Source organism: Brienomyrus brachyistius, chromosome 25 (assembly GCF_023856365.1).
Source record: "Brienomyrus brachyistius isolate T26 chromosome 25, BBRACH_0.4, whole genome shotgun sequence".
NCBI classification, from domain to species: domain Eukaryota; kingdom Metazoa; phylum Chordata; class Actinopteri; order Osteoglossiformes; family Mormyridae; genus Brienomyrus; species Brienomyrus brachyistius.
In genome coordinates, this window is record NC_064557.1 from 10432201 (window position 1) to 10568395 (window position 136195).

General features: G+C 42.0%; 6 protein-coding genes and 2 long non-coding RNA genes across 31 annotated transcripts in view; 6 read left to right on the plus strand and 2 right to left on the minus strand.

Moving 5' to 3' along the window:
• The window catches only part of LOC125720547 (serine protease HTRA2, mitochondrial-like), a 7938-nt gene extending 7723 nt beyond the window's left edge, over positions 1–215 (plus strand). Inside the window, exon 8 of the mRNA XM_048996076.1 lies at positions 1–215. This exon is cut by the window's left edge and continues 204 nt beyond it. The gene's annotated coding sequence lies outside the window, so the exon portion shown is untranslated.
• Positions 27–1030, plus strand: LOC125720279 (tubulin beta chain-like). The gene is made up of 2 exons (XM_048995486.1): positions 27–50; positions 215–1030. The coding sequence occupies exons 1-2, from the start codon at positions 27–29 to the stop codon at positions 749–751; spliced, it is 561 nt and encodes a 186-aa protein (XP_048851443.1). The 3' UTR covers positions 752–1030.
• An 8758-nt stretch (positions 1031–9788) lies between these two features.
• Positions 9789–25830, plus strand: LOC125720744 (probable carboxypeptidase X1). Its single transcript, XM_048996550.1, has 13 exons — positions 9789–10211; positions 14835–14944; positions 15203–15342; positions 15725–15809; positions 16645–16795; positions 18095–18174; positions 18800–18923; positions 20698–20894; positions 21315–21494; positions 23991–24285; positions 24391–24530; positions 24661–24763; positions 24861–25830. Exons 1-13 carry the CDS (start codon positions 9878–9880, stop codon positions 25166–25168), a joined length of 2247 nt encoding a protein of 748 aa, XP_048852507.1. The 5' UTR covers positions 9789–9877; the 3' UTR covers positions 25169–25830.
• Positions 25831–28448: 2618 nt separating this feature from the next.
• nat8 (N-acetyltransferase 8) lies at positions 28449–39163 on the plus strand. Of its 2 annotated transcripts, none has more exons than XM_048996186.1 (3): positions 28449–28644; positions 29782–29865; positions 37929–39163. In XM_048996186.1, exon 3 carries the CDS (start codon positions 37947–37949, stop codon positions 38604–38606), a length of 660 nt encoding a protein of 219 aa, XP_048852143.1. In that variant the 5' UTR covers positions 28449–28644; positions 29782–29865; positions 37929–37946; the 3' UTR covers positions 38607–39163. The 2 variants fall into 2 exon arrangements, with proteins under 2 accessions (XP_048852143.1, XP_048852142.1); XM_048996185.1 differs by lacking the exon at positions 37929–39163 and adding an exon at positions 35961–37019 and having other exon boundaries at positions 28465–28644.
• A 3831-nt stretch (positions 39164–42994) lies between these two features.
• On the plus strand, positions 42995–114758 carry dctn1b (dynactin 1b). Of its 17 annotated transcripts, none has more exons than XM_048995651.1 (31): positions 42995–43133; positions 59937–60188; positions 66211–66289; positions 71252–71283; positions 75361–75381; positions 84663–84680; positions 87093–87113; positions 88975–89166; positions 91322–91519; positions 93237–93441; positions 93913–93991; positions 94237–94396; positions 95324–95428; positions 96227–96418; positions 97645–97761; positions 98112–98264; positions 98385–98545; positions 98748–98916; positions 100064–100132; positions 100964–101176; positions 101716–101877; positions 102648–102779; positions 104088–104216; positions 105527–105669; positions 105811–105977; positions 109014–109025; positions 109636–109766; positions 110742–110928; positions 111793–111866; positions 112026–112115; positions 113783–114758. In XM_048995651.1, exons 2-31 carry the CDS (start codon positions 59961–59963, stop codon positions 113918–113920), a joined length of 3777 nt encoding a protein of 1258 aa, XP_048851608.1. In that variant the 5' UTR covers positions 42995–43133; positions 59937–59960; the 3' UTR covers positions 113921–114758. The 17 variants fall into 17 exon arrangements, with proteins under 17 accessions (XP_048851608.1, XP_048851596.1, XP_048851597.1 ...); XM_048995639.1 differs by lacking the exon at positions 42995–43133 and adding an exon at positions 48291–48706; XM_048995640.1 differs by lacking the exon at positions 42995–43133 and adding an exon at positions 48291–48706 and having other exon boundaries at positions 88978–89166.
• On the minus strand, positions 67017–70766 carry LOC125720351 (uncharacterized). 2 transcript variants are annotated; one of them, XR_007385423.1, is made up of 3 exons: positions 70339–70766; positions 69664–69788; positions 67017–67153 (listed from the first exon to the last, which is right to left on the minus strand). It is a non-coding gene; the product is annotated as an uncharacterized LOC125720351 (long non-coding RNA). The 2 variants fall into 2 exon arrangements; XR_007385424.1 differs by having other exon boundaries at positions 69664–69731; positions 70339–70764.
• On the plus strand, positions 89405–91308 carry LOC125720352 (uncharacterized). Its single transcript, XR_007385425.1, has 4 exons — positions 89405–89445; positions 90066–90251; positions 90283–90406; positions 90562–91308. It is a non-coding gene; the product is annotated as an uncharacterized LOC125720352 (long non-coding RNA).
• Positions 114759–115141: 383 nt separating the features above from the next.
• LOC125720350 (N-acetyltransferase 8-like) lies at positions 115142–121538 on the minus strand. Of its 6 annotated transcripts, none has more exons than XM_048995659.1 (2): positions 121399–121538; positions 115142–116429 (listed from the first exon to the last, which is right to left on the minus strand). In XM_048995659.1, the coding sequence occupies exons 1-2, from the start codon at positions 121500–121502 to the stop codon at positions 115757–115759; spliced, it is 777 nt and encodes a 258-aa protein (XP_048851616.1). In that variant the 5' UTR covers positions 121503–121538; the 3' UTR covers positions 115142–115756. The 6 variants fall into 6 exon arrangements, with proteins under 6 accessions (XP_048851616.1, XP_048851618.1, XP_048851620.1 ...); XM_048995661.1 differs by having other exon boundaries at positions 121388–121533; XM_048995663.1 differs by having other exon boundaries at positions 121475–121525.
• Between the last annotated feature and the right edge of the window lie 14657 nt (positions 121539–136195).

The following is a 136195-nucleotide window of genomic DNA, read 5'->3' on the forward strand; positions in this document are numbered from 1 at the left end:
CACTTGGAGAACTCTTTATATGTATTATGGGTGCTAGTGGGTCTTGTCAGGTATACTGAAGACAAAATACACTGATCAGATTTATGGGAGTGTTGAGGGCTACAGTGGCTTATTTCACATGGCTTTTGTCCTGCAGGAGTTGTTTGCCTTTATGGGGATTTTCCATAATGCACAAAAGTGACGTTGTTTTATTAACAAAGGTGCTTGTTGACAGTCTGTGAAGGTGATCCGTGAAGAGTACCTTGACCATATCTTGAAGACCTTCAGCGTGGTGTCTTCTCCCAAAGTGTCGAACACGGTCGTGAAACCTTACAATGCCTCGATCTCTGTGCACCAGCTGGTAGGGAACACAGGTGAGACATTCTGCATTGATAATGAGGCTCTGTGTGACATCTACTTCGGCACAGTCAAGCTGACCACGCCCACCTATGGGGACCTCAGCCACCCGGTATCTACCACCAAGAGTGGTGTCATCACCTCTCTGCATTTCCTTGGCCTGCTCAACGCAAACCCCTGCAAGCTTGCTGTCCATATGGCCCCCTTTCCTTGCCTACACTTCTTCATGTCCGGCTTTGCCCCCCTCACCAGCAGGGCCAGCCAGCCCTACCTCACTGTTCCAGAACTCGCGCAGCAGGTGTTTGATTCCAAGAACATGATGGCGGCCTACAATCCACGTCATGGTCAATACATGACAGTAGTTGCAGTCTTCTATGGACGTATGTCCATGAAGAAGGTGGATGAGCAGATGTAGAATGTACAGAAGAACAACAACAGCAGTTATTTTGTCGAATGGATACCCAACAATGTCAAGATGTGTGTGACATCTTCTCCCCCCCCCCCCAATGACTGGGTATCTGAGTACTGGCAGTACCAGGATGCCACCACCGAGGAGTAGGGTGTGTTTGAGGGGGAGGGAGAGGAAGAGATGGTTTAACAGGTTTAATTTGCTTTCTGCACTTGGTTTTCCCAGTTGTGTTTTCTAAAACTGCTACATTTTACACACACTTGAATAAATTAGACACTCCTCCCACTGTTTTGTCTTTTTTATGCGTAGGTCATTGTGCTACTCGTGTAGAATAATAAGTAACAGTAATGGACAACGAGAGTTCTTAGACTGCGTTGGTAGTTATTTTTGAAAAATCATGAAAAATCTAAATGAAACCTGTACAAATTTGCATCTATTCATACAGTAAATCCAGCATTGTCCTGTTGTATCTCATAAACATGCTGGAGAATTTCATCACCATCACAGATTCAGTCCCCAGCTTGGTATCAGTGAAGTATGTCCCTTGGCTTTGATGAATCCAGGCTGGGCAGGTGTCTGGAGAAATAGCTCCACATACCTCCTCTGTGACTTATAGAAGGGAGGAACTATTATGGGGTTTGTCAAGACTGGGGAATACTGAGGGAGCTGCATGGATTGAAAATGGTTTATATGAAACCAGTCCTGAATTTGAGCATCACAGTGGAAAGATGCATTGCCCTTTATACAGTTTCAAAATGCGCCAAAAATATTCTGTAGTGATTGACACTTTTAGCATCATGGTGGAGAATACCTTGTTGCCCAATGGCTACACAGAGCAATACGTCCCTCACACTAGCCAGGAAACCATACCACCGTACATTAAACAATGAGGTTGCTTCCACATCTCTTTGTCAAGTCAAACCCTGCCTTATCAAGCAAAATGCAATTCACGGGATTTGGCCTTGCCTAAAGTTTTAACATTTTCTGAAAGAAAAAAAAAAACATCGTATTTGAGCATGCACACCAAAAAACTGATCACAGCATCGTTGGCAAAGTCAAGATCAGTAAATCTTTTTTCACCAACAGATACCCCACGACCCTGCCCAATACCTAGTCCATATAAGCACTGAACAGAGTAGGAGCAAGAACACACCCCTGGTGAACCCCAGAATCAAGTGGGAAGAATGGTGAGGATCTCCCTCCACTCTGCACACCACTCACAGTATCAGTGTACAGGCCAGCCACGACATCCAGCAACTTCGGGGGGATCCTGGGAAGACTCAGGATGTCCCATACAGCAACTCGATCAATTGAGTCAAACACTTTCGAATTTCGACAAAGGCTGCAAAGAACCTCTGTCAATATTCTGGATAAACTGATGCGTCAGTGCTGTCGCTCTAGCCTTACACTAGAGTGCTGATGTTCAGGGAGTCCCCATGCCTGTGTTCCCGCCTGTCTCTCCCTCTTTCTCATGCTGCTATAGCCAGATCTGCCGGAGCCTAGATGAATATTGCACTCAAACATTTTGCTTGCACTGCCTCTAGTTTCCTCAACTCTGGCTAATACACTATTTTCTTACTTCCTCCCCCACCCCTTCTGGGGTGTGCTGCCCGGAGAACCATAACATCGAGGAATTTATGCTTCTGCTGCCTGCAAGACCACTACCTCCACTTCCGGCAACTACCCTCCAGCCTGCCTGCCCTTGGCTCACGGATGCCTCTCCTTCCTCCCCTGCATATTACACTGCTTAAACTATATAATTCTTGTTTTGTTTGATTTTTCTGCTGGCCCCTGGAGGATGGGCCCCCCCTTTGGGTCTGGTTCCTCCCAAGGTTTCTTCCTCTTAGGGAGTTTTTCCTTGCCACCGTTGCCTTTGGCTTACTCACTGGGGGGTCTTTACGTGGCAGAAATGTAAAGCGCATTGAGACAATGTAATGTTGTGATAATGCACTATATAAATAAAATTGCATTGCATTGCATTGCATTCGCGCTTGCAGTCGATGAGAACCCTCAGTTCCAGCATACAGTCTAGGGTAAATTTCTTAGTCATATAATTATGCCTTAAAACATATTTAAAGTATCGCATTAATAAGTTAATGTAATGTGTTTTATTCTTTTAATGACTACTGATTCCAATTTGTTGCCATATGCATTTATCTTGTAGGCTGCAGGATAGCTCCATTTTACCAACTATAGGCCGACTTACGTGTGGGATATTATGCTTAAATTCTTTATTAATTATCGTTGGATATATGTTTTATAACACATTTTATACTCATTTTACACATTTTAAAATTCAGAAAACTAGTTGCCTAAGCTGTTTTCAATAAAAGATGTGTGTGGGGATCGTGGTTCTATGCACAAGCGCAACATGGAGAGACACCGAGAGTCATTTTCACAAGGATTGCACACGTTATTCCTTGATTCTTGTTGTGGATTTATTTGAACAACGAGGACTGGGGAACATCTCACGCTGACTGACATCAATGACGGACAAAGGACTCAGGTAAGACACGGACTGAAATACACAGGACTGATTGAAAATAATCAGACACAGCTGGGTACAATCCGGGAAACACACGTGGGTAAGCAGGGGGCGTGGCACACAGGAGGAGCCAACGAGCAGGTCATGACAGTATTTTTATTATATTAAAGTTTAACGGCAACCCCTTATCTGCCAAACCATATGCCCCCCTATCAGCAACACGTGGCATAAGCATGTATGATACCATATATGGACATAACCCCTCGACCAATCAGAATAAGGAATGCAACCCCTCCAGGTATGACGACATAAACGGAGTCATATTAAGATCAGTCCAAGGTACCAACTAATATTTTTTTGCCTCTACAATTTCACTCAACTGCTGAATGGCACTGATCAGTTATGCTCATGATGGGTTCTGCAGGCATGTTAAATTCCATCCAGCCATCATCTGCCGCTTAATCCGAGGTCGGGTCGCGGGGGCAGCAGTCTCAGCAGGGAGGCCCAGACTTCCCTCTCCCCGGCCACTTCATCCAACTGCTCTGGGGGGATCCCGAGGCGTTTCCAGGCCAGCCGAGAGACATAGTCCCTCCAACGTGTCCTAGGTCTTCCCCGGGGTCTCCTCCCAGTGGGACATGCCCGGAACACCTCACCAGGGAGGAGTGCAGAAGGCATCCTAATCAGATGCCCGAGCCACCTCATCTGGCTCCTCTCAATGCGGAGGAGCAGCAGCTCTACTCTGAGTCCCTCCCGAATGACTGAGCTCCTCACCCTATCTCTAAGGGAGAGCCCAGCCACCCTGCAGAGGAAACTCATTTCGGCCGCTTGCACCCGCGATCTCGTTCTTTCGGTCACTACCCACAGCTTGTGACCATAGGTGAGGGTCGGAACGTAGATCAACTGGTAAATCGAGAGCTTCGCCTTTTGGCTCAGCTTTTTCTTCACCATGACAGACTGATGCAGCGCCCACATGACTGATGACGCCGCACCGATCCGCCTGTCGATCTTCCATTCCATCATTCCCTCACTCGTGAACAAGACCCCAAGATACTTAAACTCCTCCACTTGGGGGAGGACCCCATCCCCAACCCAGAGAGAGCATTCTACCCTTTTCCGGCTGAGAACCATGGTCTCGGATTTGGAGGTGCTGATTTTCATCCCAGCCGCTTCACACTCGGCTGCGAACTGCCCCAGTGAGAGCTGAAGGTCACGGTCCGATGAAGCCAACAGAACCACATCATCTGCAAAAAGCAGAGACCTAATCCTGAGGTCACCAAACCAGACACCCTCAACGCCCTGGCTGCGCCTAGAAATTCTGTCCATAAAAACTATGAACAGAATCGGTGAGAAAGGGCAGCCCTGACAGAGTCCAACCCTCACCAGAAACGAGTCCGACTTATTGCCGCCCATGCGGACCAGGCTTTGGCACCGGTCATATAGGGACCGAACCGCCCTTAAAAGGAAGCCCGGTACCTCATACTCCCGGAGCACTCCCCATAGGACTCCCTGAGGGACAAGGTTGAATGCCTTCTCCAAGTCTGCAAAACACATGTAGACTGGTCGGGCAAACTCCCATGAACCCTCCAACACCCTGCGGAGAGTATAGAGCTGGTCCACTGTTCTACGGCCAGGGAATAAACCACACTGCTCCTCCTGAATCCGAGGTTCGACAATCCGGTGGACCCTCTTCTCCAGAACCCCCAAATAGACCTTAGCAGGGAGGCTGAGGAGTGTGATCCCCCTATAGTTGGAGCACACCCTCCGGTCCCCTTTCTTAAAGAGGGGGACCACCACCCCGGTCTGCCAGTCCAGAGGCACTGCCCCTGATGTCCATGCAATGCCGCAGATGCATGTCAACCAGGACAGCCCCGCAACATACAGAGCCTTGAGGAACGCCAGGCGAATCTCATCCACCCCCGGGGCCTGGCCACATCGCTATTTCAGCGATATCCTAAGTAATTTTCACTGAGGGAGATGGACTAAAAGGAAACAAGCATGTTTTTGTTACAGCACTGTTTATAAGTGAAGTACTTACAAAGCATAAGTAAAAATATAGGCACTTCACTGGTAGTGCATGATGTAAACAAATGAAGAAAAAAAAACTTTCTGACAACACATTGACTTGCACTCTAGTATTTTTATCAACTAGGGAGCTTGCAGAGCAGCAACGAATATAAAGTATCTATATACAAAAAAAAAAAAAAATTAAGATTATTTTGAATTCCTAACTAAAGGCCGGGCATAGTTGCAGTATGTACTATAATACTGTAAAGTATTGTTAGTTGAATGTATATTAACTCAATTATATAAGAACACACAAATGTAATTCTAAGAAAACAATTTTAGTCTTTCCCAAAACACTGAATTTCAGTGCTGAACATTAAACACAATGCAGTAGGTAATACTGCACAACATCAACAAGACTCTGTGCAATGAAAGGGGAAAATAGCCAGTATTTGATCTGGATCCAGCCCCAGCACCTCATCCGCATCACATACAGCGTTCTCCCTGGATAGGCAGCAAGGAAAGTGTGACCTGGGTGGGCAAATTCAGCCATGGACAGCCCCTTTATGGGGGCTCTGGTCCATCTTCTGTAGATCATATCCATGTGTTAATACTGTGCTGATAGGATACAGTCAAATACAGCATCCTTAAATATATTCTTAGCACAGTAATTTGATTCTCTCTGAGTTTCCTGTATAACTGCATCATGCAGATGTGGTTGCACTGCAGACCATGAGCCAATATTGACCTCCTCACCCAGCTGTTTGTAAGTATGTTACCGACTGCATGACTGTGGGTCCGTCTCACACGAAAACTGTTACATGACACCACAATGTTCACAGCTTCTATCTCCTGTTCTGGTGTGAAGTGCTTGAGTCTTTTACCATAGACTGATCATATTATATGACGCAAGTGGTTATAGTGCAAGAAAATTTCTTTTTTTTCCACTCAGGCTATGAAACAACAAAACCAGCTATATATAGCATACAGGGGAAGTCAAGATGATATAGGTGATGTAGAGATATAGAGTATGAAGAAGAGGAAAGAGACAGACAGTATTACATCAGTCTTTACACGTCTATGATTCCTTCTTGATCTTTGTCCTCTGATTTGTAAATATGGATAATGGTTCTCTAACTTTATCAGTCCTTTAGTCCAGGGTATTTTTGCATCTTCAGTACAGTGAAGAGCCACCACTGTTTAAGACTCTCATCTGTTACATTAAGCATGATGATTGTATTGCTGAAGGTCTAGAGACAAGTGAACAGGTGCTCAGGCGTCTTTGATATGTCAGGTGACTCTATTATTGCACGATTGAGTTTATTACGTTATTTTGTAAAGACCACGTTATTCACCTTTTTAAATGAACAGTACTGTGCAAGTCTTAGGTGGTCAAAAACATCTTTAAACTATTTATCCAGATAATACATACATATTTTCTCATAAAAACACAATTTAACAATAGAACATCTGCAACATAAGAATAACAATAAAACCAAGGAGAATTTCTTCTGTTCTACAAACAATAGTGATGGTGACAGTTTAAATAAAAGCTAATCACCACTGGCTCCACCACAGGGCCAGACCCCACAACAAGCTCAGTCACCTGATCGGGTTTCTTTAAAGAAGTGCTTTATATACTAGCTTCATTCTGATGTCATTTCATTCTTGCACTCTGTCTATAGTAGCCAAACTACAGTTCAGGACATTTCTGAAGATTTTAATAATCTCTTTATACTGTTATTTTAGCCACACATATTGATCATGGCATTTTCTTACTAATCTGTAAACATGCCACCCCTTCCATCTGGTGGAAGTCTTCTTTCAATCCTGTGAATCAAAAAGAAATTATAACTTTTGAAATGTCTGAAGCTGCAGTAACAGTGGCTGACTGATTGGGTTAGGCCTCCCTGCTTCTAACAGGAAGACTGCTGGGTCGACCCGCAGAGGAATAGTCACATCTCCGTTGGGCCCTTGGGCCAGGAGTTTGAGCAGGTGGCCCTGGATAAATGGATGATCTGGTGCTCAGACCATGAGTTTTGGCTTGGATTGCATGTATGTCTCAAAGGAGACCAAGTTGGGATATGTGAAGAAGCATTATTATTGTATTCCTAAACCTACTACACATGACAAAAGTGTAGTTCCAGGGCTGGCTCTTTTAATACAAGAGAATGTGTAGACTAATGAATGAGCAAATTGGTAAACAGCATTTATAAAACTGATCACATAGCTAATTCCCCGGACTCCAGATCTCACGTGAACTCAGGTTGGATTTGTTCATGACCTTAAGAACATTGAATGTTTACTTCTGAAACTGCTGTTAAAGCAATAAAAAATATGCTATTGGTTTTGCAGAATTTGCTGTTAGTTTTGATTGTATGAGAATGTGAAATTTCTATGTGTGATCTATGTTAAAGCCATCGATGTGGATTAAACATGGATATTTTAGAGCAAAAGTACGGGACGGAGACCTTCCACTTATCTAAAACTAAATACTAGTCAATTATGATACAAAGTGAGTAGTGAAAGTTGTGATGTGTAGTGAAAGCTTGCAAAAGAAATATGTTCTGATCAATTTGCATAATTTTTTCTCTTAGTTTTTCACTAATGCTGATCCTTTGTCAGAACTAAAATAACGACTCACCAAGTTTGTTTAATATGAAGAGTTGCAATGATGTTTCTACTTTTATCTCAAGTCTCTGTGTCTAAAGGACTTGTTCACTGTCCCACAGGATGCATATTTTTACATATGGCTTTAAATGAAAAATTGTGTATTTTATACATCAAAAATTGAAATAATAATCTTTTCTTCTTAAAGGAAGCACACTCATTTTTAAATGTTTGGGTAAATTTGTTTACATATTTTAGGATTTGATTGTTTTACCCATCTATTCCCTGAAGTTGCACACGTTTGTGAATACATTGGCCTTTTATACTTCCTGCAGTACTTCATTCACAATGCGCCAGACATGTGCCATAATCCCTCTGATAAAAAGAGGTTTTTTTCCTGTGAGTAAAATTGTTTGTGCATGTCTGTGTATGTGGGGATGGTTTTAATTTGACTGCTGTCTGAATTTTGGAAAATGGTATTTTTGATATGTTGTTCTCGTTTTCCAGGGTGGAACAATTTGTATATTTGTCTGGTGCACATATTCTGTAGGGGACTTCCATGCCATTCAGATCCTGAGGTAAAAGTACAGGTACATCAGAGGTTTTCTTTGTCAGACAGGTTCATAAATGAGTCAGTTAGTAAATCTTAGAGCGAACATTTCATGTTATTAGTTTTCATCATTGTAATTTGGTACAAGTGAAGTTTGTCATTATACTTTCACTGCGTTAGTTGATGTCAGCATACTTTACACACTCAGTTTAATAACCATCTCGTGAATCTCCACCCTGCCAGTACACACTGAGAAGCCGTTGAAGACTTGTCTGGGTTAGCTTGACAAATGTCCTAAGTGGTCAGGTTGATGAGCCTTAAGGATGACATGTAAAAAAATAGGTCATTTGTGGTTTTAGTAATTCAGTGGTTATGTGGGTGATACAAGCATATACCAAGATAAGTTTATTCATGTGTGTTCACCTGAACCTATCTGGAAGGCCAGCTCTACGTCAGGACTAACACCAGACTCGCTAGAGGAAATTATGGAGAGAAGGATGGTAGCAAAATTGGAAAAAAATCATGGTCATTTCTGTCCATCTTCTCCATGAGACTCTCACTTCAATTAGCACCTTTAGCCGGCGGCTCATTCCACCATGGTGCGTGTGATAAGAAGCACTACTGTGGATCCTGCCAACCTGCCAACACTACAATGCCTGCTTCCGATGTACCAGCCCTCACCCCCAGCCATAGCACATCAGGACAGCAATTCAAAAAAAAGGACACTGTACATAACTCTGCATGACTGTTATGCACAGCACTTGCCTGACTAACACGTCTTGATATAATGGGCTGTTGAGAATCCACTATGCACCAGCAGGGGGCGACCAGTACCAAACACATGGTTTCCTCACACCATCAAAAAGTGCTAGTGGGACTCGGCTGGCAACCAATGATTTCCACAATCAGGGGGCAGGATAGTCTTTATTTTCAGTGCTTAAAGCTGAGGGATGCTGGGAAGAAGCCAAGTGAGCAGGAAAAGGGCAAATTGGTCTGTGCACGTGAATACTGGAGGATCATTGGCCTGAATGGACTGTCACCTCTTAACACGCCCCTTCTGTATTGTGATTTCTCATTCCTACAATAAGCACTGCCCTTTGAAGGGCATTTTTCTGTAGCCTTGTCTCCTGAATGCATTTGCCCACCACAACATGCATATACATTTTAACACTGGTGATAAAAAGTTAGTTAAACATTTGTACTTTTCCATCAGCCCTGGATTGTTTTAACCTGTATTTCTGTAGATAGATAGATAGATAGATAGATAGATAGATAGATAGATGGATGGATGGATGGATGATAGGGCAGCAATCTTACTATTACAAATTTTCTTCGTCCCCGCTATTCTAAGACTTACGGTCAATACACATGATTGACCGATTTCCTTTTATTTTTTTTCAGTCGTGCAGAATTTGCTTTGTTTGAAGAAAGTTTATTTGCAGTTTTAATGGGACTGTAGCAATCCAAACGGAATATAATAGTGATGCATATAAGATTAGAGATGACTTTTGCTCTGATGTCCTCTATCTGCACTTTAATTATTTTGTGTACGACCCTTTGCGCTACTTTCCCCAATAATGAAACGACTACAATCAGTTATGCAGAATTTACTAACCAAACGGTTTCTCAAAATCGCGGATCTGATGATAACGTTCACAATGTCCGTTTCAAAAACACATCGACACCGAATAAAAATATTAAAATCCCAAAGGTAACTACTGTTTTGAGTTTGAATACGGAGAAAAACGACTATGTTCATGAAAATCTTGAGAAAACTATTTTGAGTAGAAGCCGTGATGAAAACCTCTCGGATCTTGGTGAGTTTTTCTTTGTACTGTATTTTCTATTCGATAATTTATAAAACACAATTTTATATACGATTTAGGTATACAGTACCCCTTGTTCCTCTTTTATGGTCTTGATTGTTATCATTAGGTTATCAATAATTATTACTACTATACTACTGTTATTATGAACATTATTGTTGTTGTTGATATACTATTATTCAGAATGTATTTTTGTCGGTTAATTTTGATGGTCCTGAATCAACATAAAATAGCAAATGTCTGTAGAATAACATTTATGTTACGCGCGGAAATAAGAAAATATTGGCATATCTTTGACAGCTGCGGACGCGCTTTACACGGTGGTGGCTGGACTTTGGTTCAGACACGCTGCTGAAGCACTCAACATACAAATCAGCTAGTAAGAGCTCGCCTTTTAGCCGAACCTGGCGTGGTTTCATGAAAAAATTAAGAATACATATCAAAATAGTTGCTGACTGCAGGCACGCATTTTTCCTTCAGAATGAACCTTGACAATAAAGGGTATTGCAACAAGTTCGATGTTCTTAAGGGGATCAGTTATAGGTTGAAGTCCATGGCTTACACGCTGTGCTGTGTCTTGCTATCAGGAATGACGTACTGGATACATGTGCATAATATACCAAGACAACATAATGTCTTGACCAAAACAAATATTAAGAAAAAAACAAGTAGTTGAAGGCCAAAGGGGTCAGCCTCGAACCTACAACAAAATTGAAGCAGGACTCACTGAGGGCTGACTGCTTAGACCAGTGATTTTCAAGCACTGTGCCAGAGACTGTAAGGTGTACCGTGGGAAATTATCCAATTTCACTTAATTGGTCTAAAAACGTTTTAGAGAATTAATTACTATTTGCAAATAATATGCCATCGTCAAATATCTGTACTGTAATAGTGATGTATTCTAAACAAACAAAGCTGTTTCAACATTTCCACGACATATCTGTGTGAGCTGAGCTTTTCAAGCCTGACTCATATAAAAACTAAAAACAGAGAGAGACAATTCCTGCCAGGATATCAGCTTTGTGTTCATCCAAACAGGCTCCGGTTTCACACTGAGTGAGTATAAATAAATTGAGAGACTATTTTGTCATTACTAAGCTGCAGAGTGTCATTTTGTAACATTTTCGGTTGGTGGTGGGCCGAGGGATTTTTTCAATGGAAGAAATGTGCCATGGCTTAAAAAAAAGGTTGAAATGCACTGGCTTAGACCATTAAACCACATGGTAGCCTGGCTAATGGGGAAAAACACTCGGGGACTGAGGGGCTACAAGAGAGGAGGGGGAAACAGGATGGCCAGCGACACCTGCTGGCCAAATGGGGATAAGACACATGGGACAGGGTCAGATGGGTACTGATCCAGGTACATATATGCATAGGTATTTAAAGGGGGAAAAATACCCATGTCGGCAAGGAAAACTAGGCCAAACTGGAACTATTCATTTTATATAGGAGGGCAGCAGAATACAACATGGTAGCCTGCATTTCAAAGTGATTGGAAGCATTAATGGTTGTTGTATGCCTATTTTAAACTGTCTTCTACTTGCATTGTTTTTGAAACTTTTGTGTTGTGTAGTTTCCCTTATTGTAACAACCATTTTATTGGTGGCCTCATCCTTGTAAGAGCAGGTTTTGTGTCATTAGGGTGATTGTAGCAGTGGATTGTTTCACAGCTAAATACTGTTGGTGACTCTGACGTAGCCAATTCAGCCATTCTGTTTCTTTCTATGTCAGTTGCATTGTTTGATGTGAACCTGTATGGATGTTCTGTAATGGGATCTAACTGCGGACATAACATGCATAGACCTGTATGTTCATGGTTCCTCGCTTCATAAGTCAACTTCATCTGCTGGTGCATCAAGAACAATGTGAGTCACGAGACACTAAGTTTTGTTCATTCCAGCTGTACTGCGGTCTTCATGTAATCATGTTTCATAAATTTTTGTGTTCCCCTTTTGATGACATGTTCATGCAAAATTTGCCACAATTTTCCAAGCCCCTCGCCCACCCCTGCTTCTAAAGCACATCTGTAAATGACACTTGTTTATTTTTTCACAAGCCACTGTCACCTCTAGTTCATTTCGGCTTTTTAGTATTTAAGGAATTAAACATTTCAATCATTTCATTAAAACATTCAGCTCTGTCTGCATTGAAATGGGTCCTGAGTCTGGAGTGGATGGGCCTATGTCTTTTTGTCTCTGTGTGGGGGTATCTGTGTATGTTGTGGGGATGTTTGTATGGTGTATGTGCATGGCTGAGAGGTGTGTTTGCCGGGTGTCTGTGTGGATGGTGGGGGCCTGGGTCCGGGGCTCGCTGCTCTGTCCTGGGTGCGGTTGGTCTCCTGAGCATGGTTGCTGGCCCCTTTCTTCGGGGTGGTGGCCCGGGGTGGGGGCTCGGGCCTCTCCGGCGTGGGGGGGGCTCTCTACCGGGGGCTGGTCGCACCCGGCCGCCTGGGGTCCTAGGGACCCTGGCCTTGGCTCGTACGGGAGCGGCCGCGCCCTCGCGGGGTTGGCTACCTGTTGCCTCTGGTTCTCTGGAGCTCATGCCCTTTTGGCTGCGGGGGCTGCGTCTGGGACCTCCCTCCTTCCCCGGCTGGGGTGGGGGTGCGTCTATCATTAGGACGTGGGGCCCCGGCTCTTCCGTGCTCTTTGGGGGCTGTGGACGTCCTGATCCTCCCGGGCCTGTCTCCGCTGACCTCTGGCTCTTGTGGGGTGTGGTTGCGGCCTCCCACCCTTGCTATTTAGTACATTCCATGTTGAAAACACACACACACTTGCCTACACAGTTAAGCACACATGTACATATACTTACACGCACCCATCCAAGCACACACTAAGATTTTATATGCTTGTATAGTTGTGTTACTGTCTGCACACTTTACTTTTGTTTATTCCTTTCTGAATCTATCCATTCCTTTTTTTTTCTTTTTTCTGTCTTTTTTTTTCTCCTTTTCCTTCTTTTTTATCCCCTCCTAATTTGTCCCTCCTCTACGGCCAGCTCACCCACTACAATGTTTTTACATGTGTGAAAAATGAAATAAATGAATAAAATTAAAAGAAATCGATCAACATGAGGGGCCTATACAGCGCTTATAGCGCCCCTCATAGTAAAGCAAACATGTTTGGCACAGCAGTGCATTCAGACCGTGATTCTGCTTGCTAAAGCTGCCTGACAGGACAAAGGGACAAAAAAATAAAATAAAAATGGGTCCTGAAAATGGTACTTTGTTTTTTTACATCAGACTTTCTATTGTCTTAAATGCAACATGACTCTGTAACGCTGCCTGCAGTTCTGCGGGTATTTTTGCCCTTCAGAATCTTCTTCTGGTAGGAATCTTCTTGCCAGAAGATTCTCTGGCTTTCCACCACACACCAGTTCCCCACAAATCATCCCTTTACTTCCACTGATGCCTAACATCTGAGCACTAAACTGTGTCTAAATATCAAGTACAGACAACAAGTTTTAAACAAACTAACTTTCCACAGCTGCAAAGTCTTGTGCAAAGCATTTTCCTATTCAGCAGCTTCCAGACCTCTGATCTAATCACTGATCTAGAAGGAAATGATTTTGTATAGCCCATGTAATATTTATATATAAAGACATATGTATGCAAATGTATGTCATTTCTTTTCTGGTGAAGCTTTATCTGATTGGGCATAGACATATGAAAGATAAATGACATGGTATTGTGCAGATTGTCTTGCTCAAATTCTCACATTGTGTGATTTAGGATGCAAACTGAAATAAAGTCACTCTACAGGCATAGCTGTGAACTTACTGTATGCTGTCTTGACAACAATAGAGTATTATTGTGAGTGAATGTGGCTATTTTGCATTAGCAGTTCAGCATAACTGTCTTATCCAAAGCCTGAGCTCTGCTCATTCTCCCTCATTTCTTCCTGCCCTGCAGCGTCTGCTCTCTGTGAGCCAGTGTCCCTGCAGTTCTGCATGTTCCCTCAGCCTGAGACACTCTGTCCCCCATTCCCCATAATGTGGCTGTTGGGAGTGACTGCGTACCATCGTTCTCTCTAGCATTTACTCACTGTGTTTGTTCTGTGATAACAGAAATATCATCACCCCATCACACCCCTACAATCATTCTATATGCACCCATCTGTCATTCTGCTCCCCCCTGAAAAAAAACACACTTACGTTCCGCTACACATCTATAGCCAGCGGGCACTTAACCAGGGGCTCTTCTTGGGAAGCTTTAGCCTCCCCAAATAAATTTACACTTATTGGTTTAAAATCAGACCCCCCCCCCTCCCAGTTTTAGCCCCCGTTTCATTAAATTTCTATTGAATCTCCTGGCTGTAACACACTACAGGCCCTCACTGGATGGCTGCGGATTCACTGAACAGTATTATTGAATACACTGATGCATGTTTACAATGCTACTAATTTTATATCTTATACTGTTATGGCTACAATGCTGCTAACTTGAATACAGGATTGCACTTGCAGTTCACCCTTCATCTAACATTATACTCATTTATTTTTAATATGTGGCATTGGTGGAAAAGATGCAGTTTGTTGTATGTACAGAATCACAATTATTCTATTCTATTCTATTCTATTCTATTCTATTCTATTCTATTCTATTCTATTATATTCCAGATTGTCCCCCCCTGGGTTTGGAGTCTCTGCGGGTGGATGACAGCCAGCTCCAGGCCTCCTCCTTTCAGCGAATTGGGCTTGGTCCACACCGAGGTCGACTGAACATCCAGGTCAGAGTATTGTTGACTGTCATGTTACACCATATTACAGATTATCTTATTTAAGCCTGGGGCTCCCTTATACAGAATACACCATTCAGATATGTATAGGTCATATTGGTTAATGGCATACTGTATCCTACATTATATAGCATCTTTAATATGTTACCTTTTTAGTTCCTTTGAAGACAATGTGTTGTGACCATTCAGTGCAGTTAGGGCTGAAGTAGTGAGCCGGATCCGTAACCCTGTCCTATTCTGGGTGTGCAGTCTGGCCTTGAGGACGGGGACCTGCACGACGGTGCCTGGTGTGCCCAGTATGAGGACCAGAACCAGTGGCTGGAGCTGGATGCGCGGTGGCCCACCCTCTTCACTGGGGTGATCCTGCAGGGCAGGAATTCCATATGGAGGTCAGCAAACCTGAATCATTGTCCAGCCTGGAGCTTACCACCTAATGCAAGTATTGTGGCATATAAGCCCATTAATTAAGCCAGAATCCAACAAAGTTTGTAGATTTCTCTGCTCAGTCGCGCCTGCTAAACCCGGTAATTAGCTGAGTCAGAGATGTGTTTGGGCAGGGAAATCGGCAAACTGTGTTGGATTCTGGGCCTCCAGGACTGGAATTGGGGAACTCTGCCTTAAGGCATAAAAATTTAAACCGAAAATGTTGTTTTTTATTGTTTCATTATTACCTTGATTTGTAGTCAGTCTCTTCAAGAGTCCTCCCATATTGGCCCCTGATATAACACACAAATTTCAACATGAATGGCTGCTTCTCCTTGTTCCATGCAGCCAGCACTGGGTTCACACATATAAAGTGCAGCTGAGCAATGACTCCCTCCGGTGGACGTCCAGCATGAATGGGACAGACGAGGCTGTGAGTTCCCCTGATGTATTATCCATCATTTCTTGTCGTTATTTCCCTGTCACATGTTCTTTATTTATGATTGTATCTTGGTATATAAGATTTTACTATAAACTTCAAGATCCTTTCTTGTTTCATCCCCTATTTATTGCATATTAGTAGTTCTTTTGTTATACTGCGGTCTGTGCTGTCTTGCACTGTCTTGTCCTGTATTGCACTGCTGTCTGTCCTGTATTGCACTGCGGTCTGTGCTGTCTTGCACTGTCTGTCCTGTCTTGCACTGCTGTCTGTGATATCTTGCACAGTCTTGTCCTGTATTGCACTTCTGTCTGTCCTATGTTACACTGCAGTTTGTCCTGTATTGCACTACAGTTGTCCTATTGTCCCCCATGCACCTGTCCCCTCCCCTGCAACTGTGGTATAAGAACTTCACTGTGTTTCTAGGAACACATGTGACAATAAATCTTGAAACCTGAAAATAAGAGAGAAACGTATATTTGGGGTAAAACTGGTAATTGCAGGCACTACTATAAATTGTCCAAACAAACAGCTGCTCAGTTAGTAGAGTTTCCTGGTTCCTGGATCTTGGGTCTCTGTCCTTTTTAGAGTTGTAGTATAAGGTAGCAAGCACCACACAGACTATGAAACTAGACTTGCTCCAGGATCCCACCTTCTATTAGTATCCTAGAGCAAGGAAATTCATATGAGAGCATTTTAATAAAGGTAAGCAGGTTTTAGGTAACATTTATAAACTAAATCAATAAAATACTGAAATGATTTTGGAGGTAGGATATCGGTGGTATCAGCTTTCTTTGTGTCGTTTGACCATAAGACTGATCTTTGGCAGGTCTTTGAAGGTAACCAGGATTCGGAGACGCCCGTGCTGGCCCTGCTCCCTGTGCCGACGGTAGCCCGCTATCTCCGCATCAACCCCCAAAGCTGGTTCTTCAATGGCACCATATGCCTGCGGGCTGAGGTACTGGGCTGCCCTCTGCCAGGTACCGGCCCTGTCTGCCAGTGTGCCATTTATGCACCTTATATGCAAGTTTATGCATGCTACTGTCAGACTGTCCCACCCCCCGGCAGCACACTCTCAGAAAAAAAGGCTACAGGCCTGGTACAGTTTTGTTTCCCAAGGTATAAACAACATTAAAGTACCTCCAATAGTACAAAATGTCCATATTGACAAAAGAGTCCATTTCTATACCTTAAATCAGACTAAAAGGTACATTTATCTACATCTAAGGTATAATTGGCACACCCTTGGGGGTACAGCCCCAGTGACGAGTAATTATACAGATACTCCTCAGTTCTTGACCTACCTGTTTACCAACCGCCCAAACGTACAACCAGTTTGGCGTTTCTATTATGTTCTGTTTGTTCTGCTCGGTAATTTATTTGGGTCGACGAAGGAAGGTTCTATAATGTTTACAGTAACTGACTTTTATTTTGATATGCCATATCAGTTTACACTGAACTTATTTCGATATGTTGCCTTTGGTTTGATGCACATGCTTTGCATTGTGGGATAGGGAACCTCCAGACGTACGCAAGGTTGAAGTTTCCTTTGTCTTATACTTTTCTTACGTTTTCAAAAGCAGTGGCTCTAAGTTTTTTACTTGTTTCATATCTTAGTTAATAGGTTCAAGTGACTTATTTTCTGTGCCCTGTTTTAGTTCAGTAAAGTGCAAAAGGACGCTAACAGTGATTCACTGGATTGCATTGATACTAATTTGTGATAAGTGCCTAGTATGTATTAGCATGTCATTTATTTGTAATTCCATAGATGATTAGCATTAGCACTTATCTACCAGCTTGTTGTGGGTTTGCTTTGCTAAATAAGAGATCTCCTAAGTCTTCCCTGTGTTTTTTTAGTTACAGTTTCACTCATAGATTATCACCTGACGCATACTGAGAAATCGCATACCAGGAACAGCGCACTGTTTAATACAGTATACAGTACACTACTGTTTAAACATTTATAAATATATTGAACATACCAGTACAGTGTACTTGAAATATTGGTAAGGGGCGGCTCCTCGATTATTGACCAATTCGCTTAACAACCTAGTCATAAGAATGATAAATGATAAATGAGGAGTGTCCTGGAATTTATTCAACTCGTTCCACCAGCTACAAATTAAAAAGTCCTTCTTTTTTAATTGAATAAAAATTTCAAAAAAACAGATGCTCCATGTTTACAAAAAGCTTTATACATTTTTTTTCAAATATCATTGAGGAGGGTGGTATAAATTTGTATATGTTTATGGGTAAATATTTGTACTAAATAACTGTAGAGCCTGACTTCCGGGAAGAGGAATCAGGTTCGGTGGACCATCTGGATTTCAGACATCACAACTACAAGGAAATGAGGAAGGTGAGAACAGAGCCTGATATTGAATTTTTCATTGTGTGTTTAAAGTAAACAAGTAATCCTCAGGTTATAAATGAGATCCATTCCCTAAATCTGTCTTAAAGTCAAATTTGTAGGTAAGTTGGATCAGGTAAATATGATTCTTATTTAGTGTAAGCATATAGTGTATATTTTAATGTTTTATGCATATAAAACACTTAGGAAACACTTCCAAATACACTAAAACATCTAACATAATGATATATAATAATATACTGCATTAATAAAAGTAACTACATACGGTACTGTACTTGACCTTGAGCTGATGAACTGCAATGCTTTAATGAGCATCGCAAAGTAGAGTGTGCGTTTGTTATTACGAACCATTGTATTTGACTCAAATTGTATAATTGGCTTTTTGGCAGAGATTTTATAAATACAATTTGTTCATAAGTCAGATTCTTAACCCTGAGGACTTTCTGTATAAGTAATTTGTATCTGCTTGTGTTTCTCATCTCATATTTGTGAATGTGGTTACTGTTATGGACCAGTGACCAAATCATATCCATGTATACTGAGAGTCTACCCCCCTCAGTGCATGAAGACTGCTACAATCATGGCTGAAATATGACCGGTTCTCCTCCCCCAGTTCATGAAGGCGGTGACCGAGGAGTGTCCTGACATTACGCGTATGTACAGTATCGGCAAGAGCTATACAGGCCTCAAGCTGTACGTAATGGAGATCTCAGACAATCCTGGCAAACATGAGTTAGGTGAGTGCTAAGTGTGCGCTGCTTAGTTACTAGAAGATTTCAGGCTCAAATGTTGTTCTTCTGCTAAACATATTAGAGGAGAATTCAAATTATTATGGTCAGAAAAGTTCTATAACAGGGTCACTCTCATAAGCATTTTGTTCTGCTTTGTACTGCGTGTGAGTTGCCCTTGGCAAAGGCAAAGCACATATACAAAATAGATGTTGGAGGTGAAGGGGGTAACAGCAGAAAGCCCTGCAGTGTCTGGTTTGGCAAATGGAATGGGTCATGCGTGAGTTTAGATCATACCATTGGAAAGAAATGGGCTCCATTCCAGGGACTTATCAAGTTGCAGAAGGTCTGAATAACATGTCTGAATGTCTGTCTGTCTGTCTGTCTAACTGTTGTGGTAGAAAATTTTTAAATATGACATTTAGAATAAAAGTCTGGACCTCTCAGTTTGGTGAGTAAAGGAAATCTCTTTTATTCCAGCAATCCAGCAAAGCGCTCTCATCACACTCTGGCACTTGGTACGAAATCACCTGGAGCTCACAGAGCAACCAGTTGATAAACCATAACTCCCAATTCCCAATAAGGACTTCTAAGTCCTGATTGGTCACTAAACACCAACAAACCGAGCTCAAACGTATAACAAACACAATTCTCCTGCTCTATTGGTTCACCTTGGCAACAAGGTAAAATCCACCCATTTTGCTCAGTTTACCAGAACATGTTTCGACTGCTAGGCTCCTACTTGAGATATTGCTATATATTGTCTGCCGCAACAATTTTATAAAGTTATAACTGGCTGTGCACCAGTTGGGGCAGCTTCGAATCTCTTCCTGCAGGTGGTTTCTCCCCCTCCCTTTTGTTCCGCTGTCTGCCTCTCCAAAGTCTGAACTTTCTTCAGGGTTTGCGGAACTTACTGCAGGCAGCTCTCATGAAGCGAAGTCACACAGTATTCAAAACAATCTCTTCTTGCCTAAGGCCTAAGAAATAACAGACCCAATATGCCTCCCTCTCGGGCCTACCAATGTCCAATTTTACTTCCACACTGTCTGTCTATCTGTCTGTCTATCTGTCTGTCTGTGTGTCTGTCTGTGTGTCTGTCGGTCTGTGTGTCCATGAAGAGCAAAAGAGAAACTTTGATCATAAACTTACTTACTCTTGCTTGCAAGTAGGTTAGTGACATGCTTTTAAAACACAGGAGCAGGCCTTGGAATACTCATAAAAAGGAGGCATTTTTTCATGAGTCTCTGGGACGATACTGGTTTTCATTCTGTTCGCTTTCATTCGTTTTGTTGTAAATTTGATGCAGGCTTACCCACTTATTCATACTGACAAAGCCAGCAGAAAAGAAAGTTCCAGCAAAATGGAAACCTTTGCAGTTGTCAGATAATTCATTCAGCAAAACTAAAGAAGTGAAGTTTTTTCAAATGAACTCACTATCAAAAATGACTCAGTGTTTTGCTATTTCCTCACTAGGCTTCTGTCAGCATTATTCAGAACAGAAGAAAACTTGATCAGAAAACCTAAATGCATTAGTTAACAAGGTAGAATGTAAGTTAGGGTGACAAAAAAAATACCACAATAACGTTTTTATAAACTCAGCTTTTTAACTGAATGCACTTCAGTCCCGATAACTATGCCACTGGAGATATCGTACAATTTTACGATGTAAATCCAGGAAACCAAGAGCATTTATGCCTCAAAATATGTGCTGGGTAACAGTGCTGGTACGCTGGGGGACATTCTGGGTGTGATCCTCTCGACACCTGCCCTGTGTTTCCTGTAGGTGAGCCAGAGTTCCGCTACGTGGCCGGGATGCATGGGAACGAGGCCCTCGGCCGAGAGCTCCTCCTTAATCTGATGCAGCACCTCTGCAGGGAATATAAAAACGGCAGGGAACGTGTCGTGCGCTTAGTGAAGGAGACACGCATCCACCTGCTGCCGTCTATGAATCCTGATGGTTATGAGGAAGCATATAGCAAGGTAGAAAGGAGGGAAACACTAACAGTAGGCATGCTATTACACTACAAGAAGGGAAATCTAAGATGAAATGTCTTAAATCAAGGCTTATATATTTTTTGTCTAAGAAGGTATTTATCTTAGCAGGTAGTTTTATGTCAGAGCATTTCGCTTGTTTCAAGCTTTATCATGTTTTTACTTGTTTTAAAAAAACAGTAAAGTATTTGAGCAAGTAATTTTGCTCAAAATGGGGGAAATATTACTTAAGCAAAATAATTTTAACTATTTTGTTTTGGACTATAATTACGCATTTTACTCACTATTAAGGAGAGGAATTGTGAGCCGATGTTTCAGTTAAGATCATAAATAGAATGTAAATGGTCAAGTTATAAAATGCTCTGTCATCTTTTGTGTGAAGTAAAAATGGTGGCGTGTGCCCTTCAGGGCTCCGAGCTCTCCGGCTGGGCCCTGGGCCGGTACAGTTATGAGGGCATCGACATGAACCACAACTTTGCAGACCTGAATAACATCATGTGGGATGCCCAGGAGAAAGAGAAGGACAAGTCAAAAGCCAGCAACCACTACATCCCCATTCCTGAGTACTACACGTCAGAAGATGCCTTTGTAAGGAGAAGCAGCCGAGACTGCAGCACTCATTCTATAGTCAGTCAATCAATTAATCAGTCAATCAATCAGTCAGACTTTATTCATATAGCGCTTTTTCTACAAACACAATGCAACACAAAGTGTTTTATAATAAACAATATCAACCCACCCCTACTGCCACCCTCACCCAAGCTGTGTAAAATAAAGGGACAAAAGACATGAAAGACAGTTATAATTAAATAAGTAAATAAACAAATAAACAGATAGATAAGTAAATAATAAAACAATTGACCTGACAATTAAAACAGGAACTAAGGAAGCATTACCGTGGATCTCAGAAATACCAGAGGCATAGTGAGTAAAATTATGAATGGTGAGTTAATAAGAAGGAAAATATAAAGCTATGATAGATAATAAAATATGATAAAGATCAATAAAAGAGGAGAAAAAGTACAAGCAACTACAAAATAAAAGTATAAATGGTGGGATGTAAAAGGAGGATAAAAATAGAGACAGAACATCAGGGATAGAATTATAATAATAAAAAAGAGATCAAAAGACATGAGATGTTATGGGATGAAAAGATATAAGTAAGGTGTTAAAAGGAAGATGATCGAAAGTATTAAAAGAGGACATCAAGTAATAAAGCGGACGAATATATAAATAAGTAGAAAAGTAACAAATGACGTTCACATATATAGATAAGCAGACAGATAAATAAATCAAGTTTGGTAAAACAATAGAACTCAAGCGAAAGCCAGATTGGAAATGTATGTCTTCTTTGAAAAATATGAACATCCTCTGATGCCCTCAGGTCTTCAGGAAGGCTGTTCCACAGAAGTGGACCATAGTAGCATAAGGATGCTTCACCGTGGGTTTTAGTCCAAACTTTAGGGATAATTAAAAGGCTGCTACCTGAAGACCTGAGCTGTTTAGAGGGTTCATTCATAGGATAAAAGCACATATGGTAAATAGATAGGTCCAAGACCATTAATAGCTTTGTAAATCAGTAAAAGAATCTTGAAATCAGTTCTGAAGCCGACTGGTAGCATGTGCAGAGACTTGGTGTAATGGGTGCACTCTTTCTGGTCTTAGTTAACACTCATGCAGCTGAGTTTTAATTGTAAAGGTGGATGTTTTTGGAACAGTGTGTGGCTCAGTGGGCTAAGCCTGTGTTCCTATAATCAGAAGGTTACCGGTTCAAACCCAGCCTCAGCACGTCTGTGGGTCCTTGAGCAAGGCCCTTAACCCCCATCTCCCTGGACACCCCAACAGGTGGCTGAACTTCACAGACGGCTTACTCTACAAAGAGCAAGTTGAGGGAGGCGTAAAGACGATTTCCCCATTGTGATCAATAAAGCCTCAGCTGTTGTTATTATTCTTAGAGAGACCAGAAAGTAAAGCATTACAGTAGTCATTCCTGCAGGTAATACAAGCATGTACTAGTGTCTCCGTGTTGGCTTGAGAGAGAAACGGACGACTCTGGCAATGTTCTTAAGGTGAGAATGCACTCTTAGCTATGCTTCGAATGTGAGGCACAAAACTCAGGTCTGAGTCAAAGACGACTCCCAGTTGTTTTATTTGTTTGCAAGGGTTAAAGGCCAGTGCTTGTAGTTTCACAAAGTTTCTCTCTCTGAGCTTCAGTACCAATCACCAATATCTCTGTTTTGTCCTGATCAAGCTGTAGAACGTGATAAAATGAATAGAAATTTAGAGTAACAATACTAGTTAGAGTAGTAGAATGGTAGTAGCAATGGGAGCCTTTCCAAACAGAGTATTTTGTACTCCCCATCAGAGCTGTACAGAGGCAGGTGGGCAAAGGTCAAAAAAGGGCCTAATGCCCTTTAAGGTTCACACACAAGTTCATGTTAAGTAATTTGGGCGAATTGAGCAGGTGCTCAGGTACCCCCAGCCACCAGTCCCCAACCAGCCGCCTGTTCCCCATTGTGTCGCACTGTAAATGTCCATGATTAACACTTGCTAACAAATGTTCCCAATCATTGTGACCCTGCACCGAATAAACAATTATGCATGGGGGGATTTCGTTAGTAGTATACCTCAGTATCAGCTGTTTTATAAACACAGTATTCTCTCAAGGGAAACTTCTACACTTGTCAAAAGGAATCGGCCAATTAAAAAAAGTGAATTTCTGACTATAGATTAGATTCTGTTTCAGAGCATATCAAAGAAAGCAGGAAATGGCCCATTTATCCTCTGATTATCACTATCGGTTATGTAGTGAGGGAACGTGTGAAGTGAGATTTGCTGCTTGCTTCGCTGTGCTATACACAGGGTGGCACAAGCTCTCCTGTATGGTGGTCATTAACATACAACCACTAATGGGCACCAGACTCTACACTCCATTAACAACTAATCTCCACATTTAATGCTGCTACATTCAGCCAAACAGGAGGAAACTCAGCTTCCCAAAAAGAAACAACTGATGACAGACAATTAAAAACACAAAACAGGAAACAAAGTCTGCTTTTCATGCAGATTTATTTCTGGACGTAGGTTGCCCCAGAGACCCGTGCAGTCATCAGCTGGATGCAGGATATCCCCTTCGTGCTGAGCGCCAACCTGCATGGGGGAGAGATGGTAGTCACCTACCCTTTTGACTGCACCCGGCACTGGATCCCCCAGGAGAACACGCCCACGGCTGATGATGGCTTCTTCTGCTGGCTGGCCTCGGTCTACGCCAGCACCAACCGGGCAATGGCCAATCCTGAGCGCCGCATCTGCCATTACGAGGATTTCCAGCAGCACAACAACATCATCAACGGCGCAGACTGGCACACTTTACCTGGCAGTGGGTTTGCTGTCTGACTGTAACTTCAGTTTAATAAGAATGCTCAGCCTTTCTCAATATTATGGCTATTAAATGCTATTGAGTTTTTTTGTGCCTGTGTTACAGGTATGAATGACTTTAGCTACCTGCACACTAACTGCTTCGAGGTGACAGTAGAGCTATCCTGTGACAAGTTCCCCCATGCCAGTGAGCTTCCTCGTGAATGGGAGAACAACAAGGAATCCCTGTTACTCTACATGGAGCAGGTGACCTGTTTAACTGGTTTAACACCCTTCTTTTCCAACTGCTGCAATATCATTCCTGACCCTTAAGCAGGTCGACTTAAATAATTAAATTTATCATGAATATTTTCTGTCCTTTCTTTTGTCCTTAAAGGTTCACCGGGGAATTAAAGGTGTGGTAAGAGATAAGAATACAGGTGCTGGAATAGCAGATGCTATAATCAAAGTGGAAAACCTGGACCATGATATAAGATCAGGTTTAGCAGCCTTTCTTGTACTTTTAAGCCTTTTGATAATGTGGATGTATTTCTCGCTGTGGTATTTCTCATATCGCTGAGTCGTCTCTCTCCCCAGCCTTAGATGGAGACTACTGGCGTCTGCTAAATCCTGGGCAGTACAAGGTGACGGTGCACGCAGTGGGCTATTTCCCTTCTGTGCGCAGGTGTTATGTGGGAAATGAGCCCAGTCCTACCATCTATGACTTCTGGCTGATCAAGACACCTCGACAAAAGCTGTACGAGATCCGAGCTAAGGATAAAAAGGTGCCTAAAGACCGGCAGCTGCAGCTGCGCACCCTGCGTCTGCGCAAGCTGCGTGTCAGCACCAAGGCCATCAACCACCGAAGAGCCCAGCAACAAAAATCCAGGACTGTGCAGCACTAATGTGATTGCGGTTTGGCTTGGTAGGCCTGCCTAACACTACATAACACTGGTTTGGCTTGGTAGGCCTGCCTAACACTACATAACACTGGTTTGGCTTGGTAGGCCTGCCTAACACTACATAACACTGGTTTGGCTTGGTAGGCCTGCCTAACACTACATAACACTGGTTTGGCTTGGTAGGCCTGCCTCACACTACATAACACTGGTTTGGCTTGGTAGGCCTGCCTAACACTACATAACACTGGTTTGGCTTGGTAGGCCTGCCTCACGCATGTGCGCACCTCACTGAAAGCAGTTCAAATTTGCGTTCTGTGTGTGATAATGCAGCATTATGAGGGATGGTGCGCAGATAGCATGTCATTTGGTAAGACAAAACGATCATTATCTGTAAAAAAAACTAGATTATGTGCTAGATTATGCTAACTGATGTTTCATATAACGTCATTAATTAAAAAAAATAAAAAGCTTATGAAGGGGACGGTATCAGTAATAGTGTCCATGGAACACTTTTTGGAATGCAACGAGTGATCTGCTTATGGCTTCTGACTGTGAGTGCATATCTTTGTTGGTATTACTTGATCTAAATGCAGGATTTCATACTGTGGACCATAATATTCTCTTTGACTGGCTAGAATATGTCATTAAAGGGACACTGCTCTTTGTTTTCGCTCCCATTTAACTGACAGTTATCAGTTTGTTAATGAACAGTGAATCTTCCAAGTCCACTAAAGTCAAACATGATGTCCCACAGGGATCAGTGCTGGCCCCCTCTGCTGTTCACTTTACATATGCTACCTCTTAGTAACATTTCTTAAAAATCATGGTGTTGGGTTTCATTGTTATGCTGATGATACAGTTATATATATATGTTAAACCAGATGATGCATTGCTGCTCTTTGGGTTAGAAGACTGTCTGTCTACTAGACATTTAGTACTGGATGGCAAAAAATGTTCCTCATGTTAAACCCAGAGAAAACAGAAGTACTGTTAGTTGGACCCAAGGCTGCTCAAAATAATAAGTTTGATTAGCTCAACCTTGGTGGTCTTCCTACTCAGCCTACTGCAGTGGTCAAAGATCTTGGTGTCCTGGTTGATTCAGATCTATGTTTCAATGCTCACACAAGAAGTATTACTAGAACTGCGTTCCACCATCTATGGAACATAGGCAAGCTTCGGAACATGTTCTCCTTTTATGATGCAGAAAAACGAAGACCCTAAAAAAACACAAAAAAATGGATCATATTAGCCCTGTACTATGCTCCCTTCTCTGGCTTCCAGTTAAATGGTGGATTGACTACAAAATACTGCTATTAACTTATAAAGCACTGAATGGATGTGTGTGATTCAGGCTCACTCTCAATATTCAAGTCTAGACTAAAAACGTGCTTGTTTAGTCTAGCTTATATGGATTCTAGTTCCAGCTCTAGCTAACTGCTCATTCCCAGTTAGACCTGTAGTCCATATCTGATGCTGAAAAGCTGGTCCATGCGTTTATCTCCACTAGACTGGACTACTGTAATGCACTTTTCTTTGGGATACCTAGCAAGAGCCTGCAGAGGCTCCAATACATTCAAAACTCTGCAGCAAGGATCCTGATGAGAGTGCGAAAACATGAGCTCATCACTCCCATTCTCCACTCACTTCATTGGCTTCCCGTCTCCGCCAGGATTGAGTATAAGGTTTTGCTTCTTACACACCAATGCGTCCATGGACATGCCTCCCCCCCCTACCTCAAAGAACTTATCAACCCACAACGCGCAATACGTTCCCTCCGTTCTACGCAGGCTAACCTCCTCCACAAACCAAGAACCAATCTGAAGACTATGGGAGATAGGGCTTTCTGTGCTGCTGCTCCAAGCCTATGGAATGCCTTCCCTGACTTCCTGAGGGCACTACAACCCACTGACTGTTTTAAAAAGCATCTAAAGACTTTTCTTTTTAACAAAACCTTTGGTTCCTCCACTTAGAGGTTTTAAATTTGTTTACTTTTAAACTATTTATTTTGTCTCTTTTTATTTTAACTTGTAGCCCTTTGAGATCCTGGGATGTAAAGGGCATTATAAATAAAATGTATTATTATTATTATTATTAGTGTGAGGTGTAGAGCTGGGTGGGGATCGGTGCCATTGGCTTTGGATAAACTGGACTGTCAGTGCTGTCACTCTAGCTTCATAATCCCTTGTGGAGTTGGAGTGCTGACATTCAGGGACTCCCCATGCCTGCGTTACCACTTGCCTCTCCCTCCTACTTATGCTGCTATAGCCATATCTGCCGGACCTTACATACTGCACACACCTAACTGTTTGTACTGCCTCTAGTCTCACCTACTTCGGCTAACTGCACATTTTATCTCCCCTATCCCTCCTGGGATGTGCTGCCTGGAGAACCAACATTATCAAGATACCCTGCCTACCCTGCTGCCTGAAACATCTCCACTACCTGTGGCATCTTTCAGGCCTGCTCACTCTTCTGCCTGTGGTATCTCCTTTGTATGCCCTGCTAATGTACCACTGATCGTTCTGCCATCAGAAGCAGCGCCTGCACCTGCTTGCCCCACACTTTGAAACTCAAATCATAAAATTTGTACAGTGTAAATTGGGACTTTGCCACCTTGCTCATTTGACTTCCACTGCTGCCCCCTGGGGGATGGGCTCCCCCTTTGAATCTGGTTTCTACCAAGGTTTCTTCCTTCTAGAGAGTTTTTCCTTGCTACTCTTGCCTCTGGCTTGCTCATTGGGGGGCTTTAGGCAGGCATAATGTAAAATAAATAAAACTCCCACCCAGCAGTGACAGAACTTGCTCTCACAAAACAGACCAATGATATCATGTAAGAAGGTGGGACTTAAAGAGGAAGGTAAAATAAATGCAGAAATGCACACGATGAGTTTTTTTAGTGTTAACGCATGTGGTATTTTTTTTTAATCTATTTTTTTTCCTAACCCTAACCCTAACCCTACCCTAACTGTCCACACAAAGGATCCATACAGAGGATTAAAATGACAAAATAGGCAGCATAAAGTCATGCTGCCAGAAATATAGAGAAAGGATTAAGGAGACTAATGGGCGTATCACCTAACCTAATTTACCAAATGAAACTTAAATTATATTGAATTAAACCATGTACTTAAAAAAACGAGAAACGGAAGAAAGCCTTTGAGCCCAAATAATGCATGTTTCAACAATGGAATTGCAGAGAACCGCCTGTCGTTTCTGTTTACGTAAACGCGTTGGCGACCCTGCAGCGTAAAATGTACGCATGCGTGGTACACATTGGGCAGGAATTGGTTGCGTTTCCTATTGCAGAATCACGCGCATGTGCAGAACGGATCGAGTATGGATCGGGAACTGACTTGACACGCTATGTCTTCCTCTGGCAATACGTACTGATCACACGACCAGTAGCATATTTCAGGGTTTGGGAAATATTTTTTGAAGTTAAAGGAAGTTTTGCTTCGCTTTTTCGACGCATAAGCAGAGTAAGTTTTCATATTTATTATTATTATTATTATTATTCTTCTGAGGTAAGTTCACCGCTGCCTTCTAGTCCACCGTTTGTTTTGCATTCCCGTACACAACAGTAGTGTACGTTTGCTTACCGTATGCTACGCATCTTTGAAATTCCTGTCATTTTATCAGGGACTGCTCTAAACCTCACTTTCAGAGACCGCCGTTACGTATTTTGACCTTCAAGAGACAATTTATATCCAGCCTGTGACATTTTCAGCACAGCATCCTGCTTGAACTAACGTTGGAATTAGTTTTGTAAATCAAATTCCGAAAATCACAACTATACTCGTAGCATGTTTTGGATGGGCAGCTGTAGTAAGTAAAAGACCACCAGCCCAGTAGATGTTTTGTGCTTTAACGGCAAAATCAATCTTTTATCACATGATAATAAACCTGTCCTCGTCCCGTGTCTGCCTTTCAAAGTGATACGAGGACATTTATTTTTCGGGCAAATTAGGACCAGTTGTTTACTTGCCTGTGTACAATTTAAGAATAAGGGAGATGTGTGTATCGGATATGTAATAAGTGACCACAAGGTCAAATGCTTTAACTTTATATTTTTTCCAGTTAGCAAGCCCACCGTGGTGACTGATAAATCAACTTCATAGTTAGACTTAATTTGACATTATGTGGAACTAATCCAGATTTCAGGGTGAGCACCGCTGTGTTGACGTAATTTACCCGGGAATCTAATAAGGGCAATGCAGGGGGGTGTTCCACGAAGCCGGAAGTGGAGGAAGGTTAGCAGGTTAACTTAAGATAGAAGTTATTCCTATTGGACGATCATAACTTCCAGCTTAAGTTAATTCGGCTAATTGAGAGATCCTGCTTTGTAGAACACCCCCCTGGATTTTGCTGAGTAAGTACACTCTGCAGCATTTGTTTATCCCTCTGCAGAGCTATATGCATGTTAAATGCAGAGAGAGACAGAGTAAAGAAATGCTTTCTAAGCTTTCCAGCTGCCCTGCAGTTATCATGATGTTTAAAGTATTCCAGCCCTTGTTACAAATTTGCCAGCTGAATTTTTCATGTTGCTTGTCGGTATAACGATTTGGCAGGATTATGAGTTTGACTGGTTTGTCATTTGATTGTTTTGTCCTGTACAGCTGGACCTCTGTGGATATCCTTCAGAAAGTGGCTTGCATTCTAGACCTTAAATAGGACCATCCAGAGCATCTGTTGATAAAAAGGTATGACGATTGCACACTATGTATGTTTACATGCACTTGGATTTCAGTAATTTAACTATAAAAGCAAAAAGAAACAGCAATGTTGTTGGAGTGGTAAAGTAATAATTTCTACTAATCTCAGTGAAACTGAACTGTACAACGAAGGTTGCTTGATTTATGCAGGTTTCTTTTGACATATTATGTAGGTTCTACAGAAGTAATCACATTAAGCTGATTGATTTTTGGGGGGTGTAAAACTTTATACTGTTTTGGGTTAGACGAGGTTATCACAAGGTTGCTTTAAGTGGAATTATTTTTACACTATTACGTTCGCGACTCCCTTGCCCATCTCTTGTGTGTAGTTGCCTCTTTCCTGGGATAGACTCAGTTAAGAAATGTTTTTTTTTCCAATTCCATTTGAGATATCCATAAAAAGATAATTCAGTGTTTTGAGTTTTTTTATGTTACAGCTAAATGGCTAAGCTAGTGCTTGTTGGAAAGCTCAAAGGGTAGTTTTCATATAATGTTTTTTCAAGGTCAAAGTTCATGTCATCAATTGTATTCAGTTTTGAAAAAATAGGCTTTAAAGTATCAAGTATTTTTTTTTTAATAAAGAAATGCCTGTGTGTGTGTGTTAATTATTTATATCAAATGTTGACTTGTAACTTGCTCCCCGTCCTGAGATTATATTATTATTATTTTATCATTATTAGTATTATTATTATTCATGCATGTGGGTAAAGTATTTTTCAATTAACTGGGAAGTAAGTGCCTCCTTATCTGTTTATGGGGAAAAAGTTATTTTAAAATGGCGTAGGAGTTACAGGGTTCTGGTGGGCCAGCCCATCGCATGGTACACACTTAGTCAGTGCAGAAACAGACATGTAATTTTTTTTCTCCCTTGATCTGCGGACTAAGTTACTTTTTTTCGGCTACCTAGGTCATTGCCCCAGGTGTCTTATGGAGTCCACACTTGGAGTTAACTAAATCATATGAACATGGATTGATGATTAAAAGTAACCATTAGCCAACTGATTGTTATGTGTGTATTTATAAATTCAATCTGTAATGGTGAGCACTCAGAGCACGGCGGATTGATTTGGAGGCTACAGGCAAACTAAAGTTACCACACAGTAGAGATACTGTCAAAGAAAAAGTTCTGTATTCAGTTTTTATTATTATTATTATTATTATGGAACAGTGAAAGGGAGGTATTATCAGAACATTTACCTGTCAGTTTCATCAGATGCCCACCTGTATCACCCTTTGGAAATATTCGTACAATTTACTAAATTCATAGGATCCATATACGTTCACTTCTAGCAGCTTGGCTACCTAAAGTGAGCTACTAGTTAAATAGTTGCATGGGAACAGTAGACGACTAGCTGGCTAAGCTAAGGAGAAGCTAGTACAATCGACTTGTTTGGTGCATACCTTAAAAACGAATTAATCTTAAAACAATCCTCATCGCTATCGCAATCTACATCGGAGGTTAATTTCAACACCACTGTTGGGAAATGGTTGGACTTGTTGCAGAGCTTCTTCACTGGAAAAAGGCGATTGTGAAAATGGCAAGTTCAAACTGCCTAATTTCACAATGAGAGCGTGCTATTGTGAAAATAACAAACACAAATTGATTTCTGTGGAGGATGAAATGTAACGATTGCAAATAAATCCATATAAAAATGAAATAAAATTTTCATTCCAAAGATTCATAGAATAATGTTATATTTTATATTCCAAGGATAGAAAAACAAATTATTATTTTTTATTCCAGAACTTTTATATATATTTTTTAATTCATCTCTATGTAAATGGGTTGGCCAGCCCTAACTTTCTGTGTTTTGAAGCACTTATGGCCGGGGGGGGGCTTTGCTGATCTTCAGTCCATTATGGCCTTGCTTAGATGAGAAGTAATGCAGCTGGCATTGATGTTGGTAATGCTAAGTTGACACTACACGACTTTCCAAGTTGTCAAATCGCTATACCGTTTATATGTATGAGATTCCATTCCATCATTCCTCATCCATCCTTATTTAAACTACTTCTTCTGGTGTGGGTGGGTCAAGGTTTGTTACTGTATATTAGGATGGTCCTTAAAAATGAAAAATTGAAAATGCTGGTTCTCGCCCCCTACTTTTGCTATATTTTATATCAGAAATTATTTTCAGGAAAATTTTAATGATTTTTCAAGAATGTGTAGAAGTTGCCCAAGCAACTTGAACGGCTGAAGCCTAGTTTAGTCATCTGCCATTACAATGGGGTTATGTTCCAATGAACCCATCTTGAGTTGAAAATATCGTAAGCGGAATTAAACACAGTATGAGATGTACGTTCGCAGTGGTTACAGAGACTGCATAGAAGTTGCCATCGCCTGGCATCAATAGAAAGCATTGTACAGCATATTGCTAGCCATGGAAAAGATCAAAACACACTTTAGACTGATGACTACTGTACTGGACTACTGTATATCATAAAGCAAGGAGCATCTGTACTTGTTAGTATATCGCGTCCTTCATTTGATTATTTTTCTGTACTTGATTTTTTATAATTTTTTTTTTTTTAGAATCTTTAGAATGAAAAATTACATTTATTTTACTATTGATTCATTTATTTATGATTGTCACATTTCATCCTCCATAGATTTCACGTGCTGGTTTATGTTACTTTCCGTCAGTGTTTGCACACCTGTCTTATCTCCGCCTTGAATGAGTTCATCGTTGCCATAACGATAACTGCTCTTGCTTGTGGGCGTGTCGACGGGTAAGACACGATGAGGAAACGTGAGTTAATTTTGTGATTTCATATAAGACTGGATGTTTGAAAAGACATTAAGCTTTGTAACGATATTTTTCTTAAGACTGACGTAAGTGAAGTTCTTTAGGTTGTCACGCACTTGAGAGGAAAAAAATAAAGGAGCATATTGTATTTTATGAAAATGCTGATTTATTGTATTATTTGAGAACACAATTTAAAGTAGACAGATTAAAATTTCTGATTATGTATTTTTCGAGCATATGCAACAAGCACTGATGGAGATCAAAACGTTAGTTTCACGCATTACATTTTCTTAAGGCTCCGGCACCTTAGCTGACTCCAGGGGGTCAACAAGAGAGAGGAGCTATCTTTTTTCAGACTGCTGAAAATTAAATAGTACGGTAAGTATCAGGCTTGGATGGGTCACATATGGCTGATCCCAATCTGTCTAGTGGGTATGGAATGGTGCTCCTCTAATTATAATCTATAATAGTGACTTTCAAAATAATGAAATGCAGTTTGCAACTCAAGAATGTTAATTTATATACCGTACATACAAGAAAACAAAGCTGTGTTAATTCTGTTCTTAATTTTTTTTCTCTTAAATAATAAGTACCAATAAGTGTACCATCTAAGAATGGGACCATTAAGCAGTACCCTTAAGAGTAGTAGTACCGTTAAAATCTTGACGGACCCTTCCCTTTTTTATGAGCAAAATTAATAATAAAAACAGCAGTTTGTCAATCTTTTAAGCTTTGACTTTGGGGAAAAAAAAGTTACATTTGACCATAGCATGAAAAAGCTTTCCAACAAGCTCTACCTGAGCCATATTTCTGAAATAGTAAAAAAGTTATCGTTCGTAAGAAATGATCTTTTTTCCCTACTCGGGGTGTAGAAAAGGCAGCATAGCTCTAAAGGAAATTGAAGAAAGTTTAAAAGAAATTCTGTGCTTTGGACGTTATTCACTTGCTAAATTTCATTCAAATCAAAATACAGTGATGCAAAAACTTTGTTGGAAATTTGTTGAATAAAATGGAATGACCCATTGCTAAAGATGGATAGATAGATGTATGGACATCAGGGCTAAAATGGTAATTTATCATTGGTTACTTTTTAAATTTTCACATTTTGTTTTTGAATTAAGTTCTGTGTTCTATGAGTAATTCTCCATAACTTGGATCTGGATCAATCTAGAGTGCTGAAATTAACGTTATGCATGAATGATGTTTTATGGCAGGTTTTCTTTTTAAGACTAATTTGTTTTATTTAATGTATTTTAATGTCTTGTACTCATCAGTATTTAATAATTAGTAGTGTTTAACTTTTGTACACAAGTTTTAAATAAACCTCATCATTCCTCATCTATCCTTATTTAAACCACTTATTCTGGTGGCGGTTAAGGTTTGTTACTGTATTTTGAAAATTGAAAATAATTTTGTTATGTTATATAAGAAAACATTTTAGAATTTTTTTTTTATGATTTTTCAAGTATGTTTAGAGGTTCTGGTCAAAAAGGTGATGCCTAGTTTAGTCATCTACTATTAGTAATACTACTTGAGTTAGTATCTCAGGTCATTCATTTGATTATTTTTCTGTACTCATTTTATTTGCTTGATTTCTTAACATTTGGTTCATTTAAATTTAAAAATTGCCTGTCAAAAATACCGTTATTAAAAAAAATCTGGTAGCAACCATGAAATAAGAACTTTTTAACACTTTTTGTTGTTCTTAACTTTTGTCAGAAATTTAAGATTTATATATTTTCAGATATTTACACTGTTTCATTTGGTCAAATTTTGTGATTCTTGATTTTAAAAAATTGACTATAAGAAATATGGTAGTGAGCGTCCTTGAGGCTAAACTGCAAAACACATGTTTGCTAACAATCAAATGAATGGGCCAAAAGATGAACAAGTATTGCCCATGGTGCATGACGAAACTAGGCTTTAGGCAGCTGGATTATTCAGCCGTCGTGCCAATTGATTACAAACTCCACTCATTTTGTTTTGCTTTTACTTCTTTGTAAAAATTAAATTTTTGCAGGTAAACTGTTGCTGCAGCCATTTTGTTTTCAATAAGGTTTGACTGAAGTTTTATTTTAATAGTTTACAGTAATAGACTTTGACAATACACTACACTACAAAAATATCGCCAGGAATACTTTCCTATAATGCATCACCAGATAAAATGGTAATTGCATGGAAAACTGTCATTTTTAAATTTGACTCATACCTAAGGACCACCCTATACTGCGTGCATATATACAATGAGACTTCACCTAATTAAATTACTTTAATGCTAAACATCATTCATTATAATGAAATATATTATTTTGAGAAAAATCTGTTTTATTGCTTACGTAGATATATGTAGGGTGATTCCATGAGAAGAGCGAGTCAGGGTTCGTAATATGGATAATATAGCAAATCCTGTGATAATCAAGTGATATGTACATCTAACATTTTATTGTTTAAAAAAAAGGATCAGAAATAGATATTGGCCGGGCAAAATATTCTATCATGATGATTTTTTCCACAACAAACGATGTCAATAATCATCCCGATATAAATTGTCATCATTTCAGTGCTCCATTTTTACTAAAAATTCAAATGGCTTTAGAACATGATAAAATTTCACATTCAATGGACTGCACACAAATATAATTTTAGTAAGTCCTATAGAAGAAATGTTGTAGGGCGTAACGCTAGAAAACACCAACATTACATTTTGTTGATAGGCTATTTCTCTGCCTGGCTGTTCTTTCCAGAGAACAGGTTTGATTAGGGCTGGGCGATTTGTGTAACACTAGAAAACACTAATAGTATTTGTTGTTGTGAGGTTGTTTCTCTGACTGCCTCGCTGTTCATTCCAGAGAATGGGTTTGACTAGGGCTGGGCAATTTGCCCTAAAATGTTATCACAATATTTTCACAGTATTTCTATTTATCACAATATTCTAGAATTCATTTGTATAAAACAGTTAATATGACAGGTGCTTTGGAGTTGTCCTGATTATAATGATGAAATTGTTTTGCTAATAGTTCTGGAGCATGTGACAAACATAATCGTGAATCACATCAGCAACAGACTCGTACCTTAATGGGATTTGTGTGAAAATAGTGCATTACGCAAGAAAACAAGTGTTTACGCTATACCCTGATACTCACGGTAACCAGATTCAAGGTGATATGAATGTTCATAATTTTTATACAATATTTTATCTATAGATCATGCAGCCTTATGTTGTGTTCTTTTAATGAATAGTTCCGTTTTAAAAAGAAGGTATTGCAAGAACCTTTCGCTTTAATAGAAATATCAGGTTGTATCATATTTCGGTTGTTCTCTGTTTGTGTGTTGAAGGGTGTTGGCGTCATCATGGCCAGCTTTAAGGTGCGGAAGTACAGGGATGAAGACGAGGAGCTGGTGAAGGAGATCTTTGCACTGGGGATGAGTGAGCATGTGCCCACCTCCTTCATGCACGTGCTGAAACAGCCCCTTACCCAGATGGTGCTCATGTGCATCTTCTGCGCTCTGCTGACCAGCTCCAAGTCATTTCTCCTGCCCGTGTTGGCTGTGACTCTGCTTCTGGCTGGAATTCGGCAGCTGGTCAGCTACCTCTTCACCAGCTACATCGACACCAGCCTGAAAGATGATCTCAAATGCATCCGGAAGACCTATATGGAGAAAAAGGACTCGTGCTTTTGGGTGGTGGAGAGCGAGGGCCGGGTGGTGGGCATGGTGGCCTGCTTAACCTCCCAGACTGAAGAGTGCTTGGAGCTGAAACGTATGTCAGTGCGACGGAGCCACCGCAGCCTGGGAATTGCTCAGGAACTTTGCAAAGTGGTGGAGAACTTCACTCGTGAGAGGGGCTATAAGGGTGTCATACTCTACACTTCTGTGGTCCAGACAGATGCCCAGAGGTTGTATGTACATATGGGCTACAAGAAAATTAGGGACTTTGTATTCCCAAGTCTACTTGCCAAGGTCTTCAATTTTTACATTTATGAGTACAGATTAGAGATACAAGAGGTTACAGGTGGCTAAGCTGTAGCTTTTTCAAGCTGTCTTACAGAAGGATTAAAATATGTGGCTTGGTATCTGTTGACTTCAGCATGCCTCTGCATTCATTTATGCTGTTTTCCCTTTTCATTCTGATGAGTGTCTCTTGCATTTAGGTGATTTGTGCACAGTAATTAACTGGAAACCTGCTAGGTCACGTTATTTGCACAATGCATATCAGAAGGTCTTCAGTCCATGGTGGGACATAACTGAGAGCCTTTGTTGGATTTACTAACACCGTGAAGAAGCAGCATCTGTTTCCAGATGCATGTGACTGCAGCTTCTGCTGGGACATTGTTTGAATGGTTAAAATTTTAACTTCCCTGTCATTTTGAATAAAGTACTGCAAATTGATGGCAATGGGGCTGTTTGTCTTAATTTCTTACTGTTAGTTTTATGTTTCATTTTCATGCATTTCCTATTGTATTTTGATAAAGTTGAATTGTGGATGTGACGACTACCTTTTTCTAGTGCTGTTACAGTATTACAATCTTAGCAGGAAGCAGAGACTTGGTTACAACAGGTTGTTTTCTATTAAAATATAAATAATTTCTAAAGTTACAGAAGATAAGTTATTGGTGCTAAGATTATTACAATAGTTTGTGCGATAAGTGCCATTGCATTTCTCAGGGATGGATTTATTCTAAAACTGTACATAGACATTGGGCAATATAAGTCTACCCTCTAATGCAGGGGTGGGCAATCTTACCCAGATAGGGCCACTGTATATGTGAGTTTTCACTGCAACTCCCTAATTAGATTACTAATTACAGGACTGATTGGCTGATGTCTCCTCACACCTGCGTTTGAAAAGTTGACCTAATGCAGTGGTTCTCAAATTCGGTCCTCGGGAACCACTGCCCTGCTTATTTTCCAGCTATCTCTGCCCCACACACAAGTCCCAGCTGTCTTTCAGCTTCTGATTAACTGAACACACCTGATCCAGGTAATCAGCAGTGTGTATGGCAGGGATAGCTGGAAAACAAGCAGGGCAGTGGGTCCCGAGTACTGAGTTTGAGAACCACTTACCTAAAGGTTATCGCAAAAATCTGCATACACACTGGCCCTTTGTGGATAGGATTGCCCACCCTTGATCTAATAGGTAAGTGGTTTGAAGATGGATGGATGAAGAAAAATTTTATTCTGTCTTTACAAATAAGTTCTCTTTCATAATCACCATTCCCACATATTACCAACGCATATCGAGAAATTGTATGCATATTAGTCTGTTTTAGTCTGCAGTTATAAACTATTTTTCTCTGTTTCTAGGTTCCTGCGAAAGAATAAATGGCCCAATATAAAATCCGCATATATCGGCATGAGGACTTTGACACAGTGAGAGAAGTTTATGCCACTGGGTTTGCAGAGCATCTCCAGGCCGTGTACCTGCATGTTCTTAAACGGCTCTGGGTTCAGCTTACCTTGGCAAGCATCTTCATTGCCTTGTTTGCCTCTTCTGGGTCACTCCTGTTATCCATCCTGGGTCTAACTCTTGTACTCCTGGCTTCCCGAGAAGGAGTACGATTCTTGTTTGGCCAAGGAATCCAGCTGGGTCTCAATGAAGACCTCCAGGACATCAGGAAGTCGTACATGCAAGGAGACAGGTCCTGCTTTTGGGTGGCGGAAGTGCAGGGGATCATTGGAGGCACAGTGGGCATCCTCCCAGCTAAGGATGAGCCTGGGTGCTGGGAGCTAAAGCGAATCTCTGTGAGGAAAGAATTCAGAGGACAGGGAATGGCCAAAGCACTGTGTAAGACAGCTCTTGATTTTGTGATTAACCAAGGGGTTGAAGATGTGGTGCTGTATACTTCCATGGTCCAAACAGATGCTCACCAACTCTACAAGAGTGTTGGCTTCCGAATGGTGGAGACCTTTGTCTGGCCATCACTCCCAGCCAAACTTATCAACTTCATGGTGTTTAAATACAGGTATAGAGTGCTGGCTTAGAGAAGATTCCGAAGATGCAATTTATTGAGGACCATCACACATAATCAAGATATAACAGTATTATAATCTCAAGACCTTTAAAAATATGAATGTACTGTACACAAAATTTCAAGCAGCATTTCATGGGAATTTCTCCCACTTGATACTTGTATTTTCATTTTACTCACCATTTACGCCTTCCTGATCCTTCTCTGCCCGCCCGCCCGCCTGTTCGATCACCCGTGATCTTGACAGTAACACTTTAGTAATCAAACCTCATACAATTCTTTGAATGTCTCATTCACCTTTGTGTAGCCAGTCTCTATGTCTGTAAGCTTCAGAGCTCAAAAGTCTTGGCTAGAAATGTTTATAATGTGATTTTTTACAATTTGTTAGCACCACTGAAAATAGGTTTTTGAAAATGTTTAAAGTAGATTTTAAGAAAAAAAATAATCACATTCTAAATGATCTCAGATTATTGGTGCTGAGTTTGTGCTGAATAAAAGCATTTGTAGCACTTTGGGATAAATGTTTTCTAGATAGGTGAAATATAGTAACAGTTTTTCCAAATTGCTGAAATATTAAAAATCATTTTGGGAACAAAACTGCCAATTGCCAAAAGTCATTTATTGAATCAGTCACTTGTTTGGCGAAACTTTAAACCATGCTCACCTAGTTAGACACAATTTGCAGATCTCAGTCACCCATGTTGCAAAACTCGAAAAAAATTCTCTTTCATCAAAACACATTTTGCGCTATGGTGAACTTTGATGCAAAATAGGAAACACAGACCACAGAGGTTAAGCGCAGCCAGTACACAGCTGTCATTTAAACACAATGACTCAAAACTGTTCACACACATTTCTAAACATCTGAAAAAGCCAGACTGACTAGAACATAGAATACATGCCGTAGGTGAATAGGAGCTGAATTTTGACGTCCAGGTACAGATGGGTCACACAGGATTCTTTCTGCATCGCCCAACAAAGGATAGCATCGCTAGACCCATGGTGATGAGACAGAATGAATATTCTTCCGTGACTCTGGCTTGGCAGTTGCGCAACATTTTACTATAATATGCCTCTCATCTGTTTACTTTTTGGCTTTGTCCTTTACAGTGACTTTTCTGGAGTATTGAATACGGCAAACGTTACATATTAGTTATCAGTCATAACTGTACAGTACTGTCAGCGAAACAGCATGATACTACCACCACCCTGCTTGACCATTGGTTCAGTGTTCTCAGGTTAAGAAAACAACCCTGATCCCCTGCAAACATATCTCTTTTCATTGTGGCCAAGCAGAGAAGTTAATGACACATTCACACGTCATTGCGACTGCCCCCCACCCCCACCCCGTGAATATGCAGCCTTCAGCAGCCTTTCAGACTGTTAGCCAGACAGAACACACTAAGGAATGTGTCTGTTTTATTCAAGCACAGTACAGAACCATATGTTTTTTTATTTTTCATTTTCCACTTTGTCCACCTTTATTCTCCACAATCAACCTTATTACTTTGTTTAGGCCTGTAATTAGTCTGTTACACACATTTTGCATATAAATAACTCTATTGCTTGGACACGCTGCTGCTTTGTACCTGGTTTGGCGTCCTTGCAGATGAAGTATTTCATCATGTGCCAAATATGCTTGATGGGCTTCAAATCTGTTTAATTTTCATATATCACACTGTCCCTCTTCGCTTGACAATATCAATCTTATTACTTTGTTTAGGTCTGTAATTATTATGCTGCACACATCGTGGGTCCGCCTCATCTCCAAAAGGTGAAATAAAATACAAAATTCTAATTTCATCAATAAACTGACTAAAAACACATTTTGCTAGTTTTAGGCCATCTTTGCCTCGCAACAGAAACAATTTCTTAAATTTCACAGGCCATTTATTGCAGTGCAGTCAGTTTATTAATGAAATTGGAATTTTGTCTAAATATAAGAAAATTATATTTGCTTAGATTTTCATTTTTTGCAGTGGAGTACCTGATCAATACCTGATTTCAGGTAAGTCACTTCAGCTTTCATAATCACTGCTCTCCCTGGTGGATGGATAAATCATTGCAAGTACTTTACACATAGAGAGGCAAGGGGTGGATCATGCCGGCCCCCTAGTTCATTACATCGTCGTGGGGGATCTCATTATAGTCAAATTCCCACCCAGGACCCAGCAAGGACCAGCCAAGGCCCCATCATGGAAACGGGAAATTCAAGTGGCTACATCTGTATGCCCACCAGCTGATGCCCATCGGGGTATTAGAGAACCTTATATTCGCGTCTGGCTGGCCTGCCAGATGTGAGATCTTCAGCCATTCTTTGTGAAGTTTGTGGATTCTGTCCTGTTATTCTCCCAAAAAGTCACTCTCAGTGAAGGGAAGTTTCCTTTTGCTGTTACTACTGCTGCAGGCCTCGTTGGAAGATGTCATGCAGAGACGTGCACAGAAAACCTGTCCACATCTGTTCTCTAGGTTTCTTGTAACGGCCAAATACACAACGGTTTTTTTTCTTAAAAGTTACAGACTTACAAAGGCGTGTAAAATTAAGTAGAAAGAGACATACTGTAATCCACAGCCTTATGCATGAATTTGAATAATGTGTGTGGTAAATGTCTTTTCACATCCAGGACACGTAATCATTAAAAAAAAACAAGTTAAAATGTACTCTGTACCCAGATGTATGCTAGTGTCTGCATTACATCACAATTTGTCATTCACTGTACCAAATGTGACATAATTCCAAAGAGATTACTTACAGACAAGACAAAATTACAAGAGAATTAAAATAGATTAAAGTGTAATCTATAGAAAGTTTAGGAAAAATAATACTTTCTAGAAAGTTAGAATTACAAATCATAGTTTTGTTAAATCTGCTGTGAAATATCTTACACTGTCAGTTGTGTCTCCATCAGACAGGCATACCACCTCTTCTGAGACATTATATTAGAACAGTAGAATGAGTGGATTAACAATTCAATACCACTTTTGGAATTTTTTTTTATAAAAGTTATACCTTCCCTACCTTTATTTTGAAAATCCAAAACAAAAATTCCACTGTACTGCACTACTGGGTTCTGCCAGGTTAGTAATGCATTAAAATTGAATAAATATTAACATCTCTGTATTTGTGTCATTTGAAACAAAGGAATACAGAAGGCAATGGTACGCAGATCAGATGGCTCAGATAGATGGCACATACTTCTTTCTCCTAAGTCCGTGCTAAAATTTTTAGGAGCCAAACGCTTTTTAGGGGCCGTAATCTCCATAATATGCCAATTGTGAAATAAATAAAATATAGGCCTACTTATGCGGCACATTTTGTAGATATAAACATTGATGCAGCAACAAGTACACTAATTCTTGTGAATTCGGCGCGTTGAGTTGGTTCTCCCTCTTTCCAGCTTTGCACTACATGCGTAGTAGCAAAAATCGTTTGTTTCTTCCTCGATAGAGAATGCATTGTACGTCCAGTAACGTATTTTGACAGTTTGTTCACGCTTGAGAATCTTACTGGTAATTTTCCAGAAGCGGAATTTTAATCAGTAATCGTAATTACTTATACTTATAAGTAAACTGAAGACAGCGTTTCAGATAACGCCATGCGGGAAGACAAGTTGCTGGTCTAGAGGATTTCTGCAGACCATAGGTGAGGCACATGACCTCAGCAGCAGCTTGCACTGATCGCCCTGAATTCTGCTGTGCTGGTACTGTGTGTGCTGCAGAACATTGCAGTAATAATTTTATTAGAATGTATTTTTTACCACCTCCTCAATAACTTTTTTTTTTTTTTTTTAACGCTGTTGCTTCCTTTTCCTATTGCTGCACTGCATAAGACCGAAAGCGCACGAGCACCCGCTGGTCGTAAGCGCGTGGGGAAAAGTACACAGGCCATGTTATGCATGTATTACCTTAAAATGGTATTTTATTTGTAGCGCTATTCCCTAAGAAATGACATCTCTATAGAGCTACCCACGTATCTTCAGCAGGTTTTTACAAAATCTTGAAACGTATTCAGTAACTAAAAGATTTTGATTCAGAAAAAGCTGACAATCACATTTTATTTGCTATGGCTGAAATAACACTCATTCTCATGAACGTGAAACATCTATAGATGTACACCACAGCCAGAAAACATCAGTAAATAATCCGTTTTGCTTTGACACTCAAATTTATTTGTTCTCAAAGTAAAACTTACACAGTAGAAAATTATCTGCAGCAACAGCAATAATCATGGTTCTTTATCTGCCTTCTGTACTCCAGTACATAAGAAATCTTACTCGCACCAACCTGCGAGTAACATTTAACAGAATTAATACAGAACAATGCACTTACAAAACATCAAGCAAGTCCAAACGATCCATTAAGTAAATAATACATGTCATATACACTTGTAGAAGTTACGATCTGAAGATGCCAGGTGCCCTTAAATCATGGGAGGCACTGTGATTTTCCGAGGAAATACTGAGGCGTTATTCCTGCACTGAACAGGAAGCTGCATCACAAATCCGGGGAGTCTACAGCTCCAGCTCAGCCTTCGTAGTTGGTAAGTTTTATCTGTTATATAACGAAATAAAACAAGCATAATAAAGGCATTTGGCCGAGTGGCAGAGAAAAGCGAAGATCGGTTTTGAACATACAGTAATTAGAAGTGAAAACGCCGGCTGGCTGGGAGGAGCCGCGCCTGGGAAGGGAGGCCCGCAGGAGAGGGGATGCTGGCCGGATGAGATTCAATAAAAAATACGGGGAATGCAGCCTGTTTGTATGCTCACTTGGACCCGGCGGTCCCTCGCCTGACAAACAGCAATGCACGCAAAAGTGATTTCTAAAAAAAGACATGCAATATCTGTAATCACAAGCAATAATCGCTACTGTGTTCTTGCGGTGGGAAGCTACAAATATCAAACTGCAACAACAACAGTAGTAGTAGTAGTAGCAGCGGTACTAGTAGTAGTAATCTTTCCTCATCATAATAATCACCATCATCATAATGTTGAGTCCAATGTACTGTCAGCTCGGATTGCCTGTGTTTAGGGACAGTTTGCCGTTCGCTCAATGAACAGTATAAACCTGCAAGTATAATAGATAAAGCTGGGGATGGCGAAACCCAAAGCAAGGCAGCGACTTATTTCGTGTAGGCGTGTGTTTGGTTTTAAATGTATTTATTGCTGCAGTTTGCTGGGTCGTCGCTGTTGAAATTCCCGAACAGTAACAGAGATCCGAGAGTTGGCCATGTGGGAATGTAGCTAGCAGGCTAAAAGCATGTCATTTTTGATACTCGGTTTGGGGATATATGTGCGTTCAAACCACGAATATGCACAAAGGGAAAGCTTTCTTTCTGTAATACTTTTAAAATCATCCTGATATAGACACAGTAACCCCACGTATAGAAGGTAAGCTCGCTCACTAACCATTGCTAGAGGAAGTCTGTCATCTAGAAAGGAATCAGTTTCAGTGCCTTCAGCCGGTATCCACAGTACCGCTAGGGGGCGCTGATCAAACTGCAGACGGATTGATTGTTTATTAATTAATGCCCTGATTATTCTACGTTAGATTACCTTACCTGAAAAAGGCAGTATTTCTTTTTAGAAAAACAGCATGTTATCGACTTATAAAGGAAAAGATATATTCCTTTGGTAAGCCATTCAGTATAATGTATGGATACATTCTGATTGTGCTTTATCTAGGTATTGCAATCTACATTTAGGATTCTTAGCAGTGATCATTTCCTATTGCTGACTGTCTGTAAAGTGTACAATGAAATATACTTTGTATAAGCAGCATTGTTTATATCGAACACTGGTGATATAATTTGTTCTATTAAGTGTATTAAGTGTTTTTGATAGTTTAATAATTACCGGTCATATTTGTAACCCTGCCAAAAAACATCACAGCATACCACAAGATATATATTTTTAAATTACTGTCTAGTTAATAATTTTGTTTTACTGTTATCCATTTGGATACAATCAGACCAGAACCCACTGAATGATGTGAGCAATGGCTTTCTCCAATCGTACAGTAGATGAGGATGGAATAGTGTCTTTTCTCTTACGTTCAGATTTCATTCGGTCGTGAGAATGCTCATTTGGATGTTGATTAGGTGTTTATTGAAAGGGAGCAAGCCATTTAAGGTCTGGGTATTAGGGCAATGGTTCCTTTGAATGAGAGGCCAGCTCTGCAAGGGCCTACCGAGTTTCATTGTGCAGAATAGACCGAGCTTGTGAAGTAAACCTTGTGAATCACTTAAAGTAGGTGTGACGTGCTAGTGTGTTTTATAGTGCCAGAGAGAAGTGATTTCAGCGCTGACCACCTCTGAATGCTAAACAGCTGCCTAAATATGCTGTCTGCACACAAACTCTACAAAATCTTATCTTGTTTTGCGAGATAAAAAAAAAAATAAAAAATTAGCTTCTGTACTCCACAAACAGTCAAAATATAATTTTGATTAATAAGGTTATTAAATTAAATCATTTAATATAATAAACAATATTTTGCTCCTTTATCGTTACCATAAAGAAGAATCTTTTATTTCAGTTTCCAATATTTCTGTGCAGATTCTTGCACTGAGACTGGAAGCTGATTTTAGCTTCATCAGTCACAGATCTCTGGGCTGCCACAAACTGCCACGGCACCTCATTCAGAACTGAAGAGAAAGCTGACAGTCAGCGGCTATTTTTCTCATAGCCAGCTAAACAGCTTCTTTGGATTGAAAAAAAACTGCATGGTTATTTCAGTGTTTGTTTATATACGGCTTGTGGCTTTTAAATGCCCGTGCCCAGTAAGGTTTAATATACAGCTGATCCTGTCATGCTGTCCTGTAATGTTTAATTTTATAGCCCTTATTGCTGTGTTAGGTAGAAGTTAATAATATTGTCATATTTCATGCACTCAGCGGCGTGTCTAAAAGCGAAACCGTTTATCTTCAATTGTATTTTGTCTGTAAACAAGGAGCAGTTATTTGTCGCACCTTCACAGGTGAGGTGGGGTAACGTGGGGTGAGACGATGTGGGGTGATGTGGGGTGAGGTATCACACTAACCTTTCATCTGACCTGCTGTCCTTCTAACGACGGTTGTTGCTGCAGCGACGTCCCCATTCCTGTCCGTCGCTGCTGACCGCAATAATCAGTTTTTCGTCGCACTGTCATCCTCTCGTTTACACCCCCCCCCCCCATTTTGGCTGGTGGATTGCGGTTCTCTTGGTCGCAGCTTATGATCCCCTCTGACCATGATGATGTCCGCTAAGGCTCACTGCCTTGTTCCTTCCTGTGGTGACTTCGTCTGTGTGATCCTGATGCCAACCCTCAGTCCCGCCTCCCCTAAACTCCCTACTGTGTAGCTTCCTTTGCGGAGCCCCGTGGCGCTGAGGTGCAGACACTCAGAGAGAGGCATCTACTGCAGACACCTGCCTCCCCCGCCAGATCCAATGAGATGGTATGTTCCAAAAACACAGCAAAATGTGTCTCCGTTCAGCTGTGTCGCATAAATACCAGCTCTGAATGACTTTTAGCACCAGACATTTTTGTCTCCCTCGTGCTGACAGCAGTAACCACTGCAAACAAGATGATTCTTGTGTAAAACAGGGGTCGACATTTTAAACATAAGTGTAATGCATATTCAGTGTATTAAGCTTGTACTCCCGATATGACAGTTATGAATCAGCATTATGACCCTCGCATGAACGTCATTATATTTGGCATGGAAGCTAATGGTAGTTTCCATGCCTGGTTTCCAGGTGCAAAACCTACTCATCTGTGCAAATGAATTTTTTGCATGGTTTTAGCCGTAGATTATTTTCTTTGTAATTTAAAAATATGTGTAAAAAAGGGAAGCAGTGAAAATCAGGTATGTGGTTAACAGATGCTTGAAATGGTTTCCATTCTTAAGACCAAGACACACTTTGAAGGACTTGAAGGCCAATATATATGCAGTGTATTAACTTCACTGGCAGTGATTTTTCCTGATTGTGGAATGGCTTCCATTTATTAGTTACTGCCAACTGTCAGGGGTCGTCCAGTGCATTTTCTCCTGAATGCTGTCCCAACTGGGCCCTTCCTCTGCAACATATTCCACCAGAAAACCAGAAAAAGACACCTGACGTTTTCCGCCGGACAGGAGGCTAATCCTCTTTCAAGCCCAGGCCTGCTTACGATATGACAGTGTGTATTATTAGTGTAATTTAGCTTGGGACTTGGCTTGTTCTGTCAATATCAGTGCCATATCAAATGAAAATAGCGAACCTTCCATCAGTCAAAAAAAAAAACATTTAAACAGGGGGAATTTGTTTTGGTTTAAAACACGTAAAACAGAAGTAGCTTTATCCGGTGCTTAATTTGTAAACTTTGAGGTGCCGGAGCTTATGAAGAGCACAGAGACTCACTGCGACCACAGTGATATGAGGTGGTAGAGCACACTGGCTGTGATTGATGTCTGACACACGACATAAATGTGCTCTTTATTACTTAAACACGTAACACTGTGATATTTTCTATCGACCTGTTAGTTACATCAGACTGTAAAAAAGACGGACTCTGTTAAATGAGTTGAATGCCAGAGAAGGTAACCTTATCTATTTTAGTCGCTGAAAATGGTATATTGGGTGGTTTTTCTCTTTCAACTCAAAAGTCAGACGAGTGAAACATTAAATTATGCAGACGTATTTCACAACGTCATACAACACAACCGATTTGTAAATGTATATTTCTTTAGCTCATGTTGGATTTATTGCAAAGTCTAACTCAAATTTCATTTTACGTGTGATTATATTGGCTGTAGCATTTGGCGTGCCTGAGCGCAGATGTCTCTGACCTAGACGTCCCCAGCTGAGCTCCGACTCGAAGCACCGGCTTTATTCAAAGCCAGGAACGACTTCTGATTGTGTCTGCCTCTCTAGTACGGATGCTCTTCTCTGTGGCTATTGTCATAAGCCATTGAACAGCCTCAAGGAATAGTAAACCTACATTAATGCAGCGGGGCAGCTGTAGAGAACTGTCACGCTGTATTTTTAATACATGTTTCTGGTATCTGGACCAGCTTCAGGGTCATGGTGCCTAATAACCATTTTGATTATTTCTGAGTAGCCTCTGTTAGCCAGTATGTGGGGTAGAATCGTGCACAGCTGTGCTAGATCTTCAGTGCCGGTCAGCAGAGACTGCAGAGGTCGTCTCTGGGTATTGGGTGATTAAGCAGCATTGGCCTGTTTCTCAGTCATCCACATGCCTGTGTTTGTCCAGGGCAGTTGTTTATCTTACCCAGCAGCACTGGGCAGCTGTTATGTAGGAATATCGTCAATAGTGCTATGCTCATGTCGTCAGGTAGGGCTGCACAGGCCCCGCTAACTCTCGCCTGCTCGTGCCATGTGCTTTATGCTAAATGTGGGCCAGACCATTGTCTCTTCAGCTCAGGACACACAGAAACCCGAGAACTGTCTCTTAGGTCACACATCAGCACGACGCAAGGGTGAAATGTGCCTGTTATTTTTCTATAAACCTGCACGCTTGGACGAATTTATGCATAAATAGTACCCCTTGGAATCGAGATTTCAGAGGGTGGGGATGTCAGTACAGGCACAAAGCCTGCAATGCATTGTCTGGTGCATGCAGGAAATGCTGAATATCTGAATTGCATTGGACTGGCTGTTAAAGAGGTGGGCAGTAGGACCCAGAGGAGTGCTGTCCTGCAGCCCGGCCGCCTGCCTCTCAGCCTTTCTGCAGCAGGCAGTGCCGGCAGTAGCGCAGAAGCCGTCCCTCAGCAGATGCTGCAGCGTTAGCTCCCACATTCTTTTATTTCTGCACCACCTTAGCCGGCCTTGGAAGCCCCCTGTCCGTCTCATGCCGGGCCGGGGGGTGCGCCACCCGCGGTAAACAGGGGCAGGCAAGTTGGCGAGCCCGAAATGCTGGAGTGAGGATTGTACCACTCGCGGCGTGATTGGGAATTACACAGACGGCATCGCCGATTCCTCCCTCCCTGCCCCTCCGACGAACTGTCATCCCACCCCCACCTCTCCCAGTTTCTGCTTTATAAGAAGGAGGAAGTAAAGGAAAGCCATCGTGGAGTGTGGAGTCTTAGTAACGACACGGGGCAGCATGTCACAGACCAAGAGGCACACGTACAGCCGGGTGAGTCGCCTAAATGATTTAAAGAGATATCGGCTTCAGAGTCTCTAGGTATTCTCAGGTACTTAATGAGGGGCACTCGTGTCAGATTTTGTGTTGGATTCACAATAGTTTGTCTTTACAAACTATGCTGGGTTGGGCACTTTGGGAATCGATGGCCTCAGATGTTAATGGTGACCGGCACGCAAACGGGGCTGCGTGGAGATGCGTCATTATATTGCCGGCTCTGTCTGCGTGTATCGTTCTGATGTCACGCAGCTGAACTTGGGCCACGCTTTCAGAGGATGTGAGGGCATGGCGCGTAGTCTGTGAGCTTTGTGATGTTACTCTGTAGTGTGATGTCTTAGGCCAAAAGGTGGTAGGTGTGGAGAGCATCTTTAGAAGGCGGGATTTGTTTGCGATAGAATGTTTTGGGCTGGAGCATCAGCATAAAGGCTGCGATGTCAAAGCCAGGGATGATGAAGATCTTGAAGATTTTGGCTGCTGGGACAGTTTGTCCAGCTGGTCGTTATGGATCCAGAGAGAAGGCGGTTCTGCTGATTGGAGGAGTCGGGCTCATCATGTCTGTATGGCATTATGATCCGCAAGCCATCCTCTGCTCGGTGCTCCATGTGCTGGACGACGAGCAGAGAGGATATGAGTGAAATGCTGATGTCGGCACTTTCTTCAAGAAGCTTTATTCCAGCTTCACTGTTAGGTTTCTCTCTCGCTTGTACCTGGCTTTTTATATATGTATCCCGCAGAAATACAGATAGTTATAATGTTTCTGTCTATTTACTTGGTAGAATTGCTCCTACATTATCTCCACGTTTTTGACTCCTTTTCCCCACTGATGCCATTGTTATAATGTTTCTTTTGAAGCCATATGGTGAATAGAGTTTCCAGATTGAACAATGGACTGTATTATTCAGATTCTATTATCGAAACTGAAATCGTCAGTGTGAGGTCCCCCTCAGCTCTACTGTTTCTGTTCTTAGCTTTCCATGAATTAATAGAGAGTCCAGAAGACTGTGTTGTTTTACTAAATACTAGCACTGATCCACACATTGGTGATTATATTGCTTTCAGAAATTAGGGGTTTCCATACAACGCGTACATGGAAGACTTCTGTGCCAGTATCATTGATGAATTCCATATTAGTGTTACACTTGGGATTTGAGCTCTCATTTGCCATCTTCATCCAGCTTTTTACACCATGGTTTAGTATACAGTAAAATCTGATATATGGGCTTTTCCCATTCATGTGATGAAATTCACTGTGGCCCTGTTTACACTTGGGTTTTAAGATGCATCTTGGGAGGTCAGATCACTAGTGAACAGTCGAGACGCGTCACTGTTATTGTGATGTCCTTGTCAGGGATGCATCAACGAATACTGGTGTTTACACTGCAAACATATTTGATCAATTGTGTCCTAGACCACCTCGACAAGTGGTTTTAGTCATTGTATCACAGCCTTTTAGTGGTGGTTTATGCTTGTATTTAGTGCTACCAACTTGTGAACCAGTCGTCCAAGATGCATTTTACAACCAGGTTTTCCTGTGATGCTTTTAGTTGATGACAAGTTACACTTCCCATAATTTGATGACAAGCTCAGTCATGGCGATTGGACCTTATGCTACATTATTGCCACCGAGTCATCTGTGCACAATAAGAAAGTTAGACAGCAAGATGTGAAAACTCTGTGCTTGTCTAGAAAGCACACTGCAAAACATTAGTGAAAAATAATGAAATAATGGCAAACGACTAATTTGGGTGTGTAACCATAATGCTTTGCAGCGTTTTGCAGTATTATGTGACTTGGGTCTAGCTAGTTTGTCGAGCTTAACCTGCAGTCATGTGGCAGAGGACATGAGTAAGTACAAGTGATACGCTGAGACAGTTCGCATTCCACAAAAACGGTAACCGTTTCATTTCTCTCCTACTTCGAGAAGAATGCTGAAAATACCGGTTTGGTGGGTATGACGTCAAAAACGTCACTTTATAACCCCTTGTTTTTTCGTGATTGTAGTTCCATGTCTGCATGAAAAGGTTCTCCCTTAACCTAATACATGTAAGTCTAAGTATTTCTCGGCTGTTCTTCAGAATCTGCATACATTGTACTTTATGCTGTAGTTTGCAAAAAATAGACACTGTTAATATCTGGTCTGCAAGGTGTCCCCAGGAAGGTGACCATGAAACTATGCCAAGGCAACCTAAATACTGAACTATGATTAGTTGATCTTAGATGAAAATCTGTTCTATCCTTTGTTTATTGCTCATTATATCTATGATATATTACTTACTGTCTTGCCATCCAGGGGTTTCCCCTGCTTTGTACCCTGTGCTCCCTATAACAGGCTGCATGATCTTTTGTGTCCCAGAGCAGGATGAGTGATTAAGGCAATGAATGGCTGGATGGATGGATGGATGAATGGATGGATGGATATTTCTTTGCCATTTTTGCTAGGCAAATTCTGTGGCGCTGTGTTTAGGCAACAGAAGTGCTCACTTGTATTTTTAAGGAATCGATAAGTTGTAGCTGCTGGTGATATTTTCAGCCCACGTAGCTATTTTTAGGACAATTTCTTTTTGTATTTTTTTTTTTTGTAACACAACAGGACATCAGCACACTCGACAATGAGGATAATTGGGGGGGGGGGGGATACCTGTATGTGTGTATCTAAATATACATATACCTAAAAATAAAAAAGTCTTTTAGGAGGGGGCACGTCAGGGAGGCTGTGACAATACAATATACAACGTTATACACTGGGATGGACATAACTAGTATGCAAGTACGCATTCACCTTTAAAAATGATACCTGCGACAATCGATTGTGGTAGCAGTGTAAATGCATACTTCTTTTATGTGCATTTGCGCTGCTATGAAAGCAAAATATAATGCATTTTAATGTTTATATGCTAACTACTTCATTTGCGGTATACAGGTTAAAATAAAAGGTATTGTCTTGTTATATCAGCGCAAATGCACACAAGTATGCCTTTGTGCTTTTATAAACAATTGATTGCCACACGTACAGTATTGGTCTTCGAGGTGAATGCGTACTTGCATACCAGTTATGTCCATCCCTGGTTATACAACAGTAGACTATGGACTATGAGAAACTGCAAATTTGCTGGCAGTTAGTGTAGACCTGTATACTGCTGCTGTCACTATGCAATCATGTTATAACGAGATTGTGGGGATGGAATGAATTAAGATTTGAAAACTGTCCTTCTGGACATTTTTCTCCACCATGTGTCAGTTCCTCCCTATGATTAAAGCTATAGAAAAAGCTTTGACAGTATCAAAGAATGTGATGCTTGCTACATTTTCCGTCTTTGCATTGTTACTTCAGTGACAAGTGGGATATTTAACAAGGCAGTGGGTTAAGAAATTCATGGGGGGAATTTCATTAAATAATTCATGATAATTTTAAGTTGCCTTAAATCATTTCCCTGTCATCACTTGCTGTCAGCTTATAAATACCAAGACCGTATCAACTCTGCATATCCTTTATTGGAGGGGAATTAATAATAGTATGCTCTGCAATGGGAATAGCATTTCAGACAGTCTCATGTGCTGGAATAATTTGAGGAATTCAAACAAATTCACAGGCATGCTAATGTAACTTCTAGAGCTGATGTATTTGTCGTGATCCCCCCCCCCCACACTGTCCCCCAAATAAACTCCATCCATCCATCCATCCATCCATCCTTCGCTGCTTGCCCAGGGTCGGGTTGTGGGGGCAGCAGTCTCAGCAGGGATGCCCAGACCTCCCTCTCCCCAGCCACCTTCTACAGCTCCCCCGGGGGAATACCAAGGCATCCCCATGCCAGTCAAGAGATATAATTTCTCCAGCGTGTCCTTTGTCTACCCCGGGGCCTCCTCCTGGTTGGACATGCCCAAACACCTCCCTAGGGAGCCATCCAGGAGGCACCCTAGACCAATGCCCGAACCATCTCAACTGGCTCCTTTCGATGAGGAGGAGTAGCAGCCCCACTTTGAGCTCCGCCCGAATGTCTGAGCTCCTCATCCTCTCTGTAAGGTTGGTTCATACTTCTCCGCATACTAGCGGATGTCTGCGGGAACGTTTACGACTTGTTTGACGTCACTGTGCTGCACTCCAAATTTGTGTCCACGTAGTGGTGCATGCGCACCTCTGGACACACTGCATATGATCGGTTGACTAATGTCCACTTTAAATACCAACATGGATGCTTCTGATGCGCGTTGGGGTAGTTTGCAAACCCTACAGAGTGTTTACAAGGTAATAAAATCGTTACATACATGTAGATGTGTGTGTGTGAGAGTACAGCTTGTCTCGAATTGAAAATCTCACGCCAGCTGACCAAAATTGGCAACCCTGTGAGCTGGCTATCTGAATTTGTAAAGCATAGAGATGGACAAAAATCTCACTGCTGTGGTACGTGCTTCTAAGAATATCAGAATAGTAATTTATATTCCTAATAAAAAAATAAATACAACACGTTATGCACATGTGTAAAGTACTTGGCTTGACTGGAGAGCTATGAACGTTTCCCTGTCCACATATGCAGTGTGGATACGTGAGTGTTGCGTTTTTGCAAGGCGAGAAATATGAACCACCCGTAAGTCTGAGCCCAGGCACCCTGAGGAGGAAGCTTGTTTCAGTCACTTGTGTCCGCAATCTCATTCTTTCGGTCACTACCCAAGGCTCATGGCCATAGGTTAGGGCAGGAAGGTAGATCGACTGGTAAATCAGCTCGGCTTTGTCTTTACCACAACAGAACGGTGCAGCATGCACAATTTTTCTGACGCTGCACCGATCCGTCTGTCGATCTTCCTCTCCCTTTTTCCCTCACTTGTGAACAAGACCCCGAGATACTTAAACTCCTCCGCTTGAGGCAGCACCTCATCCCCCAGGAGAGGGCAAGTCACCTTTTTCCAGTCAAGAATCACGGCCTCAGACTTGGAGGTGCTGATCCTCAACTCGGCCGCCTCACTCAGCTGCAAACCTCCCCAGTGCATGCTGCAGGTCACAGCCCAATGACGCCAACAGGACATAATCATCTGCAAAAGGCAAAGATGCGATCCTGAGGCAGAATCGGCTACGCCTAAAGATTCTGTCCATAAAAGTTATGAACAGAATTGATGACAAAGGGCAGCTCTGGTCAAGTCCAACACCCACCAGGAACGAGTCTAACTTACTGCTGGCAATGCAACCAAGCCCTTACTCCTTTTGTACAGGGATCTGTTGGCTCGCAACAATGGACCCCACATCCCATACTCATGAAGCATCCCCCACAGGACCCCCTCAGGGACATGATCATATGCCTTTTCCAAATCTACAAAACACATGTATACTGGTTGGGCAAATTCCCATGAACCCTCCAGTATCCTTGTGAGGGTGAAGAGATGGTCTAGTGCTCCATGACCAGGATGGAATCTGTATTGTTCCTCCTGGATGTGAGGTTTGACCAACGGATGGACCCTCCTCTCCAGCACCCTGTCATAGACCTTCCCAGGGAGGCTGAGGAGTGTGATCCCCCTAAAGTTGGAACACATCCGCCGGGTCCCTTTCTTAAAGATTGGGACCTCCACCCCAGCCTGCCAATCCAAAGGCACTGTACCCAATGTCCACACAAGGTTGAAGAGGCATGTCAGCCAAGACCCACAACATCAAGAGCTTTCAGGAACTCAGGGCAAATCTCATCCACCCCCGGAGTCCTACCACTGAGTAGTTGATTGATCACTTCAGTGACCTCGGCCATCAGAGTCCTCCTCTGCGTCTTCCAGCTCTACTTCCTACGAGGAAGGCGCATCAGTAGGATTTAAGAGAATCTCAAAATATTCCTGTGACTGTTAAATTAAATAAAATATGGCATTTGTTTTAATTTTTGCGGTCATATGATGTGTACAGGCATATATTTTTTTTGATATTTCTAAAGGTTGCAATTTCTAAACAGGTCTGCCCCCCACCCCCCAATCCCCCAACACGGCTCTGTTTTTTTCCCATGACCCCCCCCCCCCCCCCCCAGCAATTCCTTCAAAGCTCTGTTGCATGATAATACGTCTTGGATAAACTAAAAATAAAACAGAAAACCATGATTCATTAAGCAAATTATCTTTTTTAAATGAGCATATAGGTATAAATATTTATAAGTGTAACTGTACTATATAAATGTAAATATATAAGTATATTTGCATTTATCTAGTGTTGTCTAGTAAGGAAATATTTGCCTGTGTTTCTGCATAGCACATTGCAATGTGAACACTGGAAGAACTATTTAGAAAGCTTAGTGTAATAGCTCACTCACTCTGTCTGTCTCTCAGTGTCTTTCTGTCGGTCTGTTTGTTCATTCCTCCATTCATTTTTTTTCTTTTTTCATTCATTTGTTTGCTTAGTGTTTGCAGGGCACCTGATTTATCTTGCAAAGTAGTGCTCTTCCTTTGTATCAGGCAAATTAGTCACTGCATCACCACGCCCCATTCAGCTTTATTACATAGTACCGGTCAAACGTCTGGGCACACCTACTGAAAAACATTTGTTTTTCAACAAGATAACGGCACTAAGCACACCTTGGGGCTGTGTTATAAGTATTATCTGGGAATTATAGAAAGAGATGGGGTGCCGTGACATGACATGACCCCCACAATCCCCCAATCTAAACCCTGTAAACCTGGTTTGGGATGAGCTGGATGGAAAGTAAGAGCAAGTTAGCCAACGTGTGTCCGGAACTTGTGAAAACTCATTAAGGACTAATGAAGAAGCATTCCAGGTGGCTGCATCTGGAAGCTGGTAGGAAGAACGCCAAGAGTCCGCAATGCTGTCATGGAGGCAAAAAGGGGGGCCGTTTTTAAGAGTGTTAACTTAGAGAAACTTGCAGTGTCTTGGTCGTTTTGGTATTTCATGTGCCTTGAGGCCTTTTACTATAAGATGAAAAACGGGTAAAATACAGACACCCTGTTTGCGAATGAGATACGTTCCGAACGGCCGTTTGTAACTTAAAATGTTCGTAAGTTGTTATTCAACATAATTTTAAGAGTATATGCAAGTACAAAGAACTAGTATGCTGGGAGTACGCAGGCGGAACTGGTGCTCAGAAAAAAAAAAAAATTATGGTGTGGACAGGAAACGGGAGCCCAATGAACACAATTTGGACTTTCAGTCCTCTTCATTCGTATGTCTGGAAGTTCGTAAGTTGAAAGTTCTTAAGTAGAGGAGCGTCTGTAAAGACAAACCCACGTAAAAGAAGGCGTGTCCAGACTTTTGATTGGTAAATAGTTTTGAATGGTATTGTATATCCAGACAAAACATTTTATAAAACCTTATCACTAACAGTTTATTGGGAATGACTTAGACTTCTGACTATGTAATCTAGGATTTAATACCCACAGATACTATACATAATGTATTTTGATATGATATAAATTACTTTCTGTAATACATATTCAGTACGGTGACCATAAAGCCTATCCCAATAACAGAGGGCACGAGGCATGGACCCCCTAGAGGGCATGCGCAGTAATATTTAGAAAATCCTGTTGGCTTGATGTACAGGTCCTGCAAAGCTTAGTTTAGCTAAGTTTAGCTAAGGACAACAGGGTTATCAATAACACTGCAGTAACAATGAGCAAATATGCAATGTTAGCTAATGCACGGAAGATATTAATATACCTGGTCAATACAGATTACACTTAAGGTCTGATTCAACAAATCCATGGACGTTACAGACAAACGGTAAAGAAACAAACGCACGCTGACGTACTAAAGGTTGTATAGAGAGCCCAGTCTGCCTAGCGGCTTGTATTGGGATTGTGGGAGGGGAGCGGAGTATCTGGTGGTTGGTGTTTGCTCAGGCCAGCCTGGAGACATGAATCCACCCCGCAGTGCTATCGACAGCCACTGCACCGGCCGCCACAGCATTTATTCACTGAATTTCAGTAATTGCATGCAGCCGCTTTACAGGATGGCGTGAGGCGGCGCCGGGCCTGTTAGGCGATGACTCACTCCTATTTTATCTTGCTTCCACTAACCCTAGACCACCCCTGCATCCGACTGTAACCTTTCTGTGACCTGCGTTACTCAGTCGCTGAAAAAGCCGTCTTGCTTTTTCTGCTCCGCGCCATATTGCAATACTAATTCCGTCTCTTGTAATGAAATAAAGTCCACGATTGCTTGCCATCGCGTCACGCGGTCACGTTCGCTACTCCACCCACCGGGATACTTATGAATGGGTTGCCTTCACACTTGTTTTTTTTTCTTTTTTCTTTCCTATTAGTTTTTTTCTCTGTGTTAATACCTAGAAAACAAGCAGAATGGAGTAAGAGTATGTGAGACATTCTCAAGGTGGAGGGCGGGGGCTGGAAGGGATGGGAGCACGGTACAGAGATTTCATTCAGGGATGCAGCGGGGTGCAGTGAAAACAAAAGCCACCCACACCCCCGCTCCCCCGCCGCCCCCATCCCATGCTTAACGGATACACAAAAAAACAAAATGGCCGCCAGGTCACAGAGGGGGTATAGCTGAAGGCCAGTTTGGCGAACAGGGTCTGGGTGTAATTTCTGAGTTTTCTTCTTTCTTTTCTCTTACCCACAATCTTGTATAAGGAAAACTGGAGTCTGCTTGTCACCTGACTCCAGAGGTGGTCAGTTCAGGTCCAGGAAGTACAAAACCAGCAAGTTTGTGTTTCAGCTTATTAGTTGAGTCTAAAGAGTCTGTCACAGAGGACTCAGCAGGTCGGTCGAAAAACAAAATCGTGGTCTGAATTTGTACCTTCTGGACCTGAACTTTCCACCTCTGCATCACACAGTCCTGCCTGAGGATGCCCATACCACGTTGTACTAGCTTAGTGCAGCCCTGAATTTGTTTTATTATGTTAGGCCCTGAATTTGTACAAAAATTTGTACTATGTTTTTTCCGACCTGGAATAGGGGAAGCAGACTTTTTTTGGTAGTTGGTGAAACGAAGAATGGAGCAGCATGATATGAGAAATCCAGTAATGAGCTTAAGCTGAAGCTGCGTTGCTTTTCGCCGTCTCTCTGATGACACCACTTTGTTCTACAGCTTTCGATGCTCACAGTTTATGAGTATCTGATGGTTTAGCAAATGTGTCTCTTTTCATGGAGACGAGTGTGAATTCCTGGCCATTAGCTGCTGGTCCTTTTATTATGATAAACTGATGATGATGATGATGATAATAATAAGACTATTTATTATCATTATTATTATTATTAACACAGGCATTTTATATTTGTAATTCTTTACTGAACAAATTATTTAAACAGTCAAGATCACTGTTGGGAAAACTGTGCCATTGCAGAATTTCTTCTATTTGCTCCATCGTGTTGTTGATCTACAGCTGCGTTTTGCATCCTGATAATGACCCAATTTCTTGTCAGTTTTAAATCGTAGAAATATGCCCTGAAATTCTGCAGTAGAATTTCCTGATAGCATTTCATTTTTTGATCCCATGACTGAAAGCTGTCCGTGCTGTTATGCATCCTCAAACTCACTTCATAGCTGGGATATGCTTTTGGTCTTTTGTTTTCTCAAACATAACGCTGTGCATGTTTTTTAAAGAGTCGACCTTTTTCCAATCCGTCCACAGAACATTGTTCCAGTGGTGCTGTAGAACATCTAGCTGATCTTTAGCAAACTTGAGAAGGGAAGCAAGTAGTACCAGTCAAAAGTTTGGACACCCCTACTGATCATTTTCTTTTCAACAAGATTCAACCTTAAGCACACCTCAGGGTTTTGTGATAAGTACTTAGAGCAATATAGAGCTGCTTTGGGATGAGTTGGATTGAAGACCAAGAGGAAGGTAGTCAACCTGTGCCCGGAACTTGTGGAAACTCCCTCAAGACTGTTGGAGAAGCATTTCAGGTGGCTGCATCTGGAAGCTGGTTGGAGGAACACCAGGTGTTTGCAATGCTGTTATCAAAGCGAAGGGGGGCTGTTTTGAAAAGTCAAAAATTTTGGGAATAGTGTTTAATATATTTTGAGTAATATAGTCTAATGCATTAAGAGCAGGTGTGTCCAGACTTTTGACTGTTAATGTAAATCATCTTCCATGTTTATACCAAAAAATAACCATGTGAAACATTGTGTTTTAATGTTTATTTTGTCTTAAGGTGGAGATCAAATTACATTTGAGGAGCTATTCATCCAAATATGCGGATCATGACTTTTTCCTTAATATTTTACCTAAAACATTAATGCCTTCACCACCTGTTACTTCGCCAGTTCTTTTTAATGTGTCTGAGTTAGTCTAGGGAGCCCCGGTTCACGGAGGGACTCGTCTGAACAGCATGAGATACCGGACACTGCTGAAGTTGTATCAGTTTGATCTTAGCAGCGTTTCCCAGAAAATGTTAATAGTTGGTCTTGCAAAGTCCACTAGAAATGGTCGAGGTAAGGAACAGCCCCTAGTGTGAGAAATGGACAACCAACGTCGCATGTGGATTTAGCTAAAATGACAAAAAACCCATGTCTACCTAAACCCATGTCTACCTAACCCATGTCCTTCTCTGTGTTCTTTGTGCTGAATATGAATTGGCCAACTTTTGTTTTTGTTCTTTTTCATCATTTCATAAAATGCTTTATTTTGGTCCAAAATAAAGTTATTCCTTCTATCTGCCCTTCAGTCACCTGGTTCTGTTTGCTGCCATTAAAGTCTCAGATTCGTCACAGAAAGTCACGGGGTCATAATTAGGTAATCTGACAAAATTTTAGGTATTTGAGGCATGTGGGATGCATCAGTGAGTGGGTTTCAGTTACAGTTTCAAAATGGTCTATGTGATAAAATGGGGAATTTATTTGGGTTTTGGGTCAAGTTCAACAAACACCTAATCACAATTATTATTATAAAATAACAATTATTTTGGATTCGGAAAATGGAAAACAGTAGGAAAACAAGAGTAGTGTTGGGTCTGCGGATGGAACAACAATGTCTGTCTGTGTGGTTTGCCCCAGACATGAAACAAAAGTCTGTTTAGAAAGGATTGTCACCTGACTTTGCCCCACAGTCTCAGATTGCAGGGACGCAAGAACAAGAGAAGTCTGCACAGTACAGCTGCAGACGCAAGCAGTCGAGGTCCAAATATACTGCCAGATAGGTGACTGCTGTTGGTGAAGGATGGCTTGGAAGTCCTTGTCGTCGATGGCTGCTGGAACGCCGGGCTTTTGCGTAATAGAGTTTGAGGGCAAACCCATGGGTTCCGAGGAGGGTTAATCGTACTTGACGCCCCGCATCTCCTTCTGCCGTAGACCACCAGTAGCGGCAGCAGCAGGATGAGCTCAGACGGGGGAGGCAAGCCGGTCAAGGTGGGGTCCCTGGTGGAGGTGATCGGTAAGGGCCACCGCGGCACCGTGGCCTACATCGGCGCCACGCTATTTGCCACCGGCAAGTGGGTGGGCGTTATCCTGGACGAGCCCAAGGGCAAGAATGACGGCACTGTGCAAGGCAAACGCTATTTCACCTGCGAGGAAAACCACGGCATCTTTGTCCGCCAGTCCCAGGTAACGTTGCCTGCTCCTTTTCTCCATCCAGAAACCATGTGTTTCCAGAAAGGGCTCTGACGAGTGCTGGGAAGAAAGTCTGGTTACACATGTCATTGTGTTTAGGGTTGTAGACTGGGAAGATACTCAGAACATGCAAGGTAATGAATTAAAAGGCTTCATATAATAAACCATAGCATGAGGACACAGGTGTTTAAAAGGCAATATGAAACTGAAAGTAAAGACAAACCAAAATGATAGTTTTAATATGCATCAGTCCTTTAAACCAGCTGGACTTCTGCTTTTCTGCAGGAATGGTAATGAATTACTATAGTAGGAGAGAACTGGCAGCTCCAGTTAGGCTTGGGCTGTATCTAATTTTTTATACCATCTGGACATTATACCACAGTATTTTGGCTGCATTTCTGAAAGAAGCATTTTCGAAATGGGGGCAGGGTGTCCCCCAATACATTTTGCCAGACCAAAATATCATGGTATTCCCAAAATGTTGCGGTATGCTCGTTTACTGTAATACTACCCAAGTCTAACTCCAGAGATGTGCCATTCACTTTTCGCACACTTAGTGCTAATGTTTTGTCTTCACTTCACTGCCTGTCTTGTCTTTCTTCACATCATGTCTTGTGAGGACTCCCAGTAGCTGTCTTCCATCAGTCCAGAAGGGTTCTTGCCCCTTCCTGTCCCCTTTGTCTTTGCTACATTGCACTACTTCAGCATTTTCCCCAAGATCTTCTTATGAAGTCATCATTGCTTAGAGCCTACAGAACACAATACATGAGACAACCTGCGTCAGAGGTCATCTTTGACTGACTGTCAGAGCCTGAAATTGTAGACTGACAAACTCTGTCTACTCGTCTTACTTCTCTGTGGTTCTGCTGAATCAAAACTTTGAGGTAAGTTGTGTCACACAGGAATATTAATGTCTGCCAAGAATCAGCCTCACCCATCATTCATGTGCTCAAGTGACTGGTAACATTGCTGTCCTTAGTTGAAACGTAGCGCACTGAGGAGGCTTTGAAGGAATGGGTCATATATCAGCCTTTCCTTAATAGTAGTGTACTGTATGTCCTATCATTGGTACTTCTTGCTTTGCGCCATGTGCTCTGAGATTCGGATCAGGCTAACATTGTTTGATATGCCAGTGTCATTATCGTATCACGATACCAAAAATCTTAAACGATACAATTCTGTTGATGATTTTAGCGTGCTACCAGAAGTTACATCCCATAGTGGACGTGCCGAATCGGTGCTTTGGGGAGAGAGACGGTCACACTCATTTCTGGCGTCTCTTGTGCCTGTAGTTGATAAGCAGGGTGGCAGTAGTGAGATGTGGTATCACATCGGTGTTAAGCTGAACGTAAAGGGTGAATCTACAGACCTGACAGCCCCAATACACAACGCTGCCACGAGGGGGCAGCACGTCTAACCTGGTGAAGCATCTGTCTGTCGCTCACCGTGATTTATATACAGTGTTTAAAGATCTTCAGGTCTGCATGATAATGGATATAAGGCACATGATAGTGATGTAATTTAACAATTATTATGCTTTGCGTTCCTGTTTAAAGTCATGTTTAACCTACATGCCATTTCATTCATATGTTTCCTTGGTGATGAAAAGTACACTATGCTAAATGATGAACAGAACAAACGCAAATATAAACCTAACAGCAATGAATTATCAGTGAGACTTTGTAACAGCTAAGGCCAAATAAATATCAGAAACTAGGGATTAGTTCAGTGTTTCCTAACCCAGTCCTCAGGGAACACCGGACTCCCAACATTTTTACTCCCTCCCAGCTCCCAGCCAATCAGGAACACTGAATACCTGGTACAGGTGCGCTAAGAGGAAGCAAAAACATGGACTGTCCGGGGTCCCTGAAGACTGGGTTGGGAAATACTGGATTAGTCTATGTGTACGGTTGAGGCCACATATACGTTACATATATAAGTTACATATACGTAGGCTAAAGACTTTCAGTATTTCACACATGTCATGTATCGTACATTTTCTGTGTGAAGTCAATTATTTGGCAGAGTTGTATCAATACTAATAAGATAATTATCTCGCAATTTATCCATCCATCCGTCCAATGTACCAATGACGATCATGGGCTTCCAGAACCTATTATGGTGGTTATGGGACCAAGGCAGGGAATAATCCTGGATGGGGTGCCAACCCATTGCAGGGTCCACACCCACACACACAATTTTAGCAAATATTTAGGATTTTAGGGTGGAAACCGCAGTACGTCCTCATAATGACACAGGGAGAACATTCAAACTCCACAAACATGGAGCCTTAACGGAGACTCGAACCCTGGTCCCTGGTGTGAGTGGACAGTGCTACCTACTGCACCAGCATGCCACCCCTATTGCGATTCAGTTCGTCACTATTCTCATATTAATTTTGAACCTTAGCACTGATTTATTATTTTATTTCAGTATTATTTGACATTGGCAGAATGTCGACTGATCTATTATACAAACATTTAAGATTTGCTGTTAATTTGGCCTATGCTAAGTGCACTACAATACAAAAATGCAGTTAAGTGCCTCTGAAAGTACAAGTCAGATGGTTCATTCTGTATGTCCCCCCCCCACACACACATACTTGATGTTTTAAAAGCAGAAATGTGCCCTTTATGTTTGCACAGAGAAATGCATAGTTTATATACCTGGGAGCTAAAGTGTGTATGTGCTTTATTTAGGATGCTGGCTCATCCTTGGTAATTAAAGGCTGTTAGTGGCCTGTTTTCTAAATTTTAGTAATTCCATTATTTCAATATTTCAACACGTCTTTTTCAGTTTTGGGGTGAACTGCCTCTTTAACCATCAGGATAAAATGGCAGTATCGTGATGTATTGAATTGGGATACTGGTATCGTAATCCCTGCTGTGTCATAGACTAATTGACCCAGCCCTAGTATCGACTTCATTTCCATAAGAGGTAATGACAAAATAATAGCTAAATTAATTTCAGCCTTTATTTACTGCAACTGATTTTCAGTGGGTCAAAAATTTCCCAAGTTAGATGTTAAAATATAGAATATTCCAGAAGTGGATGTAATGCCTTTAGAAGCCTCTGATTGGCCAGTTGTCTTAATTATGAGTCAATTGGGAGTGTCCCCTGGCTGTATTTAAATGCCGGTGTTTGATGCTCTTGATATCATATGAAACCCCAAGCAACTAAGGAGAGACCTCAGAAAAACAATGTGGACTTTCACAAGTCTGGGTCCTTCTCCTTCACTAGTAATGGAAAAACTATATTATATGCTGGTGCTGTTGGTTTCATTCATAAGTGGGCTTGTTTATGTTAATGCAATATAATATTTATCGGGAATGTCCTAAAGTATGGATCTGGTATTAATACGGAGATAACAAAGCTGCTTTGTATCCGACTCTACTTCAGACTCACTGTCTGGATTAATGACAGATGAATGATGGATGAATTGTGTGCTACTTTTTATGACTTTTGTCATACATTTTTCCCTCACCTAATAATTTTCCTAGTTACCCCGCATGGAGATGTCCTTGAGTAATACGTTTTTTTTAAGGGGTTACACCCTGATGGTGATTTTGTGCGGTGAAGCTGATTCCTTCTCATTCTGTCTACTGCAATAGTTGGCTTGTAAGGTGTCTGGTCGCAATGTGTAGCTTTCCATCAGAGATTGGCCTAATTCTCACTCAAGTCCTGCATGATACTTATGCATTGTACGAATAATTTGCAAACGCTTAAGCTGTTAGACTGTGTGCCAGGGAGGCAGTTTTTTCAAAGTAAAAATAACCGGAGTGATTTATACATTTCAGCACCCTCTCATGTTGTGTAATATAAGCATCTGTAGGCAGGGTGCAAAAAGCATATTGTTGCCATTACAGCTTCACTGCCACCATCATGGTATGCAACAATAGTGTTCTTTTCCCAGAATGCACCATGTGGAATACAATTTGAGTGCCAGAGTTTAATACTTCCACAAGCATCGGTGGCATTGAAGTTTATACATATTGTTTTTCATGCTGAGAAACTCCGGCTTCTTCAAGCCGACCTTTTGAGGGACTGCTTTTGCATAGCTGATATCCCCTTTTAAATGCTGCCGTTGTCTTGGGAACCAGCCTGCACTTTGTTTTCCAGTTTAAGACAGCAGGCCATGAGTTCACAGGTGGGGAGACTTGGTATGAACACCGAGGTGGATTAAAATTTTTGTTGGGACTTACATAGTGAGGTCAGCACGCTGATATAGTGTCTCGTGTGGGAAGTTCACATCAGGCTACCTGACAGTTGGTTCACTGCACATAAGGTTGTTGGATCGCATAGTTGCATCTGTGTCAAATATCAAGATCCATCCTTCACATATTAAATACCCATCCTTTCATCTTCCATACAGGTCAGGGTTGGGGGTGTGTATGGGGGGGGGGGGGGGGGGGTTGGAGTCTATAGCAGGTAAGAAAGGACTGTGGTACACCCAAAACACAGTGGTTTTACTAAAGATATTTGTCTGTGCAGCCTGAAAAATTAAAATAGCACATTGCAATATACAAAACATACAGAGTACTGAATATTCTCTTAATAGCCCTCATTTGCCTTTAAAACAACAGAATAAGAAATGAGTGGCATTTGGTGATGAGATTCAGCTGGGAGTCACATTAAATGTCTTTCTGGCTCTGCCGCAGTGATACCCAGAGACTGAAGGTGCTTGTTGGGTGTTTTGTCTTTGAACAGTTTGTCTCGTAGACGGTTGATGGAATGAGGTCTGGTGACTTGGCAGACCCGGTAAACGGGTCAAGTTGTGCTACATTTTCCTTCCTAAGTTTTTAGGTCTTGTATAATTTAGGGGTATGTTTTGGGTCATTCTTTTGCTGAAGAATGAGGGATGGGCCAGTCAGCCATGCTGTTGCAGGTTGCCATGGGTCTGGTATACTGTAGATCACCAGTCAAGATCAACCCCAATAAGGTTGCCCCCTCCTCACTTGATATTAGCAACCATACATTCAAAAATCATACGCTCGCCCCCTCTATATCTTAATATTACATGACCATTGGACCCAAACATCTTTTGGCAAGTGTATCCAATTAGTCATAAATAATTATGAAAGTAGTTATATTCACACTTTTTACTGATACTGACCTTTTTAAAAATGTCTGTCTCGATTACAGATCTTTAAATGTAAGTTTTGCACATTGCTGGATAGTCATACAGATAATTTACAACGAATGTGACCTGCTGTAACCATCCATCTGTCTCGTAGCCGCTTATCCAGGTCCATGTCGCAGGGGCTCTGGAGGTCATCCAAGGCAGAATAGGGTTACTGGGTTGGGTTACACCCTGCAAGCGATGCAGGTTGGATGGAGGGCACATAGCATTTACTCTGGGCAACTTAGACACCTGTTCACCTAACTGTACGTCAAATGTGGGGGTGGCATTGAGATTGCCCAGGGGAAATGCAGACGATACAAGGAGATCCACAGGGGAAATGCAGACGATACAAGGAGATCCACAGGGGAAATGCAGACGATACAAGGAGATCCACACACACTGAACAGAAATGGGATTTAAACCTCCCTCCCCAACCCAACATTCCTAACCCCAATATAACCATTATAACCAGGACTTTGCAAACATTGTTTGTCTGTGTCTGTCTTTCAATATTCATCTTCTCCTTCCTCATTTAGACCCATTTATTGGTTGTCCATCATTTTAATGTGTAGTCTTTAGAGTTCCACTCAGCCTGGCTCTGTGCTGCCCTGCTCACATACTAATATGCAAGACAGTGTGAAAGTGCTTTCTGGACGTCTTATTTAAGAGTTTTATTTTGCCCTTTGTTGTAGGATGGGCTCTTTCTGTAGACTTTGGTCATGTGAGGCGCATGTTGTCATTGTCGTTGGTAAATTGAAGTTATTTCTTTGAGTCTCTTGGATTGCAACCTCATGTTGCTGCAGAGTTTCTACAGCTTACCCTCCCTGTCAGTGAGGTCTGTCATGTGTTCACTGGTGTTTAAAATTGGGTCATATTTATCCTCCTTCTGCACAGATCCAGCTGGTTGAGGATGGAGTGGACACCACGTCTCCCGAGACTCCGGAGCCAGCTGCCTCTAAGGTTCCCAAACGAGGTAAACGAGGAAGTGGACGTGGGTGATTTAGTGCAGCGACAGCCATTAAATGTGGGCAATACTACTAATGGCCACAGTTGGTTATCTGTACCCACTGGTGTTTAACCACCATAGCTGACTAGCTGTGGCCACTCAGTCCAGTTGAATTTTGGGGCTGTTGATGTTTGGTATTAGTGAAACCACTCAGTCATATTGATATGTTGCTGTTGTCTTTCTTTGTGACTTGTTGATTAATGCTGGATATTATTAAAAAATGTACATTCAGTAACACAGTATCTCATTTAAAATGTCCCGTGTAACAGTATTATGAGATTTTGGCTGTATTTCTTTAATAACATATTTTTATTGAAGTTATTTCTTAATATGAAATCAGTTTAGTTTTCAGTAAATAGAGGTATCTTTGATTCATTGAGGCTGGTCACACATTGTTGTAATCCCTACTGTCAAATTAATGGATATATTTGTGAAGTATAGTTGCTTGCATCAGAATTACAACATTGTACAGCTACATTTTTTCCTCCTCGAATATGTGGCCATCACAGTATCATTAGCTGCGCTGAGTCATATCAGACGTGAATTCCGATAAACGATGCATCAAGGCACTCTCATGAAATTAAATCCACCAGTTACGTGTGGATCTATTTGTAAACAAAAACATTCGATCAGCCTTCTGAATGACCATTTCTGGGGCGCAACAGAAAGACGAAATGGCTGGTGGACTTGGTCTATCCTAGCTTAAGGTCTTTGTCCATCCCTGCAAAAGTGGCCTCCTCAAAAGTGACTGTGGAGAGAAAAGACTCAGTCCAGCAGTCTTGCTGTATTATGCTGGTTGTTTGTCACAGTTTTCGTTTCCATGGAGATCATCTAAGAAAAAGGAACAAATGTTTCTTAGACTTTTGGAGCTGACCACCATTCATATTCATAAGCTTTTGTACTTTCGTGATTTAAAAACACATTTTTTTTCCTGTTGGGGGAGGACATGATTAACTTCTGAAAAAGGTACAGTGTTTCAGAACTCTATAATACAACAGTCATAGTAGGGTGAACATTTTTGTTGCAGGCACCCATAGTGATTGTAAAGCCATTGTTTTACAGAAGCAGTTATGGAACCCACCATTGTATTTGTGTTTTGGATATATGAAAAATGAACAGACAAGCATCTTATATCTAAATGATGTTTCTGTATCCATTTTTCTGTTTATTTGTTTATGTAAATTGATATTTAGCACCTTCTTAGGTGTTCACAATTTCAAATAACTGAAACTAAATAATCAAAAGTACCGTAATTGCATGTGTACATACTCACCTTGAAATAATATTTTGTGGACGCACCTTTTCCATTTATTACAGCAGTAAGTCTCTAGACTGGACTAAAGTTACATTGTACACCTGGACTTTTCAGTATTTAGGTCCTTCCATGGGTCCTCAGTCTATGGGATTAATATCAGGTTCTGACTGTGCAGTTTTTGATGGGTCTTTTTTAAAGCCATTCCTTGGTTCCCATGGATCTGTGCTTCAGGTCCTTATGATGTTGGAAGGTGAAATATCTCATCAACTTTCTGGCAGCAAATTTTTTTCCCCCCAAAATATCTTCATATTTGGAGCCAGTCATCATCCAGGCTATTTGACTAAAGCCCCTATCCCAACTAAAGTGAAGCAGATCGTAAAGCATGATGCTGCCACCATCATACATGATAGTAGCTATGGTGTCCTTTAGATGACCAGGCCTCGGTGGCAAACATATCTCTTAGAATTAAGGCCAAAATTTTATTTTTGTTGTTCTATTGTTCTTGTTTTATTAGACCATAAGGCATTTTTCCACACTGTCTGGGGTTATTGTATATATTTTTTTTTATAAATTAGATTGACTTTTATGTATTGTCACTCTACCTCAAAACCCAGGCATGAAGAATATAAGAGATTGTTTTAAGAGTAAGCAGTACTTGTGCAAAATCCTTGCAGCCCAATTATTGTGCCATTTGGCTGGTTTCAAGTTAAGAAGAAAACCGTGTCCTGTCATCAACTTTGCCAAGATTTGGAAGACTATCCAGTGTTCCTCTTGCCATTGATGATACTCTTCTCAGTGCTCCATTGTGTGTCACTGACTTCGATACTCTTTTGTATGCGTCTCCTGATTAATACTGTACCTTTTGGACTGTGTCTGTCTCTGTAGGATTCATCCACAAAAACCCTACAGGAATGGCTGATATTATTTTGGGTTCCCTTTCACTGACATCAGATGAATGTCACTTATCTGTGCACTTGATTCGAAATGCAGAAGGTTAAGCTCTGAACAGTTCATACATGTATGTAAAATTTAATAACATATATTGTGTAAATTCGGTACTGTGCAAAAGTCTTAAAGCTATGATTCTGGGTAGTAAGTGTATATGTACATCCGAACTTTAGAACGTATGCAAATTAAGAATAACACAATAAAAACAGGATTTTCTTCTGTTCCCCAAAAAGTTACTGGTGCCTTGTTGGCAGTGATGTGTTCAAGACCATCTGTTTAGACATCAAGACGAGATCAAGACCCCTCCCGACCAAGACAAGATCAAGACTTTTAATCAAGACCAAAACAAGACCAAGACTTAAAAATTCACAATCGGAATTTAGATTTTTTTTTTTTTTTGGTGGAGTACACCTGTCACGCCCACGCAGGCGGACACCACCGGCTGCGGCTCATTGCGCAGGATGAGCATAGAGTTAAAACCAGCCAGACGTCACTTACACATTGCGAAGTATTGCGCTGATGTATAGAAGCCATACCAAGCACTTTCTTGTCGATTGTCTCTCCCTGATACCCAACCCTGCCTGTTTACCTAGTGTCTTCTCCTTACCCCTCTCTCTCTCCCGTTCCAGACCCTTCCCGGTACCTGACCCGTCCTCCCAGCCTGCTCCTGCTCGTCCTGTTCCCGCACCCTCGTGTGTTCCTGTTTTGAGCTTCCTTGTAGGACTGACCCCCCGGCTTACGACCTCCCTGCCTGTCTTTCGACCTTGCCTCTTGCCTGTCCCTTTCAGTGCCTCTGTTTGGTTTATCCAAATCAAGTGCTTAGCGGCTTGCATACCCGGATCCCGATCGCTCGGTCCTGGTTGTCGTGACAACACCCATATTAGTGCTTTATTTTCATCTATGTAATTCCAAAAGACCCTTTTATTGGAAAAACTTGTTCACATACTCAAAATGATAATGCAGATGTATGAAAAACACACAATATAACGGAATCACATACACAAAGCACTCCCCCAGCTCCCTGACTACGATAGTAAATTACTACTCTGACAATCAACACTAAACAATGAACACTAGCAACTATATCCAAAACAATCCAGTATAACAGGGGCAGTTGATGGATGAGTGAAAGAAATACCTTGTGAACGACTCTCCGAAAGGAACGTACCAGCAGGACCGTAGTCAGGATTTGAAAAATAGTGAAGCCTGGGACCCGAGGAGAGGATTTCATCAGTCATACATCAGATACAAGAGGCTTGTTTTCTGAAGGATAGACTGTGTTAAATGAGAATTCATATCAGTTAACTTATAGTTTAGGTTACAGCAAGTTAAGTGGAGCTATTGTATGAATGTGCCTTACTGAATGAATTTAGGTCTATGTCATAAGACCATTAGAGAGCAGTAAAATATTATAGGTATGAAGCATGTAATTTAAGGTTATTTATAAATATATATTAAGATAAATATGAATGAGAAATGCTTGATATTAACACATCATTACAAGCCAACATCAAACACACTTGTGTTGATATCCAAATTTGGCTTTGAAATGTTTCCATGGACACTTTTACTGATACCGTCCCCTTCATAAACTCTTTATTTTTATTTTTTATTAATGTTATGTGAAACGTTAGTTAACCTAATCTAGCCCATTAGGCGTAATATGAAAGAAACCCAACCTTTAACATGGCCAGAGTAGCCTAGCCTACGCCTCTATGTAACATGTGTCATACAATTATCTTTCCTGTAGACGCTATAGCAGGTCACTGTTTCGGAACGTTTTCTACCAATAATGATCTTTATTTTGTCTTACCGAACGACATGCCACCTCCACGGCCTCCCTCACAGTGCTACAGGGTCACATGCACGCGACGGGAATTCGAGCTGCTTTCAGTGTAGTGCGCGTGTGTGGTTATCCTGTCGCATGTCCTCTATCATGCTGAAACTCTAGCTCTCTCTCTAGCTCTCTCACACACAAAGCAGACACTATTAATAACATTCGAAATGAATAAGAATTTACTTGGTTAAACTACCCCACTATTACAGACATAATATCATAGTTTGAACATGAACGTCATTAAAACAACATTTTACACAGTACACAGTAATTATCTGCTATATTGCCGGCCGTAAATTTTAAAAACTTATATGACTTATTTATGTATTGAGCACTAATATTTTTGTATGTTTTGTAGAATAAGACGTGACCTACACCTAAATTTATTCTGTAAACCCACACGATCATAATGATCCACCAGTAATCATATCTGTAGGTCATTATGCAACATCATTTTTAAAAGTTTCGTTCTTTTCAGCATCTGAAGGATTTTATTTGTGCAGTGAGCTCACGTGAGAATAGGCCCTGGCCAGGGCTGAATCAGGCCACCCAAAGGGCTCAGTTACAGTTTGAATACCTTGAATACCCCCCACTGGCCTTCTGGTACAGGGTGGCTGTCTGAAACAAAAGGGGTTAATGTCATCTGATTTTGGGGCTTCTGCTGTTGACTTGATCATATTAGTGGAGGAGAATGTCATGTTAGAATAGTTTAATTTGCAAACTCATTAGAACATTTATTGTGAAAGTCTGTTCTAATCAACTAATCACTTCCCAGTGTTACTGGAAAAGGAGCGCGCTGCGAAATTATGAAGATTTTATGTTCCGGCGGTAAACCGCACTGCTATAAACAGAACCTGTTTGTTAATTTTTACTGCTTTTTTCCCAACAGAGGTTACTGAGACACCAAAATCAAGCAAGCTGGTGAGTAAAGAATGCTATCTCCATGCTGTAATATTGATAAAATAGTGTTTTTTTTTTTTTTTTGCTTGAGTGAATACACGTGATCTCAACAGGAAATGTCATCAGTACCGGCAGGTTCTCGAGAGTAGTGTTTTTGCAGTGCTGAATTATGCATGCTGTTACTGTTTATATGGATGTGATTTTCCATCACTTTCAACTGGCACGATCATGTTTGTCATGAACCGTTGTCAAGCCTTCACAGACCCCTTTATTAGTATAGTTTTAATTTAACGAGAACCTTCCTCTTCCTTTCTTGTGTTGGGATGTAGTGCAGTACCACTTTTCCTCCCTCCTGCTGCCCTGTACCCTCCTTTTATTTGATCACAAAAAACAGTTGAGAGGAGGTTGAAATTATTTTCCTGTCCAACAGAGGGGGTGCTGTGACCAACAATCAACTGCATCACTGTGCTTCGGCGTCTTATTCGTTTGTTTTTTTTCTGCTGTGTCATATCGCGCTCACCTGGAACGATACAGCATCAAAGCTTGTCCAATAGGTTAGACAGAAACATTATATTTTCTCCAATGTATTTCTCAGTGCCCCAAGGCAACATTTTGGCACAGATTACCTTCTCTGTAAACTGAGAATTTTACATATTTTAGCATTTTATTGTTCTGGTTGAACAATAAATGTTCAGCGCAGTGAAAAACAGGAATATTCCTAAATTGTGTCTTCAGGGACACCTCAGCCATTCCATGCATTTGTTTCTCCAACATCTTACCTAATTAATTAGGTAAATAATTTGATTTATGGTAAGATAGTGGCTGAGTCACCAAATATGGAGGCATATTGGATGATTACTCTAAATACTGGGATGACTGTTTTGAAAAGGTTAATCTAGACAGACATGGAATAGTTTTTACACGTGAAGATTGTTTAAATTTCCCAGCCAATTTTTAAGATATATAAAGTATACATTCAGTACTGTGCAAAAGTCTTAGGCTGTCAAAGAAAATGTTTAATGCTGTTTATCTGAGTTGTAAGTGTATATTTGCTCAAAAAATTACAATTTAATATCAGAACATATGCAAATTAATGGTAAGACAATAGAAACTAGTAATAATTTCTTCTGCTCGCCAAAACGTTACTGATACCTGGTGTGGTTGCTAGAAGAAAACCACTTCAGTTCCAGCAATTTCGTGCATTACTTCAATTTCACCACCCGCTCAATTAATTTAATTAAATTTGTTAAAAAGCTGAGGTATTGATTTGCCAAAGTTGGTGTGCTAGTAGTCGAGTCGACAGATACATTGATGCATTGGATGATTGCTTCTAATGCTGAGATGAGGATCTGCAGTTGAGGTTTGCAAATGGATGTATAAGCAGACCCACTCCGACATCATACACATGAAGGGTATTTGAACATCATTTTCTTTGACTGCTAAAGACTGTATTTATGCAGTATGGGATGTATATAAAGACGACTAACAACATACAGCTGAGGCTTTGTAGAACCAGGGCATTTCCTGAGATTTTAAGCCCTACATCCTCGACCAACCCAGTTTTGTTCCAGATATCTTAAGCCCCCTGTCCCTTCATTACGCCCCTTCCAGAAAGATAATATGATGTACATGCCCCCGCTTACCATTGAGGACACCAAGGTGAAGTCCTCAGTATTTTTTTTCTGCAACTTCCATTAACCTCGGCCCATTACAAGGCACACCTAAGAAGGACTAACCCTTTTCACCTTGGTATTTTAAAAATCCTGGCTTCAGCCCTGTGTGCCTAGCATGCCGTATGATAGCTGTGGTGGAAAAATACTGTACTGTATGGCGATATGACCATCCCAGCCTCACACACATCTCCCAGTCTCATTCTCACACATATAAGTCAGCCTGATCATCCTGTTCTGATATGTCCATTTCGACATGTCTGTCTGAACAGAACCAATTTCTAAGTTGGGAACAGTCTGTAATAGCAAGATGCACATTCCTATAATAATTTATATAATAGTATAATAATGTGCTATTTAATTCTTTATTCTGAGTTTATTTAGATGTGCACCAAAAACTGTAAACTGTAATAGAATTTAATTACATTCTGCCACCACAAGTGCATTTCAACAGCACAATTGTGAAATAAACTTACAATTATTAAATTAAATATAATGAATTTATTTTGGCACAGAGGTTTTGTTCTGTGTTTGTTATATATCCCAAATTTTGCTCCCAAATCAAGGCAGGATTTTATGTCTGCTAAGAAGTCCCTTCCATTTTTGATTGGACCAGCTAGGTCATGTTACCCAGATGAATCATGGGAATTCTGGCTGTCTGCCTAGATGAGTCATCTCCGGCTTCCCTCAGGTTACCTGTCAGGCGTGCTGCTGATTGGCTCACCTGCTGCTTTACATCATCATTGCCCTTTTCAGCTGTGTAGTTTACCCCAGAATATTAAGAAATTGGTATCGGAGGAGGGATAAAAGTCAACAGGTATAGGAATAACAAAAGATAAACTGACAGATACTGGCATGGATGTTGTATGTTTCAGTGATATTCCAGTCGCCAAATGAGTGTAGTGATATTTATAGTTTATTATTGAATAATATTGAGTGATGATATCAGCATTACTAATAATAAGAACAACAACAAGACCGTGTCAAACTAGAAGAATTAACAACGATAAAATGTCAATAATCGGACTTCTGTTCTTTGTAAAGCTTGAAAGACATGTTTAAGTCAGTTCATTACTGGAACATTAGACTTAGAAGAATCCAAGGGTCTTGCAAAACCCTACCTAAAGTACTTTGTAAAAACGGCAATAGTACCAAGAATAATGATCGTTTCTGTAGAGTATGGATATTAGCATTTCAGAGTAATTGTATTGCTTTTCACTGACAATGATCAGCTCAGCTTTGTTGCGAGGTGTTTTTTCAGTATGTGAAAATACTTAAATTGAACATAAAGTTATATAGTTAAGGGCCAAAAGTGGAAGATCTAGACCCGTGAAACAGCCTTCGGACCATATGACAAGCAGATGTTAACATAGTGGCAACAATGAACTTTTTTATTGTTAATAAACAATTAAACAATTTTGCACTGAATAATAGAAAAAAAATGTGTGATTACATTTAACTTTACAAATTAATTTTGTTAAGTGATAAAATAATGAATGTAATATTAATAACTACAATTGCTGGACCCTACTGTCTACCTTTGAAAGTTATGTTGCAATATTTGCAAAATTTGTTTTTAGATTTATGCATGAGTCACTTTAATCCAATTTGTCAAAATATTGTTCTCTAGATATTGCAAAAAGAAAAAAATCTCTTTGATTAGCATTTCCACATACAGATCTGTCACCCTCATTTCCATCTACAAAGCTGCCATGCAAACATTTGCAAGCAGCTTCTTTGTGTGATTTCTTTCATTATGCTGTTTTAGTCATAGCGTAGCATAGTATACTGTAGAGTAGCATAGTATGGTGTAGTACATTGGCTCTCAAACGTTTTTGTCTGGAGCAACTCATTGGCCAAATCATTGGTCAAATCTTGTAATACCTTTTGATTGGGGGGAGAGGGGTAATCCCCGATTGATAAAATTAGCGAATATTCTGTTATGGATAACATTTTCAGGTGGGGGGATGGTCCCCTACAACAAATGTTGCCGACCGTGGACATGGGGGGAGGGGAAGGGTCAGTCCTCGATGATGAAAAATCTTGCAACTCCTCCCACATATTTGCCGAGGATCCATTCCTCATATTTTGAGAATCACTGGTATAATATATGGTATTGTATAGCATAGTTTTAGTTTAGCATAGTACAGTGAAGTATAGCATAGTCTTCAGATCCTACCCCATTTTTTGTGTGTTCATCATGACTGTTGTATCAGTGTGAATATTACAAACCTTATGTCTTACTGTACTTACTAATTTTAGCATGGCAATCATCATGAAAGGACTCAAGTGTCGCATTCCTGTTGGAACCTACGCGTGTGTTTAAATGTCATGAAGAGTGTGTAATCGCCGCTCACACCACCTAAAAGAGCTCGGACAACAGCTAATATGTCGCCTTTGTGCTCCCTCCCTCTGCCTGACTACACAGCGAGGAGTGAAGGCCAAGAAGGTGGTGCATGTTTTCCTACCTGTGGTGGTCGTGGTGGTTGAGTCCTAGACTGGCCCTAAGCATGGCATTGGGGCATCATCCATTGCTCACCTCTGCATCTGCAGTCTGCCCGTTATTGACCCTGCACTGCCCCCTGACCTCGTATCTTGCCAGTGCTTCCTATGATTGCAGGCGTGTGTATGTGTATGTCTGCTTGTTATTCCTCCTTTTATACCCAGTTATAGCCCAGTGCTGAAATTTGGCCAGTAGCAGTTAGTTAATGTGGGGTTATCGTACAGTTCCAGTCAAAATTCTGGATACACCAGCTTTTAATGCATTCGTCTCCATTTTAGCTATATCATTCAGCTTAAACTTAAATTCCTTGAGGCAATGAAGTAATCCATATTAAATACTGCAATGGCCAATAGAAGTGTTCAGCATTTCAACATTTTCTCAAATTTTAGACTCTTCAAAATAGCGGACTTTTCCTTTGATGACGGCATTGCAAGCTTCCAACCAGCATCTAGGCGTAGCTACCTGGATGTTTCTCCAGTGGTCCTGAAGGAGTTCATCATGTTCTTACTCTTCGGTTCAGCTCATTCCAAACCAGCTCTATAGGGTTTAGGTTGGAGAATTGTCGGGCCAGAGTATCTATCACAGCACTCCGTCTTTTTCCTTGATTTCACAGGATAATACTTTCATAAACTCAAAGGTGTACTTAAGGTTGTTTTCTTGTGTCTAGACTTTTGCCTGGTCCTGTATATGATATTCATTAGTTCTCTGCACATCCAGTGCCCTTTAAGCTATCACCTTAGTGCAGTGGTTACCATGCAGATATAAGCAGTAACAGCTACAGGGAGAGAGGGGTGTAAGGTTACTTCTTGGGTGCGGTTGGCTTGCCCCACCGGCCCCTGCTACTGCAGCACTTACTCGAATTGCGCCGCAGTGCCTAGACTCATGAGGAAATATCGGTACCTCTGATTCCACAGCCCGTCAGCAAGTCACGAATTATACTAACCCCACCCACCCACGTTTGCAAAAATGCATCCGCACTGAACTCCCTAGCTGTTATGTGGTCTGACATACTGGCATGTCCTGTCGGTAGGTCCTTCAGCCACCTCTTCAGTCCGGCGCGGGTGTGTGAGTGCTTGTGTGTGGAGATGCCTGCAAACCCGACCGGCCTCCTCCCTTCCCTTTGCCGCCATTTGCGCCTGTCCTCTCATCCTGTGCTTTGGGCTGCTTGCTCTCTCTTGGCTGCCTCCAGATCCTGGTCACTGTTTTGCCGTCTGCTTCCATCTAGTGGCGTTCAAATTGTACGAGTGTCTTAGATGTTCGTTCTTAAATGGAGAATATGTAACTGGTTTTGGTGGTTTTATTTTATTAATCTCCTAAAGGAAATTCTTGCAGAGTGACTTTAGTTGCGTTAGCTGTTTTACTGATATTCAGCTCAAGACTGTGGGATTTTAATAAGATAGATTAAAGTGATATATAATATTCTAGCCCTCCTATGCAAACAAAGCACAAACAAGGCTAGAAAATAAAACACGTTTTGTGGTTGTATCTGTCTAACTTCCTGTTTCATTGTACACTTTGAGGACGTTATAGATGAGGGTTGGCTTTGGAGAGAAGGTCCCCAGTGGAAGGCAGAACTGAGGTGGGATGACAGTATTCATCCACTTTGAGGTTTCTTATGTACAGTAGGCCTGGGCGATGTCAAAAATTTTTTTTTATATTTTAATGTAAAACAATTAGGATAGTCAATATTTTGAGTCGTCCAACCCACCCCACCCAAACACACAAGCATTAATGCCTCCGGCTCTACATTTAATTTATTGATTAGTACAAATTTAAGTTTAACATAAGCTGAAAGTGTTGTGTTAGCTATCTATGAGGAGTTAAAAAAGTGAAAATGGGCATAACAGATGTCGTTGTCTCTCGTCATAACGGGCTTCTTGCGCTACAGTGGAAATATGGTGAAGGACTAATTAAAACGAATTAATAGTATAATAACTACTTTATCAAACACTGTAAATGTGCAGATGGTTCTCTTTTATCATCTCAGGGTTTGGCTATATTCTGTGAAGACCGTTCTTTCCCGTAAAAGAAAGAGACTTTGCTGATGTGGTTGTCGTCCCTTATCTTGAAAGGGAACTACCAACAGTAAGCGCTTGTCTCATTTGTCCGTCCACATGAGCTGGGAGGCTCATAATTCCCACTAAGGAGGTTGCATTTGAATGCCTGACATTCCAGCTGTCACCGATGTGACAACGTCAAGCTTCCCAACTTGTGAGATCGGCAAACAGACTATTACTTCAATGGGTAATACTTTTGAAACGCTGAACTTTAATGACCATGATTTTTTTCAAAAGCTGCATCAGAAATTAAGGTTGTAAAGCTGATCTGAAAGACGCATCCTAAATCATTCTGTTATCCTCCTTTGTGTGTGGCGTAAGTCACTGTGAGACCCCGATGCCAGGATACTTTGTCATTGTCGAATACCAATAATGTCGTCAAATCGCCCAAGCCTAATGTACAGAACTGTATCAATCTTTATTAAGAGGGTATCAACCATATAAACATGGTTCTTGTTTTCTAGAGATCACTTCACGTTACAAGTTTCAGGTTGGTAAATGATTTAAATGAGAATTTTAGGGTGTTGATTAGATTCCCCCCCCCCCCCACACACACTTCACAGCTCGTGAATAGCAGTGATTGACAGTTAGCAGAAAAACACACCAGCAACAGGAAGTTTCACAAGTGACAGCACAGAGATACTGGATTATGCCAGAGCGTGGACAAGGAGTAAAGGAAGGTGACTTGGGGTGTAACTGTGCTCCGTGGCATGATATTTGCCAAAAATATGATGATACGCATTATAGGGATATAACAATGCTCCGTGGTACAGAATCATTTATTAATGTTAATGGCCCAGTAGGCCTAATCTTAATTTTCCTTTGAGACTTTATTTTTGCATTTTGCCCTGGAGTCTACAGAATATAGAAAAGATTGCAAGAAAAAAGAAATTGTTTGAAAACAGTCTTCTTATACATGTACATGCCTAAAAAGGAAAAAATAAGGACTGTGAGATCTTAGTTTGTTTTCTGTCTTATTTTGTTGAATATATTGTGAGTGTATCGAAGCATGAGCATCCGTGGGAGCTGCAGATGGAACCGCGGGTCGTCTAGTTGGTGCCGTCTGGAATAAGGGCCACTCCCTGCCTGGGCCCTTTGGGCTTGTGGCTGGTAGAAGCTTTCTGGTCCATTTGGCGACCTCTACTTTTTATCTCTGGTGATCCTCCCCCACACAGTTGTCTTTGACATCATCTCTAGTTTCATCACCCACAGAGCCATCACAGCATAGCGCAGAGCACTGATGCTGAATTCTGCTAGCCCTGATTAACGGCAGTCCCACTCTGTAGTAGCAAGGTCAATTACACTCTCTACTGAATGTAGATGCAACGGGATTTTCTTTTAATTGGTCCGTAGTTTCACCCACCACACTGTTAGGGTCAGCTGACCATTCCCTGCATTTAGGTGTAGAGATTGGGCACCTTTAGCAGGCTATTTCATGCCATGCAATATAGATTTGACAGATTAGGGTCAGCCAGTCCCTGGAGCCACTGGGGGTTAAGAACCTTTGCTTAGAGGCTCAACAGTGTAGTCACTCTGCCAAGGATGGGATTTGAGCCAGTGACCTCATGATCACGAGCACAGCATCCTCACCCAGTGAACCACACAACGGACCTGTGTGACTTATGATTATTCTGAACCAGAGCATTGAAATTTCAGTGCTGTTGGTGGATAACGTTAAGAATATTTCACCTCTTTATAGTCCTAGGCAGGTATGCTAGATATCAAGGTTGGGGCCATTCCGGAATGCATTCCCAAATCAGGAAATGGAACTGGAGTTGGAACTTAAATCTCCCTGAAATTCAAATTTAACTCCAATTTGTAGTTTTTTTTTTCCAATCCCAGCTCCAGTTTCCTGAGTTGCACTGGAATTGATCGATGCATTCTGGAATGGCCCCAACCCCGCTAGATATACCAAACATGGTGTCTACTAGAGATTGGAGATAAAAGCAGGTCTCCAGAGTTTTGCTGTGAAGTCAGATGCCGCAGCCATATTACAACAGGCTAAGAAAATACACACAGAAATATTAGCCAGTTGAACAGTTCCTGCTTAGTTTACTGCTCACGATGGCATGGTGTGTTATCTGCATTCAAGTTCAGTAATCCTCATGAAAATAAAGTGGGAAATAAAGTGTTTTAACTTCTACGTATCATGCTTGGCTATTGAAATGCTTCTGATCAGACGAGGGAACATCTTGGTCTCTTTTGGAGTCTGAATCCCCCTTTTGCTTTGCCTGCACTTGTGTGAATTTTGCTGCTCGTCACTCCGGCTAGGAATCTGACTCTTTGAATTTTTTTAGGGCCCAAAAGTGCATCGTCTCATTTACCGCTAGGAAGTAATATTCTGTCAGGGATGCATGTTTTGATATGTAGAATGTATATGAATGTTTGAATATTGAGTAGATCTTAATTGCAAGTGGTCATGGCTCCAGGTCCCTCAGGAGTGTAAAAAGCCTCACTAAGGCTTTGTGAGATGAGGTACGGCACAATATTCTTATTATTTTATGTTATACATTGCATGTATTAAATATTATGGTTCCTTTACTTATTATCAGCTGTCTAGAGGAATCCACCTGATTTTGCAGGTGATTAAATTATTTTACTGGCCTGGGGCCATGGATCGTGCTTGTGGGATTTAAGTGCCTTTCAACCTCAGTAGTGTTCTGTGTGTATGTGGAACAGTCCATCACCCAAAGAAATTCAACCGATGGCTTGTGAGACAAGGTTGACATGAATTATGCGGATAAACAGATGGTCTGCTATGAACTGGCAGCCCAGAACAGCACAGGTGCCAAAAGACCAATAGAAGCATGTACAACATGTCATACCTAGATGAAAATCAGGTATCTCTCTTATTCCTCTTTCATCTGTTCGTCAGCTTTAACACTGAAAAAGCTACTAGTCAGCAGCTATTGGTCAGTTCGTTGGCTTCATTTTGTCCTTAACGTTTTATAAAACAAAACTGAAAAGCTACAAAGCTCACAGTCCCGTAAAATGTTTTTTTTTTTTATCTTGTGTGAACAGGATAATATCTTGAGTGCTCAATATAATATTAAGATAATAAGATTAGACTGCTGCCACCGCGACCTACCCTGGATAAGTGTCAGAGGATGGATGGATGGATGGATGGATGGATAAACAGGGTATTGAGCACATTTCTGTGAACATGGAGCGATGAGTACCACTCATAAAATTGTACTTCAATCTTGGAATGTCTTACATTCATGCTACATTAAGGTAAAGTTTGCCTCATGTTCTATATTCAATTTTCTAGATGTGGCAAGCTTGGTGGTTTTTAATCTCAAATTTGTGATGTCCGATGCACAGGCAGAAATTTTTGTGATGGCTATAAAAATAGGATATTTCAGTTGTAATGAGACATCGATTAAGCCTATTGAGTTAATGGCAACTCTTGGACATCTCTTCCATTTGCAGATTCTTTACTGGCAAACTTTAATACATTTTTCAATGTTTGCATGTGCACTTCACATTAATTTACTGTCAGACTGCTCATTCATACCACAAAGGGTGTAATAACTGTTATAATAACTCTAAAGCAACATGCGACAGATACATCTAACACAATATGCTTTGACTGTGGGGAACAATGCACACCTTTTGGATTTTCAGATTTTTTTTCCCATATATAATTATTTGTAGTTACAATCTATACATTCAGTGTACATTGGAATAAATAAATGGGCTAATAACTCTAAAACAAAATAAGGGGTGCCCAGACTTTTTCAGCTTGCAAACTACTTATAAATGACCTCAAAATGATCTACCTACTACAAAAATGCAAAACATATTTTTATTTATAGATATACAGAGTATTCTTTATTATTATTATTATTATTATTATTATTATTATTATTATTATTATTATTAATAATAATAATTTCCCTTTGAGATAAATAAAGAATTTTTGAATTGAACTGGGATTTTAGTTCCTTCACCTTTCTCTTTCTCAGCTCGCTTTTTGGAGGGAAGTTAATGTCGTAGTTTTTATGAACAGTCCGAAAACGCCGCTCCACATTTCCCTTCTCCGGAATAGCAATGGCAGACTGACAGATGAAGCAAACGCACTTCGAATATAACATTGTGAAAACAAAAACTCCTCCTTCCATTCCATATGGAAGTGGTCGGTTTATGGCTTCTTACTTGGTCCTGCTCCCCCATTCATTTTTATACCCTCTCTTAAGTTTAGTAGAAGTAAATTTGAGGCGACTCGGTTGCTCACTGGAATTTTGCGACAGCTGGTGCGGTTGAACGTCTCATCCATCCTCTCTCTTTTATACCATGCGATCTACCCACTCTACCTTTGCGATTGACCAGTAGATCGCAATCCAAGTATAGGGCACTCCTGCTTAAAACGGTTCATTATGGGACAGTGCACAACATTAAGTGGTCATTTATTGCACAATGGAAATACTGAAAGTATATCTTCAGGAGGAGGTTTGGTGTCGGTTGCTTTAAAGTTTGGCTAATTTCTTGTGTGCACAAAGTAATTCTATTGTAATGCATTTTTTACCTTGTGCATATAAAATAATGTTGAGACTTGGTGGGCTTCATAGAAGGCAGATTAGTGGTAATTAAGAAGTAATACATTTTTTCCCAAATCACGATTGCAGTGTTTTTCAACCTTACTGGGAGCTGGGAGAGCGTTAGAACCAGGACCTTCTCGAGGCCCCCAAAAACGAGAACCACTGACATAGATTATTGATTAGACAGATAATACAGGCAGTCAGCTGCTACGTGATCCATGTATGATATCATGGGCTATATTGCTTGGCCATAATAGCACTGGGCATTGTAGAGATGGAGGTCATGTTACAGATTTAGGGTTTGGTTTCCTATAGGGGGATTCTTCATTGACAGAATTTATCATCAGCAGGTTGGCATGCAAAGTAAGGGCCCCGACCTTCATGCGGGCATCTCTGTAAGCCTCATGTCAGCGGGATCCAGGCTGTGTCCTGCCGCAGCGGTATTTTTCCTGCACTACCTCAACGTTGCTTTCTTGCTCTGCTGATGTGGTTAATTCCGCAACTTGAGCCATCTCCCGAACCACTGTCTGTCCACCGGGAGCTGTGTGGCCTGGCCAGATGCTGCTCACTTTGTAGCAGGGCTCGATTTTCCACCTTCTGCCGACGAACACAAAAAGTATAGTAGTGGTAGAGGTCAGTTTCATTTTTATTTTCTGTTTATTGGTGCTTCCCAGGGATATGCAGAAAAGTTTTAAGACTTGGTTTTCTCCGAATCTCCTTTATGTATCTCTCGTTTCAAAATTTGGGATTTTTTTTTTTGATGCGTCCTGCAGTGGGTTGGTGCCCCGCCCTACGTTCTTCTCTACCTTTCCCCCATAGCATCCAGGATAGACTCCGGAAAAGCGGGTACAGACAATGGATGAATGGATGGATTTTGACACGCAGTGCAAAATATTCCAGCTGTGAGGCAGCAGGTAGCTTCTGATCCATTTAAAAACTTTTAAATCGATGAAAAATGAAATGTGTGCGACCAATATACTTTTCTGCTAACCAACTGCCACAGATTTTTAATCCTTTTTCGGCTTTCTAGACATGATTATTGCTGTCCTGAATCCTGTAGTGGTCTGTCCCTGCAGTTGTATGAAAAGTGTGTCCTTTCCATTGGAAATAAAACTGCCCATGCGATCTTTTCCCATGGCCTCCTCTTTGTCTGAGCAGATGATATGTCAGTTTTTCATTGTATACATGTACAATGACCATATACATTTGGCTTTTGTGGCATAAAAGTTCTCTCTCAAAGTCTTCAGATTCCCTGCTTCCGCTGTTCACTGCTACCTTGAGCTGTATGTTAATCAAGGTAAAATAGGAGAAAAGGAAAATGGTTTGACGGGAGGGAAGCATCAATGAATTTGAACATCGTGTCTCTACTCTCATAAGGTTGTATTTAGTTAGATACCATTTTATCGCTGTGGAAAAGATGTGAGAAAGTGTACAGGAAATACTCAGTAAAACTTTAATCATGATGTTGCGGTTTTTGTTCAAAGTCATTTTAGTTTATCGAGCTACATTGATACGGTGTCTGCCAGCGACAGTCTGGGACAGTCATCCGCTTCCTTCCAGTTGTCATGTCCAGATGTAATTCCTACAGGTGTTTCATGCTTTAAATAAACACTCTGTCAGGATGACTTTTGTTAAAGGGCAAGGTTTGGAGTATGGGCGTCGGCATTATGTGAAGGCTGTTGATGTCTTGTGCCTGACAGCCACGTATTGCTGCACCACATGTTACATGTATCTGTGGGCTTAGAAAAGAAAAATCACTGCAATTCTGGCTGCCCCCCGGGCTGCCCCCCGGGCTGCCCCCTCTGCCTAGCTATCCTCACATAAAGACAAAGGTAAATGCAACACAACACTCTTAGATAGTTATGCACTCATGCAGGCACATAAATCTATGTGCACCCACAAAGAGATTTATACGAGTACTCAGGTACTCAAATTAAGTCCCGTGACCTATCTTTTGCTATTGGCAAGCTCTTGTAGCCCGTTCTGATTAGTCGCGGGAAGAGGTGTGTTGCTAGGATACTACGGGGACTTGCAATCCTGCCAGCTCTCCCCCCGCCCCCCCCCCCCCCCCCCCACAATGCTTTATTCTGCATGAATCAATAGCTAGTGCAATCCTTTCTCTGTCTCCGTTCCTCTCTCACTGTCTCTCTCGCTCTCTCACTCTCTGTCTTTATTTCTGTCTGGGGAGAAGATGGGAGGGGGGGAGGCGGTGATGTAATGGCCTTCTAGGGCAACGGTTGGAGAATCACAGCAGACTGTTGGGGGGGGGGGGGGCGGGGGTTTCTCTGTGAGCAGGTGCAGGGAAGGGGGCCTGCGGAAAGGCAGTGCAAGATGGTAGCTTTCTAGAGAGAAAACAGAAGGTGTTGGTGCGAGAGGACAGACAATAGCCCGCGATTGGACGGCGGCGGCGGAGCGGATTTCCCTTGGGAATTCGCCAGCAGCATCACTTCTTAGCTAATCAGCCGGCGCCATGCCTTACGCTAAGCACGCATTGTTCCGGGATTACTAGCGTCTTCCTGCTGCCTTTCATCTATCTGTCTCTCTCTCGCCCGCTCAATGTGATTGTGACTGAAGGTCTCTGTTTTATCTCTACCTGCATCTCTCCTTTTTTGCAAATATGATGAGACAGACGCCCGCGCCACGGAAGGTACTAGTTACTCTTCTTTTTAATTCTACCACAGCTGATTTGTCATCTCTCCATCATTCGTTTGGTCCCAGTGGTGCTTAGAGTCAGTGGTACCAGTCTGTGTTGCGTGAACACATTGGGGTGCCTTTGCCTTTTCGGTTTGCGAATTATCCTGCTACTGCTGGGTTTTTGCATGGATGGGGAGGGGCAGCTATTGGCTCATAGGTTTGATTTTTTTTTTTCCAGTGCTTTCTTGTTGTAACATCCTCACTGTTGTGTTTTTTTTTGTCATATATTTTATATTTGCCGTTAATTTGCTTTTGTAGTGATATGTTTGTGTTATGTATTCAGTTGTCATTTTCACTGGCATGCAACCCTTGTCAGTTATGTGATTGACCTGCTGAACAAGATACTTCAAGTGTCAGCGGGAGAGTCGGTGAACTTCTGCAGGCTGCAGCCACAGTAGCTACACCTTCTCGATAGCATGAATCGTTTACGAACACAAAAGCATCGGTCTTATTTACAGCATGATTTTGGTGTGAAGTCAATCATTTATTTACCTTCCGATCGTTTAAATATTCCCGACTTTGAAGTCACCTAACAATATTTGAGTATTTGAAGTCAAAAATATAATTTAATATTTCACTATTAGTCACAATGCCTGTCATCTCTAATTTGTTGTCACTATAAAGTATGAAGGAAATTTATACTGAATGCCCTAGGAGTAATTTAATTAGTGTCTTGAACTGAAGAGGCAACAATGTTTTTTAGAGAAAGTGTTGGAAGTTTTGAGTATGGAAATTATTAAAAGAATAAAAAAGTCAAAGAATATGAAAATCCAGCTATGCAAATATGGTTCTTTTCCTCATACGGTAGGTTTCACCAAATGAGACATTTTCTCTCGTATTTTGTAAAATTTGGAAAGACCATTTGGAAATCTCAAATATTTAAACTCCTTAGAGTTAATCAACACTGTAGCTTATGCTATTCGGAAATTAGGAATTTTACCTCAAGGAAACGTAATTTCTCGTGTTGGTGTAATTTATTAGGAACTGTGAGCCATATCAGCATTTCTGAAGACCTCAAATAACACTGAAACCCATAAGGAGAAACCGATTTTTGATATATATCAATTCATAAGTTGGTTAACATATAACACAGAAGTTTTTAATTAATATGTAAATGTTAGCTAATATCCTACCTAGCACAAATTGACTATTTTATTTTAGTATTTTAGTAAAGGTAGTGTAGTAGACTTGGATAGGCAGTGGTATCACATCAGGAGAATGTTCTATTCCCTCTGTACTTGGAGGCTGCTGTCGCTGTAAACACAATGAAGCCATTAGCAGATGCTTTTCGTACCAGTCGTTGTTCTTATCAGCATATGCTACACCAGCCCAGCTCCAGTGACAATGGTAGGTCTTCAGGGCAATAGCATCTGTAAAAAGTAGTATTTGATCCACCCCGCTAACAATTTTTTGTTCTGGTAACAGTTATCATATGTTACAATTATGTTATGGAACAGTTCAAAGTCTCCAGTTTTCTTGATGTTATCCCTGTACTAGTGGTAGTAGTAACTACTACAGTTTAAGAGTAATGATATATAAGTAGCTTTAGAGCATCATACAGAAGTGGGTAGCACTGTTGCTTTACACCTCAAAGGTCATGGGTTTGAGGCTGGTTGATGCTTTCACAGTATACACATATCACACTTTTTCATAAAATAGTTTTATTATAATGCAGTATTAGTTATGTTAAAAGGATGTTCAAGTAATTTTATCATGCTGACATTGATAGAACCTTGTGTGAAATGTGGAAATAAACAATAACGTTACAGTAAAATGTTCTCTGCCAACTTTGCGAAGACCTTCCCATAACGTTTACTTAAGTTCTGGGAATGTTCCCTGTTAGCTGTCCAGCCATTTCTGTCCCCCTCACTTGCCTTTGGGACTGATGGTTTAGTTTAGAATTGATATCTGATAGCTGATAGGTTTGACTGTGGAGAAGCTCTGCAGGAATAATGGGCGGTTGGTGCAGGCAGCTTGGGGCTTTTCTGTATCGCCTGTTTATGAGAGGACAGACAAACGGAGAATGAGAAACTGTGAAACGAAGAGAATCAGAAGTCCGGCGCTGCAATGAGTAGCTCAGATAACCAGTACTTTTGTGTGTAAATGAGCCCTTCTTTAGTTAATACATTATTGTGATGGTCTTTCAGTTCTTTGGGGCTTTTCGTGGTTAAGGTCTGGTTTTGTTAACCCCGACTATGTTCTTCTCCTTCCGCTCCACGGCATCTCTCCTGCGACTGGCCCACTTCCCCTCTGCTTCTCCGTCCGTCTGTGCGTCTGCCTGCCTGCCAACCTGCCTCTTTGTCTGTGTGCCTAACCTCTCCTCCCTGTGACTCTGTTCGACACAAACCCTCCTATTTTCCTGCAGACCACCACCAGGCGCACCAAGGTGAGCTCCATACCCAGCGTAGGGGATTATTTTGGGGGAAGATGGGCTCCAGCCCAGTGACACGTGGTTTATTTGCCTGATCTTTGGTCACAGATTGCGATGCTGTGATTCAAGGCAACTTCTTTGTTTTGTTCATAATTGCACATCGTTATCCCATTGTTATTTCCATAAATGATGAATAAACACGTGGTTTTCATCACATGGTAACATATCCTTCAAACGTGTGTACATCTTTGAATTTTTAAACACATCCAGTGTTACTTACTAAGGGAAAACTATTGGTAAGGTTACTGAGGGCAACTATTCTGACTGTTCAGTCAATTAAGGAGATTGCAATAATGAAGTCAGGGAATATGTTGAAATAAAACAAGGCACCAGACAATAAATTTGAAACTGCTGCTGTACTGATACATTCCTAGTGTTTAGAGAGCAGAATGCTGTGCTGTGCGTATCACCATGTGGTTAATGGATCACGACGCACGATTCGGCTGGAGCAGAAGTTATCGATCACAGATGCCTGTAAATACCGCAGCAAAAGCTGATGGGCCCCTCCGTTCTGGGCGCACTGCAGTCAGACGCAGATCTGCAGTGCATTTCCCGAAAACTCCCGCTAGCCACTTACATATGAATGAATGTTATATTTATATAGCACTTTTAAAGACACCCAGAGCAATTTACAGAACCAACGCTGAGCCACTTCAACCACCAGCACTGCGGGTGAAGCACCCACCTAGATAATGCGATGGCAGCCATTCTGCTCCAGTATGCTCACCACACAGTAGCTGAGGTGGTGAAGAGGCAGGAGATAATTCACCAATTAGATATAGAAGATGAACAGGAGGCCAGTTTTGAAGGCCCACAGTGGGCAGTCTTAGTCGGGACATCGGGGTACCTCCCCTACTCTTTCAAAAAATTTATGACCTAAGAGAGGCATGGCCTCGGTTTTACATCTCATCTGAAGGACGACACCATTTTTACAGCAGTGTCCCCATCACTGCAATGGGGGCACTGGGATCCACACTGACCACAGGACGGGGTCCTCCTGTTGGCCACACCAATGCCTCTTCCAGCAGCAACCCAGCTTTCCTAGTTGGTCTTCCATCCAAGCACTGGCCAGGCCCCAACCTACTTTGGATGGATTACCTAGTCTGCACTGCATATAGCTGTTGACATATGGTTCCAGCTTTTGGGAAACGTAACCCTGTTCACCAAGCCCATGTGTAGAGCTGCAGCAGTGACCCACACAGAAATCACATGATCTTTAGACATTCAGGATATTTTCACAGTCACTCATTAAGCTGTGGTCACAGTGGGAGAGGGGACACTTCTAACAATATGCAGTCAGAGCCTCGCTATCACACCTGGAGGTGGGGTGGCTACAGTCCTTCTTAACTGCCCATTTTTACCTCCAAACCTTAGCAGGGACACTGCTTCTACTGTAAAGCCTTTATCTGTTACCTTGTAGCACCACACTTGGTGGAAGATAAAGGGCATTGTGAACTTGAAGATGTCCCATGTTGGTCAAGGTTTGTATTGTGTAGATTTAGATGTTTCACAAGTAACAGTTTTAACGATGTTAAATTTACTGGGTGTATTGGTTAATGCTGTAGGATTAGAGGGTTATTCGGCAACAAATGTAGCGCTGGAGCCTCTCTCCCTGCAGGTGTGTTGCCGTCTGTTTTAAATTTAGCATTTCCTGTGAATATTTAACACTAAATGAAATGTGTTTCAGGATTTGTTGCCTTTTCATGAGGAGTTTGTTTCAGATGGGCTTTGTTGCAGGCAGGATATATGGGTTACAGTGAAGCAGTGCTTGTCAGCCATGTGTGTCTTGTATGTTCACATGAATAATCCCACCCAGCAGCCCAGCCGGCCCACTGGCTCCACGGCATCCAAGGCGGGCCCCTCGGGGTCAGCCTCCGCCTCTGCTGGGGAAATGAGCAGCAGCGAGCCCAGCACCCCCGCTCAAACTCCTCTGGCAGCACCTGTCATCCCATCACCCAGCGGCAACCTGCTGTCACCCGGGGCCCCGCCCGTACCTGTCCCCAGCAAGGTAAGGCATGCCCCGTCCAGTCCCCAGCAAGCTAAGGCATGCCCCGTCCAGTCCCCAGCAAGGTAAGGCATGCCCCGTCCAGTCCCCAGCAAGGTAAGGCATGCCCCGTCCAGTCCCCAGCGAGGTAAGGCATGCCCTGCCCAGTCCCCAGCGAGGTAAGGCATGCCCCGCCCAGTCCCCAGCAAAGTAAGGAATGCCCCTCCCAGTCCCCAGCGAGGTAAGGCATGCCCCGCCCAGTCCCAAGCGAGGTAAGGCATGCCCCTCCCAGTCCCCAGCGAGGTAAGGCATGCCCCGCCCAGTCCCCAGCAAGGTAAGGCATGCCCCGCCCAGTCCCAAGCGAGGTAAGGCATGCCCCTCCCAGTCCCCAGCGAGGTAAGGCATGCCCCGCCCAGTCCCCAGCGAGGTAAGGCATGCCCCGCCCAATCCCCAGCGAGGTAAGGCATGCCCCGCCCAGTCCCCAGCGAGGTAAGGCATGCCCCGCCCAGTCCCCAGCGAGGTAAGGCATGCCCCGTCCAGTCCCCAGCGAGGTAAGGCATGCCCCGCCCAGTCCCCAGCAAGGTAAGGCATGCCCCGTCCAGTCCCCAGCGAGGTAAGGCATGCCCTGCCCAGTCCCCAGCGAGGTAAGGCATGCCCCGCCCAGTCCCCAGCGAGGTAAGGCATGCCCCGCCCAGTCCCCAGCAAGGTAAGGCATGCCCCGCCCAGTCCCCAGCGAGGTAAGGCATGCCCCTCCCAGTCCCCAGCGAGGTAAGGCATGCCCCTCCCAGTCCCCAGCGAGGTAAGGCATGCCCCTCCCAGTCCCCAGCGAGGTAAGGCATGCCCCTCCCAGTCCCCAGCGAGGTAAGGCATGCCCCGCCCAGTCCCCAGCAAGGTAAGGCATGCCCCGCCCAGTCCCCAGCGAGGTAAGGCATGCCCCTCCCAGTCCCCAGCGAGGTAAGGCATGCCCCGCCCAGTCCCAAGCGAGGTAAGGCATGCCCCTCCCAGTCCCCAGCGAGGTAAGGCATGCCCCTCCCAGTCCCCAGCGAGGTAAGGCATGCCCCTCCCAGTCCCCAGCGAGGTAAGGCATGCCCCTCCCAGTCCCCAGCGAGGTAAGGCATGCCCCGCCCAGTCCCCAGCGAGGTAAGGCATGCCCCTCCCAGTCCCAAGCGAGGTAAGGCATGCCCCGCCCAGTCCCAAGCGAGGTAAGGCATGCCCCTCCCAGTCCCCAGCGAGGTAAGGCATGCCCCGCCCAGTCCCAAGCGAGGTAAGGCATGCCCCTCCCAGTCCCCAGCGAGGTAAGGCATGCCCCGCCCAGTCCCCAGCGAGGTAAGGCATGCCCCGCCCAATCCCCAGCGAGGTAAGGCATGCCCCGCCCAATCCCCAGCGAGGTAAGGCATGCCCCGCCCAGTCCCCAGCGAGGTAAGGCATGCCCTAACCTGCTGTCACCTGCTACCACCACCCCCTGCCCCTAGTACCTGTCCCCAACCTGCTGATCAGAAAAGTTATGTTTTCAGAGGAATTACTCCATGCTGTAAATTATTTCCACACTTTAGCCCAGATTATACTGATAATGTAACTGGCTGGAAATAGGCTTAACCAGGGGCTACCATCTCTTTTTCTCTCAGGGCCAAATTCCATCAGCAACACAAAGCCAAGGTCCACTGACTCCTATCATTATGGTCATACTTTAGGCTAACTTACTGCTAAGTAACTGCTAAGCATCCATACTGCAGACAGTATAGCAGGTTTGATCATGGTTTGCATGGTGTCTGGTGCTGTGCTATCTTAAGCTCCTCCCATTTTACCATCTCCTTTTGAGTTAGGGTGAAGGGGCATGATGCTGAACAAAGAGGAGGGGACTGAGATAGAGGAATGGCAATGACATCTCACATTGCTTTTGGTACCACTTTACAATAAGGCTCCCTTTTGTTAATTGTAAATGGTAATAACTCATTAATAAAAAGAAAACAGTGTTATAACTTGTTTAAAATTGTCTATTTATAATTTGCAAAGTGTTATAACCTAATTAATAACCTGCTTATAAACCATTCATAAACCCTTTATAAGGGTAGCCTTATTGTAAAGTGGCACCATGCCTTTGTTGCCCCTCCCTTTCTTTCTCCTCCTCTCATTCCCTTGCCTCTCTTGCTTTCACCGTCTCCCTCTCTTCCTCTCCCAGGAGGAGGAGGCACTCAGGGCTCAGGTGAAGGACCTGGAGGAGAAGCTGGAGACCCTGCGTATGAAGCGCAATGAGGACAAGGCTAAGCTGAAGGAGCTGGAGAAGTACAAGATCCAGCTGGAGCAGCTGCAGGAGTGGAAGAGCAAGATGCAGGAGCAGCAGGCCGAGCTACAGAAGCAGCTTAAGGAGGCCAGAAAGGTAGCGAGCCCTGATTCCCCCTCCTGCCTCTCGTCGGCTCCCTCAGCTGTGCTTCTCAGAGCTCTGCAGAAACCCACAAGATTAGACACCATTTCTAACAGTGTTTTCTGTTTTTATTACTTCCTTGTACTAGAAATGAAAATAATTTCCTAATTATTGATTTTTACTTGCCTGCAATGGGGTTCGCGGCCCATCCTGGGTTGGTCCCTGCCTTGCACCCATAGGGATAGGCTCCAGACCCCTCGCGACCCTGAAAATAGACAAGCAGTTTGAGAAAATGGATGGATGAATGGATGGGTTTGTACATGCATTCCCAGTTTACCAACTGAAAAGACATGTTACTTATGGAGTTTGTTGAACTTCCTTAAATATTTCACATTTATGTATATGCGTGGTTAAGAGATTTAAAATGAATCGGGGACATCACTTTCTCACACTATCGGTGTTACATTGGTCACTTTCTCACAATAACTGGATTACATTAGGTAATAAACAAGTACATTTATCTCTACCGTGTAAAAGGACAATGACATACCGAATGCGAAAGAGCACATTTCTTTCATTTTGCATAATTACACTTCATTTCTTCGCATAGACTTTACTCATTTACCGTAACGTTTTAATCTCGGCTGGTTCTCCTTTAACGATGCGTGTTTTCACACCATTATACCGGAGCCCATATTCTCATGACACCAAAAACTAAGTGTCCTGACAGGGGTATGGTGCTGGTTCTTAATGAATATCCTGTAAACTTGGCCCATGCAGAACTTCAAACAGCAAACCTAGAAAATTAACAAGGAGTCAATCAATTAAAGTCAGTCAATTAAAAAAGAAGCCTTATCAAATATTGATATTTATAATAATATTCTAAAACTTACATGCAGATTCTGATATTGATGATGACCAAAGTTTTTTACTAATAGTTATTTAGCATGTAATAGGTATAACACACCTTGATGTTTTTTGTGTAAAAATATTGCATTTTAATTGTTAATTATGCAAGATAAGTGTTTAGTCTATATCACGACACTCAAAATATTCAACGTGATAACAATATGAATGTTCATAATGACAGTATGATATTTTACGGATATCTCGCCCAGCCCTGCTTCCCAATGAGTCTTGCCTTCTTCGGCTCCTTTGAGAGCCACAGCCAGAAGACATTAGTACAATATGTCCCAAATCAGCAACGCTTATATCCTTCTGATCTGAAAGAGCACCTTCAATATTTTAAGGTCCCTCCGCTTGTCAGGGGGTGCAGCTTCCCTGGAAGAGACTTGATTTTGGCCGCTTGTTCATGGCCATTAGTGAGGATAGAGACTCCCATGCCAGCTTAGATGTCACTTCAACACCATGGACTTCTTCAGTGCTGACAAAACTGCAGTGAACAAACTGGTCTATGCGCGAATCTCTTATCGCTTGTGCACAAGTGCCACAGGCACCTAAATTCCTTCAGCAAGGGCAGACTCTCCCCTTTAACTTAAAAAAGCACACTTTTTGGTAGAGTGTCATTGTTTCGGATTAGGTTGTGATGATTCTCACTGCATACCATGCCTGGCATCAAACATCACACCACATTCACCATCCCTTAGATTACATATCTTACCCCTTCTAATGCTTAACCACACGGTATCTGAACATCGTGAGCGTTTGTACATTACATTTAATGCTGGAGAATATGGTTCCTCGACTGATGCGCTCCCTTCTCCCACTTCAGGAGGCAAAAGAGGCCCTAGAGGCTAAGGACCGCTACATGGAGGAAATGTCCGACACGGCAGATGCTATCGAGATGGCCACGCTGGACAAGGAGATGGCAGAGGAGCGGGCGGAGTCGCTGCAGCAGGAGGTGGACTCCCTGAAGGAGAAGGTGGAGGAGCTCACCATGGACCTTGAAATTCTCAAGCATGAGATAGAGGAGAAAGGTGAGTATGTTTCCCTACCGGCTTCCATCAGCAGGACCCGCTAAATATTGTGCCAAGGTGCAGTTTATCATAACAAATCTCTCAGCGAAGCATTTTAATCAACATACAGAATAAACATTCAAGCCTATTTAATTTATTCTGTCGTGTTGAAGTTTGTCGTCATACTGTAAAGTCTCAGAGACTATAGAGAGACAGCAAGGTTATTGTTAAATGGAATGTCAGCCATTATATCAAGTTCTGTTTTTTCACTTGTCTATTTAGTAATTCAGTGTGGATGATGGACGAATGGATGATTATATAAAGTGATGATGGGTAGTGATCAATGGATAGTGAGTAACCGAGTGATTTGATTGAGTCAGTGATTTGATTGATTGATTGATTGATTGAGCGATTGAGTTTTTCCTCGATTTTGAAAGACGCGATGATGCATATGATAGCTGCGATTCTGATGTAACGCTGTGCGCCCTATAGGCTCTGATGGAGCAGCGTCCAGCTACCACGTGAAGCAGCTGGAGGAGCAGAACAGCAGACTGAAGGAGGCTTTGGTCAGGTGAACAGGCAGCTCTGTGATCTTGGCCTTCTCTTTGCTGCTTCCTGGTCATGTTCATGGGTTCTGATACTAGCAACCTAGTTCATCAAGACTTTCCCTGCCACAGTTATGCCTTCATATGGCTATGAGTTCATTATACCCCCTTGTCTACCTAACTAAAGCACAGACCCTCATGTATGCACCTGTGCAAGGTGTATATACAGAGGAACTGAGTAATCGTAGTGCTGTCATTGGGCCATATATAGGATGCGAGATCTGTCAGCTTCAGAAAAACAGGAGCATGTGAAGCTACAGAAGCAGATGGAGAAGAAAAACTCTGAGCTGGAGACGCTACGGCAGCAGAGAGAGAAGCTGCTAGAGGAGATGAAGCAGGCTGAGAGGACCATTGATGAGCTGAAGGAACAGGTTCGATCCAAGGCTCATGCTGAATAGTCTAGCCTTTATATTTAATGAACAATTGTCTTAAAATTTCTTATAAATATATATTTTGTGTATTCATATAATTTATTAAACACATGCATTTTACTTGGTCCAATACATTTTTTTCAGTCTCTTTTCACACCTTGTTACCCATCCATCTGATATTGAAACATGGGTTATACGATGTTAGTATTCCTGCTGAACTTGGAGTTCATTTTAAATTTGAATGTGAATATGGGGGTAACACAGGACAAAATTATTCATGTATCACGTTCTATACATGGTGGGAATTCAAGGTGCTTTACAGAGAAAAAGAAGAAAAATAGAGGAAAATATTATGTATAATTATGTACATTGCCGTACCTACCACTGAGGACACCAAGATCAAGTCCTCTGTGTTTTTTTCTGCAACTCCATTAACCACAACCCATTACAGGCACACCTAGGAACACTTTGGAATTTTATAAGTCCTGGCTGCAGCTCTGATTGTGTAATATAGAAAAGTTATTAAATATTGTAGAAATATAGCAAAAAGAGTGCAGTGCAGTACCTGAATTGCTCATTTTTTAGGGAGACTGAGCACTGCTGGGGTGAGTAGTAAATGGGGGGTTCACTCCCTGAATGTTACCTTCTTGTGCTCTTGCTACGATTACTCGATGACTTACTGTTGATTGTTTTTGGCGTCCACTACAGTGAAATGTGTACTAAACTGTCAGAAAGAGCAGGAGGAGCCTTTTGACTTTTAGTTGTGAAAACACAACAAAGAATAAATAAATGTCATTAGTAAAAATGCACAAAAAAATTGTGGTACCAGGGATAACGTTCACTTTCTGAGTCAAAGATTTTAAACCGGTCCTTTGAGGGTTTTTTTTACATTCGGTCTTAGCGTTCGTTATGCGGTCACTGGAACAGGTAGACGCCGCCTTGGGGGCAGAGGAGATGGTGGAGACCTTGACAGAGAGGAACTTGGACCTGGAGGAGAAAGTGCGGGAGTTACGGGAGACAGTCACTGACTTGGTGAGTGATTACCCTCCTCCCCTTCATTATTTTGCTCAGAAATTCCATTGCAGAATCTAAGAAATTATAATTGACAGATGGATTGTAACAACACATTGTGTAATAACAACACCTTATGTAATAACTCGACAAAGTGCCAATGAAGATATCCATTTTGGATGTTTATTACATAATACACAGTATTACATTTTTGTCATTAAAAAGTGCAACTCCTGCATTTTATAACCACCACAATATGTAATAATTTATTATAAAATGCAGGGATATTTATTACATATTGCGTTCAAGCTATTACAAAATGTGACTGATTATTACAACATGTGCGTGCAGCTACATAATAAAGTGAAAATTAGTTGCATTTTGTTGAGTAATTATTTATCGCAGTATTCTTACATAATTATTACATATATTGTACATGTGTTGTTACATGGGTGTATTGATGTTGCTGGCAGTAAGTGGCTGGATGATGAATGGATGATAAGTTGCTTTAAATAATTGAGCTTTATATCTGTTTTTGGTTGGATTACAATGCGGCAAAACCTACTAGTGACTGAAAACACACCAATAATTCGAGTTCTTGTTTCAGAATTTCTCCTTCCAGCCCTAAATCCCATCATGAAGGACAGTTCCCGTCTTACACATTTAGCTAGAAATCACACAGCACGTTACCATTAAGTCTGCTAATGGTTGGCACATTTTTTTTCCCGGCCCAGAACTTGGTTCAGTAGTAGCATCTGCTTTTGGGTTAGCCCTGCCCTCGGTGGCTGAGCCGCACCGCCTCTCCTCTCTGTTTTACAGGAGGCCATTAATGAGATGAACGACGAGCTGCAGGAAAACGCTCGGGAGACGGAGCTGGAGCTGCGGGAGCAGCTGGACCTGGGTGTGGCGCAGGTGCGGGAGGCAGAAAAGAGAGTGGAGGCGGCCCAGGAGACCGTTGCTGACTTCCAGCAGACCATACAGAAATACCGGGAGCTAACCGCGCACCTGCAGGTGGGTTCCACATGGGGGCGTCAGAGGGGCATAGCAGATTCAAAGGGCCAGGATTTCATAGGTGTTCCCTGCATTATACCTGCACTGTACAAAATGATTAGGCTGTCAAAGAAAATGTGTAGCACTGTGTATCTGTGTAGCAAGTATATATGTCCTCTTCTTGTTTAGTGACCAAGTTCTGGTCCAATGAACGGGTTACGTTTCCCAAAAGCATAGCTGCTAAAACCATTAGCAACTTATATAGTTGGAACTATGCAACTACACAGTTCTAACTATGTAATTTGCCAACAGAAACTTTTAGGAAACCCCAGGTCAGTAAGCGGAATGGTTACTTAGTGAAAATCAGGGTATAGGTGTGACCGCAACTGTGCTCTGGGGTGTGAAGACCACTGTCTGGTATAGATAAAGTTCTCGTACAGTTATGCCAGTGCCACTCTCACTCTGGTGTGCATTTTTTTTTGGGGCTGCAAAATTTGGTTGTAAAAGCGTGCATTGTTTGTAAATGATGTTTTTTTTATTGCACTCATATTTGCAAATTATTGCTAACTGAGGTGGTGGCTAAATGGGTAAAGGGTGTATTACGGCACAATGTAATATTAGAATATATGCAAATTAAGAGTAAAACGAACAACAATTTATTCTGTTCAGAGATGAGTTGCTGATACCGTGTCGTACGCCGTGCCCCCCCCCCCCCCCCCCCCCCCGGGGGCACCCCAGCAATTCCATGAATCCGTTACATTTCACCACCAGCTAAATTCATTAGTTAATTTCCTTAGTTAAATAACTTGAGATATTGATTACCCAAAGGTGGAGCGTTAGTTGCCGAGTCTACAAATACGTGGCTGCATGGATGGTCGTTGCAAATTCTGGGGTGATTGTAGGAGAGGGTTAGAAAGCTGACGCACCGTGACAGACATAATATACTTTTACACCAAACATGAAGATACAGATAAAATACCTAAAAGATATTTTATATGAAACCTATTTATAGCATTTCAAATGAATTTAGTTTGTATATTAGACATGCTTCGAGATCAATGTTACAGCCATTTGAAGTAATTTACCAATTGGCTGTGTTCTTATGTTAATGCCTGTTTTGTTCTGGAGGTGCACTGAAGTAGCTGAGTAGGTTATGAACAGATCTTCTTGTCGGTCCAGCAAAAAGCTGCACGATGACTCATTTCGTCTAATTCTCCTCCCCCTCCTTTTCTCCTGCACTTCTGCAGGAGGTAAACAGGGAGCTGATGAATCAGCAGGAGGCCTCAGTGGAGCAGCAGCAGCAGCCGCCCGTTGAGATGTTTGATTTCAAGATCAAGTTCGCAGAAACCAAGGCCTATGCAAAGGTGAATCTGTCCCCCCCCCCCCCCCCATAAATGTGGCCAGTACTGACAGGAACTCAAGATCATGTTCTTTGTATAGGAACACAGTCTACAGTCGATATCAGTCACACTCAAACTTTTTACGCCTCATAAATATCTTTTCGCCCACCACAATTATGACCAATGTCATGAAACAAGATACTTCCACGTACCACTAGAGGGAGCTTGCATATCAACAGTGAAACACATAGAACCACTGGTCTATATCTCAGGAATGCTGGGTATTTATGAATCTCTGGTCCTGCAGTTTATATTAGATGCCAATAAGTATCTGATTAGCTGCCTCTGTGTTTGCGTCACCCCGGTCATGGTAGGCTATCGAAATGGAGCTTAGGAAGATGGAGGTGATCCAAGCCAGCAGACAGGTGTCCCTGCTCACCTCCTTCATGCCAGATTCCTTCCTGCGGCATGGCGGAGACCACGACTGCATCCTCGTCCTGCTGCTCATCCCGCGGCTCATCTGCAAGGTGAGGCGTCGGTGTCGGACCGAAGACGGGGCGCCGCGGCGGTTTGGTCACTTCGTAGCCGCCGTATGCCGTTGCCCAGTTCCCAGAGTGGCAGCTTTGCGTGCCTGTATGTCTGCGCAGGCGGAGCTGATCAGCAAGCAGGCGCAGGAGAAGTTTAACCTGAACGAGAACTGCGTGGCTCGCACTGGGATGCGTGGCGCAGTGGGGGAGCAGCTGAGCTTCGCCGCCGGCCTGGTCTACTCTCTCAGCCTTCTGCAGGCCACCTTGCATAAATACGAGCAGTACGTCCTTCCGGTCTCCTGTGCAGCCTGTCGACATGCGGGCCTGGAATTTTGTACACGATACCTCTAACGTCCCGACCCTGTGGGTGTTTTCGCCCTCGGCTTCTCCATTTCCCGTTACAATCGCAAAATCCGATGCTGCCCAGCCACGCTGCACCAAGGCGTGAGTCTGAAGGTGTGTGTTGGCGTGTGCTTGTCTCAGAGCTCTGAACCAGTGCAGCGTGGAGGTGTATAAGAAGGTGGGCACGCTTTACCCGGAGATGAGTGTTCATGAGCGCAGCCTGGATTTTCTCATCGACCTGCTGCACAAAGACCAGCTGGACGAGACAGTGAATGTGGAACCTCTGACCAAGGCCATCAAGTACTACCAGGTACGGAATGAATCTCGAGGAATGATGCTGCATTGTCATGAACCTACACGTGAAGTGGCTTGAGAAATCAAGCTTCATGGCACTTGCTTGGGGAATCATGCAGTAGGAGAATCACGCAGTAGGAGAATCACGCAGTAGGAGAATCATGCAGTAGGAGAATCATGCAGTAGGAGAATCATGCAGTAGGAGAATACAGTGGAAACTCGGTTCTCAAACTTAATCTGTTCCAGGAGGCTGTCCGAGAACTGATTTGGTCGAAAACTGAATCAGTTTTTTCCATGAGAAATAATATAAATTGGATTGATCCATTCCAGACCCCCAGATGACTGCCTGTATAAACTTGTATAAATACTTTCATAATGCTAAACCACAAATAACAACTTTAAAACCGCAAAGACATGAAATAAATGAGAAAATATTTTGCCTTTCCAAACTCTGTAGCGAGATAAGACATGCGAGCACCTCTGTCATACTTTGCAGTTATTTCCTTTTAAGGTCTATCATGATTCGTTTTGGTTTCCTGTAATCACTAACCTTCTTAGGACCTGCAGTGACTTGCGTAAGAACATTTAAAACAAGAGCAACAAAAGCACGAGAATATTCACAGCACAAGAGGTTACTGCTAGAATCCGGATAATCAGAATGTGACCCAATGAAATTTATTGATGTCACCAGATAATCCCACAAACCTAGACTGCCGAAGAATAATTTCTCTTCCCCATGACTGCCTCTGGTAACCTGAGTATTGACTCAAAACACATTCAGTTATTTAACCAGATTAACAAGAAAAAATGTTTTACCATACAGAGAACATTCAGATGCATAAACATATATAAATATAGCTGTTTTCTGTAGCCTTTCATATATATAAGTCATTTTAACGGTCCATTTTAGAAATTAGGATCTGTAACAGATCCATACTTTTATCACTTCCATTCTCATTCTTGTTCATCAAGAAAAAATTGTTCATCAAGGAAAAAATACAATGTAGTCCAACCCGCCATAGGTGGAGTGTGAGTTGTATGAAGTTACACAGTGGTCTGGGGCGATGCAGACTGCAGTTTGTGGCGAAAGAGCTCATTCAGGTTCTTTCTGTATTCATTATGAGTTTGCTTACCATCTGTCTGGCTCTTGTCTCGCTCTGCAGCACCTGTACAGCATCCATCTGGCAGAGCAGGCAGAGGACTGCACCGTGCAGCTGGCCGACCACATCCGGGTAGCGACCACTGCCGCCTTTGCGCTTACCTGCTGTCATTACATCTCAGGCCACACTGTGTCGCTGTTTCGTTCACCTCTTTCACAGTCAAGACGCTGCAGTTTGTACATACCCAGCAGAGGTATGTATGAGATTTCAGGTGCAGAGAGTACAAATCCAGAGCAAGGTTTTGTTTCAACCAATCAGTTGAATATAAAGAGTCACAGTCAGTGAATACTGAACTGATTGGTTGAAACTAAATTTTGGTCTGGGTTTGTACTCTCTACACCTGATATCTCCACCTCTGACGCCCAACTAACAATTTTTACTTCAAGGAATGTTTACCAAACGTTAAGGTATGGAAACATTCTAGATGTTCGCGGAACGTTGTCCTATTCCTACAAGTACTACTACAGCTAAGAATAATAACATATCAGCAGAATAAAAGACATGGTAGGGCAGCAGGTAACACTGCAGTTTTACACTTCTGAGCTCAAGGATTCAAGGCTGGACGGTATATTTGTGATATACTGTACACTTACAGAACTTTTATAAAATAAAAGTTTATCATCAAACAATATTCTTCAACATTATGTTAAAATGATGTTCAGGTAATAATGTTACCATGTTAACGTTGACAAAGCCTTTGTTACAATGTAAAATGTGGAAATAACGTTCCATTAATGTTACAATAAGAACACTCTCTGTCAGCTTTGAAAAGGCGTTTAAATAATGTCAGCTAAAGGTATGGGTCAGTGTTTAGCTGGCTGTGTACATTTTGATACATATGTGGATTTTTTCAAGTTCCATGGGTATCAGCGCAGCGTTTATGGGTCTCGCTTGTTTGGGCAGTTTACCCAGAGTGCCTTGGACTGCATGGCTGTGGAGGTGGGCCGTCTGCGTGCTTACCTACAGCCTGGCCAGGATGGCACCGACCTGGCCGTCCTGCTCAAGGACCTGGAAACCTCGTGTAGCGACATTCGCCAGTTCTGCAAGAAGATCCGTCGCAGGATGCCTGGCACCGATGCCCCGGGCATCCCAGCAGCCCTTGCTTTTGGCCAGCAGGTGGGTCCAGGTCACTAGAGATTTATAAAAAGGGGACCTAAGCCTTTGCTAGGGCATCTGATTTTAATAAAAAGGAATGAGAGCACAGTATGTAAACTAATTAGTGTACTAACTGCACCCACAAAGAATGACGAAATAATTCAGATAAAGCTGTCCTGTGCTGGGGTGTCTGCTCTGTGTTACCTATGACTCCATGTGAATATCCCTGGTATTTCTCTCAGGTTATATAACTTATGCTACACCATACAGACCTGTCTTGAGAGCTACGCTCTCTGGAGGCATTTGCGAAGTGAATTATCGGTGATTTGTTTGTAGTTAATTTCATCCACCTTTTATCACATTTTATTAGCAAAAGATAACGGGTATAACTGGGTAATGGGCATTCGGACATGCAGGGAAGCCATTGATCCTATATAGCAGTATTTCCCAATCCGGTCCTCAGGGACCCACAGACTTTTGCCGTCTCCCAGCTCCCAGTATCAGAGTTGAATGTGTACTGGGGTGGAGACCAGTGCTCACACGCCGCCGCCTTATTCCAGGTGTCAGACACACTGATGGACTGCCGCAAGCAACTGACCTGGGTGGTGGCCGTGCTGCAGGAGGTGGCAGCAGCTGGAGCCCAGATGGTGGCCGCGCTCAGCGAGCAGGAGGGCCTGTCAGCCCTTAAGCTGGAGGACGTGGCCTTCAAGGCGGCCGAGCAGGTGCTTCACCGTGTGTGTATCTCGCAGCCAGGAACCAATCAGACCAACACTCAGGGCTTCCTGTAGGTGGACCTCCGTCTGGCACATATTCAGCTGCTCCAGAGCAGAATTCAGAAGGTCCATCAGAGTTCTGAAATACATCTCCCTCCAAGCAGTTGAAAGAGAAAATAAAAATCCCAACCAAGATTTTCTTTCAATCGACCAATTGAGTATAAAGAGTCACAGTCACAGAGGACTCAACTGGTTGGTTGAAAGAAAACCTTGGTCTGGATTTTTATTTTCTTGACCTGACTTGAGCCACTTCTGGTTCACATCAGACAGAGGTTTATCTAAATATGGAATGCACTGCGGGGCGGCATGGTGGTGCAATGGTTAGCACTGTTGCCTCACACCTCTGGGACCCAGGTTCAAGTCTCCGCCTGGGTCAGATGTGTGTGGAGTTTGCATGTTCTCCCCATGTCGTCGTGGGGTTTCCTCCGGGTACTCCAGTTTCCCCCCACATTCCAAAAACATGCTAAGGCTGATTGGACTAAATTGCCCGTAGGTGTGCGTTTGAGAGTGAATGGTGTGTGAGTGTGCCCTGCGATGGGCTGGCCCCCCATCCTGGGTTGTTCCCTGCCTCGTGCCCATTGCTTCCGGGACCCAGTAGGATAAGCGGTTTGGAAAATGGATGGACGGATGGAATGCACTGGTTCATCTCTGGTAATGGTGAGGTAGGAACTGGGCACCATTTTGCTCAGAGCCCAGACCTCTGCCTCTTCTTTTGCCAGGTATATGGGTCCCAGGGCATCAGTCCCTATGAGTGTCTACGCCAATCTTACAGTGTTGTCATCGCCACCATGAACAAGATGGCCACTGCCATGCAGGAGGGCGAATATGACTCTGAGAAGCCTCATAGCCAGGTGAGGAGGATGGGAGGGGGATGGTACAGGCTACCGATCGCACTGGGTACAAGATTCATGTATCTAAACTTAGGTTTAGGTTCAGTGTAAGCAAACTTCTTTAGAAACACAAAGTGCTCACTGAAATTCTTGGGTCACTTGCTTAATTCTATGAAAATGTAGCAAATTTATTGGTTTCATAACCAAAGTCCATTGACTGTCCATTGTTTTCACTGGCTCATTCAGTTCTGTTATTGCCAGTTTATTGCTAATTTATTAATTGCAATTGTGGCCATTGGATCTCAAAGCGATACTAAACACAAATATTTTGTGTTATAGCAGATGTGTTTCTAATTAAAAATCACCCAATCAAACTGCTTGTCGATGAACTTTTTAACTCAAAATAGCTGTTAGACGTATAATTTTTGGTTTTAACTTAGTACTACTTGAAATGAATGTTTTCCTTAAACCTACTGGACGTTTATAATATGATGTATATTTTTTATAAATGAATAAAGTAATGATTGTTCCTATGAAACCTTTATTTGCAATATTTGTTCTGAATTCAACAAGTGTCCCAAGAATTTCTGTGAGAACTGTAGATACAGAATTTTTACACATTCCTGTCAGTAATATTAATGTGCATGCATGTGTTTTGGTGTTCAAGAAGATGTCAAATTACTGGTTCATGTCCGTGCTTTAGTTTATTGCCACATAAACCTAGCATAATGAGATTCTTGGTCTAATGCCTACTCTGGGCTGTCAGTTAATGATTCAGGGCTCTTAAGTGTCACACATTGACCATGACACACATCATCCAGTTCCCACGCTCACACGCCGCACCTTGAGTTTCCACGGTGAGAAGTAACCAGGGATACCCCCCCCAAAGTTTCCCGTTATATAGAATTAATGGACGAGGTGCAGGCATGCGGTGCAGAGTTTTCCCACCGAGTTTATAGCTGTCCCGAGTTGTACAGAGTCAACAGCCACCTACTACCCAATCAGAAAATAGCTTTTCTTGTTTCTGGGTAAATTACAAGATAAGTTAGATGTGATCTTGCTACTGTCATGTTATTACATGGATGCGCCCCCACACATGGTGGGAGTGGAAGAGCAAGGTCCTATGAATGTGGTAGGCAGGGCTCTCGAGTCTCATGCACTGACCGTGAGACACATGCTGGGCCCCTAACAGATTTAATCTCACTCCAGATTTTTGATGATACTTGAGAGCCCTGATGAGACATTTGCAAAGAATAACAGAAAGTAGCAGCATAGCTTTCCATACATACATGGAAGTGCTGCTCTTGACCCCCCACATATCCTCCACAGACACCCCCACCGGTGGATATGCGGGCTGCTGCACTGCGGGCTGAGATCATGGACGCAGAGGGTCTGGGCCTCAAGCTGGAGGACAGGGAGACGGTCATCAAAGAACTCAAGAAGTCTTTGAAAATTAAGGTCTATATTTCAAAGACTGCACACAGTCATTTGATTCCTGTATCCAATTATGATGCAAGATCTGTACAGCTATGCCTCACGGAATTGTATATCTGTCTTTGACAGATTCCAAGTATTTCTTACTGCTGTTTCCCTATCAATAACACTTTTAGTCATTTGTTTTTTGCTACAAATGTCTGAAAGTTTTGGGTTATATGTAAGAAACATCTGATTACTGTAAAAGTGTAAATACTCTGTTCCCTCTCTGGTGTGTTTCCATACTCTGTGTGGTGTTCCCTCTCTTGTGTGTTTCCATACTCTGTGTGGTGTTCCCTCTCTTGTGTGTTTCCATACTCTGTGTGGCGTTTCCTCTCTGGTGTGTTTCCATACTCTGTGTGGCGTTTCCTCTCTGGTGTGTTTCCATACTCTGTGTGGTGTTCCCTCTCTTGTGTGTTTCCATACTCTGTGTGGCGTTTCCTCTCTGGTGTGTTTCCATACCCTGTGTGGTGTTCCCTCTCTTGTGTGTTTCCATACTCTGTGTGGTGTTCCCTCTCTGGTGTGTTTCCATACTCTGTGTGGCGTTTCCTCTCTGGTGTGTTTCCATACTCTGTGTGGTGTTTCCTCTCTGGTGTGTTTCCATACTCTGTGTGGTGTTTCCTCTCTGATGTGTTTCCATACTCTGTGTGGCGTTTCCTCTCTGGTGTGTTTCCATACTCTGTGTGGTGTTTCCTCTCTGGTGTGTTTCCATACTCTGTTGTGTGGAGTTTCCTCTCTGGTGTGTTTCCATACTCTGTGTGGTGTTTCCTCTCTGATGTGTTTCCATACTCTGTGTGGTGTTTCCTCTCTGATGTGTTTCCATACTCTGTTGTGTGGAGTTTCCTCTCTGGTGTGTTTCCATACTCTGTGTGGAGTTTCCTCTCTGGTGTGTTTCCATACTCTGTTGTGTGGAGTTTCCTCTCTGGTGTGTTTCCATACTCTGTTGTGTGGAGTTTCCTCCCTGATGTGTTTCCATACTCTGTGTGGTGTTTCCTCTCTGATGTGTTTCCATACTCTGTGTGGTGTTTCCTCTCTTGTGTGTTTCCATACTCTGTTGTGTGGAGTTTCCTCTCTGATGTGTTTCCATACTCTGTGTGGTGTTTCCTCTCTGGTGTGTTTCCATACTCTGTTGTGTGGAGTTTCCTCCCTGATGTGTTTCCATACTCTGTGTGGTGTTTCCTCTCTTGTGTGTTTCCATACTCTGTTGTGTGGAGTTTCCTCTCTGATGTGTTTCCATACTCTGTTGTGTGGAGTTTCCTCCCTGATGTGTTTCCATACTCTGTGTGGTGTTGTAGGGAGAGGAGCTGAGTGAGGCTAATGTGCGCCTGAGCCTGCTGGAGAAGAAGCTGGACAGCTCTTCGAAAGACGCGGATGAGCGTGTGGAGAAGATCCAGACCAAGCTGGATGAGACGCAGACCCTCCTCAAGAAGAAAGAGAAGTATGACTTAAACAAGTTCTTAAAGAACACACCATGCTCACTCGGCAGAAAGTTTGGCACTTTCCGTAAACAACACAATGCTTTGTCTCCTCATATGCTTAGAGATTTATGCTCGTCGTATTTAACGATCGCATCACACAGGGAATTTGAGGAGACCATGGACGCGCTGCAGGCTGACATCGACCAGCTGGAGTCCGAGAAGGCCGAACTGAAGCAGCGACTCAACAGCCAGTCCAAGATGAGCACGGAGGGCCTGCGGGCTGCTCCAGCGTCTGGGATCGCCTCCATCGTCACCGGCATGACGGGAGGTGAGTGCCCTGTGCCATTTGCTATTTTCTGTTGTTTAAATACTGTTTCCATTCTGAATCAGAAGACACACCGAAGTAGCCAAAACAAATTCCCACAAATTATAGAGAAAACAGGCTTCAAAACAAGTTATTAAGGAGTAGTGTGAATTATTACATATTATACTACGGGACCGTTGAATGCTTGAATCTGATTGGCTGACGAACGTTCTGAGGTGTGCAATTATTTTCAGATAACCGCACGGCGAACGTAGTTCCAGGCAGCTCTCTTGACCGCATTACAGTTCCATATCACTTCGCATAGTTAACTGTAATAACGGAAATTAGCATACAGTACCTATACAGCACGCAGTACTAACAAAAACAACAACATGACATACGATTTTCCGAAAGTAAATTTTAATATTTACGGTGAATATGAAACTTTCAACAACTGGGCTGCAGCAGTATTAGTTAGCCTAGTGTACCAACTTAAAGGCTACACATGACATTTCTCGCTAGCGAGGTAATAACAGCGCTGCATCTTAAAGCAGACTTACAGTTTAGAGACGGTGCTTCAGAACACTGTTGAGGGACACACAGAGGTAGCCTAATTCATACAAGCTCTCTCTCTCTCTCTGTTTCTCTTTCTCTGTCTCTCTCGCTCTCTTTCTAATAACTTCATTATTAACTGCATTAGTCTGCTATCAACGGCTCAAGCCTCCATTGCCATCTTTAAAATGACGTTTTGGAACTAGCAAAAGAGTCGTTGGATGAGATGCGGAAGAAATAATCCTACTCACAATAGCGATTTAAGTAGAAAAACCGGACGAATCCCTTGAAATATATCATCTGATCGATGTCTTGCGGTGTGGCAACCGTAGTATAAGCGGAATAATTGACTCCGGACCGTTGAATTATTAGAAAATAATGCACACCCGAGGTGTAACGGCCACTCCGCTTCGCGTCGTGGCCGCATTACCACCTCGGGTGTGCATTATTTTCTAATAATTCAACGGCCCGTCGTCAATTATTCCTTACTTTTTAATATTAACTGCAACTACTATCAAAAAATATGCTTTGAAATTATTTAGCATAAAATATCATAATTCAGAAATCTTTAGAATTTTGTGTGGAAAAGTTCCCTAAATTCTGTTATTATGTTATGAGAAATAAATTCAATTTAAATTTGAATTAAACTACAGTTAATATTAGAGTTAAAGTCTCTCACACTGATTCAGGGAACTTTTGGTTCACATTTCTCCCTGACCTCTGTTATGTGGGGGAGCCCTTCTTGTTTTTAAAGATTTTTTTTGCATAGGTTCTGTCATAGCACGGATTTTATATTTTTTTGCATTTTTGTACTATTCACAAACATTTGATTGTTCGTTCCAAATCATCACCCGGTTCAACTGGATATCCAATAGATATTTCCTGCTTTGGACTTGTAATTGTAAATTGGCTTCTCAGTTAGATAAACGGAAAGATTAGTTTTTCTCAGATTATATGTTTGTTTAGGTCTGGCCACGATGTGTTACTAAACTCTTAAGGCCACATTTGTGGTGTTAAATGTACTGGCAGATATGTCTCCATCAATTGATTTGCACTTTGTCATAAATCTGATTTTAGTTACTTGTTTAACTGAGATGATAAAATGATAAATACAGTACATGCACTTGCTTTGTGTCAAAGGAGAACTGAATTAATTGTGATAAGAGTCTTAATGTTTTTTCTGTGATCTGAAAAAGGTCACCATTATGTACTGTTTGGGATAAGACTTCATTGAATAGGTTTACCTTTGTCAAGCTCCTCCTTTCACAGCATGCAACATATGCTTCATGTCCATGGTAGCACTGGGTCCAGTTATATGACCTTTATACTATACCACAGCTTTAGTAAATGCTTATTTCTCATTGGTCCAGAGACATCATGTGGGTGTTGATTATTTTCTTGTAACCGCACAGGTTGTTCCGGCAGCCTAATAACAGTGCTATATTAATGCTTTTTAAATGTTTTACTAAACATGTTAATACAAAATCCTGTGTGACATTTAACACATAAATAAGTAGCCATTCTTAGCATAATTTTCCTTGGTTTCTATGGTAACTTAATGGACTCGCCGCTTACAGTGAGCAGTCTGACCAAACGTTCTGTCCTTACACGGACTGTATTATTAAGAGCACATCGGAACATTATGAGATGCCCATTGAAATAATTTACTTCTGAAATATTAACCATGACTAGTTTATGTTATTTGTATATACTTTTTTTGCTCGATATCAGTGGTACAAGTTGGATAAACTACTTTGAGGTTTCAGGTTATACGAAAATAATCAAGGACAACTTGGTACAGTCGAACCTCGTTACTACGTACCCCGGATACAACGTTTTCACCTTTTCAACGTACAGGTTTCTAATTCCCATTTTTAGCCTATGTATTATTCCAATAGCAGCTATTGTTTACAGCGTACACCCTTACAGCGTAAACTTCGATACAACATCCAAATTTCTAGAGAAAATACGAAAACTAACCACCGTTACAACGTACAGCGCTCTCCCCGCCCACCACAACTTGTGACGCTACATCTACCTGTATCTACCTGATCTTCGCCCGACAATGCACATTTGTCTATTGCGTTGCTTGGCTATTGTGTTGATTTAATTTGACCAATATTTCATTCATATTTTCAAAATTCAAATTTCAAGGATCCAAATGAGCTTTGTTGAATTATTTAACAAGTAATAATGTGTTCGTTTGTTTTGTAGTCAATTTAAGGGTCTGTTCTATTAAGGTTTTTTTCATTTACATGGATATTTTGTGAGTTCTTTCATCCATCTTGCACTGTGTGGTTACAACGTTCTATGCTTATAAAGTACATGTTTTTGATATCCCGTCTTCTACGTAGTAACGAGGTTCGACTGTATAATGCAGTTTATCCTTTACTTAGCTAAGGCAGGTTGTAAGGATCCCAGACAGAAACTGGTTACGAGACGCTAATTTCTGATCCTAATTGTTTTTCTGTATCCTTCTCTTTTCAATGCTACGATTGTAATCTGCAGACGAGCAGAAAGGTACTGTCTGCTGTCTTAATCTCTAACCTGCTTGCTTTGGCCATGCATGTCAACAATGAGACCAGCAGAGAAAACTGTAGTACAATGAAATGGATCTTTTATATCGGAACTTCTTTATGGCTTAACGTGCATTTTATTTCTTGCCAATTTTGATAAAGATTCAAAGTAACAGAACTTTTGAAAACGGCTAATTTGCCATGTTCGTATTTTGGAATTTGAAGACCTAGGCAGTATATACTATTAAAATTACTAAAACGCAGTGTAGGTTCAGTATAACGTGGAAACCCAGTGCCAATGCGGATAGGAAGATTCATGTAATAATAACACACTCTTTGTTTCCAGTTCAGTTATGGTAAGATGCACAGATTTTTCCATAAACGGTGTTAAAATGCAAGGGAGACGGGCATGGGTGCCATTTGCTTTCCCTGTATTTCCAGTGTATGACATTTTCTGATGCGTATGTATCTGAAACAATGACCTTATTTCATTGAACTCCTATGTACTGAAAAACTTTAAGTTTTGAATAATGCAATAGCATGGAAGAATTTAAAAATGCTGCTGCTGGAGTTTGACAGGCCACTTCTCTGCTTCCTTCCTGGCCCCCGCATAGGTGTTGCTGTGCCCAGCCTGATCGGTGGCACGGGGTCCCTGCAGGTCGTAGACTCTCCCCTCCTGCTGCAGCAGATCGAAGCGCAGCGCCTCAGCATCAAGCACCTGAAGAATGAGAACAACCGTCTGAAGGTGAGCCGTAGCCCAGCCCCACTGTCTCTACTAGCCAGCGGAGCTTCGACTGTTCGTAGATACCGAGAGGTTGTTTGGAAGCACAGCTTTCTTTGATGACCTCTGTGACAGCCTGCAAAAGGAATGAAGCTCTTGGCCGTGTGTCAGAATTATACAGTCCATAGAATTATTTGGAAATGTACACAACGGAGATGAAATGGTTACCGGTTTCATGGTAAACCACGGTAAAATTGCCCATGGTTAGTATTACTACAGTGGATATAAAAGGTGTGCAAGCCCCTGTTGAAATGTCAGGTTTTTATGCTGTAAAAAGTGAGACCTTGATAACCTCAGAACTTGAGACTGTGATCGTTTCACAACTTTTCCCAACCTTTATTTTGTCCTTTAACTTGTACAATTCAATTGAAAAACAAATCTTTTAGGGGGGAAATATGAAAAATAAGCATACAGTAATTTGGCTGCATAGGTGTGCACACCCTTAAACTAATGCTGCGTTCAATTTGAAGTCGTAACTCTGAAATTCCCGAGGAAACCTCAGATAATTAGCAAACAGACACGCATTCCACAGGCGCAGCAAACGTGGGTTTGTTTTGTGTCGGTGTAAACTTGGTGTAAGGCAGTGACAGCACTCTGGAGATTTTTAATGTTAATGCACATTTGATTTGGTTTTCTTATGTTTACATAAACATATTGGCTATGTTATTATTTTAACGTTTATACAAGCACCTTTTTAAACAAATAATGTTGCTAGTTTTATTACTGGTTTCCAGTATAGAACTTGGTGAAATGATTTGGGTTTGTGTACCAGTAGCTTTTGAACATTGTCGGCACATTTTGACAATACCGTGATGAATTTTCATACCGTTTCTCCTCCAGCACTGAGTACACGCTCACTTGCTTGAGCATGGTAGGGTAACAGCACTATCCCCAATGCGAATGTTATCTGTCTCTGTGCTGTGCCCCTGCTCCTCTCAGGCAGAGAAGATGAGTGCTCAGCTTGCTTCCCTGCCCCCACTGCGTGTGTCGAAGTTGCCCAGCAAGGACGGCTCCCGGCCCGAGGTGCTCTCCAGCGCCCTCTATCGTAAAACAGACCAGCTGCTGGAGACCCTGCTGCAGATGAGCGCCAACATGAAGGTGGTGGACGTCACTGGCAAATCACCAGGTCGGTGCTGCCGTCGCCCTGACCTGCTCTCTGCCTTCTCTGTGTTTCTTTACTTCATGGCTCACTCACAGCCTTGCCTTCATAATTCTATACTGTCACTATATGGCCAAACGTGTCTGGATATCCCTTCTAATTAGCTAATTAAGCCACACCCATTGTAGATACAGTTTTTTAACTAGGCACAGAGCTATGAAAACCCCAACAGCTAACATGGACAGTAGGACAGTAGAATCAGTCGTATGGAAGAGCTCAGTGACATCAAGTCAATTTGTCAAATTTCTAGTCTGTTACACCTTCCCCAGTATTTTGCAAGTTTAGTGATTTGAAGGGTAAATATATGGGGATCACAAGACTCCCACTACCCAAAGTGGTAGGCGACACGAGCCCACAGAAATGGACTGCTAACTGCTGTAGTATGCAGTACATACAGTAAATACTTTATCTGAAACACTCAAACTTCCAAACTGTGTCTGGAAGCAACACCAGCACAGAAATCAGCCAAGAAAAAGAGGACAGAAATAATTTGTTGAGAAAGGAGGGGGTGACCTTGGCTGACCTGCATGAAGCCCCTCATCCTGACACCTGTGGGATGCAGTAAAATGCTTACTGTAAGCCAGGCCTGATCACATGACTTCTTTTCTGAAGCTCATTTTCTCATTGGGCCTGAATGAGGGTAAATTCTATGAATTCCCAGAAGAGTCAATGCTTTTACAGCAGCGAAGGGAGAAGCAGGTTCATTTTAATACCTTTGTTTTTGGAATGGTCTGCTTACTTCTGGCCATATCGTGTATTTGTATGTTGTTCAAGGCTGTGAAAACCTGATGATGTTACACTTAGCTGATGTTGGTCTCCTCTTCCTGACAGTGACCCCGAGTGCTCAGCTCCTGGAGCAAACCGCTCGTCTCCAGTCCCTCAGCGAGACCCTCGACAGGCTTAAGGTAACTGATGTGAGGCTTAAATCCTGGTGCCAGGTCCATATAAAATGCCTCGACTGTCATGTTCCCTTGCTCCCTCTCTCCTGATGTGGTGCCTTTTGGCGGTTGGGATAGGGCTGGGCGTGTGGGTCTCATCTCTCACTTCCTCGATCCCGTTCTCAGGATGAAGTCGCTGAGCATGTGGTGGTGCAGAGGCCAGGTGCTAGAGTGCCCTCTGACTTTGCCACGTTCCCATCCACTTCTTTTGTTAAGGTAAGACAAAGGGCAGGTATGACACTGAAACACAAAGGCACGGACTGAACATGGGGAAGTTTCCTGGTGGGCCGGTCTTATAAGGGCTGGTGTACCCTGGTGTACCCTGCTATACCCAGCGCCGCCCCTCCCTACACGCAGAACATGCGCTGTGCATAGGGCCCCGTGGGGGGGCCCATTTTCCGCAAGGGGACGCATTCTCTGCAAATGCGCAAACGACGTGCATCGTTGCCGTGAGGCGTGTGTAGAGCACCAAGTCAGCCCAAGGCAGGAGAGAAAGAAAGAGACGATTAATCTGACACCGCACGCGTTGCTGTGATGATTGACAGCAGGCAGCATCCGACCAATCAGCGGTCAAATGCGCCGGCAGGCAGTTGGATCCATGCAGGTGGAGAGATGGCCTCCAAACGGCGTTATGAACCGGGACCAAGCAAAAGAAAGAAAAAGTCAAAACAAACGGAGGCTGTTCATTTGATTTGTTCCTAATAATAAAGGTTGTAAACCTAAATGGCATTTTGGTTTACAGCCTTTATTAGTAGTGGCCCCAATTTGGCCAGGGGCAGCCTTGGCTAACCCTAACCCCAAGGGTATTCAGAACCAAGGCTTAGTTGTTCAGAAGTAATCTGATTGGATTTCATGTTTGGGATTGGATGAAATCTTAAAAATTGGTTGTTCAAAACGTTTTAGCGGGATTGGGATACCTTTTAGGATAAATTTAGGATTACCCTGATCCCAGCGGAAGGGTGGATTTCAAGAGCAAAATGTAATAAAACTTTAAAATTAGTCAAATAACATTTGTATCAAATAAGAAATTTGACAAATTGGCTTGATGGAAAGGAAGCACATATCACTTGTTTATATTTTGCTCTTGGTTTGTTCAACAGTTATGTTGATGAAGTAGATAAAGTAGATGTTAAGGTACACATTAGTTAACCCTTTCAGTACAGTAAATGGGCGAAAGGATCTTGTCCTCATAAAATAATTCATCCATCACTGTATATTAATTACAATGACACAATTACCAGCAATGAACCAGTTAAAAGCAGTTTCTAACATTTACATCCCTTATTGTTTACTATTGGGCATTTAGCATTTTTATGATTTAAAACGTGATCCATCCACAATGGAAAATATCCACAATGTAATTGTGAATAACACGTTGGCCAATTTGCTTGTTTTTATTTATTTGTTTTGGGTCATATGAGGGGTCTGTTTAAAAGATATAGAAAATAGAAGGGGATGTTTGTATTGTTTTATTGTGCTGTTTTCCAACCTCAAATAAAAGCACTTAAAGTGACCCCACGCTGCTATTCAAATGCTGTTTTCTTTACACAGTTAGTAGTCTACATTTAGAATACTAGTCATTTCGATTTGGAAGTCTTGAAAACTGTGTATCTGGGTCAGGGTAATCCAGTCCAGCATTGTTTTGAAAAACCAGCACAAATGTAAAATGGATCACTTGATCCTGGACAGCAAGACATTTCTAAATCAGGATCATTCTGTTCCACATAATTTTCTTTTAAGTTTGAATTGGGCCCCAGTGCATGATGTTTTGCTTTGATTGAGAATTATTTAAGTATGACTTCCTAGGGCCCTTAGTAAGAACATATTGTGGCAAATTAGTGCAAACTTCACTCCCTTACCATTACCATTCCCTGTTCCCTCAGGCTAAAGAAGAAAAAAAAGATGACACGATATTGGTGGGGAAGGTGATGGTGCCTTGCTCTCGCGGCCAGGAGCAGGTGCATCGCCTCGTCCTATCACAGCCGCAGCTCCACAGAGTGCACCGCCTCCTCCTTGCTTAGGCTCCACCCCTACTCACACCTCTGGTGTGTTAGTCTGCACGAATGACACCTCGCCGTACACCGATCTCCACATTAGTTTCACAACATTCATCTCAGCTGCCATTTTTGCCACTGACCTACAAAAATGCCAATGCTATGTTTAAGAAGGATATTACAGGCTTGAGAATATCCGATGCCCATTTCAGTTACTATGTTTAAGATGTCCTTGGATTGTTAGGGAATAGTTAAATACAACGTTTAGATTTCAGTTTTGTTTATGCCATTCGATGTGGATAAAATTACACACATGCTTATAAATTTCACCATATGAAGGCAGACTGTCATGTGGATCGTTTTGTAACTTGAGTATTTCTGTCAGACATATTACTTCTGGCCAGGAGGGTAATTTTATCACTAAGATCTTGCGTAAGGTTAATTTGTTGCGTAAGGTTAAACTGAGAACAATTATTGTTTTTCATTTTAATTTAAAATATTTATCAAATGTAGTGTTATTTAATGTTTTTATAAATTAACTAATATTTCATCTAGTTTAGCTAAAGCATACTAATTTTTATCTTAATTTGGTAAGCCATCAATTTACCATAGCAGTATCTTCAATTGTAGTGCTGTTAAAAAGTTTGTGAAATATCAACTGGATGCATAACATTTTTTATTATTATGAAGAAGATTCAACACTTCATTTATATGAGATGAAACTAAGGTATATGAAGATACATATTTTGTTATTTGGGGGATGGTCCTTTACATTTTGTTCCACCATTGAAAAGCTAATAAGTATCATAATGATTATTTATTTAACATGCCTGCTTATGACGACCGTTCTCAGACTGTTCCCAGTGTGACGAGCAGCTTCAGTCTTATCACAAATACAGGTACTTGTAAGGATGTCATGCCAAACACGAACTGAAACTCATTGCTCAGAATGTTTACCTAATAATGCACTATCGTTTATCTTTGTCTTATGTGGAAGAGGAGGTTCTTTTACAGAGCACACTTGAGTAATAGTGACCAATATGAAGTAACCACTCTGTGTAATCACTCCTTACTCTCTCAGCGCTGCAGTTGTATTGAGGGCACTCTTGTAACCTAAGATATATTTACCAGCTTTAACCCCCACTGTATGCATCGGCTGCAGCATCTTGAAAATTCAACACATGCTAGAAACGCTCTGCAGCCTTGTAGTACTGTAACCATCCATACAATAAACCATTACTCCAGAACTTGCCTACATATCTCTGTTTTTTATTCCATTTTGACTATTTTTGCTTTTTAATTCATAAAAAAATAATGGTATTTGAGGATTAAGGGACATGCGGTGAATCATACAAGTCAGGAAGCAAAACAGATTGCTGTGGTGTTTAGCTGACTGCACCACATTACAGTCTAGCAGAAACAAACTGAAACGCTGTTTAAAAATGTGTAGTCGTATAGATACATGCAACACCCTCACAATTAAGTATCGTTAGTATTACCACCAATTACGTGACTTCGGAATTGAACAATCTGTAACACTCGTGGGGGCACAAGTAACCTGAAATGAAATGTTAGTTACCTACTGATCCTATGTCCGTTCATCATTAATCATAACATAGTTGCTATACTTGCTTGTGTACTTGACTAGTAACTGAGTTACTAAGTTACTTGTGCCCTCTCAAGTAAAGTGTTACCGAACAATCTAACATCAGTAGTTCTCTTTTGCACTGCTTTCAGACACTGACATTTAGCTGTCGAAATATAGATACACCTCTTAGAAGAAGGGGGGGAAGTCAGCTAAATTACAGATATAAGCTGAGATCAGCAGGATTAAGATGATAAGTATTTACTGCCTGTACCCATTTATACCTTTAATTGGTACTCAAACAGGAAGAAATTGGTGAACTTGGCTGTCAGAGTTGGGCGGCGAAACTGCCTGATCTTCGTAAAGCCCATGTGTTCATACAGCTTCTGTGCATCATTCTGGACCTCAGCGGTATAGAGGACGATTGCCTGGTATCCCTCTGTGCGAGCAAAGTCCACTGCTACCCTGCAGAGGGTCTTGGCGATGCCTTGGCGTCGATGGCTTCTGTGCACGGACATGTGCTTAAGCTCTAAGAACTCCTGATGAATCTTGGAGGGTACGTAAGCCATCATGGCCACCACTCGGCCCCCATTCTCTGCCACCCAGAAACAGGAGTCCCTCTCCTCCATGTAGGACTCCTGGATACGACTAAGGTCTTCTTTCAGTGTGTAGTCAATGTATTTGGTGTAGGACTGGCTGACCAGCTGTCGAATTCCTACTAAGAGCATGCTGGTCACCAGTACAGGGAGGAGGAAGGACTTGAAGACAGCCATCAGAGCAAAGAAGACGCACATAAACACCACCTGGGTAAGGGGCTGTTTCAGCACGTGCATGAAGGAGGCGGGAACTTGCTCACTTATCCCCAGCGCAAAGATCTCCTTCACCAGCTCCTCGTCTTCATCCCTGTACTTCCGCACCTTAAAGCTGGCCATGGTGCTGACACCCTTCAACCTAAAAGCGGTACAGACAAAAATCATACACTGGGTATCGCTGCCAAATCTCACTGCCAGGAAATGCTAATTAACTGCACTGAAACTTTGCACTCCAGAAATTTCCATAAAGACTGATGTTTGGGCCATTCTCACAAACTCCTGGCTACAACAAGTGTTCTCTAATTTTCAAAATTAGTTTGAAGTTAGACTGTCATCATTGTGTAAACTGTCCGTTTTGCCTCTAGGGTAGTAAATTGTGTTATGTTAATATTTGTTTCTGTAATAAAAATTATTTCAACAAGTCCAGGGAAAAAGCTAGAGATGCTAAAAAACATCACAAAACCAAAAAAAAAAATGAGTTGAGATATATATATATACACATATACATACATACATATCCATCCATCTTCCAAACCGCTTATCCTACTGGGTCGCGGGGGGTCCGGAGCCTATCCCGGAAGCAATGGACACGAGGCAGGGAACAACCCAGGATGGGGGGCCAGCCCATCGCAGGGCACATTCACACACCATTCACTCACACATGCACACCTACGGGCAATTTAGCAAGTTCAATTAGCCTCAGCATGTTTTTGGACTGTGGGGGGAAACCGGAGTACCTGGAGGAAACCCCACGGCGACATGGGGACAACATGCAAACTCCACACACATGTGACCCAGGTGGAGACTCGAACCCGGGTCCCAGAAGTATGAGGCAACAGTGCTAACCGCTGCACCACCATGCCGCCCCCTAAATGTATACATTTTATTTTTTTTTTAATTCAGCTGCAGTATTTCTGTAGAGATTCTGGAAACTGCATCACTATCATATTAAACTAAAATGGGCATCAACAGTGTTTAACATGATAGTTTCACCAACAGTAATTGTGTTTTAAAAATAAGATTATCCGTTGTTGTGTGTTTCACAAAATTAAGTGATGTCTCCGCAAAATATAATCTAGGTCAGGGGTCACCAACCTTTTTGAAACAGAGCTACTTCACGGGTACTGAGCCATACAAAGGGCTACCAGAACAGATTTTACCTAAATTTCATGTACGTATAAGAAACAAGTTTTAAATACTTTTTTTAGACATTGTCATTTTCAGATCTATGTAAATACAATTAAAGAACAGTAACAAGATGAAATTTAATTTTAGACCTTGCTCACTGCTGAGTTGTGCTATTTCTAGAACAGGTCTGCTGGCGACTCGGGGTCCTCGGGGGCATCCTGGTGCCCATGGGCACCATGTTGGTGACCCCTGATCTATAACTTGTAAAATAAAGAGATGGAGTGCTGTGACAGATGACCTGGTCCCCACAATCCCTCAACCCAAACCCTATAGAGCAGATTCACTTGTAAACATCTCTTCCTTAAATGTAAGCCTTTACATGGATTACACATCATGTAAAATAAGGTATTTAAATGTTTTGTTTTTGCTTTAAAACATGTAGGTTATTTCACAGTATAATGCATTTTTAATAAGTAATGTAACAACCAGCTAAGTCTGAGACCTGCGTGAAGTTGGCCCCCCATATGTTTCAGATTTCAATCAAACTGGTCGCAATCCTATGTACCACGTTTGTGCTTGATTGTGCCGTTAAAATTTTTGTTTGTGCCATTTTAGTTTGAGATATTGTTTGTTTACATAGTCACGTGACACCAGCGTGAAGCTGGCCCCCCATTTGTGTCTGACTTCCACCAGACCGATCACAATTGTGTGTGCTGTGTTTGTGCCGGTTTGTGCCATTAAAACATTTGTGCTGCTTTAGTTTCTGAGATATTAATGTTTGTAAAGTTTCCCCCCCCCCTCATTTGCATCTGATTTCCACCAAATTGATCGCAAACAACTGGGCAGCGGTTGTGCCGTTAAAACTGTCCTTTGTGCTCCTTCAGTCCGTCATTGATGTCAGTCTTTGTCTGATGTCTCGGTTCCTTTGAATAAATCCCCGTTTTCCCCGAGTTCTGCCTACCTTGCCTGGTTCCTGCCCGATGATCGCCGCTTCGCCCGACCGCGATCGTGACAATGAGGTAAGTTGTAACAATAGCAATGAGTATCTGAACTTTGATCACTAGTTCAAACGCAGCCTCAGCATGTCTGCAGGTTCTTGAGCAAGGTTCTTAACCCCCAGCTTTCTGGGTGTTCCACCAGATGGTTGCCCTTTGCAGACAACTTACTCTACAAATAGGAAAGTGAAAAGACAATTTCCCCATGAGTATCAATGAACTATTTATTATTATTATTATTATTATTATTATTATGTACTTGATGATGGGAGCTGCACAAATGCAAAATCTAAGTGGATGCCTTTTTCGGCAACCGCCTGCCGGAAAAGATATCCCCCCTGTTAAAACTGGATCTACTGCAGCTACATTGCTGAAACTTGCACAGGTAGGTTAACACTTTCTGAAATACAAATTCCCAAAGGCACTTGATGATGGGAGCTGCACAAATGCAAAATCCAGGGGATGCCTTTTTCGGCAACCACCTGCTGGAAAAGACATCCCCCTGTTAAAATTGGCTATACTGTAACTACACATGCGATACATACACAGGTAAAATAAACTGATGAAAATAAAGCATACTGTAATTATATATGTACTCGTAACTACAGTCCATTTACTCTTACATTGTATTACATTTTTTTCCACAATCCCGATGAAATCTAAATTGAGTAACTTTACAGTAGTATTAAAATGATAGGACACCTTTCTCTGTATTACAGTTTGCCATAGCATTGTTGGCTTAGTAATCATGCTAATAACATCGTATTTTATGTTGAAAAGAAGGTATTTAGTTTTGAGGGCAGTATATGGTGAAGAAGTAGAAAAGTTTAATTTTATTTTTAAATTATAAGAGAAAAACAATGCTCAAATTATTCACATTTCTCAAATAGTTAAAAAATTGTAATAAAATAACATTGATAAATAGTTCCTAATAAAATACAATAATTTGAATAACAATAATAAATAATTCGTTTGTACAAAGTAAAATTGATACTCATGGGGAAATTGTCTTTTCACCTCCCTATTTAGAGTAAGTTGTTTGCAAAGGGCAACCATCTGGTGGGACACCCAGAAAGCTGGGGGTTAAGAGCCTTGCTCAAGAACCTGCAGATATGCTGAGGCTGCATTTGAACTAATGACCTTCTCATTACATGGACACAGGCTTAGCTGATCAAGCCACACGCGGCCCCCTACACAAGAAGTATATCCCCTCACCAACGTCATCATTATATTTGCACTGACCCCAGCATCATGCACGTTTAACCAATACAATTTGGAGACAAGTCAGTGTCATCTGAGCTACATGGTACAACACTATTTAGCCATTAATTAAAACGAGACCCAGACAATTTAAAAAGATTAAGAAATTGATTATTTTTTTTCGTGAAAAAGACAGTTAATGTGCATCTGATACACACTTATAATGTAACAAGCTTTAAACTGCCACGTTCATGTCTGCTGTTTTGAACTTTTCAATCGATATTAACAGGCACGTGACAGCCCATTAAGTAACAAATCGTTTTCAGATCAGCGACCTATTTTATTTGTTTTGTGTTATATATCTGTATTTTAACAAAATACAACGTCATATGATGTGTTACGTGCGTTTTACGAGTTTACGTAAACTTCTACGCATTACAAAGAAGAGGTTTCATTTCTATGTTTTCAGTGGTGCGGGCTCCCGAGACAGGCACGCATTCTACGGTAGGGATGCCTTTTTCAGCATAACATCGGAGACGCCGCCTTTAATACGGCACTAGAGTTTACTCAGATCACTACATATAGTTGCATTCATTAAAAAAAAATCATGTCAAATTTAATACCGTATTTAGCAAAAACACGCACATACCCGATAAGCAATCCTTCTAAACCAGCAAGCCGTTATTTGTATGGCTACAGTTCAATCCACCCCTGAAAACTTAACTGATAAGGATACTCAGGCGTGTTAGTTATGCAAACACTGACTATTGTTCGTCTGTTAATATCCATTAGAGATTTCATTAAAAATCAGAATCCTCCTCATCCACCATTTTCACATGTAAGCTGCAGTACTATACCTAGAGTGACCAGATAATCCATGTCAGGGAGGACACGTTGACCTAGGACTGGATTTTTAAAATACTATTTTAATTAAAAGAACCTGGATCTCAGTTAAGCACCTTGTTCTTGCTGCGTGCTAATTGGTCAGTCTCCTATAATCATGCACGTGTCACTAATGTTAATGTGAAACAGCTGGATGTTTTTCAATCAAACCAGTGAGGGGCTAAACTTTGTAACACTGAAAACTGGAACCGACTTGCAGGCAAGTAGGCCTCACTCTAAGGTGGTTGTGACACAGGAAAACAGAGGGCGTGCTTTGCAGGGTTGCTGAGACATTACGCCAACGCTTGACGCTTGCCCTACTGGGCTTAACAAGGGAAGGGGTCGTTGACGCCGCAAAAGAGAAGAGAAGACAAGACAACGGGGGGTATGATGGGTACTAATGAAAGCAGTTGTCTGTCATGCGAGTGGAAAATATCAAGATCAGCAGATGCCACAGACGGGCTATATAAGCCAGACAACAGTTTGAGCTTCCTCGGGTATGTACTGGTTGCGCATATAGGCTGGCTCCCGGATCGCGATCTGTGCAACGAATAAAGGGCTGACTTACAACCACCCTTCGACTCACGTGTGCGTCTCTTTCCTCATCAACGGACTCGGCGGAGACAGGCTCCAACACCAGTCAAAGCACAAGAAGAACTGAACGATTTAGTCAAGGAGCCTTTCAGTTTTACTGCAGCTTGTAAATTCTGAAGTAGCTCAAGGTGTCCGGGATGACATGGATAATCTGGTCAGCCTAGATATACCCTTTAAGTCACGCGCCACCAGTTTTTTTTTTTTTTAATCGCTCCGATTATTCTTATTCTTCTGCCCTCAAATGAAATAATCAGAGCCGAAGAAATACTAAATTTGGCGAGAGGATGCAGATTCTTACCCGCTACGTACGTTTTTGATAACGTATCGTGAACCGTGAGTGCTACAAGCCCCCCAAATCCGCTGACTTGCCAAACAAAACTCTCACCAAATCGCCAAATGGCAACTCTCACCATTAAGACCAGCCCACACTGATTTTTTTCCCTCTAATTTGCATAAATCTACTTTAGATTTAGTTCTAGGTTTTTCGCCTTCAAACGATCATAAGGGACTGAGCCGATCAATAATTATTAAATGTTAACAATTGTAGACCTGTTTCCACTCAGCTGCAAAAGTACCTGGACAATAATAGTATACGTCAAAAGCAATGTCGAGACGGTAGAATTTGTTTTTAATTTTGTTTACTCTTAACTTCCTTAAACTTTTGTCAGCGTTACACACATTGTTGCCCAGTTATCACTCTACGCATGCGTACTAATAACACTAGAATAGTACGGTACGTGGCCCGTTGATAACAAATAATGAACACAACACAAATGTTCGACAGTTGCGTTACATTAATCTGTATCTGACCTGATCTGTCATGTATGTATGCGCAACTTATAAAGGTTATTTCCGCACAGCATCTTGTTGCTGATTTGGTAAATCATTGGTCAGAATCGCTGTCAATTGTAATTGGTTATTGTACCCACTACTAAATCAGGAAGTCCAGAAAGAGAAACGTTTGAAAGTTTGACAGTCTTATACCCAAGCATTAAATATGCATTATTGTTATTATTGTATCGAGTAAGGTGATATGACTCGATCACCTGCATTTACAAGTACGTTCGATTTTCCATCTGCATAGTAATGTTCTTGAGTCTTTTAAGTCTGCTTGTTGTTATATTTGATATCATGTATAAAGGGATCCTGTGCAGTAATTCAAATACTTACTTGTATGCAAAAATAAAATGAAAACTAAATTAAATACTTTGTCCTATGAGACAAAAGCAAATACTACTAAAATGGTAGTGGAAATATGGTGGGTTCACAGTGCAAATGTAGACAGTAGCTGTTTTTAGTTTTACAGTCTATGCTGTAAGTAAGTAAGCAAAGTAAAGTAAGTAAAATGGCTAGTGCTGGATATGGGTAGGTGGGGGTGCAGACCATTTGGGGCAGTGGGGAGAGGGGGGAGAGAGGGGAAAGTGTTCAGCATCCTGACAGCTTGGTCTCCCACAATGCTGACTGTTTTGCGGGTTAAGCGGGTGTAAGAGGGGTGGGTGGGGTCTCCCACAATGCTGACTGCTTTGCGGGTCAGGCGGGTATAAGAGGGGTGGGTGGGGTCTCCCACAATGCTGACTGCTTTGCGGGTCAGGCGGGTGTAAGAGGGGTGGGTGGGGTCTCCCACAATACTGACTGCTTTGCGGGATAGGCGGGTGTAAGAGGGGTGGGTGGGGTCTCCCACAATGCTGACTGCTTTGCGGGTCAGGCGGGTGTAAGAGGGGTGGGTGGGGTCTCCCACAATGCTGACTAATTTGGGGGTCAGGCGGGTGTAAGAGGGGTGGGTGGGGTCTCCCACAATGCTGACTGATTTGGGGGTCAGGCGGGTGTAAGAGGGGTGCAGAACCAGGGTAGAGACTAGAACACAAGTCCCAGTGGTATGAGGCAACAATGCAAACCACAGCACCACTGTGCCACCCCATGATAAGGCTTGTATTATTTATTTCAAGGCTCCATTTTTACCGTAGGTTACCCCTAAAGCAGATTAATAATATTAAAAAATGACCACAAAAAGAATAAAATTTCAATAAATTAAAGGGGAGGAGTTTGATATTTCTGGTGTTTGTGACTGTAATCGCTTCCATTTTGTATGCCAGCTGGATGGCAAAGTGTCAGCTGGTGAAGTAAGTTTGTGGTATTTCCAGTTTTAATTGGCACAAGTTATTGGCAAAGTTTACAATATACTGGCACCATTTTGCTGTGTGTCAGACTGCAAATTGCCAAAGTATCATCACACCATGGCATCCTTTTACCTTTTTTACCTGCAGTGTCTCGTAAATAAAAGATGTGGTTGCTAAGCTGTTACCTCCTTCACTGACACTTGCAGTTTCCTTTGAGGGAGTGCTAATCTCCGTAACTCATTTGTGTTACCAAAATAGAAGCATGTGGCATGCACAGGTAACTCAGTCAAACTTGCTGTGCATTTTACCTTGGCATAGATTGTCCATTCTTAAAAGATTACCATGTGACTGGATATACTTTCATTTCTGAAATGTGAAATGGGGAGGGGGGGTTACTTTAAGTACAGCAGCAAGTTACATTACGTGCACAGATACAAGTGCAAAAAACATATTATTATACAAGAAATATTTTTTTTAAATCTACCAGTGGTATATGTGCAATTAAGGTAAAGTCCAGTACTACAGTATCTGCTTTACAGAGGCAATGCTGCCCTGGCATGTGTTATGGCTGGGGGTGAGGGCTGGAACGTTGGATGAGGGGATTGTAGTGCCTGGTGTTGGCGGGCAGGACGTATCAGGTTGGTGGGATCCTCAGTAGCGCTTCTCAGCACAGGCACCCTGGTGGAAAGAGCCGCCGGTTAAAGGTACCGCAGTAGTGCGCCCTCTGGAGCAAATAAGCGGAAGTGTCGATGTTCTACAATTTTTCTGCCATTCTTTTACCCCAGAGGATCCAGGGTAATCCTGCAATGGAGCTGGCCTTCCTCATGTTATACAGTCATGGCCAAAAGTTTTAAGAATAACACAAGTATTGGTTTTCACAAAGTTTGCTGCTTCAGTGACTGTAGGTTTATTTTGTCTCACGTCAAAGGCTTTTATTGATAATTACATTAAGTTTATGCAAAGAGTCAATATCTGCAATTCGCCCTGACATGCTATCAATCAACTTCTGGGCCAAATCCTGACTGATGGCAGCCGCAGCCCATTCTTGCATAATCAATGCTTGCCGTTTGTCAGAATTTGTGGGGTTTTGTTTGTCCTACCGCCTCTTGAGGACTGACCACAAGTTCTAAATGGGATTAAGGTCTGGGGAGTTTCCTGGCCATGGACACAAAATGTCGATGTTTTGTTCCCCATTCACTTAGTTATCACTTCTGCCTTATGGCACGGAGCTCCATCATGCTGGAAAAGGCTTTGTTTGTGACCAAACTGCTCTTGGATGGTTGAGAGAAGTTGCTCTCAGATGATGTTTTGGTACCATTCTCTATTCATGGCTGTGTTCTTAGGCAAAATTGTGAGTGACCCCACTCCCTTGGCTGAGATGTGACCCCACTCCCTTGGGTGAGAAGTGACCCCACACATTAATGGTCTCAGGATGCTTTACTGTTGGCACGACACAGGACTGATGGTAGCGCTCACTTTTCTTCTCTGGACAATCTTTCTTCCGGATGCCCCAAACAATCGGAAAGGGGATTCATCAGAGAAAATGACTTTACCCCAGTCCTCAGCAGTCCAATCCCTGTACCTTTTGTAGAATATCAGTCTGTCCATGACGTTTATCCTGGACAAAAGTAGCTTCTTTGCTGCCCTTCTTGACACCAGGCCATCCTCCAAAAGCCTTCACCTCACTGTGCCTGCAGATACACTCACGCCTGCCTGCTGCCATTCCTGAGCAACCTCTGTACTGGTGCTGCTCCGATCCCACAGCTAAATCAACTTTAGGAGACATCCTGGCACTTGCTGGACTTTCTTGGGCGCCCTGAAGCCTTCTTCACAACAAAGGAACCTCTCTTCTTGAAGTTCTTGATGATCCGATAAATGGCTAATTTAGGTGCAATTGTACTAGCAGCAATATCCTTGCCTGTGAAGCCCTTTGTGTGCAATGCAATGATGACTGCACATGTTTCCTTGCAGGTAACCATGGTTAACAAAGGAAGGACAATGATTTTAAGCACCACCCTCCTTTTAAGCATCCAGTCTGCTATTCCAACTCAATCAACATGACAGAGGGATCTCCAGCCTTGACGTCCTCAAACACTCTCACTTGTGTTAACGAGAGAATTACTGAAACGATGTCAGCAGGTCCTTTTGTGGCAGGGCTGAAATGCAGTGGAAATGAGTTTTCTGGGACTAAGTTAATTTTCTTGGCAAAGAGGAACTTTTCAATTAATTGTAATTCATCTGATCACTCTCTATAACATTCTGGAGTAAATGCAAATTACCATCATAAAAACTGAGGCAGCAAACTTTATGAAAATTTATATTTGTGTCATTCTCAAAAACTTTGGTCACGGCTGTGGTACTACATAGATAACTAATTTTTCATGTGAAACTTTAGAAGGACTGTAGAAAAAATACCAGATGCACATATTTCATCTTTGGAATTAAAGCGGAACTTGGCAACTACCCAGTAAACAGGTAAGCAAATGAACAAGGTTTTGAGAAAACCTTCTAAAGCAAATGATTAAGTAAAGCATCCTTTTACCATTTGCCTGCTGTCCTAAAATAACATGATTAACAATATTATTCTACAACATTAATAATAAACTATAATTATGGCAGAACATTTTAAGAAACAAGTAATCAAACCTGGAGCATCTAGCTGTACTTGTCATAGCACACGACTTTCTTTGGAATGATTACATCAGAGGGCTGGATTAATTAACACAGGGCTGAAATAATAATTACTAATACTTTTTGTATTACGTCAACATATAATAATAATCAAGTCAGAATGATATGATTTAATGGATGGACGAATGTTTACTGATCACACATTGTTACGCCAATGAAATTATCTGAATACAAACACAATACAAACATATATGGTACAAGACTGATGATGCAATGTTGACGACACAAAAGAACTCCATTGAAGTTGGTACATTAAAGATTTATTCACGAACAGATCTTTTATATGGTGCTCCGTGTGGTCCAAAACTACTACACAGGCTGCACCCGAAATCGCCCATTTCCATACTAAATAGGGCACCAAAATAGCACACGAGACATAATAGTGACCGTATCTTTCCACGGCAATACAGTGCTATTTTGAAGGCTCCTTCAAATGCAGCCTAGAAATGCGTTATTTGAAATGGGCTTTGTCGCTCCGCTGTGACACATTCGGTCTTCGAGGTTTTAGAGGTTATTGCAGGCTGGGACCATTAGAGGGCACCAGTGTTATTTTGTGAAAGGATTTTACCAGATCAGACGAAGTCAGGCAAGGCTAGTTATAACTAGTGCTTATCGTGTTAATGCTTGTAAATAATCTGGAAACTTTAACACGCTATTTTGTTTTTACCGCAGATTAATTAACCCTCTGGAGTCTACCTGCGGAATAAAACAGAAATCTTAAAATGTCTGTGAGTTTTTTCTGTAGTCATATAAAAAACACCTCTGGAAAACTAAAACAAATATAGAAACTAAATATATTTTAGAGCTTTGTAAGGAGAATAAAAAGAACAAGAGTCACTGACTGAAGCGTCTGAGTCAAGATGCAGACCTGATCTCCCAGCCTTCTGCCAATACCTATAGTCATATGATAACGATCGATATGATAATGTGACAGTGGTTGTTCCGTCAAGAAAACATGTGAAACACTCATAAACAAGAATTCCTGTCTGGGTTCTGTTTACACTGACTGAGGAGCTTCGACCCTTTATTTTTTTTGACGTGAGAGACTTTAAACTGAGGATCAAAATACGATAAAAAGAATCTGTTTCTTCAATTTATGGATAACTGCAAACTCGGGTAAACAGTGACTTTGTAAATCTTAAAATGTCACTTATTTTCAAATTTTGATCGCTACTGTAAAAACTTGTCTTTAAAAAGAAAGAAATTATGCAAACGTGGTGACTATATATATAGGTTGTTCTTTTACCGTTTTTCACTACCTTTATGAGACTTTTCTTGCGAATATAAGACTACAAAGCAATCATTTTAGTTAATTTATCATGTTTCTCAAAATATAAGTCATAAAACAGTGTAAAATAGCATGGATTGCATTTGCTGAAAATAACATATTTTATGTAAAATTAACCATTGCAGTAAAACACTTGTATAATTCACATAAACAATGCAACATACTGAATATGGAAGGAGTGAAGTTGCGATGAAAAATTAAAAAATAAAAGCAGAGCATGTTTCCCAAATGCATAGTTGCTAATTACATTAGAAACTTACATATTAGGAATCCATCCATCCATCTTCCAAACCGCTTATTCTACTGGGTCGCGGGGTGGCCTGAGCCTATCCCGGAATCAATGGGCACGAGGCAGGGAACAACCCAGGATGGGGGGCCAGCCCATTGCAGGGCACACACACACCATTCACTCTCACACGCACACCTACGGGCAATTTTAGCAACTCCAATTAGCCTCAGCATGTTTTTGGACTGTGGGGGGAAACCGGAGTACCCGGAGGAAACCCCACGACGACATGGGGAGAACATGCAAACTCCACACACATGTGACCCAGGTGGAGACTTGAACCCGGGTCCCGGAGGTGTGAGGCAACAGTGCTAACCACTGCACCACCATGCCGCCCCTCATATTTGGAATCATGCAACTGAATGTATCTTAAAAATACAAAAAAGTAAATACTACCATTTTAAACTTGGAGTTAATCAGGATTAACAATCACAGCCTATTACTGTGATTGACTGGGTTGATTTTTTTAATCGATCGACACCACTAGTTACAACGCGGCAAAGTTGTTATCTGCAGTAAAGCCAGCTCAACTGATGATGAAGACTCAGTCAGAAGATATCACATATGGCGACGGTAATAAAAAAATTTGCTGCAAGAAAACGAGGGACATGCTAGCCATAGCGAGTGAAGTGAAGATGATGGTCAAGTAAGTGACGACGTGCTGCTAGACGGAACAATGGCTGCTAGAGTGCGTGTGGTGACTACTTTTGGTAGCAAATCACAAACATGAGAAGAACACTGAAAGTCTGGACCATTTTTGCAAACAGCATCAATACATACAATCATACAGTGAACTGGCGAGGTTGTTAAAAAATCATATTCGCCTAAAACCAACTCAAATAATGCAACGGTGGAAATTTAATTCAAGAAACAGGATTGCAACTCTGGAGATTCTTTGGCAATGATGCTGAGAGACCGTTTGGTTTGCAGCGTAAATGGTGACAGGATACAGTGGAGGCTGCTGTCAGAGGTCGGATTTTTGATAAAGGACTGAGGTTTGTGCAAGCCATGGAGGCAGCAAATAGAGACATTGTGGACTTGCATGGCATGAAAGATCAGGGTAAATGGAACAGAGCAAGATTCAGTGAAGAAGATGAGTGATACTCGTGAAAAGCCCCAGCAGGACATGAGGAAATGTCCCGGATGTGGCAGGTATTGCCACTTAGCCCAAGACTTCAGGCTTGCCAGGGGTTGGTGCCACAGCTGTGGGCAGGTGAGACACATAAAATGAGCTTGCAGTATGAAAACAGTTGGAAAAGACTAAGCATGTTAAAGGAGAGGCAAACCAGCAGGGGAAGAGAGCGAATTTCATGCACGAAGAAGGGGGTGGTAGTGAGAATGAGGCTAGTGACATGACCATGTAGTGTATTAATAAAGTGTCAGTTATCCCCAGAGAAGTGGACACTGGCTGCGAATACACCATAATGTCAGAGAAGACATTTAACAAGTTAGCCGCTGATACCCACAAGCCCAAGCTAGCCAAGTGCAGGATGAAGCTCAGAACATATGGTGGCCATAGAGTGTCAGTATTAGGGGCAGCTAAAGTCAAAATGGAATATAAAGGCATCACCAAGATTTTAGCAGTATAGGTTGTCAGAGGTACAGGGACAAGTCTAGTGGGACAAGGTTGGATTAAAGCTCACAAGTTAGACTAACAACCTGTATATAAGATAGGGGAGAGGGAGGAGCCTCTACAGAAAGTGCTCTCGAGACATGAAACGGTGTTTAAGGATAAGCTAGGGATGCTGAAAGGCGTCTCAGCGAAAATTCATGTAGCCAAGGATGCCACACTGTACTTCTATAAGAAAAGGTCAGTGTCTTTTGTGACGAAGAAGACGTTTAATGAGATCTGCAAGTATGTTGATATTTGTACATGCGAAAACATCTGCAAATGCATGCATATATCAGTGAATATGTAGACGAATGTATAAACGCATGCATAGACAAATCTGTAAAGGGGTAAATAGCTATTTATGGCTGAAAAGTATTTTGCTCAAATCAGTTACAACCCTGTCAGTTTAATATCTGTCAAAGTCACCCATCAAACTGAGTGGCTGGGCTATAAACAAAATGTCACACCTGGTTCTGTCCTGTGGCTGTATTACATCCTAAATCCTAAATAAACTCTCCTAACTTTAGGATAACAGTTAAGCTGTCCGCACTTGCACTGGCCATCACAGTGTGTTAGCTGTAGCTAACCTTATTTAATCTGTATGGCTTGTCTTTTATTGCTTATACACAGCCAGAGAAATGTACAGAACCCGGATACAGAACCCCACTATGGAATCCACCTCATGACATAACGATAAAAGTGATGTGTACGGTAGCCGCGTTATAATATATCGTGAGAATGAATTACAATAATACCCCTTTATCCACTGTTTCAGAAATCCGCAGTTTACATCAGTCAGAAAATACAAAATGTTAAATGTGTGACTTTCTTCATAGTTTCCTTGTCCTTCCTTCCTTCCTTTTGATGGGTTAATAAAAGCATAATTTATATTGCTAGATACGGGGGAAACTACTGTAGTAAATCGTGGCCAAGATAATTTTTATCGTTTTGAAATGAGTGTTTAGTTTAGTTTTCCTGATGTTTATTTATGATTCTGGGAAGTTGGGAAGTTTGTGTGATACACATTTCTTGTCTTAAGTTGGGATGAGAACAGTAACTTAGGAACTGTTCATCTGAAATGGCTTTTTCTTAAATCACGCTTTTATTGGCCTGATATGAAAGCAGAGATTGAGACGTACTACAAGAATTGTGGCAGGTATGTTCAACGAAAAATACTTCCAGCGAGATCTTACCAGTGAAGGTGCCATGGATCTTCTGTACACAGATTTTCGATCAATCGATCCTGACAAGAATGTACGTAATGTGCTTGTTGTCACAGATCACTACACCCGGTATGCCCAAGCATTTCTCACTAAGTCCTCTACAGTTGCCAAAGTGCTGTGGTAAAAGAACTTTGATCACTATGGGTTAGATCAGGGAAGAGACTTCGAAAGTCATCACATCTATGAACTTCTGGGCATGCTTGGAGTAAGGAAATTCAGAACTTTGCAGTATCACCCTCAGGGTGACCCACAGCCTGAGTGGCTTAACAGGACATTGCTCAATATGTTTGGAACACTGAACCCTGCAGAGAAAAGCAGATGGAGCCAGCACATTAGTTACCTGGTTTGTGCATATAACCGTACGAAAAATGATTTAACTGGGTAAAGTCCATACGTTTTAATGTTTTAGCGTGAAGCTCGCCTACCGGTTGATATAAGTTTTGGTGTCACAAGTGACAGCCCATCCCAGAAGTCTTACTGGAGGTGTGTTACAAACATGAACTGAGATCTTTCTAGTTAGCAGATAGTATGGCAGGGAAGAGAACTGAGGAAAATGGACAGTGGTACGATCAGAGAGTTTGTTACTGTCCACTTGCTCCTGGAACATTGGACTTTGAGGAAAACATAATATTGCAGATCGCTGGAGTTCAACTCTTCAGATTGTAGAAAGTCAGATGCCAGGTCTGCCTGTATTCAAGCTGAGGGCAGGGGATGGAGTTGGGTCTACAATGATTCTCCGTTATAATCTGATTTTGGAGAAAGCAGGTAAAGCTGAGGTCAGAGAGAATTCCAGAGGTTTCTAAACATAAGAATAGAAGCAGTAAGAGGCTTAAACTAGGAGAACAACAATCCCTGAGGTTGTGGAGCTGCACCCAGCAGAACACAGTGATGACAGAAGTCTGATTCTGAGTCAGAGGATGATGAGATGCGTATGTACAGCAATCACCATTCCCAACCAATGGGGGTGCAAAGTAAAGACATGTATAAACATATAGAGCCTTTTGGTTTTGATTTGGATATAGGTCTTGATCTCAAAGGCTTACCAGAGAATTCCAGTAAAAACTAACCTGTGCAGATCATATGAGACAAGAGACAGAGATGGAGGGAATAGAGGATGAAAGACAAGAAGAAACAATTCAGGGGAGATGACAAAACAGTCAGAATAAATTACATGTCCACAGAGAGTTAGAAAGGCCCCTGTAGAGTTGTAGGTTTGCCCGTACAGTTTATGTTGCAGAATTTATCACTTGACAAGAACTTATTGAAAGGAAGCACGGGTTGCCCGTAATAAAGGTATATTTTATTAACACCATTTTACATGGCGTCAGAAGTGAGTGGTAATGGCTCAGGGATTTCGGCCAATTCATCTGCTTGTTTTTAACTAACACACTGTGGACAACTGGCGCGAATTTGAGAAGGAGGTGCTGGGCTACTGGACAAGCCAAAAAAGTGCAGACTTACACGTTGCTCACCCTGGCTGGTCCAGACGCAGCTGAGAAGGTGTTTGTCTATGAGGAAGGAGAGGATAAAGAAGATCCAGAGGTCTTCATGAGGAAGTTTCAGCAGTTACTTTGTGTTTGCCTGCAAAAAATGTTTGTCTTGGATAGACATGCATTCAACACCATTTGCCAAAAGCCGTGTGAGTCCATTCAGTCAAACTGTGTTTCCAATCTGAAAACACTCGCAAAAAAATGTAATTTAGGCGCTCTTCAGAATGAACTCATATGAGACTGCATTGTATGTGGCATCGAAAATGACAACATTCGTAACCAGCTACTTCATGACCATACCCTCGAGTCAGCTATCAATATATGCATGCTCAATGAACAATCTGATAGATGGCCAAGAGAATTAAAAAATTAAGCTGAAGTTTGGGCCATACAAAGGCCACGTTGTGCCAATTGTAGTGGGCAACATTCCACTGTGTGACATAAGTGTTTTGCTTCTAATAAACAGTGCGACAGCTGAATCACTTGGCATGATGCTGTCGGTCTGCCCCAGTGCAGGGCACTGTTCAGGACACGAACAGGTCCAGAGGGCAGTCAGCAGGCAGTTAATGAAGTCGAGGTTCAACCCTACGACTCCTCAGATGACAGCTTTTATTGCGACCCTGTTAACATCACCGAGAAGGATGAAATTTTTACCACTCTGGCACTTGTGGAAGGTTGAGGGCATCTTAAGGTTAAAGCTGACACTGGTGTTAATGTCATTTCTAAGCAATTCTTGGACAAACGTGATCACACCATTCCTGTCAATGTTGCAGAGAGGGTGAATCTCATAGCTTATGGTAGACAGAAAATTAACACAGAAGGTTCTGCAGTTCTAAATTGTACCCGTGGTCAGTTCAAATTTTATGTCGTTTACAGTGTTTCTGTTGGTCTCATACAACTGGGACCTAATTCTCATGTGCTATGGCATCAAGCACCAGAATAGTTGAGTACAGTGACCTTTATGACTGCACCATCACTGGAAAACTGCCAGGTGCGCTCCACATGAGACTGGATTCTACTGTGCAGCCCACCACACGCATGCCTCGAAAAGAACCAGTAGCTATGAATGAGAAAGTGAAGGCAAAGCTTGACTGCATGACTGAGCTGGGTGTCATCGCACCAGAGAATGATGCAACTGAATGGGTGTCTGCCATGGTTGCTGGTAGCAAGCATGATGGTTGTGTTCGAATCTGCAAAGAACCTCTCCACCTGAACCTGGCTCACCCACTGAAAACCATTGATCAGATCATTGATGATATGCCAGGTGCAAAAGTGTTCAGTATTCTTGATGCTGAAGTGTAGCTTCTGGCAGATTCCTCTAGATGAAGAATCATCTAAATTGACCACCTTTATAGCCTCTTATGGACGCTATAGTTTGTTAAGAATGCCATCTGGTATCTCCGCTGGAAGTGAAGCTTTTCAGCGTTGCGTGGAGCAGTTGTTTGTTGGACAACCTTGCGCAGAATAATAGTGGAAGCCGAATACGATGAACATCTGTGACAGATTCTCAACAGGATATGGGTCCTGAACATGAAATTAAATCCAGAGCAGTGCAAATTCAGAGTCGGTTCTGTTCGATATGTTGGGCATCTTCTCATCACTGATGGTGTAAAATCAGACCCAGACAAAAATGAGACAGATGCCCAGGCCCTAGGATAGGCATGGCCTGCAGCATTTTCTGGGCATGTCAATTTACTTATCCAAATTCATTCTCCATTACAGTGAACTTACTGGCTCTTTATGGCAACTGCTTCAGCAGGAGATTGAATGGCATTGGCCTGACGCCCATGAACTGGCATTTGAGAAGTTGAAAATGGCCATCGCCCACCCACCAGTGCTCCAGTACTTCGACGTGGCTAAGCCTGTGGTGCTTTCAGCCGATGCATCTCAGCATGGTCTGGCTGCAGTGTGTCTCCAGCACGGCCGTCCAGTTGCTCTCGCTTCGCGTGCTCTCACACCCTCGGAGCTGCAGAGATTGAAAAAGAAATACTTGCCTTAGAATTTGCAATGCCTCGTACCCATTGCTTCCGGGACAGGCTCCGGACCCCCCGCGACCCAGTAGGATAAGCGGTTTGGAAAATGGATGGATGGAAGAATTTGCAAATTTCATGATTGCATCTATAGTCGCAGTGTGACTGTGAAGACATTGACCCTTGATCACCATACTGCGGAAACCTTTGCATTCTGCCTCGCCACGCTTACAAGGCATGATGTTGAAACTCCATCATTACAGCCTGGATGTGATTTACAAACCATGCATGTGGCTGACACCCTCTCTCATGCTCAACCCTCTACATCCGAATCCACTGTTGCTGACCATCTCTTACAGGTCATGACAATCCAAATATTGTCCTCTCGTCGCACTGATGAACTTAGAGATGCTGTTGAAAAGGATGCCACCTGTTGAAGAGCTCATGGAAACCATTCAGACTGATTGTTTTCATATTTGTCAGTGGTTTCAGTTTATTCATTAACTTATTCAGTATTCATTATAGTTGCAGTTCATGAATGAAAAATGTTAAAACGAACCATGATTGGACATGTGCTAGCCTATTGAAATAAAGTTTTTTTTTTATGGGGGTGGGTCTGATGAGGAAGAGGCAGGAACAAGTTGGTGAAGCAGGCAGGATGATGTTATGTTTAGTTTAAAGAAGTTAAGTTTAAAACTTGTAGTTAAATTATGTTTATGTGCTTTGTGGGCATCATTTATTTTTTCAGTTTTTTTGCTAAAAACTAAAGTAAGTCATTCATTATTACCCTTAATAAACCATATTTAGGAAGTCTGGGATAATAGATGTATGAGGAGACTTGTGGGAACAGAACCGAGAAGCTCCGTTAAACACACTGGTGGGAACCACTGTCAGGATCCGCGGTGGACGGGCAGGCTGGAAGCGGCGAAGGACGAGGCAGGTAGGCGGAAGCCGAGAAAACGAGGGTTTATTAGGGATGACGGGGGTACAGCGACGCAAATTACAACAATGACCGACATCAGGCAGCGCAAGACGTGGACTGATATACAAGAGACAAGTTGAAATAACAAGGAACAGCTGGGCACAATCGGGGAAGTGCACGTGGATGATGAGGGGGCGTGGCACACACGAGGAGGGGGAGTGGCACACACGAGGAGGGGGCGTGGCACACACGAGGACTGGACGAGCTGGGCGTGACAACCACGTTCATTTTGTTGATGAAAATGTTGACATAAATATAGCTGATGATAGGCTGCGTAGCAATAACTATAACAAAAAACCTGAGAAAAGTACGTGTTAATGACGATGATGAAATTGAACATTCTATTCTTGACGAATATAAATAAAAATAAAACCCTGATTTCGTCACCACTGCTGCCATTCTGATAAAAATTGTGTTTGGCTATGTTTCCGCTGGCTTATTGTGTTATACAATATGTGTTTCGTCAGTAATAATAAACAGTCAGTCCCAGCTTGTCACATGGGTACCTTTCCCCCCGCGTTCTCATCAGTCACAGGTTTGGAGCATGGAGAGGCATGTAGACTGGTGTTTACTGACCACTGAGAATGTGACTACTACTAAAACTATTCAAAAAAGCTAATGTCTGGCTAATCCTCAGTAATGATAAATTTTTCCAGAACTCTTTTTCTTGAAATAAAGTGACGTAGAGTGATCCTTACTTATTCTGATGCGGTTATTTTGAAAATAAATTTGACATTTGAAATACTTCGTGTCACCTCCCATTTTCAAGGGAGTGCATTATTATTATTATTATTATTATTATTATTATTATTTATTTTTTTTTTTTTTTATCGTTATCATTGATGATAATAATAATACTTAATAATATTAGCTAAAACAGACCAAAGCTATTTTTTACACAAAATGAATAACCAAAATGTGACTAAAACTATCCATACATTTTCCAAACCTCTTATCCTACTGGGTCGCGGGGGGTCCAGAGCCTATCCCAGAAGCAATGGGCACGAGGCAGGGAACAACCCAGGATGGGGGGCCAGCCCATCGCAGGGCACACTCACACACCATTCACTCACACACCATTCACTCACACATGTACTCCTACGGGCAATTTAGCAACTCCAATTAGCCTCAGCATGTTTTTGGACCCGGAGGAAACCCCACGATGACATGGGGAGAACATGCAAACTCCGCACACATGTGACCCTGGCGGAGACTCGAACCCGGGTCCCAGAGGTGTGAGGCAACAGTGCTAACCACTGCAGCACCATGCCGCCCCCTGACTAAAACTACATGTGACTAAAACATATAAAAGACTAAAACTAAATCTAAAATACTCATCAAAATGAACACCGCTGGGGGCTGCTCAGAGATGCGTAAAATGTGCAAGACTTCAGCTACATTTATAGTATAAAGTGAAAGGATCCCTCGGAATGGTATCAAAATTTGG

What these genes read in the sequence shown, in the direction of transcription:
- LOC125720279 (XM_048995486.1), top strand. Translation starts at nt 27, where the DNA reads ATGGGTGCTAGTGGGTCTTGTCAG. An exon ending in GTGCTAGTGGGTCTTGTCAG is followed by an intron (nt 51 to 214) that starts GTATACTGAAGA and finishes GCTTGTTGACAG; the next exon opens with TCTGTGAAGGTGATCCGTGA.
- dctn1b (XM_048995639.1), top strand. Translation starts at nt 48,674, where the DNA reads ATGTCACAGACCAAGAGGCACACGTACAGCCGG. An exon ending in CTCTAAGGTTCCCAAACGAG is followed by an intron (nt 66,290 to 71,251) that starts GTAAACGAGGAA and finishes TTTTCCCAACAG; the next exon opens with AGGTTACTGAGACACCAAAA. An exon ending in AGGCCATCAAGTACTACCAG is followed by an intron (nt 98,917 to 100,063) that starts GTACGGAATGAA and finishes CTCGCTCTGCAG; the next exon opens with CACCTGTACAGCATCCATCT.
- LOC125720744 (XM_048996550.1), top strand. Translation starts at nt 9,878, where the DNA reads ATGCATATAAGATTAGAGATGACTTTTGCTCTGATGTCCTCTATCTGC. An exon ending in GAGGTCGACTGAACATCCAG is followed by an intron (nt 14,945 to 15,202) that starts GTCAGAGTATTG and finishes CTGGGTGTGCAG; the next exon opens with TCTGGCCTTGAGGACGGGGA. An exon ending in ACTGGGCTGCCCTCTGCCAG is followed by an intron (nt 16,796 to 18,094) that starts GTACCGGCCCTG and finishes AAATAACTGTAG; the next exon opens with AGCCTGACTTCCGGGAAGAG.
- nat8 (XM_048996185.1), top strand. Translation starts at nt 35,976, where the DNA reads ATGGCCAGCTTTAAGGTGCGGAAGTACAGGGATGAAGACGAGGAGCTG.
- LOC125720350 (XM_048995659.1), bottom strand. Translation starts at nt 121,502, where the DNA reads ATGGTGAGAGTTGCCATTTGGCGATTTGGTGAGAGTTTTGTTTGGCAA. An exon ending in CACGATACGTTATCAAAAAC is followed by an intron (nt 116,430 to 121,398) that starts GTACGTAGCGGG and finishes TACCGCTTTTAG; the next exon opens with GTTGAAGGGTGTCAGCACCA.